Here is a 144,179-nt window from a genome sequence, read left to right as displayed (position 1 = left end):
TTAAGCACTGAGCCATGTTCCTTATTGTAGCCTCTAAAGTGTCAATATAATTTTCTCAGCAACTACAACCTGATGCCCCAAGAACATCTGTGAATTTCTGATGATTGTCAGGATGACTCACAGCAGCTCAGTAACATTGTATGATGTAGTATTTTCTTGCTTCTTTACTGAAAACATCAAATCCTATGCCATGTAACTTGAAATAAACAGCCAAGCTGAGGTGTTCAAAGACACCCAGATGTCATCCACCAAAAACTGGGTGATCCTTGTAAGTTTTTGATGCGAGTGTTTTAGATGCAGAGTTGTACTGTCTTGTCTTGTACTGTTTATTCAGTGCTAGAAATAATTAGAAGACTCCCAGTGGCAAGATAAATTGACAGAATTATTAGCAACATATGCAGCACAGCTACTATCTAAAATTTCACACAGTCAAAATACACCTTTTTTGCTGGTCATTATCATTGCGGGAAGTCCGTCTTTTATATTTGCTCTTGTACATCCTCTCTCGTGACCTTGTTTTTCTCATACACTGATGCATCTCAGTATGGCAGAAAATGCCATTCAGGCTTCATATGTTATTCATTTCTGGAAAGAGAGCTGTATGGGTTCCAGATGTGCCTCTGTGCATTACTAAACCATGACACTCTCTGCTACCTCCATGAACAACAAAAGCTTTAATATGGCTTTCTGCATCAGTGAAACCAGGTGCTGTTACATTTAGCATTGAAAATACATTTTTAACTACGGAGTTATTTTATCTTCAGCAAAATCTGATTAACCTTTTAGGAAAATACAAAAAAAACAAAGGTTTGAGAGGAAGGTGCTCCTTTGTGCTCCATTTTCATCTACCCGTGTCAAGAATCACAGCTCTGTGTTAAAACCAACTGACGACAAATGTGTAGAAGCAAAAATATAAAATGCAAAACAAGGTAAAGAGCTAAATATAGAGGATTCTTGCTGTAAGAATTACGCAACTGACCCTCAATTCCTCTGAGCAGATTACAGCATGATTGCAGTAACTGGGTAAAGGTTAGACAGTAAATAATGTGTGATTACACAGCATGGTAAGAGAACGGACATGATGCAAGAGTTTGGAACCGAAATAAGGAATACTTAAACGTGAAAAAAATAATGGCCAAAATGTTTTATTGGAATGATCTTGCTACCTTGCTTTTACCTTGCCCTAAACACAACCCTAACCACTGATTATAACCCTTGCATTTAATTTAATAATTGCATTTAATCCATGTTAAATTCATGATCGGACTTTTAATGCTAACATGTTTTGCTTTTCATTAATAGTACATGAAAGCATGGGCTTACTAAGATTGCTTTATGATACTCTGTTTGGAATGTCTTTAAATATCGTCCTCTGATTTATTGTGTGGTAATGTTTTTTTTTTTTCTCTTGGATACTCAATGTTAAATACGCAGAATATGTTGTATTTGGATGCATTGAATGTGTTGTATAATTATTTATTGTGCATTTGTTTGGTCTCAGAAAACACTAAACTCCTAGGTCATATAACACTTATTTACGCTCTTTGTTTACAAAAAAAATCATTGTACATAAGCTGACATTAACACGAGGGGATGTGGACTTTTATCTCCTATACCTATGACATTGGTGTTATTACACATCGAATTTAATCTATCTATCTATCTATCTATCTATCTATCTATCTATCTATCTATCTATCTATCTATCTATCTATCTATCTATCTATCTATCTATCTATCTATCTATCTATCTATCTATCTATCTATCTATCTAGTCTGTCTGTTTGGTTATCTAGCTAGCTATCTTCTTTGTGCTTTCTCTCTCTCTCAAGGTAAAGCTTTTCTGCATCATCTGCTTTCATGTGATTTGCTCTTTGGACATTATGGAGGACAGCACTGCCACTGAGGGTTTTCATCACTAAACCATCACAGTGAGAGCGCAGTGTGTGTGCGTGTGTGTGGTTGTGTGTGTGAGAGACTGTATACTCTCCAGGTAACACGGCTCATTGGTCTTTTCCCTGATCAGATTTATTAAATGTTATTCCTGCTGATACCTGTGTTAATCCCTGCGCTGCTTGCAAGGTCATTTAGTATAAGAGACATCACAGTTTAAGCTGCAGTTCAGTTTCTTAACCCTTACATTATAACGTTTAGATTCATCCACAACGATCAATTACCTGAATTTGTTTTATATGAGAATAAATGGTGCTGAGGAGTAGGGAGTGTTCCTACAGAGCACAATGTGCGATTTGTAGTGTAGACTCAGGTGGGTGAGTGCATTGGTAGGTGAACCCTAGGGGTAGCAGGGAGATTGAGATTGATTATGAACACAGCCAACTGCATTTTAACAGCGGTACTGCAGTTACTGGATGGAAGGCTATAGACTGTGCTTTGGTCTTTTAATGCTGAACTTCATGCACATAACTTGGGGCAATTGTTCTGTAATAGAAGAAATTAAATAAGAAAGATTTTCCAAAGTAAATTTCTTAACAATCTCTTCTTCTTCTGCTTCTTCTTCTTCTTCTTCTTTCGGCTTCTTCCATTAGGGGTTGCTTCAGTGGATCATCTGTCTCCATACCCCCCCCTGTCCTCTACATCTGCCTCTTTCAAACCAACTACCTGCATGTCTTCACTCACCACATCCATAAACCTCCTCCTTGGTCTTTCTTTTTTCCTCCTTCCTGGTGGCTCCATCCTCAGCATTCTCCTACTGATATACCCCATGTCCACCCTCTGTCCAAACCATCTCAATCAAGCCTCTCTCACTTTGTCGCCAAAACGTCCTACATGCGCTGTCAGTCTAATAAGCTCATTTCTAATCCTCTACATCCTCGTTACTCCCAATGAAAATCTCAACATCTACAGCTCTGCTACCTCCAGCTCAACCTCCTGTTTTACTCAATTCCACTGTCTCTAAACCATATAACATAGCAGGTCTCACCACAGTCCTATAAACTTTCACTGTCACTTAAATACCCTTCTATCACAAATCATCGTTTTCTTCACTTCTCTAACAATGCCATTTCCATCCTTTTAGCAAAATCTAAACATCTGCCCTTCCACATGCCTCTCCTTAAGGCCATACCTACCCATCACCTCCTCATCACCTCTGTTCCCTTCACCTACATGCCCATTAAAGTCTGCCACAATCACTAATTGTTCATTCCTAGGTACACCTTCTACCACTTCATCTAATTCACTCCAGAATTTTTCCTTCTCCTCCATCTCACAACCCACTTGTGTAGCATAAGCACTGATGACATTTATCATCACCCCTTCAACTTCCAGCTTCCTATTCATCACTTTATCAGAAACACTCTTCACCTTCACTACACTCTTACTGTACTCTTCCTTCAGAATCACCCCTACACCATTTATCTCTCCATCCACACCATGATAGAACAGTTTAAACCCCTTCCAATGTTCCTGGCCTTACTCCCTTTTCACTTGGTCTCCTGAACACACAACATGTCTACCTTTTTCCTCTTCATCATATCAGCTACCTCTCTCCCTTTACCAGTCATAGTACCAACATGTAAAATGTCCACTCTAACCTCCACTCTCCTCCACTTCTCCCTTTCCTCTCTGTAGATGTCTTCCTCCTCTCCTTCTCCTCCTTCGGGCAACAGTAGCTCAATTTCCACCGGTACCCTGTTGGCTAACGATACCTGTGGCGGTCGTTGGTAATCCAGGTTTGGTTTATCCAGGCTTGGGACCGGCACTAAGAGTGCAGTGGCTTGTGCAGCCCTAATGGCTGGGTTACTATGCACATAATCTATACATAATCTAAAATGTATAAAAAACAACAATGTACAGTGTTTATTAGAATACAAATTGAAATTTATTTTTTTTACTGATTTGTGAAAATGGTCTCCAGTGTATGCGGTTTGTGATAGTACACTTTCCACCACAAGAATTTAGCACTTTATGCTTTATGGTAACATGACAAGTGGAATTTATGTATCTTCATTTATGTTAAAAGGAAAGTGAGAGTACCAGTGTTTATAGCTGTTATACCATAGCTGATATTTTTTACTTATTGGCAGATGTCAGCAAAAAACATATCCATTATGTAATACAGAATGTAATTCGCAGGATGTTATTTCAGAGTTATCACAAATGCTGGATGTGAATTTTCCTGGTGTTGCATCTTCTTGCATTTTTTTGTATAAGGATGATATTCTTAGTTATGTTTTCCCTCAAAAATGATTTTGTTCAATGTTTTGCAATTATAGATTGACTAAAATTTGGCACTCTTTGTTTAGCAGAGACTAAAGTAAGTGACTCAGTGGTGGTAGCTAAATGGCTGACACAGCTGAATCTGAATTGTTCACTATCTCAGTTCTAGGCATTATTTCTTTAGTATTACTTGAGAAAAATAGTAGGACCGCTTTTGCACAATTTTTTGTTTAAGTTGAGGTTTAAGGACCCAAGATTTACATGCAAAGAAATCCTCTATGAAATAAGTTCTATAATATTAAACCTATAACATGTTATATTAACAGCAAGCTTTATTTATGCCTATAGACTAAAGCTGTAAAAACATCATTACTTGTGAGACCAAAAATCCTTCGATACAAAAAGACCAAATGCCTGCAATGAATGCTAGAAATTCATTAGGATGATATAATGTATACATGCTTTTGTTGCGAGGTAAATCAGCAATTCATTGCATGATCACTCTTTTACCATCCATACTGAAAGAAAGAACTAAAAAGGTAATACATTTGTCAGATTCCTTTTCTCATTTTCCCAAGAACTTGTTTCTCTAAAGGCCTATACGCATTCCAGGTATTGCTTGCCGAAAGCACTAAAAACACTAAAATTTTATTACTTTTTTCTGGCCACTGCACTACAGTGTCACTGCTGCTCATTTATGAGTTCTCTTTTGATTACTGGAGAGACTGTGTGCCTTTTGTACCTCCAGATTACATCAAGCTAATTAGACCTTCTTCAGTGCTCGTTTTCTCCTCTGAAGCCCCCATGGACACAGCCATTTTCATTCAAGGTAATTAATATTCACCTTAATTGACTTACATGGGTAATTGTGCCCTTAATTTATGTGGCTCCAATTCAGAACTGCAGTACCTGAGGTGTTTTGGGGAGCCCTTTTCCCATTAGCTTGCCAGAGACAGCACTCACACTCAGCAGTAGAGACCGAAGAGAGAGTCTCCTGAAGAGTGCGGTCATCCTTAAAGCTGCAGTCATTTCAAATTCAGTTTCAAAGAAATTATAGAATAACAAAAGTCACAACACTTTTTAATTTACCACATGCTATTACAAGGTTTAAAGCATTTATTTATATATATAAGTGGGCCTGAAATTGTTTTAAAAATTGTTTTAAAAATGGTATTCAAACATTAAAATATTTGACCAAGGATTACTGGAGTCATTAAGTATAGGAATAAACAAATACACTAAATATAGTTAAGTAATGCCCAAGCTAATGGCATGAGAACTCAAAATACAATTTTATGATTTAGTTGTTATTTTACTATGTAGACAAAAGTTTGTGGACACCTGACTATAAGATTCATGTGTTTTCTGTACATCCCATTAATTTATTAATATACATTTAGTTCCCATGTGCTTTTATAATATTCACAACTCTTTTATTCACAAGATTTATTATTTTTTTTAGAACAGATTCAATTACTTCTGGAATTATCTGTTTAACTCCTTGGCAAAGGATCAATAATACTAGTTAATGATTTGTTATTTATTTATTTATTTTATTTATATATACATGTACTGTACAACAAAAATTATGAATTACTTGTCATAAATGTTTTATTTACTACATTAACTGAATAATACAATAATAAAATGTCATTTATTAGTACAATGAAAGGTTACTCCGAATTTCCGAGACTTCCAAATGAAAAGTCGCGAACTATCGAGGTCGCGAGTGTCAAGGTCGCTAGTATATATATATATATCCTTTTTTTATTCTTAACCTGTTCTTACTTTATAGTCAGATAGTATTTTAATACACTTTTATACTTTATTTTATTTGTTTTACGTTTCTTTTAATTTTTATCTTATATTGTATTTCTTTTCATGTTTACAAATCAGACAGTCAAAACAGCATTTCACTATATGTCATACTCTGTATGAATGTGTATGTAACAAATACAATTTTAATTTGATAAGAAAATAAATTAAATTAAATCATTCTCTTGAACAGGAGTAAAACCTTTGTAATTGATGGTCTGTTATAATTGCAGTGCTTTCTGCAGGGTTATTTATAAAATTATTTGGAAAGGCATTTAACAGGGTGAAGGTCAGATATCAATAGCAGGCCACTCAAGATCTTCCACTCCAGCCCATGTTGAGCACATTTTTATGGGTTTCCTAATTAAAGTGAATAGAAACTTTAAAGCTATCGCATCCAAAGAATGTCCAAATCTGTTGTGTTAATAGTTAAGCGAAGAGCCACATATGGATGTAAAAGTCAGGAGCCCCAATACTTTTGTGCACATAGTGTATTTATTAATAATATTTGTAACTTGTAGCAAACTTGTAGAATTTCCCAAATATGTTAAATAAGTTGAATGTGTTCAGGTAACGGGTGAGTGAATGTTGTTAGATACTACAGTAAACATTTGTTATAAACTAGAACAGATGACTCCTGGAACAGCATATTTCAAGTTTGTTATTTAGGCATAAGAATACAGTCACATAATGATGAAATTACTTTAATGATTGCATTTCATGGTAAAAGGTAATGGTAATACATTGAGCTGAGAGGGGTCTGTTTCTGCTGTAGAGATTTATACAAAGTTTAGGTTTATCTGAACATACACATTTTTTCTTATATACGGTATATATTTGTAAATGTAATATTTATTGGGTGCAAACTGCAACAATATCACCTATAGGTAACATATTTGAATATTGAAGATCCAGAGAGAAATCAAGGCTTCAAAACCATTTGTGTTGCTTTGCTTCCGTTGGACATTTTGCAAAAAATAAATTCGTTTTATTAGTTTGCTAGTCATGTTAGCAAAAAAAAATAAAAAATTCAAATGATGCAGAGTGTTTAATTATAAGTGGTGTGGCAGAATTCTAAAGCTTCAAGGTCTTCTACCTCTACAGAGCCTTCACCTCAGACCTCATACTGTATGAAATGAAATGCTCAGCTGATTTGCTTACAATACCATACCTTGGGCTTTTTGATCTGCCTTGTTTTTGTTTGTTTTTTGCTTTTTTTTTTTACAAACACTATCTGAAAAACAAGTGTATGGTTGAAACAATAAATGTCGAAAAATATGTAACATATGATTGAGGTCTTACTGCACACACATAAAGTTGTTTATTACAGTGCCTTTCCAGATGCTTCATGTTGATTATGATATAACGTTGCATTAGATTGATGCTGGCATTACAGTGAAATTACAGGTTTCCATTAAACAGCTGTCTGCGCCTATGTGGAAAATAAGTGAACACTGAAAGGCAGCATGGAATTTAAGGCAATATGTCTTTCTGAATACAGTGTTGTTGTTTGTGATTTGAAGAGTTTGGATCATTGTGCATAAAAACAAGTAGCAAGTAGGCATTCAGAACAAGTATTCACTGCAGAATATCAATGATGTAATTAGCTAGTTTCTGCTGAGTAACTGACATTTGATATTGACCACACCATTTTTAGGAATATCGATCAGTATGATACCATTACACATGTGTCTCCATCTTTGGAACTCACTGCCAAAGCTGCTGTAGATGTAATTATTCAATTCAATTCAATTCAATTCAATTTATTTTTATTTGTATAGTGCTTTTAACAATGAATATTGTCTCAAAGCAGATTTACACAGATAATGTGGTAATTAAAAGTGAATATGTTCTTTATAAGTAAGTTTGTTATTATAGCAATTATAGCATGTAAGAAACCAAAGAAGTTTGTGAAACAAAGCCATGGGGGAATTTTTTTTAAATAAGTTAAAGGACTAGAATAAACATATTATATTAAATAGAGAGAATATTAACAGACTTGAGGGCAGCACAGCATGTAGTGTTCTGCCTCACAGCTCCATTCTCCCTGATTCAATCCCAAGCTCAGATAAATATCTGTGTGAATTATTTCATGTTTCATGTCCGTGTGCCGCATCCTAACCACTAGACCACCAGGGAACCCCATATATATATATATAATGTGTGCATTTATATATACATATTTTATATATATATATATATATATATATATATATATATATATATATATATATATATATATATATATATATATATATATATAGTTGACTTGTTTATTCATTTCTTAAATGCCATAATCTTATAACCTTCTACTTCTGCATCTATCTATCTATCTATCTATCTATCTATCTATCTATCTATCTATCTATCTATCTATCTATCTATCTATCTATCTATCTATCTATCTATCTATCTATCTATCTATCTATCTATCTATCTATCTATCTATCTATCTAAAGTAAGACCAAAACAAACCATATGATAAATGAGTAGATTGTGTTGTATATGTTATATAGGCAATGGCTGAGATCAATAGCTCACTACTTGATTGTGGGCTACAATCTAGCTTTATTATATATTTATTATGTTTATTATTCAGTTTAAGGTCTAGTAAGTACAGAATCCCAAATGTCTTCATTATATTCACTGTCTTTATATGCTTTACATTTTTATTTAGATTTTCAAAGTACTCATTACCTTGATCATGATGGCCTTTTCTTCTCTCATCTCTCCAAAGATTATACGATATATTTCAGGTGAATAAGCACAGAGCAGCATCCAGTCATTTCAGATCACTTTATTGAAAAAAATGCCCTTTTTATGCTTACAGTGTAGGTAGCATTATGATACCATTACAATACGTCTATACTATACTACTACTATTAACTTATCTCATTTGAAAAAGTTTAGCTAATTTGCTCAGGATAACTGTCCATAGCCTTGAGTTTCACATTCCTTTGGGAAATACTGGTCATATGCATGATACTTTACTTCTGATTAATTCATAAGCAAACTACATAGCACTAGTCATGCTTAAGACCAATAAACCTTTAGATTAGATAAGCAAATAAGGATATTTTTCACAAAATGACCTTGTAAAATAGCCTTTAAAAAAAAGCTAATTTCTTTGCTTTTACTTCAATACTTTATCTGGCTATAGATATTTCCACTTTAAATTGGATAAGTTTTTGCCAAATTATCTACTTTAACTTAACAAACTTTTCTCAGCACTTTTCTACCCCAGCTTGTTTATTGGTTTGTTGAAATGAATGGTCACAAGGCACAGGCACAGGCAGTCTGATTAAAGCTAATAAATAACATTGCTCTGATCTGCTTAGTGGTGTATGACATTTTTCATATTTAAAGCCATCGTGTTGTCCCACAGTACATGAAATATTTACCTACAGTATGGTAGATTTCTCAGAGTTCCAATCTGAATGATTTTGTTTACCCACAGTGATGCCGTACTCTATTTCAGGCTACTATTAGGTAAGCTAGTCTGTTCATGATGTTACCCATCTCAGCCTAGCCATTATGGTTTCTAGAGATATGATATGCATATGCATTAAGTAGGTTCGAGCTTCTTTTCTGACTGTTTGTAGTTGTACTGTGTTATTTGTATTAATTAATGTCTCTCGTGGCTGTGTGCATTTTCTTGTGATGTTTGCTAATCTGGTGTTAATTAATGCACGGCTTTGCATTTCCTAGTCATTTATTTTCCAGCTCAGTCAAAGTGTCAAGTATAATTTTATTTGATGAATTGGCGCATCAGCTGTGCTTGCGACAGGGCTTTTGGGGGTTCGGGATGAATCAGTGTCACCCACAGTGCTGATGCAGCATGTGACATTGTCAGTGTGACAAAGAGAGGAGTAATGCATGTCACAGGATGTTGCAGCTGAGCGCCACTTGCTCCTCTGGTTACATGCATGGAGATGTCTTGGGGGTATGGGCAAATAAAATCGGTCATAAGTCAACATCTTAATACACTTACTAAGTTTTTAAAGGAAGGAGTTTGAAAAGAAATTAACATTTCTAAATACACTGTTTCAATAAGCCGTTTATAAGTGGTACACTATAACCAAATCGTATTTCTCAATACGCTCACACATTCTGGACTAAAAGATCACATCTTATCTCGTAAGACATCTTTCAGACCAAATCAAGAGCCATTTGAATTTGCAATTTTAAGTGAATACAAATTTTACTGAAAAGTGTGTGAAAGGTGATCATTCCCCCTCATTATCCAATTTCAGTAGGCCTCGGGAGTCTTTTTAGTGATTGAAATGGGGAAAGTATGGACCAGAAGCTTGATAATGGCAGAAACTGCTGTGTCCTAGATACCTGCTGAAGTGGAAAACACTAAAGGGAAAAAGATCCATCACTTTCTACCTGCCTATGTGACGCTCCAGCCACAATGTTGTGTGTGTGTGTGTGTGTTTGTGTTTTTATGCATGAATGTGTGCACACACTCCAACTGCTCATTAATTTGTCACGTTCTAAACCTTTTTCTTTCACTGTTTATATACTACAACCCCAAAAACCTGGGATGCTGTTTAAAATGTAAATAAAACACAATGCAAATTTCATAAACCTATATTTTATTTACAAGAGAACAATTACAAGAGAAAGTAATTGTTTAAACTGAGCAAATGTACTATTTTTTAATGAAAGAATAAGGTAATTGTAATTTTGATGGCAAAAAAGTTGGGACAGGGCCATGTTTACCACTGTGTAGCAGCCTCTCTTATTTTGTCTGGAAACTGAGGAGAGCGGTTGATGGAGTATTAGGATTGCATCTGAAACAAGATGCCAGCTACTCAATATTCTTGGGTCTTCTTTGTTGTATTTTTCATTTTATGATGTGCCAAAAGTTTTTAATTGGTGAAAGGTCTGGACAGCAGGCAGGCCAGGCCACCAATAAAGTAATCGGTACTGTAAGTGTATTTCACTGTGTGCTTTTTTCAAATGCTTAATAGCTTGCTTTACAGAAATGTCGAAGCACATATCATTAAGATGTTGAAAACATTTATTAATAAAAAGATCTTTCAGAGGGAGACAACTTGAAGATGGATACAAGGTTTGTAAAAGAAAATGCACTTGCTATACAGTATATTACCAGCAAAAAATATTATCGGTTTTCTCTGTTCTCTGGTTTGTTCCCGCTCCCCAAAAACATGTTTGTAGATGTTTTGTTGACCCTAGTTTGTCAGTAGGTGCTGATATAGTATATGGTTATATGTATATATGTGTATTTGTGTGTGCGCATATGTGTGTGTGTGTCATTGGCATCCCATTCCTACCTCATGACAATGACCAGTATGAAGTGCATGTTAAAGATAAACTGAATGTAATGAGCAAAAGAATAACCTACTCAAGTCAATGCAAAGCCCAAATGTATGTAATTATATGTGTGTGAAACAACGAAGTAGCAGTACAGCCTTGTTGAAAAGGGTTTGTATGGCTTGGCTCTCTGGCTCACTCACAGGTGGGCTTGATATTTACCTCTTAGATAATACAAAAGCCTTTTGATCTCTGACTCCAGGCACACCAGAAGAGACAGGGGGAGAGTGGGAGTGCAATAGCCAGCAGTGTTACTCCGACTGTGTGGGTGGTGTATGCGCAGCATGTGCTAGTGTATATGAAAGACAGAGGGACTGGTGACACAGAGAGTGTGTGTATCAGTGAGTCAGGAGCACAAGTGAGAGAGACAAATTAGATGGTGAGGAATAAAGTGCCAGTGTAACTATGGAGAGACTGTGCGAGAGAAAGCATGAGATGCTGCAGGGGGGGGGGGGGGGGGGGGGTGCAAAGAAACTAGGAAGGAAAGGACATAAAAGGAGGAAGTGAAAGATGGCAGGAAACAAATACTTGAAATTGCTGGTTGTGTCTAAAGGGAAATGAAAAAGCTACCTTGAATAAAACATGGCTCTGGGGTCATGGGAGAAGAGCAGAAGTAGTGCTCCATTATTGTTTGTGTGTAGTCAGTTGCAGTGGATGTGCACACACAGAGTGACACACATACACACTCCTAGCTCATTTTTCACCTGTGCTTTTACACCAGAATACACATACTGATATTAAATATATATTCACTTAATAACGCAAATCCAATATGTGAAATTGCTTGCTAAATTTACACCCAATCAATACCATTCCTGGCTTGTGCGAGGATGACATGTAACATTTGTCAGGTTGGCTTTATCTTATTAATATTTTAATAGTTTTAAACTTATCAATTAGGTTACTTATTAATTATTTTAAAAGTAACATGTGTGAATGCAGTAGCTTTAAATATACAAGGTGAAACTATGCATGTTTAAGGCAGACATGTTCTGAGTGATTAAGTTCTTTGATTCTGCTTATATTTACCATTTCAACCCATTAAACTCATGCTATGTTGAAAGGATGCAATCATGCCTTTCATCTCTCTTTCATCTCATTATAATGGTGTACTGTATTCTTTTCCCCCTTATAGAGAAATCATATTTACTTCACTTCCATATACAAGTATTATTTGACCATATGCTGAATCGCATAGCTGTAATTGTATCTGTCACATTTGTAATATAGATACAATTTACCTTTAAGGACCAGTATTGTACCTTTAGTTAGTCTTAAGAGTTTGGAAATATACTACATGCCACTTTCTACTTTTTACTAAAACTACTAAATACATACCTTTAAGGGTACAATCCCAGTAACAAAGATAGTTAAAAAAAAAAACTTTTTATCCAAGAGGATCGTGCCATTTTATTTGACCATATATAGAAAGCAAAAAGAGCAGACTGAAAACCATTTTGCCCTAATTTAAAGATTGCAAATTGTTTTCAGGAATATGTCTAATTGATATGTAATTCTATTACTTATTAACTCAAATTACGAAAATATCAGAATGATTATCAGTGCTGGATGAGCTTGTTTAATTTAGCCTTCTTTCAGGGTTTTTCCTTTTTTTTTATATTGTCATTTTTCGATTGCTTATTGGGGATTATGGTATATGAGGTATAGAAGCCATTTTGTATTTTTTTTGTATTATAAAAAATGCCACATTTTTTTTTCTATACATGTTCTCTATATGCTCTGAATCCAACCCTCTCTGTCCCTTACCAAATGCAGGGCACGTATGAGTTCTCCTGGGAGCCAGATCCTCCCTTCATTCTCTCTTTGCTTGTGCCACTCTTATTCTCTCGCTCAGTCACTCTCCATCTTCCTTACTCTCTTGTGTTAGCGCCAAACACACACATGCTGAGTATTTGAAGCACTGCTACTATTTGTTTATAGTCATCACTGGCAGGGGTGAGAAAGCGTCGAGAGAGTAGGAAAAAAGCAAGGATGCCTTTGCAGCCCAGACCTGAGCTCAGTAGTGCACTAAGTTTCTAAGTATTTACTGGAAGAGACCAAGGGCAAGATGAAATGCTCAATTAGCAACCCCTCCTATTCATTTTACCATGTGCCCTGTGTTTCCTGATCTGACACCAGATTTCCTACGTGTTCATCATGAACTGCTTTTTACTTTTCTTGTTAGTAAGAGCTTTTAAAGGTAAAGTAATTCTGCTTCACAAGCCTTTATGATGAACGTCTACAGGTTACGTATGTAACAGTGGTTCCCCGAGGGAATGAGATGCTGCATCAGAAATGCTTTGGGAACGCCTCCGTGTTGTTCACGTTGAATCCTTTGTATAATCAGTCCAATGGAAAGTGCGATGTCATGACCAGGAAGCTTAAAAGCACATACAGTGAAAACAGCGCCAGCTTCTAAAAAAAGAAAAAGAGGTGCTGCAGTGATGCAGGCAGTGTGGCATAGAAAAGCAGCGTCTCAAAGACAAAGAGGCTAGAAGTGGCACTGAGGTCGAGGCTATAGAACCTGACAAAGGTCAGCGAGGTGGACCGTCCACTGCGTGGCAAATGTCCTGGAAGGAAACTCCAGAAAAAACTCTGAAAGGAGCCGCAGCCTCCGGGTGCCAAGGGAGGCATGACAGGCCGCAATGACGGACATGTAAAACCTTCAGGGTGGAAGGAGCCAGCCCTTTGGCGAACTGTTCTTGAAGAAATTCCAGCACTGAACCGACTGGGCAGTTAGCTGGGTCTATTCAGTATTGTTCACATCATGCATTATACAGGCACCACCTCGTGGCATACAACATCCTTGTGGAGGGAGCTCTGGACTGAACAATGGTCTTTACCACCTCGGTGGTGAGACCGGCGGCTCGGAGCTGCGCCTCCTCAGGAGCCTCAGCCATGGCCCCCACAGCTCTGAGTGGGGGTGTATTATTGTGGCCCTTGCCTTAGATAGAAGATCCCTCCTGAGAGGAAGCTCCCAGGGAGGGTGTTTAAGAAGGGCACTGTGGGGCCACCAGGAGGAGATGGACTCCAAACTCTCTCCAGAACTCCCGGAAGCAGCGCGACAGGGGGAAAGGCATTCTAGGCCACACCTGTACCATGGCATCCAGCCCTAGAGGGGCTGCGGGTGTTAGGGAAAACCAGAGCGGGCAGTGCAATGTCTCTTGAGACGCGAAGAGGTCCACCTGAGCTCTGTGAAATTGTTCCCAGATTTGCTCCCCGAGGTGGTGGAGCAAATCTGGGAACAATTTCACAGAGCTCAGGCAATTCCCCGGGCCTATACGCTGGGGATATACGCTGGGGATATACGCTGCCTTCATAGAGAGCAGCTTCCCTTGGGCCCACAGGAGGATCTGGCATACCAGCTTGTACAGGAGGCAAGATCGCAGACCCCCCTGGTGGTTGCTATAGGAAACCACCAAAGTGTTGTCCATATGGACCAACACATCATTGCCTCTGAGGTCTGTGAGGAAATGCCTCAGAGCTTGGAGCGTGGCCAGCATCTTGAGGCAGTCATATGTGCCATGTTAAATGGGACCTTCCCAGAGACCTCGAGCGGAGCAGCCACTCATGACCGCTTTCCACACCGTAAGTGATGTGTCTGTCGTAAGCATTTTGCAATGCCCAGCATGGGGCCCTGAGCCATACTACGTCTAAATAAGTGCTTCTGTGTGATAGTGAAAGCACACTCTTTTTGGCATGTAGAGTTAACCCCAGTTCCTTCATGTGGGCAATAATGACATCTCGATACCGGACCGCCAGCTGCTCTGATTGATCCAACATCAACCAATCGTCAATATAATTTAGGTCATATGGACCAGTGCCACATCCACACACTTTGTGAAGGTGCGCAGTGAGAGGGCAAAACCAAATGTAAGGACCTGGTATTGGTAAGCTTTGACCCTGAAAGCAAACCTCAGGAACTTCCTGTGAGCTGGAAGGATGGATACATAAAAGTATGCATCCTTCAAATCTATGGCCACAAACCAGTCCTCAGACCTGGTTTGGGACATGACCTGTTTTAAGGTCAACATCTTAAACCGGAGTCCCCCCACATCCAGCTTCCACAACAGATCGACCTGATAGGCCTGTAGCACAGCCATGGTGTGCAGGTAGCCTGCAGCCTGGCCTGCTGAGGCATACGCTTTGCCCACCAGCACAAGGTGGTTCTGAGGGGCTTGGTGGGCAGCGCTGAGGCTTCGAGGGACGACGCATCGCCTGGGGTTAGCCAGCGTCTCTTTGATCTGGGACATCGGCCCATAGCCACACTTCCTCAGTCCCACTATATTCGAATATAGTGACTGAAGAGGTGCGAAGAATAAGGTCTAGCAGATAAAAGGCAAGTCCCGGCGCAGAGGCAGTGACACAGGTTGCAGAAAGTGCTCATCCAGCTTACTAGGTGGACGAGCCTTCTACTGATTGGCTGGCCACAGGCACAGGTCACTACCTCTAAGAGCTCCTTGAAAAGGACTGCCTAAGGGGTAGTCTCAGGGGGCTCGGAGACCTCCATCCCCCCACTTTCCTCAGAGGAATAGAGGCAGAGCTGAGCGCTCTCCTCGCAAAGGGCAGAAACTGCAGAAATTAGTGCTTCTGAACCTTGCAATTGGGTGCTGGACTGGGCAGGTGAGGAAGACAAAAGGGACGAGCCCATCTTCAACCCCTCTGCGAGGTCCAATTGTGAGCCCCAGGTCCTTAAATGCCACTTTGCCACGGCTAAAGCGGGGCCAGAACCACGATGAGCGGCAGCACCCTCCTCAAAGAGTGCTCTCCGGGAGCGGCTCCTTTAAGAACTGACAGCATGGTCCGCTTCTAGACAAGCGATACACAGTTTGTGCGTGGGACCCCTCGTAATATAGCGGGGGCAAGGAGGGACGCAATTCTTCATCTTTCTGGTCACTTTTAGCGCCGAAAAGAAGGAAAACTCTCCTACCTTTACTGGAGAAACACACACAGAGTGCTTCCTGAACAATAGAAGCCGGCGCTGGTTCCACTCCATGTGCTTTTAAGCTTACTGGACGTGACGTCACACGGCTGGTGATGTCGCACTTTTCATTAGACTGATTATACACGTGATTCAGAGCGTGAACAACGCGGAGGCATTCCCAAAGCGTTTCTGACACAGGTCTGCAAATTCAGGGTCAAATGTAGCAATCATTGATTTTGCTTAATTCATGCCCATGCCTGAGGCTTTCATTCATGCCACTTTCATTCATGTGGTGCATATTATCATGCAAGGACATAAGTAAATAAATCTTATGTACTACGAATTTCTACTGCCACTGCAACACCACCGCATGACTGTATGTCCTTTTCTGAGTAGTTTATGTCATTTGGAATTTATCATCATACTTTCAGCAGCCAGCTCTCTCACTGACAAGGCCAGTGTGGGGTTAGGAGAACTTTAATGTGGTTTGTTTAAAGGCCTGAATATGGATGATAAAGATGGTAAAGATGGTTAGTCAGTGTAGCTTTGGTGGTTCAGTGATCCAAGAAGTACCACCAACAGAATATAGTGTGTTCCTAATTTGCATAAACTAATTATCAAGCACTTTATGATTCAAAACAAAATGTAGAGTGTGGAGGTCTATTATGTGCAGCGGAGCTTTGATCACATTATAGCCTTTATAGATGGTGATTTCTGTTAGCGTTTAGTGGCTGGGAAAGAAAACTACATGATGTTTTTAATAATGCGGAAAAGTATGCCTAGCTTATAAGCCATTATATAAGATATTAATCCGCTAGGAGTATGAATACATTGAGCCCTTTGAAAAACATTTTCACATTCAGGAAACATCATTCAGAAAAGATTAAACCGAATACATTTTAATGAATCACGAGTAATTAATTGAACAGAATACACAAAATGTGGATTAGCCACCATGGTGAATTATGCTGCAGCATTACAATACAACTGCATTACAATAATGGATTTTTGATTAGAATATATGATATAAAAAAAAAATTTGCTGAAGTTTTCGCACTAAGAAACTGTAATCTTGATTTACAGTATGTACAATGTCCAATAGGTGATTTGACTGTAGTTTCACAGGAATTAGATTTCAGAATCATAGCACTATATTACTTGATGTGGTAGGTAGCAAAGGTATATAACTTTGTTACTGTAGTTGGGTTCAAGTATGTTGCCCATCAAGTATGAAGTAAATACTGTACCTGTTCTTTACTTCACCTAACACTTTCCAACTTTCTACTCATGATATTTTCAAACACACATCTCTCTACAATCCTGAATTTGTAAAGACAAAGTGAGTATCAGAATCTGACAAATTAAAATTGTAACATTCAGCATAAAGAATGAGATTTATTACTGTAATCTGTCTGCTTATACACACATTTTGTGAAAGCTAGCCATCAGTTAAATTCATGCTAACTTGTATTTGTAATAGGGATGCAGCTGTTGTTCGATTAACTAAAGGTTTCCAACTTTTTTGCCCTAATTCACCACCAGTGACTAAAATCACTGTATGCTTTGTGACCAGGAATTAATTTCAGTTGGGATGAGGAAATAAAAAATTCAATAAAAAGAACAGTGTGATCTGCACAATTATACTGTCTAGTGCAACCCGCTTATTTATTATATGGTAGATGCCAAAGATTACAAGTAGTGATGCAATTGGTGAGAGATACATTTTCATAAATAATTTATCTACTCTTAACCTTTTTGCTGTTATAATGAAATTGCTGTAAATACAGAGCACAGATAAAAGCTAACTAAGCTTTCCTTAATTTACTCCTACAGTAGATTTCATCTTGATATCCTTGAGCTTGGAGTCTAGCTAGCTAGCTTTAAAATAGAATCGAAAAAGCAAATTCTGTTTCTTACCCCTGCCAATAACATTGAACTGAACAAAACTAAGGCGCTCATCCATTTATTCATTTGACATTCTGAGCGTCAGTGATTGTGCTGACCTTTTATAAATATCAATATAAGGCTCAATAGTTTTCCTCATAGTTTTGCTAGTGCATTTCTGATTCTTTCACTACCCTCGCAATGGCGGCATTTTACAGTCTGTGTCTGTAAGGGCTTCTCAAGATAAACATAGATTTATGTGGATCAGATATATAAGAATACTTGGACATCATGCTAGCAAGCTGGAGCAATCGTTTGTTTCATCATGCATAATATAAAGTTACAAAGTTAAGAAAATACCTATCTTTGTTAATAATAGACCCCGTAGCTACACTTTTTTTTTGTTTGAGGTGGACAATAAAATTTTTCTGAATCATTTTTGTACTTTCACTTTTATACACTTGTTCTGTTTAAGAGTTGCACATTGCACATTTTATTGCTGCTGTCTAAAACAATCTAATTACATTAGACTACTATGGCAGGTATTGAAATGGCCCATTTTCCAAACCAAAGCTCTTACTTTAATACTACAGAGATGTAATACAAGTAAAACACATCTAAGCTTTCATATGCTTATATCTCCATGTTTACATATCTTAACCCACAAAATAAATCAAATTTACCCTTTATCCACTCATGTTCAATTTACAGAAATGCTATTTAATTGTGTCCTAAGAAGAAGACATTACCAAAACATTCCCAGTAAGTTGCTTTTTTTTAATTTTCACTCTAAATTGCTCTATAATAAAGTACAAAAAAAAAAAAAAAAAAAAAAAAAACATCTGCTGGCTTCTACTGTATGGTTCTACATTATGAACCAAGCAATGTGCAAATGTGTTTTTAATTTCATGACTTAAATCTATGAAATGAATTAAATTAATATTGAAACCTAAAAATGATCAATTATATTTGTCCTAAATTGAAACATTTATTTTTATACCAAATGTAACCTTAAGTGAACTTAACTTGTTTATTTATATTTTAATACTGACATGCCTAGACCTGGCATTGACTTCTTTTTTTTTTTTAACTGGGATGCATTTGTTGAAACATTGCATTATAATACTGTTATATTTTTGCCTGCTGCAGCAAAGAGTGTAAGTGAGAAACAACTGCAGAGAAGTAAATATGCCAGTAAATTTCAGAGCAGAAAGATTGCATGAATGTAGGCAGAAGATAAGAAAAACACAAGACAGTAGTGTAGATAGATAGATAGATAGATAGATAGATAGATAGATAGATAGATAGATAGATAGATAGATAGATAGATAGATAGATAGATAGATAGATAGATAGATAGATAGATAGATAGACTTCTTAAGAAGTGTGCTTTTTCAACATAGTTGTAATTCTTAAGTCTATTAATGGATCTATAGTTCACTTTGTGATGCAGACAGTTTTAATGAGAAAGATGCCTTAAAGAGACAGATGATTCTGAATTCTACTGAAACATATTTTGTATTGGACTTCTGATCAAATCCAGACACAAGGGTGCTTCAAGGATCTGAACAAACAGTGATGAGATCCCTGGAGTGCCGTCACTCACACGGAACTAATAGATTTTTAGTGCTGGAACAGTGATTGCACTTTGCTAAGTTTATTAATAACGACCAAGATATTTTGATCTGAATGAGCAGTTTAATCTTCAGGGAATGTACTAAGCAAATAAACAACAGTCTGTTCTTTCTCTTTTACTCAAATCTGATTATCTGCATAATTTCGTCAGAGGATTCTATGCAGTTTGCTTTTTTTTTCTTGAATTATCACTGTAGGAGCTATACATCAATATATTATTATTATATTGTTTTTTGTATTTACAATTATTAAATATTGAACTATTATTGTAGTTTTGGTTTTTAACAGAGCATAAGTATCATTAGCTCTCCAGCAAAGTATGGATATACAGTAGGTCACACTTTTTCATACTTATATCATCAAGGGGTTGAAGTGGATTCAAAGTTGCTGAGTATAGCGCTCCTTATATGTTTGCTAATCTTATTATTGTTTAAATCTGCACTGTCAGATATTGGGAGAGTGTTAATATTTGTACAGGTTTTTACACGATTTACTATGTTGCTAAATAAGCACATGGTCTATTCTTTAAACTGGTGTACAGCAGCTTTGAGGATGTCGAAGAACAACAGAATAAATAATTAATCCCAGAAATGTTTTGTGAATTGTTGAAATGTTCTCCAAACAACTTCTTTATTTCAGTTCAGGATGACCAGCATCGATATGTTTTGCAAACCTTTATTAAAGTTAAAACATGGCCTTTGAACAATGTGTCTGAGATCTGAGCCTCTAAACACACAGGACAAATAAACAGTTTACTGTGAATACTTAAACTAATTTAAGGACTTGATGAGGTGGGATACAGAAATCGCATGTGTTATTGTTCAGCATTAGGGTCAGAAGTTGACTGAGGATTAAATCTGGAGGTTTTCTATCTCACCAAGGTTACCTATTTGTACTTATAGTTGTTCAGCCCTGTTATGTATCTAATAAGTGCTCTCAGGCTGAAGTCAGTGTTCAAATCTCAATGGAACCTGCAAACGTTTTGTTAAATGTTTTCTATTTTGGGTCAGTGAGGACTCAGGATATTAGACTCTGGGCTGCTGATAAAAAGAGCAAGAATCAAAGATCTGGCCAAGCTATTACTTTCAGGCATTTAAACAAAGAATATAACATGTGCCCTGATTCTAGCATCCTACTAAGCTAGGATCTGTGAAGAATTAAATTTTTCAGAACTATGCTTGCATATGTGACATTCAAGATTATTCTAAATACAGTTTGGCCCACTAAATAAAAAATAATAATTGCACAAGCATACAGATGTGCATTATAGCTAAAAGGAGTGTGGTTTGTGGACATGTCTGAAGCAAGGACGTGGAGTCCACTGTTTATTTTTTGCCAGATTGCACAGACTGAATGTTTGTTAAACACAGCTCATAGGTTTTGTTGTGTGTATGAGTCATCATCGTCCTCAATAGAATACAGAATAATTAAATGTTCACCCTTATTAGAGAGCAGTATAAATTTTAGTGATGAGTGATTTTACCTCATTGACCACATCCCAACCCTAATGCAATAACTTTAGTATTGGTACTTGCCATTGACATAAGCAAAGAAATGATTCCAAAGGAAAGTGCTTATATGGTGCACTCAATTTTAGAACTATTGTTACACCTATAAGATTAATGCAATAATACTTATATACAGTTTGTTTAAAGTGTCTAAAATATGTTTTGACATGGCAAGTATTAAAAAATATTTACTGGGGCAAAGTGGATAATGAACTCATTGTAACACACTTGCCAACTTCAGTTTCCTGTTTTGTCTTTGTATTTAAAGGCCCCTGCATCATTTTCATTTTTAATTGTCCCAATTCATTGTTTTACACCAAAATGTCAGTAATATTGTAATATGTTGCCGTCATTGTATAGCCGTTCATAGCAAGACAAAATACAGTTAAGATATTTATGTAAAAAAACAATTTTATCAAACATTAAGAATGTACTATTGAATCAATCAAAATCGTTTAAAGCTCAGGGCACTTTTAACAGAAAACATCAGTCTGTTAAAGTGCCTTGAGCTTTAAACGATTTTGAACTAATAGTTCTTTAGTGAATACTTTTCTCTTTTTAAACCCCCCAATACTACTTCACAGAAATAATTGGGGGGTTTAAAAAGAGAAAGGTATTCACTAAAGAATTATTTATTGTTTCATTCATTAATTTTTCTTTCATTATTTCAAACTTCGCTTCAAGTTATTTTTTGTGTGTGACTGAAGGCCAGTGTAGATTAGCAAGATTGTCTCCCTCTTTGCTTATTGAACCAAACAGTCAAATGTGATTAAAAATCTCTTTCTAAAGCACAACTAATGCAGTTTCCAGTGTATAATTAAATTTGATGTTTAAAAAAATATTCATAATAATATAAAAAAAAAATGCTGGTTAAATTCTGACATATACAAAGAAGAAACTGCCCAGTTGGTACACCAGTCGTTTGCTTCTGTCCGTGTGATGGAAATTACTTTTAAACAGACGAACAGTGGCTCATTTTCAATGCCCCAGAGACTGTTTGCTCTTAACAAAAGGTCCAATCTCTCAGACAACCTGATCACAATGCTTTTCCACTTACTTCTGTCAGCAGGTGCTCTTTCATAATGTTTCTATGGTTACTTCTGTACCGAAGTCAGTTTTGGGAAGTGGTAACTCAGTGGTTAACATGGTGGACTTGTGAAAAGTCATAAGTTCAAATCCCAGCACAACCAAGCTGCCACTGGTGGGCCCTCTACCAAGGCCTGCAATTCTAAACTGCTCAGTTGTATAAACAAGGTAATTGTAATTCGCTTTGGATAAGGGCATCTACCAAATGCCATAACTGTAAATGTAAGTCAGATGCCGATGGTATGATCATGGGAAGTATAATCCCAGGGACTATAGGAAGACAGTGAGATAATCTAGCCCCAAGATAAACTTTTGGGTGTCCTTAAATACTGGGAGGTGCGGGAAAGCGGCAAGATGGTCGCCGACCCGGAAGTGCGCACCATGTGCCAAGAAGATCCTGACAGTACCATTAATCTAGGATGAAGTGATGAAGTTCGTGAACTGAAAAGGAACTTTTTGTGTGTGTGTGTGAACTTTTTTTGTGTGGCTTTAGTTCAGTTTAATGTTTAGTGATTAAACCACAATGATTAAATTACTTTTATAGTGCTGTTGATAATTTCATTCCAGTTGGTCAAAAGGTGTTAACTGTTAACTCTGACAACAGTGACTGCTTCAAATCTAATGCAAATCAAAGGTTTATATTAATGCACACATTTAAACACAAGGTATTTTTATGGCAGAGAATCCTTCAAAACAAACTTCATCCTTCTTGATGAAGGGCTTTGTAGTATCTTGCAAACATTACATGCTTCATTTTTTCTTTTCTTTTATGTTAATGAAGAAAAAAATCATGTTAGGCTAAAGGGTAAAGTCATTTTGTCATTGAACTGAAGTGCAAATGAATAATATAGGAATAAGGAGCCAGGATTAAAACACTTGATTAAAGTGTTTAAAAAAACAGGTTGCAAAACCCCCCAGTTGTTGATTATTTTCTTATAAAATTACACCACACTATGTTTTATTCTTTAATAAAGCTACAATCTTCATTAGTCCCCATCATTATATTATTGCAGTAGTGGGCTGTCAGTAGTGCCTAAACACTATCAAAAGCACTGACATACATTTACAATTAAATTCTAATATTTGTGTTATGAAATTGTATTAATTTATCCCCAACAGTTTATTCTCTTCATTTCGTAGCATTTCTCTTGGCTGCACTGCTTCCTGTACATGTACATGGATGTTACATTTTTTTTCCAATCAGGTTTCAGCCTCTATGTGCTGCCCTGTCAATCTAATCTGTCCAGGGCCTTCAGAGTCTGTAGTGCTGGCCAATGTACCTTAGACTATATATATATATATATATATATATATATATATATATATATATATATATATATATATATATATGTACAATGGGTAAGGAAAGTATTCACACCCCCTTAAATTTTTCACTCTTTGTTATATTGCAGCCATTTGCTAAAATCATTTAAGTTCATTCTTCTTCCTCATGAATTTACACACAGCTCCCCATACTGACAGAAAAACACAGAATTGTTGACATTGTTGCAGATTTATTAAAAAAGAAAAACTGAAATATCACATGGTCCTATTTCAAATTCGCCTCACAGGGTCAGCTAGCTGGCCCAGAATAGCGTCAGCATTTTTCCGTCCTCTGATTGGTTGGTCAGAGCAAAACTGTTACAGCCAAGTTCGACTGGCAAAACACATCAATACATCTGAGTTAGACTTTTTTACGCCAGCAATGGCTGCTGGAGGAAGAGAAATTGATTTGGTCTCTGACATAAAAAAAATCCATTTTTAAGAAAAGCTAGACATCATGAGGAGAGGTCGACCAACCCTGAAGCTAGCTAGCTTGGCTCAGCCCGGGAAAGGGTTTGTTCGCCACTTCCAGACCAGTGAATACGAGCAGTACCAATGGCTTACAGCCTCTAAAGAGCGGTGCAAATTATGAATCTGCATCTCTGGTGAGTAGGTTGGATTTTATTTTAAAAATTATGTTTTTGTCATGTTATTAAACAAATATTGATTCTGAACCGCTCCAGATGATGTAGGTGGCACAGTTGCAGTTGTAGTGTAAAGGTTTGGAGCTTGCTTTAGTAAAATGGTATTCACCCTCCATATGTGAAATGTCTCTCTTTCTTTAATGCCACGCGTTGTTATATTCCGTTTTTGTATAGTTTTAATAGTTTCTATAATTGCGACGTGAAAGGGGTGGTATTAAAAGGTGGATTAAGTTGGGTAAGTCCCCACTGAAGGCCCGCCATTGTATTTTTGTCAATTATGGTTAACTCGCTCAATGGCATATTCAGAATTGGCTGCCACAAACAGTCATATTGCTACATAGAAAAACCGTCTATCTCCTGTAGACAGTATTTATGATATGTTTATTTCAAATAGGTATTTCAAATATAAAATAGGATTTTGTCATTTATATTTGACAAGGTTGATGAAAATAGCTTCATATTTTGTATCAAAATACTTCAGCGTTTTGTATTTTTGTAGTTTTATAAGTCTACATGATGACATCATAAAAATGATTGGTGCCCACTCAGTAGTTTGCCCAGACTTGTTGAGTTTCGAAGAAAAAAAATGATCCATATGGAAGAAGGTGGTGAAGGTAAGAAATGTGCAGGCTGCCAGCTATAGGAAGTGTCCAATGATAAATAAATATTGAATTAATATTAATAAATAAATATTGAATTGCTTAATATTGTACCCTAATTAAAGTAGCTGTTTAGTAGGATCATGATTTTGCATACCATTGCATGAATGACTGCCTGACATAATATTTTATTATATTTTTTATTAACAATCAAATGATTAATTAGTTAGAAACTAGTTGCTATGAATACAGGTGCCATCAGTTGTCTTCTTATGAATGACTTGTTTGTCATTGAGTCAGTGTTGCTCATGCAAAGTAGTTCGTTCTATACCAAATACCAATTAACTAAATTAAGATACAATTATGAGTCATTCACAAACTGTTAAACATTAAACTGTTCATTACCTTAATACTAACCTTTATATGGGAGATGACAGGGATTATGTAGGTGAATAATGGATCTGTTAACTAGTTGCAAATATCAGATTTATTGCATGACTCGGGCAGAGAAAAGCTGTTGCTATCAAACGTTGTTTACTTAATCAACTGAGTTAGTGTAATGGTAAAGGAACAGATCAAATAGGCCAATTGATGGACGGTTTGTGAAAAAAATGTCATGCTCCCTTGTAAAAGTATTCTTTTAAATACAAAAATACGGTAGTTTATTTTGATTCATGGTGTGGCTGCTGAATTTCATAGTTTATTTCAATACACTTAAAGGTAAGGTATTTGGTGTTTTATTGTAAAACATATTTTACTGTATCTTTGCCTAACCCTGGCTGTAGGCCACATCCTATGATCTGTTGACATGCATTCGTCAAAAGAGGAACTACATTGTTCCTGTTGTGAGCTGATGGGGTGAATCGAGGAGAAGCATCTAAGTGTGGAAAGGACACCCTCTCCATTGCAGTGGCTGCTGAGCTTCCCTCCAGCAGTCCTGCATCTGGCTTGATGGATGGCCATGGATTTCAGCATCATAATGGGAGCCATTACCCTGCTCAAGAGAAAATCTTTGCCCCCTCCACCACCCTGCATCCCAACCCTCCCTTCTGAGCACATTAAGACAATTAAGACACCCCCTTAACCTTTTTGTCTCCTGCTTGGTGTAGGCGGACAAAGCTGTTGCTGCTGACTCCCATGAGTGACGTACATGAATGCTGTTACTGGGGGTAACCTCACAGCATATACATGTCTACCATCTGTGCATATGTTTGAACAAAGAATTTAACATGCATTTCCCTGACAAGTTGCTCAAACTAATTTAATTCAAGATGCTTTGATTTTTTAGTGAAGAATCATAAATTAAATCCTACACAACAACATTTTTTTATTTATTTTATATCTCTAATTTAGATATTATGCAATAAATAAGGTTATGCTTGTTTGTACACACTTAATGATACTAAGCTTAAAATTGTCTTGTACTGTTAGTAGATAAATTTGCTTCTTTGGAAAAAAAAGCTTGAAACTAAATTTCAAGTTTAAGGAAAGGAACTCTAGCAATAAGAATAATAGTTTAATGCTTTTTTGACTATTAGAAACTAATAATTAGACAAAACATGGTAATCGTACACCAAAGGAATTACATTTACTCAATCAAAAAGCTTTTCTGCAGCTTAGCACTGTTGGAATGTTCTTTATAGCACATTTTGCACCAGATTTTGTGGAAGTAGTGAAACACTTGCTTTATTCACTATAAAACTAACCTCAACTCGCAACCTCTCCTTATTGCAAAGAAAAAACAGCACAAATATAACTTTAAAACTCCAGGGCAACATCAAAGTGGCCTTTTGTAATGAGGGCTGCATTTCAAGAGAGCACTTTCTCTGCATCCCGGCAGGTTGGCTGTGATTGGAGTTAACCCAAGAGAAGACCAGCGGTCTACTGCTGCTTTAAGTGCATTGCTGCTAGACACTTTTATGAGCTGATTTAGAGAGCTGCATGACTTCCACATGGCTAAACTATGCACTCTGGAGCTGCTCACCAAACCCTTTCTTGTCAGCTGGACAGCCGTTTATCAATCCATGAGATAGAATTGTGCTCCTTTCCTTTCACACATACACTGGATACCTGTTTTGCTTTGTCTCCAAAGGAGCAGCAGAGAAGATGCTGTGTGTAGAGGTGAAGAGATACTGAGTCATGCCACGGAGAAGTGTTGAAAAGTCTATTTACACAATACACAGTTCAAGAGCAGGGCTGAGACTTTTTGTGTAGCTCTAGTAACCACACAAAGCACCTGTGCTGTCATGAAATACAGCTAAAGTCACCTAACAAAAATCTCCCAAATACAGAGCACTGGTTTTCACTAGAAAGTCTGGTATATGTAATGCCTAAATTTAGCCTATATGATCAGGAAGTGGGAATTTAAATGACATTGCAAGCGACCAATCACAGAGGTTAAAAATTGGCTTAATAAATAATAAAAAAAATGTCTATAATAATAATAATGATAATAATAATAACATTGGCCCAGATCCATGAAAAGTCTATACCCAGATGGGACCAAGGTCGTTGTGGGGTTGGTAGGGGAACCAGTTGGTGATAGAGGTAAGGTCTACAGTACTCACCAACGAGCATGGAGGTCAGACAGGACACTGGTAAATAAAGTGACTGGGATCACCACAATACAGACAAGCCCCCGCCGCAAGTCGACGCTTTCTCTCCTTTCTTGTTAGTCTTGTTGGGACCCGATCTGCATGGGTTCTGGTTCTAGAATGGAAGGGACTGGGGCAAAGTGACGGTTCAGCCTCCGGGGATTGACAGGCAGCCAGCAGCTGGGAGATGCGTATGTATCTTTGGATGAAAGTCTCGAGATCCAGCAGATATCGTCATATATCACAATGGCCATATTGATTTCTTGATTAAGCCCCTGACGATATGCGCCGAGGAGAGCAGTTTCATTCAAACCGCTAGTGGTGGCCAGGGTGCGAAAGTGGAGGCTATAATCTGTGAGTGAGGAAGACCCTTGGCGCAGACAAAAGACTTGGTCTGCCGTGGTGAGGGCTTTGGTGACTATGCAGAATACTTCCGCGAAGTGGCAGGTGAAGAGCCAATATAAGGTGGTAAGGGCACTATTGGGGTCCACATGCTCTCGCCCATGACAGAACCTTCTCGGTTAACAGTGAGATGAGGAAAGCCACCTTGGAACGATTGATGGGGAACTTGGTAGGCTGAATTTCCATGTCTATATTGACTTGTAGAAGGAAGTCACTGCACTCGGCCGCTTCCCCGGAATACGTAGCCGGGAGCGCCATCGGACTGCTGGAGGCGGGCAGTGAAGCTATGCTAAATGGAGCCTGAGCTGCAATAGGTAAACACACTTGAACAGCACAACAGACTCATTATGTGGTGGAAAGTTCATAGCAGTGGCCAGCGATACATTGCAGCACCTGTGAATAAAGTATTTGCTGGTAAGGAAAGGAACTAAGATGCCACAGTTGTAGCTTAGCACAGCTGAGGTCCAATAAAGCATGACAGTCTGTGTGGTCTCTCTCAGCAAATGAAATACATGCTTCTATGACTTAGTGCTCAGCTGAAACATTATTGTGTTAGTACCTAATGTAGCATTTCTAGCATTATTAATAATCTAGCATTTGTCCATTTACAGCACGACACATAGTCCCTTTTCAGTGGGCGATCACAAAGTGTTGGAATTGACATACGAAAGTCATGAGCGATACACTGGAACCAGAGTTCACTAACATTTGTATTACTACGCCTTCAATAACTCCTCTCACATATGACACTAGCAGCTCCTGACTAGCATTAAAAATAACATTTATGGATTCAGGGACTGAGCTTGGGCCGCAACATCAGCTATAGTCGGTATTCCGGCACACTGCGACGCTCTGCTCTGCCAGGAGAATTGCACATCCCGTTTTTCTTGAATTATCCTCATGACTGTTCCATCTGCGAGAAGTAGGGCTGGGGTTGCGTCTAAGGGTGGACCGAGCAGCATATAAGTCGTTATAATCATGACCATCCATACATGATGTATGTTCATCACTGTGTTGGAACATTTTCTTCTCAGGTGAATGGCCCTTCCGTGTGGTGTCAAAAACCTGTAACTGGCATCCACGGCCCCTGCAGACACAGTGGCACATACCATTAGAGAGAACGGCCTCTATTCCACTAATCCATTGCTCTCAAACTTGCCCTGGTTTTCAATCCTTGGTTTTCATCGCCTAAGTGCCGAAGTTCCATCCTCATATCTCTCATTTTTTCTATCAGCCTATCCACTGCTTTATAAAGTCCTCCATTATCAGTCATGTTGTGAACAGCAGATACTGCACCTCCATATTGCCATAGGCATTATTAACAGGCATGCAATCAGTCTTTATTGTGTCTCTAGCCATTTCACACTGGCCTGCAATTATCACAGCTTCCCCCAAGTCTGTTGCTCTTAGTTCAAGGCATTTAGCTCTGAGCACAGTATCCAGGCCAGCCACGAAACGACGAAACTTTTAGTCTTTTTGGGCCTTGTCCCCATATTCGGGAAAAGCCTCATTCACTAACCTGCCAATCTCCACCACATACACCTCCAAACTTTCCCTTGGAGCATGAGTGCGGGCTGAGAGACTGGCTCTAAAGCGATCCATAAACCAGCTTGAATGGCCGTAGGCCATCGATTCTCACGTGCCTGTTGATCTTGTCATGGTCACGACATTCTCGTCTTTACCGAGCATTTGTGCAGGGTTCTAAACACTTATAAGAAATAAAACAATAAACAAGGTCATCCGAACTGTTCCCAACTTTATTGCACACCTCTCACACATGATATGGAAAAACTCCATAAAGCCCGCCGACACTCTAGTACCCCAGTGCGCATGCCCCTTGCCTATGGTAAGAGCCGAGGGGAAAACTGCATCACACAACGAGCACCAGTTGATCCAGAATTAGTTCTGTATAACATTTAAATAAAGTCTGTTACACTATAACAAGAGATGAGCAATAGAGCTGCATACACACCTTTATCTTTTGCATGTCCCTCTTTCCTCTTTTTTCTAAATTAGGCTCCTGAAGGTTTAGACCTTTTTTGGTATCCATAATTGTATTACATTTTTTCTCAATGGGTGCACACTCTAAGTCCCGACCAGCTTCATTGACCGTGACATGATATAATAATCGGCGTGACCATGCAAATAAACGGTAAAAGAAACAAAAGGCGGCATCTTGCAGCCCATGTCACCTAAATCAAAACAAGTTTAAAACAGAGAGCGTGCTCTACTCTGATTGGTGGCTTGTTGTGTGCAATTGACCAGTTAAGTTTTTATCCATAAAAAGGTATGGCTGATTTTGTCAAAGGTAGTTAAGTAATAAGTAAGATATTTGACTTTAAAATGTAGTGAAATGTAGTGAAGTAAAAGTAAAAGTCTCCTCAAATGGAAATACTTCAGTAAAGTACAGCTACACGAAAAAGCTACTTAAGTACAGTAACGAATTACATTTACTTGGTTACTGTCCACTACTGGTAATAATATTATATATTTTATATAATATAGATATAGCATGTTGAAGAGTCTGACACTTGTGGACAAAAAGGTTTCCTACACATATTAGCCACTTTCTAAATAGAGTGCCTGAATCACAGTGTGGTCCCTTTTCAATTATATGTTGGCTATGTTGTCTAGAAAGTGTGATGTTTTTCATCCGCACACAAAAATACAGCACCAAAATAAAAAAAGAAATTGTCAGATTGATAAATGCACCCAGAGAGCTTTGTAAAATGACTGTGATCAGTATTTGGTACATTATCTGCCCTTTCTCTAGTGTTTCTCTTGCCAATTACCGTGTTTAACTTTTACAGAGGCACCAGCACTGCTCTTCTTTCTATCTTTGCAGCTCTTGACTAAATGTTTTAATCTGCCAGGGGCCTATCTCGTCTTTTACTCATGAATCAAATCAATCATGAAATCGCCATATATCACTTTTGATATTGTGACTCAAGTGTGTTTGCTGTATTTATAGTTCTCATATAAAATGTCAATCTCAAACCACATAAACAAATACATGGAGGCGATCCTCACCAAGGTTACTTGTAAAGCATACTGGGTTGAAGGAGCTGTTGTGTTACCTTTGCAAGCCACATTAAGGAGGAACAGATCACGCCAAGCTTTCATGTACTGGTTTCTGCTTAATGATCCAGTGTATGATGTTGGATATGTCTCTGACATTGTAGTGCAATTATAGAATTGAGAAGAGGCCAATGTTCCCACCTGCATTTGTGAAAAATATCAGTTAAATTCCAATGGGTTTGCATCAGTTTCCATAGGAAAGCATCGTGTCTGAGCCAAACACATATATTTATCTAAAATTTTTTATTCTGCACCCTCACCAGTGACGAAAGAAATTGGGCGTGCACTTTACCTGTGTGCACTATATGGCCATGCAACCCAATTCCTTACAGTGACTACTGCTGCAGAATCAATATATGCTTATCATGTTAAACCATATCAATAGATTTTAACCTCATTTTACAATTGACAACTACCCTCTTTTATGTTTATGCTGATTTATTTATTTATTTTACTAATTTCTTGAATCACATTTGTGGAAGCTTTAAATCTGGAGGTCACACCACACCGGATTTGAAACAACTTTAAAACAAGGTCACACCACACCGATTGAGTTCTAGATCTAATTCTATACATTTGTAAGCCACAACAAGTGTTTTTTTCTTCTTTCCACAAAAGCATTCCTTTGCAAACATTTTGTGAAGTATGTTGTGAATCAAGGGTGCAGCGAAAAAAAAAGATTTTATTAGGTGAGAATATAAGCTTCTAATAACCCACAAGCAATGCTTCTCAGATGCAGAGATTCATAGAAATCTTGACATTTAAATCGAGTGCTCATGCCAAAAAGTTAATGGCTCTGAAATAGAAATATGGGCAACCAAGGAAACTAGCAAAGTCATGAATGATTAAACCAGTGTTATAAACTGGGATAAACTCGGTTATTATTTAGGCATTACGGTTAATGTACTTCCTTTGAATTCTGACACTACAGTATATCATGGTTCAACAGAACTGTTTAGAGATGTTTAATGCATTAAAAAAAAAAAAAAAGCTTTTTCGCATAATCTTCATGTCAGAAACATGTCAGTCGAGTACATTAAAAAAATTATTTCTGTGAAGTAAAATGAAGCAATGAGCCATATCATTGGCATCCAAGGCCAAATGATACATATATGTTATATTTGCACATTAAAACATTAACAACTTACAGTGATGCATGGCTTCTGTCAGCATGAAACGTGTGCATGCGTGAGGTTTAGGTGGGAGCTCGACGTAATGGATCATTTGAAAGATCTCATTAAAAAAACATAGCTCTGTCGCTATTAAAAGGGCTGTAAACGCTTGAGGACAAAAGGACAGTCAGATGACAGTGTCCAAATTGAGCATGTTGTGAATGTGTTCGATGATGACAGGTAAAGTCATGAAATACTTTTAGTACAGATGATATTATGACATATTTCAGACACTGAGCCACAACATCGTTTCATGCTTTATTGAATTGCTGTACAACCAAAAAAATAAAAGGAGAAATAAAAATATCTGGCAAAGCGGAAATTAAAGCTGAAATGTTGCTGTGGCTACAAAAAATTCTTTCTATAACATGAACTGCATTCACAGTGTTAGAGTCAGCCTCAGCAAAGCTTCAATGAACTACCAATAAATGTTGTTTAACCATGACACTCTTGGAATAAAGACAGCAAGAGTTTGTTCATGGGAATAGAGTGTATGTAGGTTTGGTGTTGACTGACTGGATCTGCTACGATCCTGCTGCAGAGAAAGTACAAGCCTTTTTCTGTTAAAAAATGTTAAAACATGCAGATGTTAAGAACCATGCTGTTACTGTCAAAAGTGGAGTGAAAAGGCAGATCTATACCAGGTAGCGCTGTGGAGGTGGTGGGTGAGATAGAAATACGTGTTTATTCTAAATTAGGTAGTTTGAGAAACAACCCAGCCAAAAGGGTTGAACAAGCCAGTGCATTCTTAGTGCCGGTCCCAAGTATGGATAAACAGGGAAGTTTGCGTTAGGAAGGGCATTCAGTGTAAAACATGTCCCAAATCAAATCTGCGGATCACGAACCAGAATTTCATACCGGATTGGTTGAGGCCCGGGTTACCAACGACCGCCACAGGTATCGTTAGCCAACAGGGTACCGGTGGAAATTGGGCTACTGTTGGCCGAAGGGGGAAAGGGAGAGGAAGAAAACGTCTACAGAGACAGCAGGGAAAGACGTGTAGGAGAGTGGAGGTTTTGGTTGGTACTTTAAATGTTGGTACTATAACTGGTAAAGAGAGAAAGATAGCTGATATGATGGAGCCAGAGAAAGTTAGACATGTTGTGTGTTCAGGAGACCAAGTGAAAAGGGAGTAAGGCCAGAAACAATAGAGGGGGATTTAAACTGTTCTATCATGGTGTAGATGGAAAGAGAAAGGGTGTAGGGGTGATCCTGAAGGAAGAGATTAGTAAGTGTGTAGTGGAGGTGAAGAGAGTTTCTGATAGGGTGATGAACGTGAAGCTGAAATTTGAAGGAGTGATGATAAATGTAATCAGTGCATATGCTCCACAAGTGGGTTGTGAGATGGAGGAGAAGGAAAAATTCTGGAGTGAATTAAATGGAGTGGTAGAAGGTGTACCTAGGAAAGAACGATTGGTGATTGGGGCAGACTTTAATGGGCATGTTGGTGAAGGGAACAGAGTTGATGAGGAGGAGATGGGTAGGTGTGGTTCTAAGGAGAGAAATGTGGAAGGGCAGATGGTGGTAGATTTTGCGAAAAGGGTGAAAATGGCACTGGTAAATAATTATTTTAAGAAGAAGGAGGAGCATAGGGTGTCGTATAAGAGTGGAGGATGGTGCACACGGGTGGACTATATTTTGGGCAACTACTGCAAAAGTGATGAGGGAGACAGCTAGGAAGGTACTTGGTGTAACATCTGAAACGAAAAAGGAAGAAAAAGAGACATGGTGGTGGAATGAGGAAATGCAGGAAAGCATAAAGAGAAACTACGGTGGCCGAGAAGTGCAAAACACATTAACAAATCAGAAAACACTAACAAATCTGAAAACAAAATAACAAATGCAAAAACAAAATAACAAATCCAATAACAAAAAAAACATTTTCGGTAAGTGTTCCATTTGCTACCTACCTTTTCCAGTTTGTCTGAAATGTTGTTGTGTTTTCAGCTATGTTAATGCGTTTGCGGATTTGTTATTTTGTTTTTGCATTTGTTATTTTGTTTTCGGATTTGTTAGTGTTTTCTGATTTGTTAATGTGTTTTGCACTTCTCGGCCACCGTAAGAAAGAGGTCATCGAAAATAACTAAAGTTTTTGGACATTTCTGAATGCACAGAATCTTCATGATGCAGTGGCGTATGCAATTTTTTTTTATCTTTTAAGAAAATATCTAAATATCTATCTCATTTATTCTCTATAAATCATGTTTGGCATTTATTCAGGTGATATCATCTTGTTTTTTCATGTTGCTGGTTACTGCCATTAGCAATAATGTGCAGACTGTTCAGCCTGTAAGCACCCATGATGAGTGTGTAGGCGAGTAACAGGAGTACACAATTCCATTATGGAGATAAAGCAGGCCAGGTAATATTGCATATAATATAGCATCAAATAATGTGCTTAAGATAAAGTAAATGCAGCAAACTTCACTTTAGGGACAAATAAATTCAACCTGAAACACTAAATTTGTTTATATGTAAATATCTGGTGTTCTTGGTTTATGCTAAACTTGCCTCCGCTTTTAAGCAATCTGCAAGATGAAAAGTAAATGTGTCAATATCAGCATTCACCTGAAAGTTCAAGCTTTGGAATCACATCTATTTAGGCAAAGTAAAAGGATGAGATGAGAGGGCTGGGCAGATTTCGTCCATCAGCCTGTCCATCACCACTGCAAACAGGAAAGGGCTCAGAGCCAAACATTGAAACGCAGTCTCACTTACACCTTGAACCAGTCTGTCATTCTTACTACACACTTCACTGCTGTCACAATGTCCTGCCCCACCCTCACATACTTCTCTGACACACCTGACTTCCTCATACAATACCACAATCTTCTCTCTCGGCACCCTGTCGTACGCTTTCTCTAAATCCACAAACACATAATGCAACTCCTTCTGACCTTCTCTATACTTCTCCATCAATATTCTCAAAGCAAATAATGCGTCTGTGGTGCTCTTCCTCGGCATGAAACCATACTGTTGCTCACAGATGGTCACCTCTTCTCTCAGCCAGGTTTCCACTACTCTTTCCCATAACTTCATGGTTTGACTGATCAACTTATTTTCCCTGTAGTTACTGCAGGTCTGCACATCTCCCCTATTTTTAAAGATCAATACCAGCACATTCCTTCTCCATTCCTCAGGCATCCTCTCACCTTCCAGAATCATGTTAAACAATCTGGTTAAAAACTTCACTGCCATCTCTCCTAAACATCTCCACGCTTCCACTGATATGTCATCTGGTCCAACCGATTTTCCATTCTTCATCCTTTTAATCACTGCTCTCACTTATTCCTTATTAATCCTATCCACATCCTGCTTTACCATCTCCACACCATCCAACCTTTCTACCCTGAGTTGCCCAATCAATCAGCACCTCTTTACCACCACCGAGCCCCTGTCTGACCTCTTCCCTGAACCTCACACTACAGTCTTCCTCCTTCAGTTTCCACCATCTATTCTTCTTTCAGTCCTCACTCTCCTCCTCTTCTTCTTCACCTCCAAAACCATCCTACAGACCACCATCCGATGCTGTCTAGCTACACTGTCCCCTGCCAACACCTTACAGTCTCCAAACTTCTTCAGGTTGCATCTTCTACATAAAATATAGTCTACTTGTGTGCACCTTCCTCCACTATTATACGTGGATAAATGAACACCGTTCATCTTTTAAATTCTGTAAAGATGCTTTGAGACAATGTCTGTTGCAAAAAGCACTATAGAAATAAACACGACTTATCTGGGCTTGGGACCTGCATTAAGAGTGCACTGGATTGTGCAAATGAGTGTTCAATTCTAATTTCAGCAGTAAGTTGAATGGCATTGTGGGTAATGTAGCACTGTCAATTAAAAATATTTAAACAAAAAAATTCAATTTAGAATGCAATCATTAAATGAATCTTTTGCACACTTGAAGATCACATATTAATTATAAATATCAATCTGCTAGTCATTTAAGAATCAAAAGTAAAAAAAAAAAAAAGGCATAGAAAACTAATCTGTATGAATTCTGTTATGAGTTCAGCTTAGCTCAGTCAAATTGTATAAACTCCCAGTTGTTATACAAAGTAATAGATGAAAAGTAATGAGCATTCAATTATTCTTTGAAACTTTTTCTGAATGGTTAGCGTAAAAAATATGTAATGGTTTTGGTAGCACTAATTCACAGAACACAGCAGACTTAGAGTAAGGGTACACCTGAACTTAGGCACAATCAACAGGTAGTAACGTAAAACAACAAAAATTTAGATTTTATGGTTGTTCGCTTCACACACACACACACACACACACACACACACACACACACACACACACACACACACACACACACACACACACACACACACACACAGCTAAATGCCCAGAAAGTGGAAGAGAGCTATGTCTGTGGTCTGTGAGTAAGCTGAACACACCCCCACCTGCTACAAGGTTTCCAAGTAATGCTAAGTTTAGTGGTAAAACCCCCGCTACGCTATACTTATAGATGTCAAGCCTTTGATAATGGTAGTGGTGAATTTACTTACTGCCACATTGCCATTTACACCCATTAACAAACTCAACCTGCCAGTCAACTCCAGTGTCTCGTTAAATACTGATTGATATATGCTAGACTCTGCTTCCGTCTACAGACATACTTGTTTTGAATGAACCTAAGTATTAAAAGTACTGAATGATGAGAACTATATGTGAACCTTGTTTATGCACTTCAATATTTCATTCTCTGGCTCATTATAAATTTTTTAAGTAAGAGTTTTCTATTGTTACACACACACAGTGAGCGTACATTTACTTCGTAAAAAAATCCAGAGAACCATGGGGTTACACTTGTGGTCTCAGGGCAGGTTATGTTAAATGATGTATTTATTTTAAAATAGCAAGGAACAGCTTGATTTTCTGAAAAGAAATAGTAAACAAAATCGCATGTATGTAGCGAAGTAAACGTTTCCTAAACTGAAATAACCTAATCCTAAAATGCACTTAAGCATTTTTATTTTGTTACTATCCACCACTTTTCATTAGTAACTCCACACGTCCTGTCGACACAAGCCAAAGTGAAGAATTTTAAATTCCATCACAGTTAATGCCTGGGTTTCTGGGTTCTGGGCTCCTGGTTTGATGTAAGGCAAGCAGTTAAATGCCAGAAGAAATGCAGTGGATCATATATATTTCCAATACTATCTCTTTTTAAAGTGTTTAAGACTTTTGGTGATTTTTGATCATTTATGTCATAGTCAGGGTTGGAAAAATATAGTTTATATTAAAGTATACAGTAAAGTAGGCATCAAAGTCATTGGCTGGATTTGCTGGCTCTTTAAAATGTATAATGTGTACTTTGAGGATCTAAATTAAAAGGAAGGATCTTAATTAAATGAGTAGAAGCATTTTTTTTATTTTAATAATATGAATAATATGCAAGTAAAGTACAAGTATTTTAGATTAAAAAAACATTAATGTAAAATGTTATTACTTTAATTTCAAATTCCCCCCCAAAAAAAGCAAATGTTTTCCACAGTTTCTCAACATTACTTGGTCATTTTCTAACCTCACCCAGGTAAACATGGATAAAAATCCAGCAAGTAAAATACATATAATTCTAGAGATTCTCAATGATTTATTGAGACACGGAAAAAACAAGTTCTCTAGCTATGTTAACAGATAAATACATCTCGGTTAAATTTAGGATGTAATTAGTTTGTCATGTAATATGCATATATAAAGATGCAAGTGCAGATATTTTTATTATCAGAGCAAACATACAAAACAAAGACAAAGAAACAAAACCCTAAATTACAAGACAATAAAACAAGAAAAACGTGCAATGTAAACAATAATGACTATGAACAGCAAAAAGTGTAAGGCAAACTGTTTGGTGCAAAGTGAACCTTGAATACTGCTGCTCAGTAACAAATGGTCATGAGACAAGGGCATGAATGGGGGTGAAATGCAATGGCTGATGGGATACATGGTCCTTTGGCATTATCGTAGCAGGGCTCAACAACCTAAAACAATTTTTATGACTTTACTAATTGAGTTCTTTTCACTTTAATAAAATGTAATTAAATTATTGTGTCCAATAAAAATTAATTTAACCTGTATTGAAAATAAACAATGATAAAATACAATTTAACCATACAGGTAGACATAAGTGTAAGTTAGTTAAGGTAAATGTAATTGAGTTTTTTTGGGCTACTGCAATATATGCATTTTTAAAGTTATAGGACAAAAAATCAATCAAGGCAAAGATTATCCTGAATTAAAAAAGGAGCGTAAATAAAGACAGAAAAAGCCTTAAGGCCAAAAAGATTAGATTTAATATAAATTTTTTCATATTCAATTGCTTTAAAGACCTATAGATAATCATATAACGTTCCTTCTACATGGACAATAGAAGAATATTGCAACTCTCCGCAGATGTCTGTGGCTTTTAATGAGCTACATCCTGGCATTGACCGTACAGTATGTGCTGAGTGGGTGTATGACACATTTATGCCTTTTATGCTTTCACAAAATGCCTTAAAGGAAAGTGACATTTCTGTTTGAATTTAAAATGTGGAAAATTATGAGTGAATTGTTCAAGGTTCATGGTTACCCAGGTCTTAAAGTGGGTTATATATATTTGGCTTTAGTGACCCTGTCTAACAATCCCAAGGCACATTTCGTACTTTTTATTTTTTCGACAGTTTCCAAGTTAGCAAAGCTGCTCTGTGTAGACCAAATTTGATTTGTATTTGATGCTGCACCAGGAAACACAAATGTTTCTGCAACTTATTTCCTGCCACAATTAAATTCAAAAGCAAATGGATAGCAGCTAGATGTGAAAGTTATACTGAAGCTGCAAAACATTCTTATAGTTAAGGAATAAGAAAAAATGTTATAGTTGACATTTTGCGCCATGAAGGATGTAGCGCTATCGTTTAATGCATTGTTTGTATATTCTGGAACTGGTATCCTAAATCAGCCATTACAATTTAAAGCACTCAGTTTATTCTTGGCATGACTTCTGTAGAACGCTAGAAACTGAGGTAAGAAAATGGGCGATTGCTTGGCATCTCACTATTTTCATGTCTCACACACAATCACACACATTCTATTCTATACTTTCTTATAACCATTTCATTATTTTTATTTAAGTACCTTAAAATGTAGTTGTAAAGAGAAAACGTAATACTTAATATGTTAAAAGGTTCTACATTGATTAAAAAAATAATAATAATACAAATGTGAATTAAAGCTTGGATGAACAGAGGATTACAGCAGTGACAGGCGCTCAGGGCAGCAAAGCCTTCTCTGCTGGCCTAAACACTATCAGAAGCACTGACCTACATTTAAAACCTAAATTCAAATATTTGTTCGATGAAATTGTATTAATTTATTCCCAACAGTTTATTCTCTTCATTTCGTAGCGGTTATCTTGGCAGCACCGCTTCCAGTACGTGTATGTGGATGTTCGATTTTTTTGTCCAATCAGATTTCAGCCTCTATGTGCTGCCATGTCAATCTAATCTGCCCAGGGCCTTCAAAGTCTGTACCGCTGGCTCTTTTATCATAGAGAATATTATCAATGAGTCTGTTTCTTTAACCAATCAGATTTCATATTTGCCTCACAAGGCCAGCTAGCTAGACATCGTGAGGAGAGGTCGGCCAACCCCAAAGCTAGCTAGCTTGTCTCAGCCCGGTAAAGGTAATTACTACTTACTAATTATTAATTATGAGTCTGCATCTCTGGAAAGTAGGTTGTATTTTATTTTAATTTTTTATGTTTTTGTCATGTTATTAGACAAATATTGATTCTGAACCACTCCAGATGATGTAAAGTGTAGAGGTTTAGAGTCTTAACTGGGTTTCTTGCTTTAGTAAAATGGTATTCACCCTCCATATGTGAAAATGCCTCTCTCTCTGTATGGCCACGCGTTGTTATATTGACTTTTTGTATTGTATTGATGGTTTCTATAATTGCAACGTAATAGTGGTGGTATTATGAGGTGAAGTAAGTCGGGTAAATCCCCACTAAAGGCCCAGGTACCAAATCCATGGTGCGCCACTGTATTACAATAGACAGTGCAATCTACAGTATCCAAATTAGATTCTTCTTGGGCACTAGATTGAGTTTTTAATATATTCACATGGAACCATTACCTATGTAAAAATATGAAAGAGCTAAATATTATATGCTATTATCATTCAATGGTTTTAAAGCGCACATTTTGCAATCAAAGTGCAGGCTGGTTAAAACATTAATAAGTTATACTAGTATAAGTTGCTCCATCGTTGGTAACCGGGGCCTCGACCGATCCAGTATGAATTTCTCTTTCGTGATCCGCATATTTGATTTGGCACATGTTTTACGCTGGATGCCCTTCCTAATGCAACCCTCCCTACTTACCCGGGCTTGGGACCGGCACTAAGAGTGCACTGGCTTGTGCAACCATAATGGCTGTGTTTTATACTAGTATAAGTTAAATTTGATTAATTATACTAGTATAAGTTATATATAAGTTTTTCTTTACCTGGGTTACTTATATTCAGTACCAGACAATGTACTTGAGTAAATGTAACACTAGGTTAAATATTACTCCCGTAAAAGTCCTCCTTTTGAACTTTTACTTGAGTAAAGGTACAAACGTATTTGCCTTAAAACTCTGCATAAGTATGGAGAGTTCTATGAATTATTATGACTACAATGTCCTATTATCATTTTACTCTTAGCACACCAATCTATTAATAGAATGATATTAATGAGTCAAAAACTGATTGATATCTATTAAAATTATTATGAGCTCAAAACCTTATTTTCAACTACTTATGTAAAAAACAAAAAAAACAACAAAAAAAAACATGGAAATACAGTTGTTGTGGGAATTCGAGTCATGAGTTTCTTCCATAATTTATTGTTATATTATTAAGCAGAATGTTCTGCTAGCTGACACTAAACTGTATGTCCATGCTAAGTGGACCCCACCAAGCAGGCGATAAAAACAAGTTCAAATGCATGCTCTATTTTGCTAAATGGACTTGGATAAAAAGTATAATATTTGAGTTTGAAATGTAGTGAAGTTAAACTGAAAGTCTTCCCAAATGGAAATATTTTGATAAAGTACAGACACACAAAAAAGCTACTTAAGTACAGTAACGAATTTGATTTAATTTTGTGTCCAGCACTGTTCAGTATATTTTTAACAATGAATAAAAAATTTCTAAACACCAGACGTCTTTCACTAAAGAAACAGACAGACACACACAGTGCAGGTAAATTAAAACCAGTATGTGAAATGTGGACTTGGGGATATGCAGCATGCAGTACTTTGCTTCATTGAACAGGCTGATGTAACCAGTCATGAGTTTTTTCTACTCCTGAATGGTCTGAAGTCAGCTATACCCACTTACCTGATTCATTGCTAGGAATCTCAGAGAGGGGTCTGTCTGCTTGACATCTTAATGTGTCACCCCCACGCTTGGTCCCTTTATTGAAACAACTTCCAAGCAGCTGGTGTGGGTGTAGAGTACCAGAGTAAGACTGATGGGTGGTAGCTCAGTATGAACGAGAATAGCAAGCCAGGCAGGTAAATGGTTTAGGAAATATTGTGTGTATATTTGGTATTTTAGCATGACCACTATGAGATCCAAGATTTTATTGCAGAAAGTGTCAAAGGGGTGCAAACACTTTCTTTATTGGCACTTTAAACTACAGTGGTGTGAATTCTTATTTTTTGCATGTTTGTCACACTTTAATGTTTCAGATCATCGAAATAATTTAAATATTAATAAACGATAGCACAAGTAAACACAACATGCTGTTTTTAAATGAAGGTTTTTATTATTAAGGGAAAACAAAATCCAAAACTACATGGCCCTGTGTGAAAAAGTGTTTGCCTCGTTAAAACTGTGGTTAGTCACACCTAAGTTTATATCTCTAGCTACACCCAGGCCTGATTACTGCCACACCCGTTCACAATCAAGAAATCTCTTAAATAGGACCTGCCTGACAAAGTGAGGTAGACCAAAAGATCCTTAAAAGCTAGACATCATGCCAAGATCCAAGGAAATTCAAAAACAAATGATAAAGTAATTGAGATCTATCAGTCTGGAAAAGGTTATAAAGTCATTTCTAAAGCTTTGGGACTCAGTGAGAGCCATTATTCACAAATGGCAAAAACATGGAACAGTGGAGAACCTTCCCAGGAGTGGCCGGCTGAACAAAATTACCCCAAGAGCACAGCGACGACTCATCCAAGATCTCACAAAAGACCCCACAACGACATCCAAAAAACTGCAGGCCTCACTTGCATCAGTTAAAGTGTTCATGACTCACAAGAAAGAGACTGGGCAAAAATGGTCTGCATGGCAGAGTTCCAAGATGAAAACCGCTGCTGAGAAAAAAGAACGTAAAGGCTCGCTAAAAAACAGTTCAAAAAGTTTAATCTGGATCAAAATGATGCGGATTCTGAAATCCCATTTTTTCCTAATAAGGAACAGGTAATCCGTCTTACTTTTATGCCGGTTTTTCAAAGCAACATTGGACTGGATCATTCTGATCCAGATACACAGTTTTCAAGATTACCAAATCCGGATTACCTGTGCTCTAAATTGGACAACATATCACAAAGTGGGCTACCAGCTATGTAAAGAACAGGTAGAAGAGCCAACATGGGGTCACTGTAAGAGTTTTTTTTTTTTTTTTTCTGAAGTTTTGCTTTGGTTTGCTGCAGTTTGGTCAACTTGATTTGTTCCTCTGCCAGGAGTATCTGTGCTTCTGCTTTTTCAGTCTCTCGTTTTAGAAGTAATTCATAGGCATCATCATTGTTATTCGGCAAAGGACGCTTCAAGCCTCTTTTCTGAGCTTCTGTGACTGCTGGCTCTACCAGTGAGGATCCAGGTTGTATTTCAATAATAGGGCTGAGATCCAGAATGAATGTTTCCTCTGCATTAGGAGGAACTGGAGGAACTTTCCTCTACAAAAGTAGGTTTAGAATCCCCTGCAACCTCACCTCCAATAATGTCCAGAACCACATCTGTGTATTCACCTTTCTTTAAGGATTTGTTGCCTGTTTGGGTGTTTTTTGCTTCAGCAAGGTCCTTTGTTGTTCTGGCCCTCAGATTCTTCTATCTAAATTTCAGCAAGTCAGCCAATTTGTGTGTGGGTATTTGACAGCCATCTTATATTCAGCCTTTCTCAGAGGACTTAGACATGGCAGGTATTCCACTATTTTGGTGGAAGAGGATACCGTCAAAGGGTTTATGTTGAGCGTGCACAACCACTGGAGCAATACACCACTGAAGAACTGTATGCTTGCTTTCGCTTTGGGAATGCTGATATTAAGGTCTACATTGCAGACCTTGTCAGGCCAAAACTTCAACTGAGAAACCGAAGGAGTCACAGTCTGTCTGTGGAAGAACAGGTACTCATTGGTCTGCACTTCTATGCATCTGGGACTTTCGACCAAGTAGTTGGTGACCCATATAGGAGTGGACAAATCAACTGTGAGTGATGTAGTGAAAGCTGTGTCAATTGCATTGGCCAGCCTGGTCAATCAGTTTGTTTCACTTCTAAAGGATGTCCAGATTGCCCAGACCAAGCACACGTTTTTTCTTTTGGGGAACATGCCCAATACTATTGGGGTTATTGACTGCACTCATGTGCATATCCAAGCACCTCATGAGAGGGATTGGAAGTACATCAACCGAAAGGGGAGGCACAGCATCAACATGCAACTTGTGGGCAATGCTGTCCTCATCATCACAAACTGTGTTGTGAAGTGGCCTGGGTCGGTTCATGATGCATGTATCCTGAAAGAAAGTGCTTTATACAGAGAGCGCCAAACCAACCGACCGACATAATATTAGGAGACAGTGCCCATCCACTCCTACTATAGCTGATGACTCCTTTTCTTGCAGCAACCACACCTGCGCAGGCACGCTTCAACACTGCTCATTGCAAAACAAGATGTGCAATTGAACGTTTAAATGGAGTTCTGAAGAGACGCTTTGCATGCCTTAAGTACTTGCGAGTGGAACCACAGGGAGAATGCAACATAATACTAGCGTGTATCGTCCTGCACAACATCCCTACCAGGCGCAATGTCCCTCTCTGTGATGTTTATGATGCACCTGAGCCTGTTGAAGAACCAGACCAACCTCTGGCATTCTGTCAGAATGAGGGACTGACTGGACGTATAGTAAGGGATGCAATTGTTAGACATTATTTTTGACAGGCTCATCTCTGATGATTGTTTCTTTGAAATTAATATATGGTGATGAATGACAGAAAAATTAAATATAATATTTTTGTTTGTTATTGAAATCTGATGGGGGAATATTTCATATTTCATTATTTTTACTTTACTATACTGAATAGCTTATTTGGTAGCCTATGTCTACTATATCTACTTTATCACTGTTACAACGGTTACACAAGTTAAGTGCAAAATATAAATAAAAGTATATACACTAAATGATACATATGTTTTATTGACCAATTTTAAAGCTTTACTACATCTTACCTTTGAACAACTGGCCCTTGATGATCCCCAACATACTCTGTGGACTGACAAAACAAAAGTTGAACTTTTTGGAAGGTGTGTGTCATCTACATCTGGCATAAAAGTAACACCGCATTTCAGAAAAAGAACATCGGACCAACAGTAAAATCTGGTGGTGGTAGTGTGATGGTCTGGGGCTGTTTTGCTGCTTCAGGACCTGAAATCCTTGCTGTGATAAATTGAACAATAAATCCTGCTGTTTACCAAAAAATCCTAAAGGGGAATGTCGGGCCATCTGTTCGTGACCTCAAGCTGAAGCAAGCTTGGGTTCTGCAGCAGGACAATGATTCAAAACACAACAGCAAGTCCACCTATAAATGGCTGAAGAAAAACACAATAAAGACTTTGGAGTGGCCTAGTCAAAGTCCTGACCTGAATCCTATTTCTGTGGCATGACCTTAAAAAGGTGGTTTATGCTCGAAAACCCTCAAATGTGGCTGAATTACAACAATTCTGCATAGATGAGTAGAGCAAAAGTTGAATTATGACTGTTGGTCTAAAACAGTGCAAATTAACTAAAGAGGTATGAAGCACAAGTAATATTTTAACTTATTTACAGTGAGGAAAATAAGTATTTGAACACCCTGCTATTTTGCAAGTTCTCCCACTTAGAAATCATGGAGGGGTCTGAAATTGTCATCGTAGGTGCATGTCCACTGTGAGAGACATAATCTAAAAAAAAAAATCCAGAAATCACAATGTATGATTTTTTTAAACTATTTATTTGTATGATACAGCTGCAAATAAGTATTTGAACACCTGAGAAAGTCCATGTTAATATTTGGTACAGTAGCCTTTGTTTGCAATTACAGAGGTCAAACGTTTCCTGTAGTTTTTCACCAGGTTTGCACACACTGCAGGAGGGATTTTGACCCACTCCTCCACACAGATCTTCTCTAGATCAGTCAGGTTTCTGGCCTGTCACTGAGAAACACGGAGTTTGAGCTCCCTCCAAAGATTCTCTATTGGGTTTAGGTCTGGAGACTGGCTAGGCCATGCCAGAACCTTGATATCCTTCTTACAGAGCCACTCCTTGGTTATCCTGGCTGTGTGCGTCGGGTCATTGTCATGTTGGAAGACCCAGCCTCGACCCATCTTCAATGTCGAAACTGAGGAAAGGAGGTTGTTCAAATATTTATTTGCAGCTGTATCATACAAATAAATAGTTTAAAAATCATATATTGTGATTTCTGGATATTTTTTTTAGATTATGTCTCTCACAGTGGACATGCACCTACGATGACAATTTCAGACCCCTCCATGATTTCTAAGTGGGAGAACTTGCAAAATAGCAGGGTGTTCAAATACTTATTTTCCTCACTGTATATAATTTACATTTTAAATTCTTTTCTTCTTTTGTATTTATACATTGTGTTGTGTAGATACTATATTGTCTCTTTTCTTTTATATATTTGCATTTCTTTTTCTTTGCTGCTATAACAAAGACATTTTTACACTGTGGGGCGAATAAAGGTATATCTTATCTTATAATCATTATATATAATGGTATGGCCTTTAGAAGATATCTGTGATAAAGTCTACAGCAGTATGGGAACATGGGAGTGTATGTGCAGGATTTTGCCAACTCAGAGAGTGTGAGAAACACAGAACAAAAGTTAAGAATTTTTTTTTTCTGTTAATTGGTTCCCCACCCATATTTACTAGTGGGAAATTAATGAGCCTAGGTGGTAAGTGGTAATGGAGGTATGAGGCCGGGTGATTAAAGCATTGTGAAAATTGGAAAGGACAGACCTTTTTTATGCAGAGCTTTGAGCAGAAGCCAGGTGATATCAGCATACTCAGGCTATTTTGGCAGTTAAAGTCCCAACTTATGCCAGTGGCAAAAAAAGTCTCTGGCAAGATGTCATATTTTGTAGCGCTTAGAATTATTTGGCCATGTGTTTGATATCATATCTGTTTTGACATTTTAGAAACCTGGATGATTTCAGATTATGAAATTAAATCTGATAAAATTAATGCTTATCTGGCTTGTTTTAGGGTGAGTGATTTTTTTTTATTATTATTATTCTCATTACAAAATAAAAAAGTGGTGCTTGGTTCTGTTCTGACAACTTAACCCCTTTGCAGCTCCTTTTACTGACTTTGCAGTGGATATGAGGTTATTTGAGAAATATTAAATGGGATACATGTTAACTGTGGTATCTTTGTGTTGGGATAAATGTGTAGGCCTTGTTGTTTTAGAATGGGGCAGAAGTGAAAGCTTATTTATAGTTTAATATGCATTATTTGTGTCACAAGAATACTGAGACTCCACTTCCCAGAATACACCCCAGTTAAACATGACCACCAAGAACTATGACAAGTTCACAATCTCCTGAGTTCTAATCAGCCACACATATTCACAGTCCTATAAACCAAATATGGATATGAGGTTGTATCAAAAAGTTTCGAGACTAGTTTTGTAACATGTAAACAGATGGCAGCACAAGGTTTCACGGAGGATTCAGTGCGAATCGTAGAAGGTGTTTAACATGTCTCGAAAAGAAGACTTCCAGGACACATTCCAGAAGTGGCAGGAAGAATAGGGGTGCTGTATTGAGGTGCAAGACGAGGATTTTGAAGGTGATAGTGTGTAAATGTAGATAAATAAATTACTTTCTTGTAAACAGAGCTCGGCTCAAAACTTTTGATACCACCTCATACTTATCTAGTTGCAAAGAAACATTTCGTGTGCTCATACCTAAACTTGCCATGCCTTGCAGTCCATGTTTTTTCATGTTATGCTCTCAAGATTTTTTACCAGCTGTGTTTTTTGTAGATAATCTGACTCCTTGCCTGACTTTTTGCTTTTGGAACTCTTTGACAGGGCTTTAAATACATCTCTAACTGCATTTGCTGTTGTATGACAGTATGCTTGGTTTAAGAACCTCTCTTGAAGATAGACATTAGAGAGTTTTATGCAATACTAAAATCGTGGGTGAATCTGTGGTGGAAATTTGCACAGCCTAGAAATCACTGCAAGTCTTCAATGCTTGAGCAACTCAACAATTGCCTGAACCTTGGCTTTAGTCTATGACAACACCGTCTTGACGTATAAAAGTGTGCTTTTTTTTCAGAATGCTTTAAACTGGGTGGGCAATGACCAGTCCATATGGCATTACCAGGTATTTATAGTGACCTGAGGTTGTATTGAAGTCTCTTCACACTGTAATTTGAATTATGTTATAAATTTTTTGAGAGTTCACTGCACGTCTTGAATATTTTAAAGAGTTATCTGATTAAAACAGTTGACTAAGTGTGATAGATACTTGACTGGAGGTTTTGTGATGAGGTTGAGACTTGATGACCTTGTGAATATAGAAACAAGTGTGAAAGTAATATAACATCAATGATCATTCCTATGACTTGAGTAAGCAGTGGTTCTATTTTGCTTAAAGTATGCTGTTTAATGAGGTTACAAATGCATGATTTTTAGGGATGTTTTTGAGAACTCAAAAGATCATTCATTCAGGGATTAATAACAGTCAGGCATGATAATAGCCAGAGTATTTGTGTATTGATCCCAAGTTTCTAGTTTAGTTCCTTCAGAACAGGCAACTACCATTAAAGGTTGTAAGAAAATGGTCATTGTGAACAACCATCATTAAAAAAGAAAGAGATGGTTGTGGATTCACTTAGTGGGGTATAAATTACTACTGTATTGTCAAGTAGAAAATTAAAGTTGCCATGTGTGTGTGGAGTGCTCGGGGGAATGTCCTTTTCTCCCTTCTCTTAAGCAGGGTTGCTTGGATTTTTGTGCATGAGTTTAAGGAATGTCTTTCAGCTACAATCTCATTGTCTAGCAATCTTTGATGAAAATGTACAACAGCAAAAATATTAATTCATTCTTGTGAATAGAATTTCTATTAGTGAATGTGTTAATAATTCTTATTGTACTTTCTCTATATTTGAAGTATGCATGCATAGGTTTCAGAAATAGAAAGAAAAGCTTTAACCTGTAAAATATACTGGTATTTTATGTTTTCATAACTGGTGCTAACTACTTGGAGAAAAATATAAAGAATATAAGGATATAAATACAGTACAGTTATTTAATGACATTTCCAGGGCATTAATTTTAATCACCCTAATCAACGCATTATGTACATTTCAATAAAACTGACTTATTGTCTTAAAGCTATATTCCTTTTTTTTTCGCTTCCAGAACTAACCTATGCAGTTAGAATGTATAATCCTATTTGTACATTTTCTCTTTCTCTCTCACACCACAGGCACAAACTGACTCAGATATATACACACATCACGTAACACTGACGTTGTGCAGACACAACATTAATCATGCATACAGTCACAACGGTGGCAGCTCTCCATATATACCACTACATTTTCTCCCTGGGCAAGGGAATGGCAAGGAGGACATGATTTCCCATGGGTGCTATAATATCTTAGCCTCCTAGGTTGCAAACAATTCCACCAGCAATACTTATTTTCATTATAAGAAAATAATGTCAGTGAGTTCACTTGGCTATTTAAATGAATGATGTACATGTAGCCTTTATAGTATCATGCTTTATTTACAGTCTATCTATCTATCTATCTATCTATCTATCTATCTATCTATCTATCTATCTATCTATCTATCTATCTATCTATCTATCTATCTATCTATCTATCTATCTATCTATCCACACACGCGGATAGGACATAGAGCCCTGCGCGGGACTGTTTTTGTCAACTCCAGCCCGCTCCTGCAAGCATTCTGTTATAGCTTGTAAAGATTTTTGTGTAAAAATTTACACAAACAGTACGGCTATGATTAACATACAGACATAAACCATTATTAAAGCACCACACATGACAAACACCTTTTGTAAGCCTTGAAATCTCTAAAAACGTATAAAAATCTTTCAAAGAAAACTTTACAACTAGTGGGATCTGTGGGATGGTGGGACTCTTGCTATATTTGTTTGACCACCCACTTCTGTCCGCAGAAAAGGTAAAACTGCCCGCTCCTGTAAGATTTGTGTTGCACCAATCCCAATGCAGCCCTCTACTAGGATGGTTCAGGTGTACTGACAAATGCTGAATTTTTCCAGGCATTAGTTAAAAGCTGGGAGTTTAAATGTAGCCAGGGAGTATGTCGAAATATAAATGCAGTTTCCACTCCTCATATATATATATATATATATGAATCAATATTTTAGCAAATAAAATGCAAGTTAGTTTCCTCTAAGATTGCTATCTGTAAGTATACAAGCTGGATGATTAGAAATTAATAACTCTGTTAGATCTTTAGAGTCTTTTTAGTGAGTGAAGAGTTGCAATTGAGGCATATGAGATAGCGCTGGCTATTTCCATATCTGCCCCATTTCATCAGTCTGATCTCAGCTTAGAGATGAATGATTCCCCTTAAATCCCTTATCAGGGGAAAAATTGGTTTAATGAACCACACCACCCGCTCGACCTGTTTCATGTCTATTTGATGTTTAATACCCGGTGTGAAGTCATAATCTCAAAGACAGGTGTGCAGTGAAGGTAGCACTTAAGTGCATTTTGTCTGGCCATTCTGAGTGAATTACTTTCTTCACACTCACTGTCAGGGTTGTGACCACGAGTCGGAAACGTTAGTAACTCGAACATTGTTTATAGTGACGAGAAACAATACCAGAGGCAGGTAGATTCACTAACTGTGATGCGGAGTGAATCCGGAAGACAGGTAAGATCCACACAGCGGGTATAATCCACGGATCCGGTAGAATCCACGGAACAGGTATAATCCTTACAGGAACGGTAATCCGTGCAATCGGCACAAGGAGCAGGAACCAGCAGGGAAGGCTGGCAGTCGGGAGTCCAGGAGATCACAAACATGACCTTTTAGAACCAACACCCAGTGACTCTGAAATGGGAGCTTATAAAGGTGAGTCGGTAACGGGAATCAACGCCGGAGTCTGCCTTTTTCCCCTGGATCCCAGGTATTGAGATACAGCCCGTGTACCTTGCTGTTTGCAAACATCGTGGGGATGACGAAGTGCGGCTATGGGATGATGCCACGGGTGGAAGAGACGCTAGCTAGCTATCTCTCCCCGGGTGTAGCGTCATCCCAAGCTGACCTGCTGCGGGACATATACGATGGATTAATCTCTAGGGCTGATGACATTAAGGAGCTACGTTGCGCTGCCAACCTAGCCCTTAGGGCCACCAAGAAAACGGCTAGGCCATGGGTTGGTCCATGTCAGCCTTGGGCAGGGCCCACGGCAATGCTCTAGGTCCAGGCTTAAGGAGCTGCCGGACCTAAGGGTCATCCTCTCCAGCAACCAGGCCGCGGCACGCAGGCCCTGACAACCAGAGACCAAGAACCAAGCAGGCTTTGGTCCTGGAACAGGAAGTAAGCACTCTCCTGAGGAAGGGGGCCATAGAAGATAGTCTCTTTTTTACTCAGAGAGTCTGGCTTCTACAGCCAGTACTTCGGGGTTCCGAAGAAGGATGAGGGGGTTGCATCCTCTAGATCTACGCTCCTTGAACCAGTCGCTTAAGGTTCGGTTCAGAATGCTCACTCACAAGAAGTTGTGTCTCAGACCAGGTCCTAGGACCGGTTTATCACAATAGGTCTTAGGACGCATACTTCCACATATCCATCCTTCCCACTCACAGGATGTCCGTGAGGTTTGCTTTCAGGGGCGAAGCTTACCAATATGGGGGATCCTTCCATTCGGCCTGGCACTCTCACCCAGCACCTTCCTGCTGGGACCACAGCTTTCTGTGGTCCAAGTAGAGAGCAGACTCTTTTTTGAGGCAAGGGCCGAGGCCCTGTCCTACAGAGCACAGGTGGATCGGTTTGCAACTCAAGAGACTTCGCACTGTCCACTCTGGTTCTCCCTTACTCACCCAGCCCCCTTGGGGCTGGATGCCATGGGGCCGAGTCTGCGCTGGTACGCTTTTCCCCCTATCGCCCTGCTCCCGAGAGTTTTGGAGAGAGTTTGCCGGGAAGGAGCCCGTCTCCTCCTGGTGGCACCTAGATGTTTGGGCAGACCATGGTTCACAGACCTGGTGTCCCTCCTTGAGGAACCTCCTGGGTAATTTCTCCCAGTAGGGATCTCCTCAGAGATCCCAGAGTCATAGAGGCTGTGGTTGTGGCCCCTGAGGAGGCACAGTTCCTAGAAGATGGTCTCTCTACTGAGGTAGTGGAGATCATCCTCCAATCCAGAGCTCCCTCTACAAGAAGGTTGTATGCCGCTGAAGGTACTTGTTCTCTGCGTAGTGTGAGCACAAACAACTGGATCAGTCTACTGCCCACTTAGTTCCTGCAGGAACAATTTGCCGCAGGGTTGGCTCTTTCGACACTGAAGGATTATGTGTCCGCTATCGCAGCTTATGGTGCCCCGCTTGCTGGGCAGTCGCTGGGTAAACACCCCTGGTGACACGTTCCTGTGCGGCACCCGGAGGCTGAGGTCCGGAACGTGACCCAGAGTGCCTCTGTGGGACTTGGCTTTCATGATGGTGGCTTTGTCTGAGCCCCCCCTTCGAGCCACTGGCCGAGGTGGCCCTAAGGTTACCCCAACCAGGGTATGTACCTTATGTGCCCGCGGCTCCCCCACAACCTGTTGTGCTGCAGGCATTCTACCCTTCTCCTTTTTACAAGCCCCTGACAAGGAGAAGCAAAACTGACTGTGTCCAGTGCGAGCACTGGACACGTACGTCCACAAGACAAGTCTTTCATATGAGCCCTCTAGTCTCCCTGCTCCTTCGAGGTCAAGGCTTACTCCACTAGAAGTGTAGCGGCCTCTACGGCCTGGTCCACTGGAGTCCCACTCCAGGACATTTGTAATGCTGCAACGCTTCATCCGGTTTGATGACCTCGACCTTAAAGACACTCCCTGTCCTGCGCTCTGGTTGTGCTCTCACACACTAGGCAAGACTGGTCAGTGTGCCATGATTAGACACTCGTTCCCAAAGTGTTGTGACACAGCGAGTTTCTGAAATGAGAAACGTCTCTAGGTTATGTATGTAATTTTAGTTCCCTGAGGAAATAAGACCATGTGTATCCAAGCCACACTCCTTGTCGTGCTTCCCTTCTCCTTTTTCAGAAGCTAGCGTCAGCTCCACTGCATGCGCATTTTGTAGCTTCCTGGTCATGACATCTCCATGCCGGTGACGTCGCGCCTTGCTGTTGGCCAGTTTTCACACGTGATTCAGAGCATGAGCAATGCGGAAGCGTTCCCAAAGCGTTGTGATGTAGCGTCTCGTTCCCTCAAGAAACTGAAGTTACATACATAACCTAGAGAGGGTCTGCGAGCACTGAGATGCAAGTATTTCATTTCCCTTGTTTGTCAGAGTCTATGCCATGCTTATGAAGTTTATGAAGCAAGGTACAAATCAACAGAAACCAAAATCAAACAGAACTTAATAATCTACAATGTCCCTGATGTCCCTGTACTTGTTTAAAAGCTTCTGCAGTTTTTTTCCTGTCTTTATTTTCTGTACATATCATATATTAACATATTTATCTGCACTTGCCAGTTTGCACAGTGCTACTGTTTGCACCTCTGGTAGATGCTAAACCGCATTTAGTTGCTGTCTACCTGTACAATGCAATTGCAATGTTCTGTCTGTCTGTCTGTCTGTCTGTCAGATAGCTTATTATAACTGTATGTAGGTTATCTATTTCAGTATTGTCAACCACTACCAAAGATCATGTGGCATGAGCATATGAGACATACCACAGATTTAAGCTCATGATCTTTCCCTGTTGTTGGTGTAATGAGTGGTGCTACACTTTAAGGCTATTCTACTGAAAAAAACTTACAATAATACTGTTGCTAAAATTCTGAATTGATATATTACTTACAACATAGAAAATGGAATTTACTCAGGCATATAATTAAAAGCGAGATCATGACAGATATTTTTACAAAGTAGTGTACTGGATATGGAATTTTTGTCTTTTTAAATTTGCCAACCTGATCTTATAAGAAATTCATAAGAATTTCAATTTCATGGTTTTCTTATTATATTTGATTTAGATTAAAATAGAAGGAAAATGTTTACACACTTACCCCACCTATAAACCTTACCTTTATAACCTTTCATACTTTTTATGAGACCATGTTGGATTGTGTACCAAAGGTGTCTGTTTGCTGAAGTATCAAATTCTGGAAACGGAAACAAAAACTGATTTGAATAATGTTTTAGGACTTTTGTGAACACTTGGTTATATGATCATGCTTACCGTATCTCTGTTTTCAGAACAGAGAGCTATATGAGCCAGTTGAGTCAGTCACAGTATGCATCTGGTGCCACACTGTGCTTTTTTAGCTGGATCTGTAAGGCTCTGTCACTTGAGGGCCGTATGTATTTATAGATTTATAGACAGACTGCTTTCCTCTCCTAGACTACTTGTCAATCATGATCATGCCTTATATGTGTGAAACATGGTCTCCCACCTAACACGTCTTAAAGGTTGGGTAAGCAAGGCATGTGTTATGTAAGCGCTCAGAGAAACAGACGGATGAGGTGACATGGCAGAGTGTAGCGAGTGCTCGCTGTTTCTTAATATCCCTGCATGGGTTGGTTTTTCCTAACCCTCCTATAAGAACTTGCATGAAACTAATCATGAAGAAGTGATGGAATGTGAACGGCTGTAAAGAAATGAATATGAGGGGGTTGTTAGGGTTGGAGATGACAGCACTGACTCCTCTGCATATCAGAACTGCTAATGGAAGTCAAACACATCTACCAGGACTGACACATGACAGCGTTGTGGAAAATGACATATTAGAGATAATTTGAGACAGACTTTAACATGCAAAGGAAGCAACAGTGTATCTTTTGAAAAATTGACAAATCAGATATTATCATATGTGAGTTAATTTTTACTGATAACTTTCATGTTACTTGCTTGTGTTTATAACTATTGCCTTCTTGTCTGACTATGGTTTCAAATTAAAAAAATTCTGTAGATCTATATCAGGTTTTTATTCATCATTGATCATTTATTACTTTTTCTTACATTCCAATTATACAGTGTCTCTTTGTGTGTGTGTGTGTGTGTGTGTGTGTGTGTGTGTGTGTGTGTGTGTGTGTGTGTGTGTGTGTGTGTGTGTGTGTGTGTGTGTGTGTGTGTGTGCGTACAACACACTGTCCAAGGCTAAAGTATGACACTTACTGTGGCACCTTGGTAACTTCTATACTAATTATCCAGCGACCATCCAAAATAGCAACAAATCACACACAGTGGTCAAATTATCTTAAATGTTGACATGGTGAGGGGCAAAAGTATTCTCTTAAATGAAACAATAGTTTATGTATTTGTTTATGGGTCTCAGAGGAGCCACTCCTGGCTTTTTACAGCTAACCTCTATCACTTTAGCTCTATATCACTGTCTCACAAAATGGACAATCCACTTATATACTGTAATGGGTGTGTAGGATAAAATGTTGAATTGCATTAGTATGTTGTTACATTAATAAATAGATAGATCTTAGGATAAGGTAGACATGACAAAAAGGTCTTATCAAAGCTGTGTATAAACGGATATTTTATAGTTTTGCAGCCTATTAATGTTTGTGGAACAGAAATTTGCAAGTAAGTTGAAATTAATTGAAAGTGTAATTATAACAGCTCTTTATTAGTACTTAAATTAGTTATAAAAACCTATTTTTATTACTAACCCAGCCATTAGGGTTGCACAAGCCAGTGCACTCTTAGTGCCAGTCCCAAGCCTGAATAAATAGGGAGGGTTGCGTAAGGAAGGGTATCTAGCATAAAACATGTGCTAAATCAAATATGTGGATCATGAATCAGAATGTGATTCTGAAGGAAGAGTACAGTAAGAGTGTAGTGGAGGTGAAGAGATAGGGTGATGAACGTGAAGCTGGAAGTTGAAGGGGTGATGATAAATGTCATCAGTGCTTATGCTCCACAAGTGGATTGTGAAATGGAGGAGAAGGAAAAATTCTGGAGTGAGTTAGATGGAGTGGTAGAAGGTGTACCTCGGAATGAAAGATTGGTGATTGGGGCAGACTTTAATTGGCATGTAGGTGAAGGGAACAGAGGTGATGAGGGGGTGATGGATAAGAATGGCCTTAAGGAGAGGAATGTGGAGTAGCAGATGGTGGTAGATTTTGCTAAAAGGATGGAAATAGCAGTGGTGTACACTTATTTTAAGAAGAAGGAGGAGCATAGGGTGACATATAAGAGTGGAGGAAGGTGCACACATTATGGACTATAGGTTATGTAGGAGATGCAACCTGAAGGAGATTGGAGACTCTAAGGTGTTGGCAGGAGACAGTGTGAGTACACATTGGATGGTGGTCTGTAGGATGGTTTTGGAAGTGCAGAAAAAGAGGAGAGTAAGGACTGAAAGAAGAATAAGATGGTGGAAACTGAAGGAAGAAGACTGTAGTATGAAATTCATGGAAGAGGTCAGACAGGGGCTCGGTGGTGGTGAAGAGGTGCTGGATGATTGGGCAACTACTGCAGAAGTGATAAGGGAGACAGCGAGAAAGGTACTTGGTGTGACATCTGCAAATAGAAAGGAAGACAAAGAGATGTGGTGGTGGAATGAGGAAGTGCAGGAAAGGTTTGATGGTGTGGAGATGGTGAAGCAGGAAGTGTATAGGAATAATAAGGAATAAGTGAGAGCAGCGATTAAGAGGATGAAGAGTGGAAAGTCGGTTGGACCAGATGACATACACAGTAAAAGCATGGAGATGTTTAGGAGAGATGGCAGTGGAGTTTTTAACCAGGTTGTTCAACAAGATTTTGGAAGGTGAGAGGATGCCTGAGGAATGGAGAAGGATTGTGCTGGTACCGATCTTTGAGAATAAGGGGGATGTGCAGACCTGCAGTAACTACAGGGGAGTAAAGTTGATCAGTCACACCATTAAGTTATGGGAAAGAGTAGTGGAAGCCAGGCTGAGAGAAGAGGTGACCATCTGTGAGCAACAGTATGGTTTCATGTCGAGGAAGAGCACCACAGACACCTTATTTGCTTTGAGAATGTTGATGGAGAAGTATAGAGAAGGTCAGAAGGAGTTCCATTGTGTTTGTGGATTTAGAGAAAGTGTACGACAGGGTGCAGAGAAAGGAGTTGTGGTATTGTTTTAGGAAGTCAGGTGTGTCAGAGAAGTATGTGAGGGTGGTGCAGGACATGTATACACTAGGCTATTTTTTCAATGTTTATTTGAATTTTCTCGAATATTTTTCATTTGCATATTTACTATATAATATCTTTCATTTGTTTCGTATATTTACACAATCTTATATGGCAGGTGGCACAATGTTTGACCTAGAATTTTTTTTATCACCTAGAAATATTTTGAATGTTTCTGCGAGCACACCGTAGCATGCAGTGGTACTGATGGTATTCTAATTCTGTGTCATGAAAAACCAGTATCACGATGTATTTACTGATACTGATGTTGTACATTTAAAGGCAACTACATGGCCTCCATGCATAACACTTTCCAACAACTTCAATGTCCCAACACCCACGGATGTTCAATGTAGTCAACCTTATAATCACACAATTGAACACAATCATTATATAAATGTCATACAAGGACACTATATTAACATCCACTTTGTAAAGTAACACTCAACTTTTCCTTACCGTGAACATGCCATGTATTTATTACAGTGTATCGCTAGTCTGGTTTTTTTTTTACTTTGTTCTGTGCATTGTGATTTTGGATTGTGACCCCGTACTGATGTTTTCTGTTCGCTCGACTTTTTGCTTGTTTATTTAGAGCACATTTCTTTGACATTGTTTTACATTTGTTTTCCAGGCTCACTTCTAACTGCAGTTGCATCCACTTCCTCATATGTTGTCTATCCATTGATTTTATAAGGGTTGAAAAGCAAGTGACTTTTTAAATGGTAATTTAAGCTGCAACTGAGAAGCACTGTCTTTAGAACTGCTTAAAGAAGAAAAATCTGATAGCTACTAGGGGGTGAATTGCAATGGAAATCATTGCAATAATCGGAACAAACTGTCCTGAAAATCATCTTAAGCACCTGTTGCACACAAGAGAACTTTGCATCTCTGTTTTTATTGATGTATTTTTTGAACACCAATACAGCCCATAAAGTGCAATTTATTTATTCTTTTGACTGAATAATTCATAAAGGTGATGTAGAAAAATCTATCCCAGACTTTCATAGATGCAGTATGTTTCCAGTAAATGGGTTTCTAAATGCAGAGAAATGAGTTACAATTATCATACACTACAAATGTGGTCAATGGAGATTAGGTTTAAAACACTATACTCTCAGTGTTTCTTTATAATGTTTTTAGTTTTTAAATCTCTTTAAATGTCATAAGTGACTGATCTCTAGCTTTACATTCATATCAGATTTCTATAATCGCTACCTAAAGACATTTTCCACATTGATTTTTATTTTATTTTAAAGGCAGTAGATATAGCAGAAAGCAGAACTATAACACATTGTATTGTGTTGTATGGTGAATAAAATGCATATAATACAAAATAGTGAAGTTAAAAAGCATGCATTTGGCTCACTCAACCATCATAAATATCAGTTATTAAATCAAAAGTGTGTAGTCCTAGGTAATTTAAGTTTGTTATAAAATAGAGTAGTTTAGTTTGTGTGACTGAAATGTATTTATGAAGTAATGTCTGCACAACTTACCAGGAACAGAACATTTTATACTTAAGCATCTGTGTTTATATACAGTAGTTTCAATTATTATGCCATATATCCAACTCAGATCATTGTAAAATAGTTGCAAAAAGTGAATGGTACTTTAATGCAGACTAAGAAAACAAGCATTGGAATAATAATCCTGGCAAGCAGGTGAAGACCTCTTCTAGTCTATTTTTATCTTTGGAACAGGATTAAATAAATGACAGTGTGTAAAATGTATTTCATCTTATTTAAATTACATTTTACAGTAACATAGTGCTGTTTTTTAATCCAGATTAACTTTATCACTAACCTTATGAGAGAGAAAGCTTCTTCTAATAGGACACATTCTTCACTAAGACACACAGACCCTGGGACTGACCTCCGGGCAGCTATACACTATGGGGATTTGGAACATGGTCATGGAGGATGTGATTTATAAAGTGACCTCTGCTTCATGTTAAATTACAGGTTGCATGTGTGTGGTGTAAATGTGGGTGGGTGGAGTGTGTGCATGCCTGTGATGTGTAGGAATGGCATAAAGAAATGCATGCTTTGCATCGTCATCTACTAGTATGTGTTCACATATATATGATCTGGTTCCATTTATCCCTACAGATTCAAACGTCACCACAATTAATAGTTGTAGTATGTGATCTTGATGGATGTGTTCGCTTACAGGATGACTCCACCCCCATCCATGGGGCACAAGGGATCCTTGAATGCTTTGATGAAGATGAAAAAATATCACTTTTATGCTGTGGCCTTCAGAATCACCATTTCTCAATTTAACCGAACACCTATTGGGACTTTTGGAATGAAATACACTCTACGACACTATAATTAAAACACAAACTGGGGGAATGTCTTTGAAAGAACACTGTTGATGCCCCCAGTACAGTTCTTACAGAGATTTACTTGTAGATGTTATGCAAAATCATACTGAAGCTTCTTGTAGGTTACTTACTTACACATCGCTAAGCATTTTATTATGTTATTAAACAAAATACTATGTCAATATAAATAAGTTAAATATTATAATTTCAAGGTGATGTTTAATTATTTGAATTTTTCTGTTTCAATTCTTTTTCTGTTTGTCATCATTTTTACAAACTGAAATTAAGTGTAGAACTTCTGCAGTCTGCCTTACCTGCACTGTCTATACTGTATGAAGGAGATAATATTTCTGAAGGGTTGTGGACAACTGTGAGGTAATTTACATTTGCAGTTCAGATGCTTTGAGTCTTAAGTTGTGAAATGTGTAATATTTGTTAATTATCTTCGTATGTTTTGATGTTTATACGTTTAGGTAGCTAATTTATGCAAGAAAAAAAAATCCTTTAAGGCATTAACCTAATCTAATGTTTAATTTTCAAACCAGTTTATTATTGCAGTTTATTTTTCATTACACCTAATCAATTAAATTATTTTACCTAGAAAAAGGGTTATTGAAATTATTATTATTATTAGAGTTACTCTAATCTACTATGGGTTGCAGAAATAACTATAAGGTCAGGCTTGAATAAAAGCCAAGATGAAGGGCTATCTTCTCCACCAAGCCTATCCTTCACTCATCTCCGCCCCAGAGGCCTTGTCCCTGAGATTTTCAAGCCACAGCTGCTAGAACCACATTGAATTCTCACAGACTACTGATGCAGTCACATGCTCGCTGGCACTCTCTAGCAACTGGAGTCTAAATAGAATCGTTTGTTGCCATTCTATCTATTTCATCTAGACATGGATGGTTTGAGGGTGTGCACAGTATCAGCTTTCAGATGAAAACTTTAAGCAGTGACTCAACAACAGTGAGATATGTATTGCCCAAAGACAACTACAGCGTAGCTTTATCTTTCTTTGAATTAATATTAATTTTGGCATGATCATCATTTAGAAAATCTGTTCAATGTACAATAGGCTGTCCAGCTGTTTTTTTTAGGGTTTCATGGTCAGTTTCAGCTTTTAATTAAAACTGACCAACCACATTTTAGATGGAAAAGTTTAGGCTGCCAGTCATTAGCACTTGTCGTAGATACTAGAACGTTTTTAAAACCAGCGAAGATCTAGTTTTCAAAACAAAGGGGTTATGCTGCGCATGTTCATAAATCTATGCCAAAGAATAAATCCAAATGTTCATTTAAGAATGGTTTGAAGATGAGCTATTCAGACTTCAACAGGCCTTTGAATCGTTTCTATTGAGATGCGCAGTCATCATGGCATGATGGGTTTTTTCAGAACCACGCTTTACTGAAAGTGTCGCGCTGTCCTCATTCACCTGTCCTTGGACTTAATCCTGTTTGGAGACAAAGCTTGCTATTGTTTTTAAAGCAACACCGTGCAATTGCATTGCCTGAAGAGATGCCGCATCTATGTGGTAATCGTGTATTGCATGGCAACGTTTCATTGATTGACATTGTTTGCTTTATCCAACACATACATGTCAGTGCATTGTGTAGGTGTCATCTATAGTGGAGGTTGTTTTACGTTTAAAAAGCCTTGGTTCTGGTGCAAGAAATGAATCCTTACTAAATACTTGTGGGGTGGAAATAACTGGGTTTTTTTATTGCATTGCCTTAACAAATAAAGCAAGGAGAATAATAACTCCTACATTCCTCACTAAGTGCAAATTAGATTTTCTTGGGTGCTATCAAAGAAATGAAATCCAAACACAATGGATGCAACCCATCAGGTATTTCCGAAAATGTGTGTACATATGTGGTGATGCAAGTTCCGTGCCAATGAATTCAGTGCCAATATTAGTAAACACAGTACTTTCACATAGTTTAGATAGCTTCCACACTGATGTCACTAATGGCAAATTTATAAGAAGCTAAATAACACACAGTTGGCCATGCATGCACTAAACATGCATGCTGATGCTGTGCTAATCTCAGTCGCTTGTCACTATGGGATATCAGCAGAGATGTAATTCCACTATTGATTTCACACTAGAGATTAATACGGACCTCCTCAGGGTGTCCGTGTTCATGTATTGACAAGCAGTTAAATGAATGTGTTCACCTTATCGCATGCTCAAGCTCAAGTCTCCGTACCAGCCTCCCCCCTGACCAAACATCCAATAAGTTTGAGATTCAGTATGTCAATAAAACACAAGCAAGTGTGAAGCCCACACCATCACACGATTCCCAAACTTCAGATGGAGAATAGGAGTTAGCGATAATGAACTATCATCTTGTTGCACTAATCAAATCCTTACTTTATTATACATTCCATGCATGAATAAATCACACAAAACATTCTGACAGTCAGTGTACAAGCATAACATGAGTGAATACAAGGAGTTACTCTTTGTAAACCTGTACCTGTGCTACAGCTTTGTGGCTGCATGGATTTTGATTCAGTCAGCTCTGTCTTTGCTCATTATCCTTCCAATGCATTGAAGACAGTGCGAACATTGTGCTCCATAATTTATGACGATGATCCCCATGGCTTGACTTTGTTCCTCTCAAGAGCTGCATCAATTATGCATGGGATTTATTTCAAGTCAGAAAATGAATTAAACCGTTTTTGTTTCAGCAGACTGACATTCCCTTTTGGGTTTGTTTTTTTCCAGAGATGATAGAGAAGATAATGGAGAGACTAGTGGATAATGGTGTCCGAAACAATATTGGAAAAAATATACAATTCCATATTTCTGCTGGCTCATTTAAAGTGGTAATTATTACAACTAATAGTCACATGCTAGTTCGTAGCTTGAATCATGTGAAATGTTTAACTCCTAAACTACCTGCTTGAATGTGTTGGCCAGTTTTAGCTAACACTCCTCAGTCTCGTGACAGCACCAGTGAGAGTGAACGGAAGAGACATGTGAAGTGAGCCATTTTATATTTTCAAACACAATCAAATGAACACACTCAGAGGAAATGCTAACCCCTCAACAAACAAGCTCCCAGATACCCTCGACTGTTTAGTATAACTCTGATTGACAGTGGAGAGTGTAATGCTTTCCATCCCACGCTGAGACCACAGCCAATTTTTGTGCTCTTGCAGCATTCAAACTCGCAATCTCCTGACGATAGAGGGAAGGCTTTTCTGTTGACTTAAGGAGTTACACCAGTTCTTACTTAATCATCTTAGATCCAGCCTTCAAGCAAATGTGTCATAATGACATTAGGTCTGAACATTTTGCTCGTCTGCCACTAATTAGGCTCTAAACACACCATCACCTCTTAGCAATTTGTCCCTTCATGAAAACCGCACTGGTGCATCTTGAACTTGCTGGTTAGTTGAGTTCAGCCCTACATAACCTTTAACAGTGGCTAGGAGTAATTGAGTTCTAAGCTTTTACGGACAATGAATCCATCTTCATAAAAGGGACTCAATTTAATACAGAAATGTTCTTATTTGTATTGTATTTATATTCTTTTTCATTAACTCAATGTTTATCCAACATTGGTCAAAGCCAGTATGATGGCACCGAATTATATTCATATTTTAAACATTGTTGAGAAAATACAGTTAGAAATATAGGGTTAATTAGGATGACCTAATTTAATTTTACTAGGACATTCAAGGCACTAAATTTTTTTTTCTTTAATTCCGTTTGCTTGTAATCACTGACAAAAATTAAGATTCTTTTGGCTTTTAAATTTGTCTTGTTGCCTCCCACCAATTTAAATGACGATTACTTAATGAGCATATATATATGATTATATAAAAAAATCTATTAGGAGAGTAGACTTTACTGCACATCTTTCTCTTGAGGGATAATTTACTGACTTATGTGGATTTCTTTTTTGTGTTAGTCTTTGTGTTATAATCAGTTTATCTGTATGTTTTTTGAGTATAAAATTTTAAACCTCAATACAGAAAGTATTCAGTATACCACGTGAAAATATGACACAAAATGTATTGACTTTTGTCTTAAAATTTACTCTGAAAATGTCAAATATGGCTGGACACAATAAGACACAGGCCCATATTTTATGAGGATTAAAGTATATATATAAATATTTTTGTGCACCTTATTTCTCAGCTGAGACCAAGGGAAGAATTATTCATTTTCAACCACTTTTGAATCAAGTTTATTTGCACCATATGCAAAATGTGATTCTTTGCCTCCTACCCATTTTAATAAATCTTTCACAAAAATTGGACCAATGCATCTTCAAATGTTGCCTTACAGTAACTGTACAGGGATAATGAATGATCAAAATCGTGCACCCGTGACAGGCCTGAATATGACTGCAAAGATTTCAGGTAATGAGACTGTGCCTTTGCAGCAATTGCCTATTCAAACTTAAACTAATGAATATCTTCACCCTGTGAGCATTTTTTGAGGTACATCATTCATAGAAAGCTTTGAAATTCTGGTGCATGTAACTAAACATGGAGTATTAATCATGTTAAACATGGCCTATCTATCTAGCCATTTAAATAATCTTTATAATCTTACATAAAATTTCCTAATCATGTAAAAAAATCATGTAAAAAAATCATGCTTTGAAAAGGTCACTTATTGAATACTAATAACACAATCATGCTTTGACCCCAACATTTGTCATTTCTGTTTTTATATATATATATATATATATATATATATATATATATATATATATATATATATATATATATATATATATATATATATATATATAGGTATAGGTATAGGTATATGCATTATACATTATTTTTCCATTCTTATAATTATTATTATAAATGCTGCATATATTTTATGTGTTTATTTGTTAAACAAGGTTCAAAAATCTCTCCCTGAAAGTGAAAAGCTTAGGACCAACCTTGTTTCTGTTCATGTCTGAAATCTGTTATCTGTTATGATATACACAGTAATTACAAGTTTCTTTCACTCTCCTGTCCATTTGATCACTCCCCTCATAACTTGTGTCAGTGTTGGCTTTCCTCTTCTCAGTGGAAATTGCTTTCCTGACAAATATGAGGTATAGGCCGATCATCAGGAAACTGATTTACTGATTTTATCAGTGCAAATGAGGCGGATCATGGCACAGATGTCAAGTCGAAGCTCTCACCGCATGCGCTCATGTAGTTTTGTTTCCATTAGCATGCTCAACTTCTCTTTTAGAGGATAATGGTGCTGTAAATACTAACACACTTGAATTACATGACTGAAATTTTTACTTAAGCTTTTATGTTGACATGATACCCAAACCACTGATGTTATGTGTAGAGCATTTGCAAAAGTCATTATTTAACTGAAGTTGCTCTTGACTGTGTTATATAGGATCTCTCATTTTTCTTGAGAGCAGTTTCAAAGTGCTTTATTTCACACACACACACATTATATATATATCCATCCCATGAAGTCTGGCCACAAGGCCATGGAGGACAGAATGTACTGGATGAGGCATTAGTACATCACAATGTACATCACTCAATTTTATATTCACTCAATTTTATATTCATACAGTATATAGATGATCTTATGTTTACATCTGGTGATGGACAAGGTTATAATATGTGCATGCAATAGGTTCATGAAACCATGTGTGTTTTTTAAACCCTATAATTAAAAAATAAATTAAATAGATTAATCAACTGGCAATGATATTACCCATTCTGCTTTGGAAACCAACATGAGAATATCATGAAAACTGCAGTCTTGTTGTTACTTGAATGGATAATCGAAAGTTTAATTATTTTCTTATTAATAAGACATTTGAATTTTAAAATTAATTTTACTGTAAAAATTTTCTTTTTTTTTGTTTCATCTCTTCCAGGAAATAAATAGAACATATGTAGCGAAGTGCAGTCATAGTTATACAGAAGTGTAATGCCTCCATAATTAAAATTTTGTAAAAGGCATTTGTTGCATACCCCCCCCCCAAACTCCTCATGCATGCTGCCTACCCCTCCATGTAGCATAAAAAGCACACACACACACACACACACACACACACACACACACACACACACACACACACACACACACTTACAGAGGATCACTCTAGTGATTGTAGCTACCAGGCACCATTTTGTCTTTCTGCTGAGAACACTGCCCTCATGCTCTTCATTTTCTGCCGCTTGACTTTACAACCGAAGAGGGCAATAACGATGCCCTCAAAGCGTTCTGCCACAAGTATGTAACACAATGTCTAGTTTTTAATTTAATTACATTTTCAAAAAGAAGAAGATTGCTTTCATTTTAGTAAGCACATACAGCTGACCTCCTATTTGCATAACAAATGAGGGGTTTAAATGAATGGGGAAAGGGAAGCTGTAAAAGAACGGCTCTTGATTGATTTCTTGTTTGCTCATGATATTGTATTGCTGCCTTTGAGTTTCTACACTCAAATATTGACATAAGCCCATAATGAAATGATCCCCTCTATCTATCTATCTATCTATCTATCTATCTATCTATCTATCTATCTATCTATCTATCTATCTATCTATCTATCTATCTATCTATCTATCTATCTATCTATCTATCTATCTATCTATCTATCTATCTATCTATCTATCTAAAGTATTTGGACTTTTCCAGCCTCCTCACCATTAAAACCTGATTTTACTAATGTCCTTCTGATTGCATGAGCATAAATCTCCCCAACCACACTCCATAATCTAGAAGGACATCTTCCCAGAACAGTTGAGGTTATCAGCAAATGAGGCTTAATGTGGATATAATTGCATATTTTAAATCTGACCAGTATCAAACTCAGCTACATCACTCCAGTACATAATGGGTCTCAACTAAAAAATCCACTGTTTTTTAACTCCTGCCTTCCTGGTTGAAATTTTTATAAGTAGCTTGAAACTCAGTCATATTTTTTTTTAACAAAACAAAGCTTTCAGAATAAAAGAATACCTTATAATTGTATTAGAAAATAAAAAGAAGAAAAACTGAATGCTTTTATTTCCAGCATACAGTAATGAACGTGATCTTTGACTCACAAAGCTTCATATTCAACCTTCTGCTCACACAGGTTTTTTGTTGCATCCCACAGGATCTGGGTTCCAACATGCACCTCTAACCTCAACCAGATGCCCTGTCAAGCTTTATAGCAAACTCTTATTAGAAACATAATATAATTATAATAATGTTTCTATTATAAACTTTTTAATAAATCATCTGCTTTTGTGCATTAATGCAGCATATTTTAAAATATGGGTTTCAGATTTTGATTATAAGTGGTTCAGTTATCGCAAATCAGATTATTTCAGTATCAGTTTAGCAGTCTTTTTAGCTGACTGGTATCAGAATAATTAAATCCAAAAGGTTTTTCCCATTTCTGTCTAAACAACCAGGTTAATACAGAGAAGGACACACTGTGTACACTGAGTCCTGTTTCAACACGTTTTATTTGATTGTTGCATAAAAGTGACATTTTCTAGGAAACAGGAAAGTTGAAATGTGGTTTATTTTGTGTATTTATTTAGTTTCAGCCAAATGCCCTCGCCTCAAATCAGCATGTGGTAGACATAAAATGTGTATTTACTCCCATAATGTCCATATATCTGGAGCTGAACCTTGGACGTTGTCCTCACGTTCCTGATTCATAAGCTTCTCTGTCCTCCCTACAATATCATGATATTATATCCTGTAGGCTTGTGTTAATGCTTTGGGAAGTGCACCATTTATATTATATTTGTGTGTGTGAGTATGTACGTGCAAATGTGTGTAAGAGAGTGGGTTTTTTCTTTATGGGAGGTGCTCATGATGCAGATCAGAGCAGGTAGATCAACCTGTCCTCCAAAATTCACACATCCTAAGCTGAATCCAGAATGGAGAAGCTTGAAATTCTTAATATCTAAACTAATCTAATAATTATCGCCCACTAATGGCGGTTAATTATAATGCCTAGAGTGTGATTTATTGGGAGCAACACAGCTTAAATGTAAACCAATGAATTTAAATGACATTTCAAGAATTTATACCCTGCATCCAAAATTCAGCCTATTCTCCATAAATGCCAGGGCATTATGAGTATTCTGTACCTGTTAGGTATATCTGTTGGATGATAACCTCATATATTGTGTATTTGTTTGGACAGAGGGGGCCGCACAGCGGGTAGCATTGCCTCCTTACAGCCGCAGGGTCCACGGTTTGATCCTAAGCGTGATCCGGTTTGATCCTGTCTGCGTGAAGAACATTTTGTGCATGTTCTCCCATGTCCACATGGATTTCCTCCCATTGTCCAAAAACATGCCAGTAGGTAGACAGGCTTTTCTAAATTGCTCTAGGTTTGTGTACATAGTGCACTGACTGGTTTCCTTTCCAAAGTGTATTCCTGCCTTGTACACATTGTTCTGGGTATAGGCTCCAGATCTTTTGCAAACCTGACCAAGAAAAGGTGTTTACTGAAGATGAATGAATATTGCAGTGGGGAAATTTGTGAGTGCATTGTATATTCTCCACGATAAAAACTGTGATATGTAAAAACCAGTTCAATACATTGTGAATATTGTGTGTTTGGGGATTGAAGAATACCCACAATTCACTTTGATGATTGAAACAAATTGAGAGTAGGGCCTCTACAGGACACAGGGAACAGTTTTCTGATTGGTTTAATAAAATTTTATATTTTGTTAGTCACTACACTTTCTCACTACAGTGGTGTGAAAAAGTGTTTGCCCCCATTCCTGATTTCTTATTGTTTTGCATGTTTGTCACACTTGTACTGTTTCAGATCAGATCAACTAATTTAAATATTAGTAAAAGATAACACAAGGGAACAGTTTTTAAATTAAGTTTTTAAATGAAGGTTTTTATTATTAAGGAAAAACAAACTCCAAAACTACATGGCCCTGTGTGAAAAACACACCACTGTATAAAAATGCTTTTTTTGACTGTCCGTGACATAAAAATAGAATTGCATGGAATTTGAAATAGAATAAAAATAGAATTTGCACGTAGAAAAGTATAACAAGTGGTATATGGAAATCAGTAGCCGAATTAGTGACTGTTTCTAAGGAAAGTGGAGATGTTTGCAATTGTTTGTGCAATATGTGCAAAATGATCTGGTCACACTTTTTTGTAAATGTTTTTTTTTCTAGTTTTAGAATGTTTTTTTACCTGCAGATAGTTCAATCACAGCTGTGCCACTTCCAAATATGGTTCTGTGAAGCATTTACTGCAAAGCATATGTTGTGGTTCTCTGGTGGGATATGAGGATTAACATTTGGGGGTGTAGTTGCCATAGTAACCACGGTACCTAATTTTACATGTGTTTCAAGACGCTTTAAAGTCCAAATTCCATTAACTTGGGTGGCATCCAAGTCATTTCACAGCACACAAGTTTTAATACAGCTAGAAAAGAAAGCAGAAGTGCACGCTTGTTTGTTTTTTTCTAATGCCAAGAGCAGATGTGAAGCTTTATATGCATACTAACATATACATCGACCAGGAATAACTTTATGACCGCTGATTAGGCACAACATCTGCCTAGAATTGTGTTGGTCTCCCTTTTGCTGCTAAAACAGTTCTGACCCGTTGATCATTAAGTGCAATAACTTCTTCAGCAATTTGAGCTACAGGGGTTTGTCTGCTGGATCGGACCACACCTTTGCTTGTTGCGTGCAATGATGCCTTCGGCCACCCATGACGCTGTCGCCGCTTCACCACTGTTTATTTCTTGGACCACATTTGATAGCCATGACCACTGCAGACTGGAAACATCCCACAAGAGCTGCAGTTTTAAAGATGCTCTAACCCAGTTGTCTAGACATCACAATTTGGCTCTTGTCAAAATCATTCGACTCATTACACTTGCCCATTTTTCTTGCTTCCAACACGTCAACTTTGAGGACAAAATTTTCACTTGCTGCCTAATATATCCAACACACTAACAGGTGCCATGATGAAGAAATAATTAGTGTTATTCACGTCACCACTCATAATAAGATAAGACAAAACTTTCTTGTTGTTGAAATTCTTGTTCCTTAGACTTTCATTCAGGATTAATAAAGTTTTATTTTATCTTATGTATAATGTTATGCCTGGTCCATGTATACATTTCAAGCTGTAGTGTGTCCATATTTTAATGATAAATTTATGTGTGTAAAACTTTCTTTCGGCTTCTCCCATTAGGGGTCGCCACAGTGGACCATCCGCATGTTTGATTTGGCACATGTTTTTACGCTGGATGCCCTTCCTAACGCAACCCTCCCCATTTATCCGGGCTTGGGACCGGCACTAAGGCTTGTGCAACCCGAATGGCTGGGTTTGGTTCCCTGGCCGGGGATCGAACCCGGGTCGCAGCGTTGAAAGCGCCGCATCCTAACCACTAGACCACCAGGGAACCTGATAAATTTATGTGTGTAATAGCCATTATTTTATAATATTTGTAATATATTTATATAACCTCATATTTTTGTATAATCTTTCATGATTACATGTATCTACTTTGCATGTGTTTATTGTATTTTGTTCTGTATTTTCAGCTTTTGAATAGTCTTGTATGTTTCATTATAGTCTTGAAGACACATCATTTTGTCCCTATTTAAATATGCATGTTGCTGCCTAGAATTTCTCTTCATGAAAATTAGGTAAAATGTTGAGAGACTCAGAGCAGGGAAGGTTTAATGAAATATTCATGTTAACGGTGCCAATCATTTCTTTTGAATTCAGTGTCCTGCATGAGAAAAAGCACTATTTAAAAAATTTAAAAGAAAAAAATACAGTAATTTAAATAAACCAGAGTGTCTTTGATTTGTTTGTTTTTATATATAAAGAATGAGTCAAATAAAAACCTTCATTTGCTTTATTTTACATTTTTTATTGCAAATACTTAAAAGGTGTTATTGATTACAGAAAACAAGTAGAACATTTTTACATTTCCAATTTTGTTTCGCTAAATTATGTTTAAGACATTTAAGATTATGATTAGTCTCTCCCCTATATTCATTGTTTGCTGTTTTTCATGAGATTTTCATCCAAATGTCCAACACAAATCACATGCAACATTTCATACAATAGTAACAAAGACTTCCATAGGCACACACATCCACTAGATTATCTTGCTTTGATCCTACTTCAAATATATCTTCCATTACCTCAGTCTTTCTTAATGAAACACCAATTTATCCAAGCCTTTGGTGTTGAAAGCAGTGCAACAGGAGCAATATTACTTGCAGTGATGTGCAAGTGAAATTGTCATATAAGGCCATGTGGTTCCCATCATCACAAGGCCTGTGGTACATGCTGTGTTAAAAAGTGCACACTATTTCACCTTTCTCTCTCTCTCTCTCTCTACTCAGCTATTTCATACACAGTCTCCAGTGATTACCAATCCCCAGCTCTCAACTCTGAGGTCTACGATCAATGCTGCCATCGCTTTTCTCTGTCTAAAAGCAGCTGAGACTGGAACTGCAGCCAAAAATACACATCAGTCCCACTGTTAGCTTTGTGTTGAATTATGTTGCCTATTTAATGGCTTTACTCTAGTTGTCATATATATTTTTATTTGTCTAAGTACTCTTTGGCAGACCTACTTAACACATTTTGTTTTTGGAGCAGGCACACAAGCATTCATTAGTTACTCTTAGGGAGGAGGTGGCATCAGCTTGAAAGTCACTGCGTCGGTTCGAAAATGGTTACTCTAATGTTGCTGCTAATGTTGCTGCCACCATTTAGAAAAGGCATTAACGTAGGCTTTTTTGGCGTTTCGTTTAGATATACAGTATAGGAAACTATATCTATGAGCCATTAAAGTTGCAAATATTTTTTTTCGCCCATAAACTTTTTTTTTTTTTTTTTTTACCCTACTGCAAATCATCGACTGCCAAAAGGGAAGCATTTGTTGTCTGAGCCTGGCTGTAAAAATAATTGCAGTATGTTAGTTACACTAATGCCATATGTTGAGGTTATTCTTAAATCAACTTTTATTGCAATAAACCTCTGTGGACGAAGCAGTACAAATTAAGCAAAGCATGATGCACTTTTTTTTTCAGATTTTTATATAATCTTCATTCATTAGTCTTTTTATTTGTTCCTCATTCCTTACATTTATTACACATGCATGGTTAGAACAGTTGAATCAATACACCACTAACAAAATCTCTAGAGGTTACACTATCTGTGTTATTAATTTCTTGTTAGTGTGCCTTATGATGAATATACTAGATATTTGTACAAATTGACACTCTATACTAACCCCTATTCTCCCACTCATTTATCCTGCTAATAAAGGGCTTGCAATATTGAATGTTTAACAGTAGTACATTAGTATTTTTTTTAGCCATTGTGTTTTGCTTTGCCCTACCACTATCAATTGAATTCACTACTGCTGCTACTGTTAATGATAACAATAATAGTTTGGCGTTTACAGTGGGCATTATTTAATCCTGAGCTCGACTTGATGTCAGTCTAGGGTCCTGCATGTTTTTCAGTCTCCACCTACCAGGTGGATTAACAATATTAAAGTGGTAAAGGTGCAAATAAGTGTGTAAATGTATTCCTGCCTTCTTGACATAGTCTCAGGATTCACTGTGACCCTGACTAGAATAAAGTCAGTATATATGAAGGTAGAATATATACAGTAGGAAAGAACATGTGGGAAGTTTAACACAATCAAATAGCATTGCTAAATTACATTAATAATTGATTTACAACTGCAAAGCCACCAGCATTAAGGACAATTCCTTTCACCCCTCTAATGGACTTTTCACCCTCGTACCATCTGGCAAATGGTAGCAGAGAATCCGTGCTACCGCAGGATTCCGGCATGAGCTTCTTCCCTGAGGCCGTCAGAGTACTCGATGCACTGCAGCCTCTCAGCACTCACCTGGATTAATCAAAACCTCCCAGCAGCTACCAATGTACATCTATCAATGTACACCTGCACTTTATAATGCTGCTATTGGACACTTTTACTATTATGACTCTTTTACCACTTCTCCTACAATCGATTACTGCTATCACACTCAATAGTTTACAGACAATTTTCTTCACACTTGCGTTTCCACTCAGCATGATTTTGTTGTCATGTCTAGTCGATGTTCGCTGTCCTGTGTATTTATTACCCTCTGTATTTATTGTATTCTCACACTGTCATATATGTCTTCTTTATGTAATAGTGTAAAGATGTGTTGCACTGTGGGCCGGGGGAAACCATGATACAATTCCGTTCCAGTGTGTGTGTGTGTGTGTGTGTGTGTGTATATATATATATATAATATGGAATAATATGCAAGCCCAAAATATGGCAAAATATTAGGCTTATAATTGTCCAAACACATGACTGCTCTGGAAATTAGTAAAAATTAAACAAATACTGTAAATCTCTCTCTGCTCTGTAACCATTTATGAGCTTGCAGTCAGGCTCTTGATGAGCAGCATCAGGTGTGGTTGATAACAAAATAATGACTAATCTTCTAAGAAAGCAAAGCAAGCCAGAAGGTATGTTTAAGTACAACGTTCTCGTCCAGACATGTTCATTTTATTCGTGTTCATTTTACATTAAACAATATATAATTATTGCAATTTTATTTGTGCATATGAGGTGAATATCTCATGTATTCACTTCACTGCAGCATAAATAAATGAATTGAGGCACATAGAGGGGTCTTTGGAGTGCATTTGTCTCTTTCTTGCTCATTTACTGACCAATGATTCGTTCTTGAGACCATTAAGGCTTAATATTTGCCATTTTGAGCATATCATTTTTCGACAGGATTGTAGAAAAAATACAAAAGAAAAATAATAAATTTATTTTCAATATAGATTTTAGACATACTTTCCTTTTTCAGGTTCCACTGATCGTGCATAATATCCAGACATCTTTGAGAACACATCTAGATACATCTTTAGTTATCTGTCATAAAGACAATCATTTATATTAAGATTGTTATTTACACATTGTTGCTATATGCATATTTTTTCGTGTAGTCTAATGCATTGAATGCTGTATCATTGTGTTGACCCCCTACCCTCACTGTCTACAGCAGGGGTCACCAACCTTTTTGAAACTGAGAGCTACTTCTTGGGTACCGATTAATGTGAAGGGCTACCAGTTTGATACACACAGTTTTCAGTTTGATCTGAAATTTGTTCAATTTACCTTTTATTATGTTATGATTAATAATGAATGATATTCATCTATGTAAAGACACTGGTCATGTTAATGATTTCTTATAATAATTATTAACAATGATTTAACAAAGTAGGAAACAGTAGTAGGAGGCTACTCATGTGGTCCCGCGGGCACCATGTTGGTGACCCCTGGTCTACAGTCTCTTAACTTTGTGCACCGTAATTCAACAGCTATTTGCACTACTGCTGTACATCATATGCTGCTGTATGTTTCTATTTGCACTATTGGTTGGATGCTGAGTGCATTTCATTTGTCTCTGCACTCTGTCCATGACAATAAAAGTTTAACCTGGGCTTTTTTTTTCTAACCTAATAAATGCTCACACGTACAGATTTAATGGTGGGCTGTAGTGGAGGAGGTTTAACAAGCATGCATTAGCACGCCATGAGAAGGAGAGAAAGGCATCTTATACAGGATAATCCATATATCGAGCGTATGTTCAGTATAGTCTCCCTGCGGCTTCCTACTCTTTCATTGCATCTCTCTCTCTCTCTCTCTCTCTCTCTCTCTCTCTTCCACTATCCCCCACTTTTTCCCCCTCCGCTTTGTATTGGAACATCCGGGTCTTTCCCGCTGGCTCGGCGCCGCTCCGCTCTCCCCGCAGCAGAAGCCATTTTGGACTCAGTTCAGTTTCTCCGCGTGTCAGTACGGGACCGTGTCCGTCATCACGGCCAAGGAAGGAAACCCGCAAACCGAGGGGAGAGCGTTAGCGAGCGCGTGGCTTGTTTCTTGTCCTCTTTATTTGTTTTTGTTTAGTTTTTTTCCCCCTCCTCTCTTGTCGTAGTACAGTGTTTCGTGTTGGCGCTTTGAGCGTGCATGCATGTGCGCGCGTGTGTGTGTGTTTTGCGCGCGCGCGCCCCCTCCATGGATGTGTCCGTCTTCTGAAGTTAACCGCGAGCTCGTGCGCTGCCGGTTTTTTTTTTTTTTTTTTTTTTCCTTTTCTTTTTTTTTTCTCTTTTGGGCTCGCGCACTCCACACGGTGTACAGGCAGGCCGCTTCTGGGGTTGTGTGCCGGCTGGGTGTTTCTTTGTATCCGTGTGTATGAGTGTGTCCCCCCTCTTGTGCTCAGTGTTTAAATGTTACTAACGAAGGGGAGATTAAAAAAGGGCAAAATCCGCTGCGCTGCTTTTCCAAAAAGAGGAATATGATCGCACCCTGGCTGACTTTTGCACTTCTTTTGGGAACTTTTGGTGCAGGTAAGTCATGCACTTTATTATTATTTTTAATAATATCTCCACAATTGAATTTTATGCATTAAAAAATGAATGCACACTAGGGACTAATCAGTGAGGCATTTGGGACACATTTTGTTTCATGCTTGTTTAATGTTTTGCATTGGTCAAGGTGGACGGATTTATTGAATATGCATCTAGTTCCGATTGTAAATTGTTTGTACCGTATATGTCCTTGCTCTATAACCCCGTTATGTCTCTGTCAGTTCATAAAACAAACACACACAAAAAAACCATTTTGAGCTTGATCAAGCGTGTGACAGAGCGATCAATGAGTTGCTCAATCTGGTCAGTGTAGAGTCGGATAAAGTAAATGAACCTGTGTGTGTGTGTGTGTGTGTGTGTGTGTGTGTGTGTTAGAGAAACGGTTAACAATAAATCGTGCTTCCTTTTACAGACCATGTGGGCTCGTGCTCTTTTTTCCCCCCACTTGATCTGGATCCCAAATTGCTTCCTGTTCGATTCCTTGTTCAGTATAAATATTGCAGCACGTGCGAATCAAAGCGTTCAAGCATCACCATTTATTCGTTTAAAAACAGTCAATTTGAGTTGTGTTTGCATGCATGAGTAAAATAGGTCGTTCCCATCTCCTCTTATTTATGTGCACGTGAAAGCAGAATGGGTTTGCATGACCTTTTTTTTTCTTTTTTTTTTTTATACCTTTGAATGTCCACTGGATTTGAGTGCTAGAGTTATGCATATTTATTTTTTGACTTCTTCCACTGCCAGCTGCTTTTGCTGTGTTGGTTTTTTTTCCCTTGTTTTGTTTGGTCTGTGTGTGTGTGTGCGCGCGTGTTTGGGTAGCTGCTTTTATGCCCTTTGCCTTTTGTTTGCTGTTTATTTAGTGTATTTTTTATTTATTTTATACACAGAACTGCAATGGCTGTAAATTAAGCCCGTATTTTTTTCTATACAGAAAGAAGTCCGATCCTACATCTGCTTTAAGTAAGCATAATGAGTAGTGGGTTTGGTAGTGATGGCATATAATGGTTGTATTCCAAACAACATGCTGCTGCAATATGATTCGAATGATTCCATGTACATAGATTATATCTCGATGTTTTCCCAGATAGGAAATCTGAGAAGCAGAGTTACTGCTATCGTAGATCCGGTGTAGTTTTTTTTTTGGTCTTTGTGTTTTCATGTGTTTTCAAACTGATATTATGAGTAGTTATTGCATAAGAGCATTTGGGATTGTTTGTCCACTGCTTTTAAAAATTGAGCACACTGGTTACTCCTCATGCAAAGAAACTTTGGAATAGCCTGTATTATATGGCGTAATTCTTTGTTTTGCAGGTTAGTATGCTACTCTTGTGTTCTTGAAGGAGGCAACCCTTGGATAAAAAAAGCCACAATTTTTTTTCAGGAGTGGTAAGACAAAATTGGGTCCAGTTGAAAGTAGTTTTTCCTGAAAGTGTGGTATATGTAGGAAAAGATACTTTGGTTCAACTCAAGACGTTTCAACTCGAGAAAGTAATTTTCACACGGCACAAACTCTCGGCGCTGGAGTGTTATGATCCGCGGTTTATTTTGTTCAAGTACATTCTAAGTGCTGCAGCGAAGTCATTTCGAGTTGTGCAAAGGTGAAAAACCACAGGGGGAAAAATTTACACGGTATTGCCTCATTTACTGTCACTTTGTCAAGTAGGCTTAAGAAGAAATGGCAAATCTGTGACCTGTGATATGGATCATGTGTGAGTCTGTGTGGGAGTATTTATAGACGCATTAGTCTTAAAACAGCCAAGTACCATCATTGACGTGCTAATGCATTAAAGTTGAGGGGGAAAAAACCCCAGATTTATTTACATGGGAAAGGTCCCATTAATAAATGGTATTCATAAAAGGTGATTTGCATCCCACTGTAAAGCTTTCAACAAATTAGCAGATAAAAAAAATGAGTATACATTCTACAAAAAATGCTTTGTCTGTGTGATTCGGTGCCATTTGCTAGTTGTTTTCAAGCTGATTTGTTGAATTGCCAGCTACTGGTATTGTCAAGCAGGCCAGAGGGTGCGCGGTAACACGGGGTGGGACGATAACAACAAATCCCTTCGGTGTGCCCTCGCTCGTTTTCAGATCATTGATGCTGGAATTGTAAATGATTTTGCTTTGCTGTGAGGGGCACATAAAACTTGATGTTTTGGCTGCTGCCTGCATTGTGTAATGGGCTTTGCTGACTGCATTCCAAGGCTCCCTGGCTAAAGGGAGGGGGGGGTTGGGGTGTGTGTGCACGTGTGTGTGCGCGCGTGTGCCTTTTAAACAGAAGTCCCTTGCGGGAAACAAAGGAGGCCTCTTTGCCTGGCCAGCCTGGATGGCTACGATTCTTCCTTTGCTGCTATTGTCAGCGTTGGTCTCTCGTTATTCATGGACCAGAGGCTCCTTTATCCTTAAGTTGTATGTTACGGCACACTCTCAGTATAGGGAATATCCAGCCATTTTGTCTTACAGCATAAGCGAGATCGAAAGAAGCGTTCGGGCGTGATTGTGCGACCGTTTCCTGGTGGGTGCGTAGGCATCTTGTTGATCATTTGCATTTTCTATACGCATATTACCGAGCAAGCATGAAGGAGCACATGCAAGGTCATGAAGCACAGATCCCAGCCAAAGAGCGTGCCACTTTGTTGTGTGTGTGCGTATATGTTTGCACATTTGTTTTTCCAGAGGCTCAGCCACATGGTGGAGGGGACGTGGGGAGGAAGGGAGGATGCAAAATGAGCTGAAACGGCCATCGTTTAGCCGAGTTCACCAGAGAAATGAAACGGGAGAGCACATCATGGTGCTGGCTTGTTTCCAGCATTACGGCTTTATTTGTTTGATTTGGTCTGTCATGGAGAGATTCTGTGGTACATGGATGGATCGAGGGGGAGGGGATGGAGAGAGAGAGAGGGAGGGAGAGTAAGAGAGAGCTAGGATCATGGGGGGACACTGAATGAGATGGGGGGATGGGTAGCTTCAAGAATTTAAAGAGACAGTACAAATGGTATCCTACACCATAATGCATTTGACAGGGAAATGATAAAGGTTTGATTTTGACGCAAAAACCAAGCCCTGTGTAAAGAGAGATGTATTTATCTTGTTCCATTTTTCATGTTGAAACACTATGCTATAGTACAGAGGTTACGCAACACGGGTTTGATCTGATTTACTTCACTGATTGAGCCGTAAACACCTCGTATAAAACCAGTTCCTGAAAACCAATATGCTTTACCTCTTCAGCATCTGAGGTAATAGCTGCACAGCAGGTTACACTGTTAATTACCACATTTTAATTGTTATTCGATGTTGGGTTATAATACAGACACTGCACAAAGCATCTTATAGCAACATGCAGTAATACAATCGTAGTATAGGGTCCCCCCCCCCCCCCATATCGCAAAGCATCACTTGACTTTTCTAATTTCACTCAAAATTTTTCCGTTTAGTCATCAATTTAAAATCATTTGATTATCTTTATCTATATATTACAAAACATTGCAACCCCGTCTATATGGATGTCTCTTAACTCAGACGACTGCAACAGCCTTCATTTCCTTGAAGCCTCGTCTGCACTGAAGCCCTCTGGCTGTCAAATCAGCTACTGTTGTAAACGCCTTACATTGCTACCTCGACTGCCAGTCCGAGCATGTTTGTAACTGTATCATCCTCCATGGCTATCAAAAGCGCAGAAGAATATGGTGTTGCTGACCAGAACTAAACAAAATATCTATCTATTTTTGCGCCGCGCACTGCCACGCGCCGCTTGTCCTCACAGTCACTTTCTCTTTCAGATTGTAACGACAACATGATAAATGGCGACAGGGGAAGAGATTTTATGGTAGACTCGTTTTTTGAATTAAGAAGGTTTTGGATTCTTTTGCTGGGAAAAGGCGACAAAGCAGTCAGCTTGTATATATATTTTTTTTTTACTGAATAAATGATCTTTTCATACCAAATATTCATACCGTGAAAAATTCCAACTCCCCCATCCCGTTATCCACCGCTCAAGTCCACAATAATCATTCCAGTTCATACAGATATCAGAATACTACATTATTGCATTTTATATTGGATTTTATTTTTGGATGAGTGGAACCAATATTTTACTCGTAAAGCGATAAAGGAAAAACTCCGAACGATGTAAAGTATGCTTGTTAAAAACAAGATCTTCAGTTTAAACATGACATTCATATGCTCTTATGGTGGAACGGCTTCCTGGTTTCAATCAGGCACAATATTAATGGGCGCCTTTTAGCGGCTTAATGTTTCAAATGATTAATCAGGCATTTATCAAGCCAAGAACGGTTAAATTAATTAAGTCACTGCAATCTGACAATCTCTATTTAAGGTTTTTACAAAGATATGAAAATATTTTTGGGGTTCTTGTGACCACTGTGTAACCCACACCAAACTTTGACTAGATATAAAGAACAGAGGCAGGTGGAATTTTTGGTGGTAGTTTATGTAGTTTTACTTTTTATTGCCACAATCATGCTTTTAAAGTTTAAGACAGGAGAACTGAAAAACACTGAACAAGTTTTTATTACTCTTAAATCTGTGTGAAATTTCATTGTCTAGCTGAGCTGCTAAAATCCATCCCAGAGACACTTTGCGTTGTGGTGTAAAAGCCCTCTTGGAACAGGAAAAGCTCATGTGGAGCTGATGTGTTTTCACTGCTTGTTTTGACAAGTTTAGCATGAGGAAAGCAAAACAGTTTCTTAGAAGTGTTTGTTAGAGATTTCTTAGAAGTTGTTTTTTTCTAGAACTAATAAGCTGTAAAGAAATTAATCAACCTTAACAAGAAGTGGCCTCACATTTAAAATGTGAGAAACCTGGTGCCTAAAATTCTAAAATGACCAAATCTAATAAAAAATGTCATCCAAAATACTGTAGATCCAATTCAGCTTTGTAGATCAAACGTTTGGTTAAAACTTTGTCCCGTTTTCTTCTAGTTAAAGAGCACGGAGAAGCTGTAATGTAATAAATATGCTTAACACACGCACCAGCTGTGGCTTTCATTTTTCAGCACACTGGAGTCATGTTGTTCTGTAACTGTGACTGATGCGAGTTGAGCATCTTGAGTAAAAACTGAATAAAATGTTTCAAACAAGAGGCATTTTAAATTCAGTGAAATGGCATTGAGTGCTGGCACCATTTAAATTGGGCTGTGATTGTGTGATAGTGTTGTGGGCTAAACAATGTATAATGCATTTACATTACCACAATAAACTGGATTTTAGAAGAAAAAGAGATTGTTTTGGGGAAGCAGAGGTCGATCCAACACAAGAAGAAAAAAAAAACCTATGGGCATGAATATTAATTTATTTTTCTTTTCAGAGATAGCACAATTTCACCCCCCCCCCCCTCCCCCCGTTTAAACTTGTGAGCGATATCTCTAACATATTTTAAAATAACCATTTAAAAAAACATAATTTTCTTAATAATTCTCACTCTAGTTAGGTCTTCCTGTTTCCTTCCCTGTTTGTTGACCAAACAAACAGATGACCATGATTGGCTGGTGTCAATCGATAGAGAAGAGTATCCCTTTGTCCCTGAAAGCATAGTTTTTCTCTCTTGGATTCCCTGTATCAGATAACTGTGGTATCACAAGTTAATGTACTGTATTCAAATATAGCAAGTTAGTTAGCTAGATACACATTTTTACATCCACTAGAGACGTCCTCAAGTAGTACTGCATCTGGCTATAAGCTGTGGTTCTGTCCTCACATCACACAAACTAATATTTGTTTTTTTTTGGCTAGCAGCTTTATTTTTCTATCTGTTTTTATCTTTCTTTTCCCCCTTAATATCCAATCCAGCATTTCCTGCTGACATCACATCAGTGCCATCTCCTCTTCGTTTTAGATGCTTATGTGGAATGAAATAACAGCGAGCAAAAGAAAAGCAGTTTTTTTTAAGAGAGCTGACAGAACCCTTAAACTACCACTTTGTTTTTTTGTTGAATGCTTCGTAAAAACCTGAGAGAGATCCATTTGTGTTGGATAAATATAGAGCAGACAGTAAAAAGAAGAAAAAAACCAAAACGGATGGAATCGGAATAATATTTATTTGCCATATTGATTTACATATTGGGAATTTGTCTTTGTGCTTGCCCACAACATGATGCATTCAACACACCATTTTAATACACAAATATTGCATTCGGTAATTAAATATTACACCGTAGGCAGAAATAATAGGATGAATTGTAATTTACGTTGTAGTGCGAGTGAGTGTGGATGAGTTGAGGGTTAAATAAAAAGACTGGTGCAATTGTTATGTAATAAGAATTAATGATGTCATGGCAATATTATTAAAATTATAAATTTAATTTAAAATTTCATTAAAATATTATTAAATAAATAGTAGTTTGTATAACTGTGTATTTTGTAATATGATTTTATAATACACTTAAAATAATGGCGATATTTTTAAAAACTACAATAATGAAGTATCTAGTGCAAGAACCAGGAATGCATTTATTAATAAAAGAAAATTGTGCAAGATTGCTTTTTACTGGTAGGTGCAGGAGCAGGTTATCAGGGGCGGAGTTATCAGAGGTGGCGTTATCATTGAGCAGATAGTGTTAATTATTATAATAGGTAATTAGAGGAGCTCCTATTACAGCTGGATGTGTCGTTGATGTTTTTTTGGGGTTTTCTTTTTCCTGCTCGCTATTTTGACCTGGTCAGGTAATGACAGATTGTAGCTGATCATGTCGATCAAACAGCACCAAACTCCAAGTAATGTGGAATGTATATATAATTTACTCCATCTTAATTAGTTGCAGATCCTTCAAACCCCACATTTAAAGTATGGTTTAATTTAATAAGTGGAGACGAAAATACTTGCATTCTAACAGAATGTCCCTGCGGCTTGCCTAGAATACCGCGCATCACTTTTAGTTAGCCTGCGTCCGTTGATGTCTTGCGTAAGCTATGTTTATAGAATAAGGAGTAGAAACTGCAAATGGGTTGTGAAATGCCTGATTTAAATGACCAACGTTCCTGGCAAAGAAGCTAAATACAAAAACCGAGACGTGGATCTTGGAGAGGATCCAGTGTGTTAGTGTGCATAGAATCTCAGGGTTTTTGTGGAAGATCTTGCGTGAAGGGCTTGACCTGTAGGCCTGCACTAATTGCTTGCACCATACTTGCGCTGTACTTGCACTAATGATCTGCTAATGGCTTTTTTAAACAAAGTGGACATTTGCCAAAGAAACTCGTGAGTTTTATCCATTTCTGTGAGGAACATATTATCTGAAGTACTGAGGCAAAGAATGAAACATGACTAAAGCTTCAGTTAGTTTGATCACACCAGCTACCTTTTTTTTTTTATGAATTAGAGCATTTTTCTGCTATTTTTTGCCACAATTTGCCCATTTTTTGTTTTTAAACATTACCCATGCCAGAAGCCTAAATTGGCTGTTACTTTAGTTCCCAGTTGAATCCACACCAAATTTTGAGATAATATTTGTATTAGTACACTGATAAAGAAATTGTTATAGTCTGGGTAACATTCATGTTAACTGTTGTCAACAAAAGAGTCGTAAGTAGGTCATGTAGCAGGATCCTGGTTAAATCAACTGTTACTTGCTTTATGTTTAACTGATTTTAGCATTGTATTTTGTTATACATTTCTACACATGTACAGAGATGTTTATTTGTACGTTCCTTTGTTCTGAGCAAGTGACTACTGTAAACTTGGACAAAACTGTAGAATGTAGGTTCATGTAAAAGCGTGTTTATGCAGAAATAATAAGGAACCAAGACTTTGCCAGTCTTGAGCGAGGGTTTTAAAAATACATTACAGTAACCATGAACAATACCTAGGAGTAGAAATCTTAATTGGTAATAAATCAGCAGTAATAAGAACAAAAGAATGAACTTTGTCAAATAGATTTACTGCAAAAGATTCATTATAAATTGACCAAGTTAGTGTTAGTGAACGTTATCATGACTTCTGCCTCAAGCTAGTTTAATTACGTCAGCGGTGTGCAAACAACATTCCAGTGGTAAATCTGATCTTACTAAAGGTCTAAATTGTAAATTTTCTGTGTAGTACAAAGTTAAGGCTGAGGCTGTAAGGCTGTGTTAAAGACGCTAAACTGTACTAATAAATAAAAACTTAATGTTCTCATAGCCAGCCTTAACACATCGACTTTGCATAAGGTGAGCTCCTGTTTAACAACAGTTATTGCCGTGTTTCCTTATCCTTTGTCACGGGGTCATATCCAGAAGCTGCACAGGTTTTTCCATAGAATGATTAGGAGGCTCTATTTACATCACTGATACTGATATGGAAATATTGATAACTTTTAAGAGCTGTCTTCTGCCTTTTGCTTCTTGTTCAACTGGAACCCAAACATCCACCAACTTCAGGAGGTGTCATTGTCTTTTCTACCGCACTTCGTTAGTTCCTAGAATGGAATGAAGCTGCCATGTTTGAAGTGGATTGTGGGGTTTTAAGCTTCTCACGGTGCTGTTGCGTGCTGCTGAGATGGCACCCTGTTTTCACCATCGTGTTTATTTGCTCCGCTGATAACGCTTATCAGGGACTAAGCCGCATGGCTGGAATGCGGTGCATAAACAATGATATTCCACAGGCCTTATCTGGCACAGGACGCCTCGCACACCACTGGCAGCTCTCAAAGTCCTCGTGAGCATGCAGAGGGACGAGATTAGCAGCACTCAAATGGAACCATGCCATGCTTTGTGCAGTTGTTGATCTTGCATAGCATGTGTTCTGGTTAGTACTAATCGTCATTTTTAACATACTGCACAAATAGTACCGGAGTTTGAAGGCAGTTTAATAAGAATGTACCAAGCTGAAGGGCTTTACAGTTATCGTTATCACTCTTCCTATTGAAATCGTTCGCCTTTAGGCCAAACCAAGCAGACAGCTATTGACACTGAGCTGACTGCTTAATGCAGAGGGTCCTCTACCTCGTTCGCCATCTAACTTTCTTTCTTGCCTGGGAAGAACAGCAATGGGAAACGTGGGGGTTGGGTTTTACTGAGGTCTTTTCAACACCAGACTGATGGCTCTTAGGTGCTGCTCTTGTGTGCATGTGTGTGTGTTTCCCATTTGTTTCCAAGGCTGGGGCCCTGTCTGGTGGAGGAGGCTGGGCCCCTGCAGAGGCTTCTTTGGCTTTTGTGTCTACACTGCATCAATGGGGGATGGGAACGAGGCTGGGGACTGCTGGACATTTCCTCCACATTGACAGCATGTCTCGCCAATCTGCATTATATTCTATGGTAAAGACAAAGAGAGAAAGAGCCCAATATATTTTGTCATTGTGTCTGACTTCAGGGACACCTGAAGGTCCCTCTTATAAAAGTACAGACATTATTTAATATAATATAATAAATAATAATATATTAGTGATTCAGCACACATCTTGCCATCTGAGCTCTTTTGTATTGTAAAATGTACTTTTCTATCTCAATCTGTTTGCAGTTATTTTAGATGTATCATTTAATTCCCATCTCTAGGTCCCCTGGTGGTCTAGTGGTTAGCATGCGGCGCTCTCACCGCTGCGACCCGGGTTCGATTCCCGGTCAGGGAACCATCCCCAGCCACTCTCAGTGCCGGTCCCAAGCCCGGATAAATAGGGGAGGGTTGCGTTAGGAAGGGCATCCAGCGTAAAACATATGCCAAATCAAACGTGCGGAGGATCCGCTGTGGCGACCCCTAACGGGAAAAGCCGAAAGATTTAATTCCCATCTCTGTTGTTGAAGTATGTGTAATTAAAATGCTTTCGACTTTATGTAATGCTATTGACTAGTACGTATCTAGCCCAGCATCCCTTTGTTTGATTATACATTTTTATATCTCTGCATGAAAAAAAAAAGAAAACATTTATATAAATGATTTTTTTTTATCCGTCTTTCGAAGCCTTCCTTTGTTTTATTTGTATTACGCTGGATCTTTTCAACTTAGACTTTTCAACTTTAGTTACATTTTAAACAATTAAAAAAACTTCACCAGACCTGGATCCCGATTTCTTTTTATCACACTTTCTTTTATAGTTTATGCTGAATTTTTGTAAATACCACAGAGAAGCTGATATTGTAACTTTAGTTTTTGTCACTGTGAAGCAAAATTTGTGAACAGGTTGTTGCTTGGCCTCGTCACCATGTGAGGTCACTTCATTATTCAGACTGCCTCTCTTCCGCCTGGACTCGGACATTTAGAGATGGAGATGTGGCAGATGCTTGTCCCATTCCCTCCCAGCTCCAGATGGAGGAATGCAGTGTGTAATCTTGACTCCCAGGCTCCTCTGGTGACCTCTCCGTCTTGTTCTCGATGTCCAGCTGTCGCAGACCATCAGTAGGCCTTTGTCAGTCTGCACATATGGTCCCATCTCATGAATTCTGTGTGAAAACACTGTAAAAACTACTCACATGGGACATTTCCGTTTTTTTTTTTGCTTAGTTTTAGAAATAATTTTAACACAATTAAATAATGTTTTCTTAGTGTTTTTTTTGTTGTTGTTTTTTTAGAGGAATAAAATGCAGAAAATGTTAGTTAATTTTTTTAGGTAAAAAAATTACATCACAATTTTAAAATTGTGGCATTAGACTAAAAGTTAGGATTTGATTTTTACAGATGTCAGTGCGTTCATTAAGTATTAGGACTGCAAAATATAAAAATGCTGATACAGGTTTTTGTTATTAAAGTGACCAGGGTTGCATTGTTGTACACCAATTTCAAAACTATTTCCATCAACAAATCAAACATTTGCACTTCAAAATTGACTTGTTCCAGGATTTTTTGTGCCTTTTTTTGATATGCAGTTCTTGTGAAAAACGCCCTGAGATCTGGCATCCATGCACATGAACGAGGGCAATGCATTTTGTTAAATTTTGTTGCATTCTAAACAAAGCAGCATTTGTCCCATTAATATGCCACTTAGATTCTGAACTGATATCAGACACACTTCTATTTTTAAGAAAAAAAAACCCAAGGCCCAAATTCTGGAAATGCTCATTTTTAAGGCAGATTGAATTTTGCACAACAATTTATCATTGCAAAAGGTAGCAAACAAGGCAGTCTTTTGGCTATCCATGATCTGCTTTAAGAGAGAGAACCAAGATCTTTATATTTTATTAAACATCCTCTCATTAAAGGTCATTAGAAAATTAAATAAACCCAAAATCATCTGTTCTGTGTATACATAAACATTTTATGGTATTTGTTAAAGCTAAACTTTCAGTCACATACATTAAAACTGGGTTGTTGAAGGATATATAGAAGGAGTGAGGCTTAAAGAGGATGTTTTCAGAGATGAGAGAACATGTCCTAAGGAGGAGACCCCAACAAGATATGTTTAGAGCATGAAGTCTCTTGGGGTGAAAGTGGAAATACACTGAGTTACTCCACAGGACAATACATCTTTGTTTCTGTTTCCATTGGAACCATATCACCTTACTCTGCCTGTGTTTGAGATGTGGCCTTCCTCAGGGAGTATGTTCTCTCTGATAATTTAGCATGCTCGTTCACAGGAAATCTTACCCTGAGGTTTTTTTGGGCCTGGCATGTAATCACAATTGGCTGAATTTAGGGCACTGTGGTGGAACACCAAAGCAGAAAAGTTAATTGTTAAATAAAAAAAATATTCATAAAAGAAAATCAGTAATCAACATTGAATAATTTGGTTGCTGTTAATGCACCAGGTATTTTTGTTGCATAACATTTTAGTTTGTTCATATATGTTCATAATATTCATATATTTGTTCACATATCACATAGTTTCAAATAAACAACTATTTCTTTTTGCTTGCAGAGTAAAGATGCGTTCTGTTTTTTATTTCTTTCTATGTGGATTTTTTTGCAAGTTTATTTTTAGTTGATATTCTAGTTTTCACATTTGTCAAAAGTGTGGCGGTTTTTCACTTGAACGTCCTTCAGAGTCTACATGCACCATAACGTTCGATTCATTACAAAGACATGAGCTAGACTCTGCTGAACATAACGTTCCTGATCTTAAATTAGCTACGTAAGCAGGTCTGAAATGATTTCTTGAGTAACTCATGTAATTCGATTACAAAAATTCATCGAAGCAAATTATTTAAACGCTTGAAAGTTTCCAAAGTTTGGGATTATTTCATACAAAAACATGAAGAAAACACCATAAAGTGCGATTACTGTTTTTTTTAAGTCATTAGAAATAGATTTTAAAATTTTTATTTATATACAGTGCGTACAAAAAGTCCCTCAACGGTGGCGCCATAGAGCAGGTAGTGGAGCACATTTTTTAAGACATGGCAATAAACACACGGGTTTAGTTCGTGGGAACTTTCACGCAGCTTTTCTGGAGAAAAGAAAACCACATCGCGATACTGTGCGAGATTTAATAACTAAATACATAAGTGAGAATAATTAAGTTTCATTAAACTAATATTTTCATTAAAAAATATTTTTTTATTTGCGGTCTGTAAGACTGAAGAAGACAGAGTGATGTTTTACACATGCTACGATCTAAATTCAAAGAAGGTTTAACTAGCTAAGTGCACCAGCTTAGCTATCTCTCCTATAAAGTTAGGTAACAGACTTCCTAGCTTGCTAACTAGCTGCTCTGATGCTAGCTTGACCGTTGTTCTGAGCTATAATGGTATAATTTTTATTGATTGCAATAAAGAGGTAAACAAATTGCATTTGTTCTAGAGCTCATTGTTTGAGAGTCACACATTTTATCTGTGAGAAAAAATAGGTTAGCACTGAGCATGTTTCTTTTTCAAGTTGTTAATGCAGGTGATTTTTTTCTGATTTTTTGGGTTTTATTGGGGGGGGGGGGGGGACTTGAGGATATGCCTGATAAGATGTATAAAATGGTACTTTGACAGCATGTCCCAGACTCAGTTGTGACCCACTTAAGAAGTCTCTTCAGACACTGAGAAGAAATTCCATTGTCTGGGTTTTCTACAATCCAGAACATGTTGGATTTTTGATGGGAAGGGAGTATTTTTTTTTCTTTTTCTTCTTCTCTCCCTCCTGACAAACTCCTCTTGTCCTTATTATGTCTACCTCCTGAAGCAGGGTTTTACACCCAGTGAAACGTCTGCCTTCCATCTTTTACGTTCCTGTTTTAACATTCTCTCTCTCTCTCTCTCTCTCGCTCGCTCTCTCTCTCGCTCGCTCTCTCTCTCGCTCGCTCTCTCGCTCGCTCGCTCGCTCATACACGCGCCGTGCAGCCTCAATTATCATTATTATTATTATTTTTTTCTTGCACAGAGCCTGAGGTTATGCGGTTGAGTTGTGGTTGGTGTGTTGCCAGTGGCTATAAATAGATTTGTGTCAGAGTTAGAATCTGAATGAGGGGGAGAGGCAGAGAAGGAAAAACCCTTTTTGGTATCCAGCTGGCTGCCTGCCAAACACCGGCAGAGTGGAGCCGAGCTGCTGAGTGTTTTCAGAGGCGATCAAGTAAAGAGGAGTGAAGAGCTTGCTTTTTGGGTTTTTGTCTGTGCATGTGTGTGTTGTCTCTTGAAATGAAAGGACTCCGAGGGTCTGTACGTTATCTTGCATCAGTACCTCTCCACACCGACTGAGTAGGGGGCAGTGATTGTCATCATGGCATTCATTCCTCCTCATTCCATAGAAAGCAGCTGTTCACTACGTTCTCATGCGAGGGAAATGGTGATTTCGAGCTGTACGAATGAAAACTCTTTGCAGTTTTGTGTGTTCCATTTTGATGGCACATCACGAGCATTTTGACACCCTGCAATTGATTGCAAACGGAATATATTATCTTTAAATTTGTTTTGCTCACGGTTGTTTTGGTGATATTACAGTTGTGCTGTCAGTGAATGTCAAGAAAATAAACCTACCCATTTCATCAGGGTTTTTTACTTTCATTAATAATATGCTGCATTATATATATATATATATATATATATATATATATATATATATATATATATATATATATATATATATATATATATATATATATATATATATATATATGGCTGTTCCTGAAATTACCTTTGTATATATTCATTAAAAATAAAGTGTGCCATGTTCACTGCTTTTTTCCATATCCTGTACTGTTTTCTCTTTTCTTTTTTTTTTTTTTTTTTTTTATACACAGAGATTTATAACACACTATAATTAGTATGTATGTAGACTAAACTATAGTGTCAAACCCAGCATATGGTAGGACGGCCAGATGTAGGCCTATGCATGTCTGGGTTGGTTTATTATCATGCAAATGTACTCATGGCCTTTTCATTATTAGCTTTTGTGGTCAGCAGACATAGGGTCATGGGTACAGCCATTAAAATGCAAATGGGGGCATGTGATCATATGGATTCTGTAATGTGTACTCTTGGAAAGGCAAGCATGCAAAGGCTTTAGGAGCGTTCGCGAGGCTAATCATGTTGTGGTGTGATCAGCTTTAAGTGTATTTTCCGTCACTTGCAAAGTTGCGAAGTAATTGTGTGTTGAAAGACATCTCTTCTGTGAGTCGATTCTCTGTGATTTACGTTCATTTGCTGAAATGTGAAGGATTGAGCTGGAGGTGTAACAGATTGAATGATCTCTTCCTAATGTTTTTCTTCTTCTAATATTAGTGTAAATAGGTAGTTAATTATGTAAAATGTACTACATTCGACTTACCGTGGAAGTTGGTTGGGTGGAAGTACCATGTGTTGGGTGGGAACAGGGACGTCTTCACTTTTACGTTTTGTTAGCAGCAAGATAGCCGACTATACCGTGATGTGTGTTATATTCTCCTCAATATACGGTTTAATTCTTAAACATGTTATAATGTATGTATGTTGATTGATCTTGTGTGTACACTCACTGGGCAAAAATGGTCATAAGTCATTGTTCAGGAAATTGGCAAGAATAAGGCTTGTAGATAAAGTAACTTAGTGTGGTAACTCTCATTTCATATGTTTCAGCCTTGTGGGTACATTATTGATGGCTTTTTACAGATTGATGAGTCAGGTGTATTATGTAGTTCAAAATGTTTAAATGTTGAATATCACATCCAACAGTTTAATCATTTTAATCAGTTTTATCTTGATTTTGCAGTGTACAAGAGTATACAAGTCAATTGCTTCATTGTGGCTAATTCTCTAACCACTAATTTGTTGTTGTGACTATTAAAAACAGATATGCATCAGAATGTACAGCAGAACTCAATAAAGTAAGCCCTTCTTTGTCTACTGATGACACTGTGTGCAGCCATGTTGCATTAAGTTCAACTCGTCGAGCCGCCATGTTGAAATAATCACTTCAAATTTCTATGTAGGAATTAGAAGTTTTAGCAGGGGCACGATTTTTTTATCAGGTGTTTTCTGGTCGGGGTTTGGACTTAAATTTATGACTACATCAATTGCAGCGTTACTCTGAATGAAGCGACAATAAAAGCCTAAAGCATGGTCATGATTGTTAAGGGAAAAAAAAATTAGATTTGAGGGTTTTGCTTGAAATTACTGCAGTCAGAAGCACAAACGCCAAAAAACTGTTGTAGACTGTTGTGATTTTGTAGTATGTAGATGCCGAGCAGAGTATTCGTGATAATACCCGTATGCAACTAACGATTACTTTGATCATTTATTAATTGGGCGTTTAATTCCCCCCCTTTCGATTAATCTTATAACGATTATTATAATTATTTTCCTATTTTTTTATTAAAATATTTTTTAATTAGATAATTTTCTTATTATTATTTAACTATATAAAACCCAAATTCAGGGTATCTATGTATAAAAGTGTACTTAAAGCATCCAAAAGCCACATATCGAGTTTAACTATCTTAAAGTTTCATATTTTATAAAGCTTATAGTGGCTGCTTTTTGAGGATTGCATGGGGGATTTCTCCTTGAACATATTTACTCGAGTTGTCTCTGTAAAAAACAAAAAGGCATTTAGGTATGCAAGGTAAAGCAATGTGTGTAAATTAACATTTGTATTGTTATTAATTATAAGTGCAGATGGCAAGTTAACAGCCATGCTTAAGAAAAAACAAAAACAAAATAAAACCTATAAAAAACTATAATGCAACATTGTTTTTGTTTATAAAAAAAAATAGTTTGTGCATTTTCTGAAGGTATAAGCATATGGAATATAATTAATTTAATTTTGTGTAATAATTAAATGGTGTATGCATAAATGAAATGTACAAACATTGAAAACAAACATTGGAACGTACTAAACCACAGTAAATCACGTTCGAAATCGGATAAGTGACTGTTCTAGCAGACAAATGCTATGAAAATAGAATGGAACGGAGAAACGCAGCGAGCTAACAGGATTGATTAAAAAGAAAGGAAAAAAATATGCATTGGTGTACAAATGCATTAGCTGAAAACCACAACAGTGATTTAAAATGTAATGTTTATCTTTATATTTAGCAATATATATTTAGCAATATCAACTGTCCCTATTACTCATGTTTTATGAAAAGTTATAAGTTGAAGCTTCTTTATAAATTCAGGGCTGTGAATGGATCACATGCATCGTGAGTTTGATGGATGGTCACTACGCGATGTTCACGCAACACAGTGCTGAATTAAATGTAATCTTGCCGTAGGCCATCTTTCTTTCTTTCTTTCTTTTCTTTATATTTGCAAGTTTGTGCATTACAAATGAAATAAGGCAGTGGGCCGTTTTATTTATTTATTTATTACATTTTTGGCCCAGGGGCCTAGAATTTAACAAGTGTGGTTTCAGTGGACATATGTGATTAATGGATTATCATTAATCATCGATTATATTGCTTAATTTCTTTTTTTTCTAAACTCGCAGTATATGTATTTCACTTGTCAAGAATCCAGGCAGACAAACCTTAAAACTTGCTGTCAGGAACAAGAGCACTGTTTTGGACAGAGGGTTATTTTTGAATGCTTTGAACTGCAGCAAATAAACAAGTCATGGATTTTTTTTTTTGTGTTTTTCTCCTAGAAAAAAATGATATAACAAGTCATTAAGAAAAGTGGTGCGAATACTGTAATCGTTGCTTAACGTTATTGGAGGTTGCGTTGATCTTTTTTTTTTTATTTTTTTTTTTATATACCTTGAACTGTGACATTGCTTTTAAATGAGCGCTGTAATTTTTTACAGATTTGTTCTAGTCTGGCGGAAATGAATCGCGTAGTACATGTAAAGAGTTAAATTGTTAGACGAGAGCATGTATCTCAACAGGTCATTTGTAACACTTTAGATTGCATTTGGGAGTTCACAGACTGCCATTATTAACACTGTGGCCTTGATTATTCAGAAGAGGAAACCTGCATTAAAGAGCATCAAGTCTTTATTTTTCCTGCATCAGAAATTTGCAGAGATTTGATGAGGGCTTGGTGGTGCCTTTCATCGTGCGTGTCGTTCGTCCTGCCAGTCTTTCATTACGCAATTCCACATTGAAACTAATTTGCAAATCACAAAAGAAACGCACAGGTACCACAGTCGAATGTTGTTATTGGCTGTGTAATTTGACCTCCTGAATCAGACAGTGGGCTTCAGCCTAAAGGCTTTTTGTTACCTGTCAGCCTCCCACTTTTCCAGTCATCGTGTTCATTTGTAAAACCAAGCAGCTGCTTCAACAATAACCCATTTTCATGCTGTGTGCTGTCAAGAGCATATTCATTAAAGCTGACTTTGGTGGAACGCAAAGTATTTTGCAGTGTGAAAGCCAGCTGCACTGCTTCGAAGACAGTATCTAATAGACTAACCAATCCAGAACCCCCCACAGGCCGAAGATTGTGACTCATCAGATTGACCAGTGCTGCAACTACTGCCATCTTAAAAAAAAAAAAAAAAAGGTACGCAACATAGATAAATTTAGTACAGATGACATTCCCAGATGTCCCAATTCATCCAGCTGAGCTGTTTGTGGAATATGATTACACTGCTGCTGGGGGAAATTGCGTAATGTGGAAGACTTGGCTTATGTTACACGTTTTCCTTTCAGAGCCAAACCCATTTCATTATTTTGTTTGTAACAACTAAAGCAAAATGAGCCAGAAATTTTACATTGCTATTAATTGCTTGGTGACTGAAATCAAGTATTTGACATGACCATACTGTAGTACAATTTTGTATGGAAGTCTGAATACTCTGAATCGTTTACCTGTGAACTGTTCTTGGTGGGTGGATTTGTTAAAATGTATTCTATATTTTAAGGGAGTATGATGTAATGGAGTGAAAAAAAGGCTTCTGGACATTTAACAGGGATGACTGTGTGTAGAATTCACTTCTCTGTCCCCAAGAATGTGTGTGTGTGTGTGTGTGTGTGTGTGTGTGTGTGTGTGTGTGTGTGTGTGTGTGTGTGTGTGTGTGTACAGTAAACGGACGCCACCCCAAAAATGCTTTTATTTTATATTGTTTAAACCGTACAATCATTCTCTCACACACTTTAAACACACACAGAAAACATTTGCAAGAATACAGTGAAATTTTGTGTAAATTCATAGAAACACTGTATCACATTTTTAGTGAGCACATGTACCGTCTAGTGTACAGATCTGTAGTAGCAAAAGCACTTTTATACATTGGTCTGGACAAGGGCGTTTGCCAAATGCCAAAAATCTAAATGTAGTAGCGTAGCCTATGCGCAGTTTCTCTGCTTGTTTATTGGTTGAAGTGTCGTATGATGTCAAAAAACAGGGGCTGAGTTATAGATACACGTTTACATGTGGAACATCACAATCCGAGTTCCCTCAGCAACATATTAAGTGAAGGTTTGTTTTGTCTCCGCCTTTTGCTTTGAGCGCATTTTTTATTACAGTAAAACCCCGTTGTACGAGCATAATTCATTCTTGAAAATTGCTCGTAGGTCCATCTGCTCGTACATTCGAACTAATTTTCCCCATAAGAATGAATGTAAAAGTGATTTAATCCGTTCCGAGACCTCATTCGATCAATCATTTCTGCACTTAAAAAGTATTTGTAGCCTATTTTAACAAACAAAAACACCGCAAATTACCGTAATGTAAACATAATTTAACACTGACCCATGTGGTAGTGGTTGATTGCGAGTGTGAGATGCACAACACGCTCATAACCTCCTCGGTTTCCATGGTAATTCTATTTACTTTCGTTTTCACAGCACCATCACTGATTTTCTTTGGAGACATTTTTCAAGATTTCTAGTGAAATAAAAATATAAAACTAAAAAAAGTTAAGTTTTTGCTGCACTGAACAATGAGAGCGACCGAGTGATACGTCATCAACTAAGAGACTGATGCGACGCTCCGCCGAAAACGGGGAACCGGCAGCGTGGGTTTGCTCGTGAAACAGGGTACAATTTTGCAAGTGAGGTCGCTCGTATCTCCGTTTGCTTGTACTATAGGTTGCTCGTACAACGGGGTTTTACTGTATTATTAAACTTGATAACATACACAACAGTGCCAGGGGTATTAAAAGAAACTGGAGTTAGCGCAGTGTCACTGTGGCTACTCGCTACATACCGGAAATCAGATTTGTTTTGTGCATGCAAAGAATCCATGGTTCTATCGTTAGCCGCTAACCAGGAAGCGGCTAGTGAGTAATACTGGCACTATGGATTTTTTTAGCTTTTATATTCAGCTTCAAGAATTTCTCTTTAGAGGAAAAAATCCTGACAATTCCACATATCAAGGGACTAATAAATGAAGGATGGAAGGAATGAAGACATTTGTTAAAGTATGCTGAAATAATTAGAACAGTTAAGTAGAACATATCTTTAGAAAATTTAATATTAAATGTAAAACGCACACATTTGCATATACATTTGTATTATCCATATGGAGTAAAACTATTTAATTTAATCTTTCCATTTATAAAATTGAATTCATTCAAATTAATTTGTGGCAATATTTTGATTTTTTCTATTTTTTTTTATTTTTATAAAATATGCATTTATGATTTTATATATTATTTAACCAAGCAGACATTTTATTAAAATTTGTTTTTTTAAATGTACACTGTTCAAATGTTAATGATCACAAATCTTATCATATCATAAACTGTGTTAATAAAAAAAACAAGACAAGCAATTTTATGTTTTGGATTTCTTCCCCCTGGAGAAATGGAGGTACTGGGAGAAAACAGTGAGGGTTGAGGAGAAGATTCAGGCTAAAGAACAAGACAAAGTTTCCAAAGTTTGGTATAATTTTAAACGAAAACATGAAGAAAACACAGTATAGTGCGTTTACCTGTTTTAAAGAAATTAGAAATGAATATTTATTTATGATTTTTCATCATCATAAATGACAGCATAAATGATCTATGTGGGACTGTTCACTGCAAGTTCTGGGTCATCCATGTTATCCAAGCTTCTAGCCTCAAAGGAAACAGTTGAATGCCATTACTCTCTCTGCTTTGAAGGTGATAGTGGAGATGTCTGGGAGATGGCTGATGTTCCAACAGTCAGAAAGCAAGGGAGCCTCTATGAGTTCAGTTGAGTGCACCTAACAGATTGGGGAAAGGGGGGATTCCTTGGTTTGACAGAAAATATATCTAATACATCTAATTGCACATACAATCCCAATTCCAAAGAAGTTGGGAAGAATGTAGATAAAAACAATGCAATGATTTTCCGAACTCATTAAATCATATTCTATTTACAATAGAAAATAAAAACCTTTCAGCATTGATGGTACATTTCCAGATGTGTAAGCTTGCCCATTCTTTAGGCACTAATTCACCCCCACACTGATGATAAGCTAGATGGTCCCTCTCTTTTAGTCCTTTTTGGATTATGAAATTTTTTTACAATTTTCAATTCTGCTGACTACAGAACGGTTTTCCTCTTTGTCTTTTTAAAGTAAATTTTTCATTATATTTGGCCCAGAATGTTCACATATGGCTTCTTCTTTGATCTGCAGTTTCTGATGACACGGTGAACTGTGTTCACAGACAGTGCAGTGAATTCCATTACAGAATCATGCTCTCTTTTAATGCAGGGTCGCGTCGCCTGAGAGCGTCCAATACTGATTTTTGCCTTTGTGCATATGATTTTTCCATATTCTCTGAATTTTTGGTGTGGATTAGGATTCAAAGTCTTGCAGAATTGAGAAACATTATTCCGAAATTGTTCCACAATTTGTAGAAAGTTCTTCTTAGCTTGTTGAACCTCTGCCTATTTTTACTTCTAAAAGACTCTGCATCTCTCATACATTTATTTTTATATCCCATAAAAGTCCTGTTGCCATTTAACCTAATTGCAAAATGTTCCTTCCCCCTGGTGGTCTAGTGGTTAGCATGCGGCGCTCTCACCGCTGCGGCCCAGGTTCGATTTCCGGTCAGGGAACCAACCCCAGCCACTCTTAGTGCCAGTCCCAAGCCCGGATAAATGGGGAGGGTTGCGTTAGGAAGGGCATCCAGCGTAAAAACGTGCCAAATCAAACATGCGGATGATCCGCTGTGGCGACCCCTAACGGGAGAAGCCGAAAGAAATTGCAAAATGTTCCTCCAGTTTTTTATTTTAGTAGCACTTACTTTTCTAGCTTTTTGTTGCCCCAACAAGTTTTTTCAGATGTGTTATGGCCATGAAATTAAAATGACTTAAAAAAAAAAAAAAAAACCTTAATGTAAAGATTTCCTCAGTTTAAACATTTGATATGTTTTCTCTGTTGTAGTGTAAATAAGACATGGGTTTATAAGATTTGCAAATCATTGCATTCTGTTTTTATTTATATTAAGCCTTTTTTCTCCCAACTTTTTGGGGTTGTAATGTAATTGGAGTAAATATGAATACTTCTAATGAACAGCATTTCTGCAGTGTTCATTGTGCCAGGAGTTTATCACTGCAGCACAAGGGCTGGTAGACTCTTTTCTAAGGCAATGCTTTGTGTCTGGCTCCTTTTTAAATGCATTAATGGACTCTGGATAACAATAACAGGCCTTTTTTCCATCAGTGACAAAGCAGCCTACTGCACACAGCTCACATCCTTTCTTGTTCTTCCTTCTGCACTGAACTCATGTTTATGCTCCTATTTTTCCCCTAAGAAGTGCTCAGACGCAGATGTTAATTAACTTGTAATGTTCTCCAACAGAATAGACAGCTGTGCTGAATGAATTTATTGCATCACCTCAGTCAGGACAAGCATCGCGTTTAAAGGGCAGCAATAAAAATGGAGTCCTTTATGCCTTATGCTGAGTCACACGTAGGTGTAACACTAGACTCTGTTCTCCCAGGGGAGGGCCGTGCATCATTTATTGATCTTGCCATCTTAAAGGCACACACCATACTGTTGGTGCTTAATTTTAATGTTATGATCTGACCAGTTTATCATGATTGTGTTTTTTTCTTTTATTTGAAAATTGGCAAAATTGCATGTCTCTGTGCTTCTGAGAACACCAATGTTGTTAGCAATACATTACACGTCCACTGCTAATTCCACTTGAAAGCTAGAAAAAGTCCAGCTGGGTAAATATATGCAGCACGCTGCTGTTGAATTCAGGAAAAAGAGGACTGTTATTGTGTGACCTGCCGGAAGCCTAAAGCAGTGCAGCAGAAAACCTGGTTTGCTAATTGGGAGATTTCTATTTATTTATTTTTTGTCCAGTTGTCAAGTCAGCTGTGTTGTGAGCTACCACCTCTGTATTCCACTCATTTCGCTGAGCGGTGAGAGGAGTGGGGAATAAGTTTTGACTGAATTTATTTCTCAGCTACTGGTCCCCTGTTCAAGTGATACTGTATGCCAAATACAAGAGTGCAGCTATGAGTTCACCGACTGGGCAGGGCTTAGCAGCACAGGCTTTGGCTCAAACTCACCTCAGGCCTAGAAAAGAGGCTAAGTTGGCACGCTGTGGCAAGGCAGGGCAAATCTTGGCCTTGGTGAAATTCTTACATGAAGGGGTCAAGGGTGGTGGTGGGTCCTCAAAAAGTATTAGTTTCTGTCCATGGGCTATGAAACCATAGCCATTCATAGTAAAGAGGTGAGACAACAAACCTAAACATACTGATGGGATGAATGACATCCTTTCCCCCCTCTCCCTCTGCCGATCACAGACTATAGCCAGTCATTGGCATTTGTTAGCTTGTGTTTAGATAATGTGGCAGACAGAAACTTTCCTCCTAGCATGTTGTGCTGCCCTGTGAGGCTGCATGAGAAGCAGTTGGAAAAGATGACATCGGTTGGCTTTATTTGTCTTGGGGTGGGGGAGCACGATTTAGCCTTCACCCTTTCTAGCGGGTGGTTTTCATATTCATTTTAGTAGCGCTCTTGATCTAGGTTGGGGGACTGTTCTTAATCTTTAGCAGCAGGCAGTGATATTTCAGGTGATAAGTACTCCAAACAGAAGTAGGGCATCAGGATTGATCAGGCAGGTCTGGAGAGTAGAAGGGGCATCTCAGGAGTAGCATGAGAGTGAGGGTGGGAAGAACACAGATTATTAGGCATATTCTTGTCATATAATGGTTAGACATTGTATGTTGTTGATATCAGGTGATAACAGAGTGCTGTCTGGTGCATATTGAAACATGATGTGGTTTTGGAGAAATTGGCATTGTAAGCATTATACAGCACAAACAAATGGTACTTGGGTTAGAATAAAAACCACAGATGGCTCAATAACAATATAAATGTTTCAGTCTTCCAATAAATACTAATTTCTCCAATGCTCAGGTACAATCAGCCTGAGGCACCACATTGGCCAAATTATATATGTATTTAAATTACAGTTATTGTTTGTCAGTCAGTTTTGTTTCATTTTACTCAGAAGAGTCTTTCTGGTGGAATAGAAGGGAATCTTGAAGTAAATCTGTAACTAAAGTGCTAATGTTTGCTTATAATTAATTTGATGAGCCGAATAGACATTTTCATGATTTAATTACTGAACCAGTGTAAGCACCCCCCTAAGCTTCTACCATTGTCTCTCTTGACTATCTCATGTAATATGAACTATATATAAACATAAATTTTTTTATCTACATCCAAGTATCACATCTAAGTGAAAACTCTGTCACATTGACTGTGGTTCATTTGACATTGACTGTGGTTCATTTGAGTGACTGGCTAATTATATTTGCTAATTAGCTGAACATTTAGCTAAAAGATGTCTCTGCTGACTATTTTGGTCTATTAGGTTTCAGCCAGAGTGACATTTTTAGTGGCCTGACTTTGGAAATTTGAGTAATGTGGACATAAAAAGGCTGCCGACCTTTATATAGACCCAGAAAAGACCTATTTAGTGACCAGCTCATGGCCAACCAGTGATACATCAACAATTCTTTTGCTTGATTTAAGCCAGGCTCAGTAATGGATGTCTGTGGTCGCTTGGTAAAGAGTAGATTTATGTTAAGCATATGATTTTGCGCTTGAGATTTTGCTAATATATTAGGCTGTATTACACTTATTGAATTTTGCGAGCTCAAGGGCGAGGACTCTGGCATTTTAAAGCACCATAGATGCTTCGCTTTAGAAAGTCTGCCTCTAGAGAAATGCAATTTTCACTAGATTTTTATACATTGAATGAAAAATGGTATTCCAGATGGTCTTTCTGCCTCGTGGTGCTAGTCAGCATTTGTCTTCTATTCTATTTCATTGCAGGCAGAATTTCATGTCACACAGACTTGAATGACTAAAAGACGAGTGAGGATTGAGTGAGAGTTGAACTATTAGTCTTTCATGTTAAAACCATAGCAATAGGTTTGTGGGCTGTGTGTCTGTAGTGCAGACCTTTGTCTTTTAGAGCCATTTTTTCCTGGTAATGCTCTTTTGGGGTCTCACCTTCTTAGTTAGAAACAAGGAGACTGAAAGATGCCTTTAAAAAGGGGTTTTATGAATTACATTCTTTGCTGCTTTAATCTTCAGCTATTCTTTAGTTATAGTAATCTGAAGCATTTTCCCTTGAACATTTACTTCTTTCTTTCCTGTACATAAATATATAGGTACAGCAATTAAAAAAACATTTAATCAGTTCAAATATATTGGTTAAAATGATAGTTAAACCCTTAAAACTACAGCATGCGTGTGGACGGCTATTTTAATCGCATTATATCTGCACTGGGGTTTGTTTCCTGTGTTTGTGATTAAACAGATGATTAATCTTATTTTAGAGGCTGTAAAAATGTGTCCTAATTTGTTTGCAGAGTCTGGTGTTATAGCTGTAAACCCACACACTGAATGTTTCCCATGGTGCTACATAGCCAGCTCAAGGCCAGTGATTTGGGGGTGAAGGCCGAGTTCATTTAAACCTTAGTTTGATAACATGTGGAAGTTGTTATGGGATTAAATGCTGTCATGTTGCAAGATGTCTAGAAAATGTCGTTCACATTGCGATACCTACTTTTCTTTGGTCCTAAAATTCAAACCCTCTGAGTAAAAACGAAGAGAACGAAAGTGCCGGCTAATTATCCAAGTCAAAGTCCAGGTTTTTCACCCATTCAAAGGTGGAGCTGTTCCTCTAAAGCTCAACTTAATCTTGCAAAAACTACTCCAGCAGACCCTTGTTGAGGCCCCATCTGCAGCCAACACCATCTGCATCTTCGGCTGCTGCCTGCTCTAATGTAATCACTGGTGCAGGAGGTCACTAGTAGAAAACATTAATTGGACAGATTTTTATTTCTCTCAGGTTTCTTTTCCTTTGTTCTGCATGTGGTTAAAAAGGGGAGGCAATAGAGTACTTGAAAAGATGTTTAATATCTGGTGGCTTGAACAAAAATCTCATTCAGAACAAAAATGCATGGAAAGTGGCTTAATGCACACTAATCGTATTTGTTTATTTATTTTATTTTTTTCCGACCAAGTGCTTTATCCGGGTCAGGGCAGAGGTGGATGATGTACAGTAGCAGTGCATGTTTATAATAATCTGACTCTATTTATTCCTGGCTAGAGCACTAAATGCTCCAGGGACCGACTGATATCTTGGGCTGTATGAAATAATTGAATGAATCGCAGGCAGAGTGGATGGACCACCATGACTTACAAGAATTAATGAACATTATGAACAGCAAGCTTACAAAAAAAATAAATAAAAGCTTTTTTTTTTGGGAACAGAATCCTCAGGCACATTCAGTCACTTATCAAATAGTTATGCATATTTGTGCCATTTACTTCAGTAGTTTTTCTCACTCATATCTCAGTCTCTTATTTATAGTCTACCAAACCCTTAAACCTTGCTATTGCTGATACGACAGTTAGTTCTATGCCATTAATTTGATTAACCAAGAGTGTTTCAAGAGTGCCTATATTTATTATAGCCACCCTGGGATGTGTATCACTTGTCACTTTTATTCATTTAACATCCCACTTCCTAGTTCAAGAACCATTGCATTAGTAGTGTTACCAACATCATATCTGGAAATATTTTTTAGCAAGAGGAAGTGGAGTCAAGTCAAGTTTATTTCTATAGCGCTTTTCACAACAGACATTGTCTAAAAGCAGCTTTACAGAAATCAACAGTTAAGGTGAATGGTGTGCATTTAATGATGATCAGCCGCCACTGTGGCAAGGTAAAACTCCCTTAGATGTTATGAGGAAGAAACCTTGAGAGGAACCAGACTCAAAAGGGGAACCCATCCTCATTTGGGTGACATCAAGAGTTTGATCATAAATCTTTCAACAATACAGAACACTGGAGAGTGAAGTGAAGTGAAGACAAGTGTAAGTGATTTGTAAGTGGTATTTGTATTTTGTAATCAACAATATTATAAATATGTGATCCACAAGCTACTGTCTAAAATAACTTGACTGCAGTCTAGATTAAATTAGCAAGTGTATTAATACAGAGTTCAAAAAAATGACCATGAACCTATTTTCCTGTAAAAGAGACAGAATTGCCCTGCATGGCCCTGTTTTCTGAAAATGGTTTCACATGGACAGCCTGAAGCTACTTGCAATTATGGTTAGGTCATGAACATGGCTTTGGACTGTTTTAAATGTGAACAGTTTGTTACAATGCCTTAGGACTACAAAGTTCACAAATGTTTGCACTCAAATTATCATTGAATTGTTGATCACCTCAACAATCATGAAGCTATCAGGAATAGATATATGATGTCACTCAGATGAGGATGGCTTTCATTTTTCATCTGGTTCTTCTCAAATGTTCTTTTTATCATCTTATCTCAATTCTTTCTATAGGAAACATATATGTTTAATTTATAAACAAAGAATCCATATTCATAATGAGATTGTTTGTGGAAACTGCGTTGTTCCTATATTCAAAGTGCACTACAAATAAACTCGAATTGATTTGCCATGACAAGTACGTTTTATTTTTTGATCATTATGATGAGGTGCATGATTATGACTGGTGCTTTGGTTCATTTGTTGTTAATGTTTGTCTATGTATGTGTTAGAGGAAAAAAAATTAATTATGTTGAATTCCCTGTTCTCAGCACCTCCTGGAGAGCATTAATCCTGGCTTTATAATCATAACCATATAGTACGTGCTAAAATAACAGTAGTAGAATGTTATTTTCTCTTGTGTGTAAACGATAACAGCAGTGGTCAAAATCTCCAGCAAGTGTGTTCACCAGTGTTGAGTCACAACGTGTCGGTAAACCACAGGCTTTTTCTGCGGTCTGAGCCTCAGTGACCAACACTGATCTTTACAGAAAGATGTTCCCCAGAGACAAAGACAGAGAAACCTCTACTGGTCACTCATGCCAAAGTAAAAACTGATTGTGTGTTTGAAAAGGGCAGAGGATTTATTGGGCAGAAATATTTATGGGGTTGTGTGAATTTATTTATGCAGCACCTCACGCAGATTCAAGCTTGTTGTACAGCACATTATCTAATGACGCATAGATATAAAATCATACTGACGATGTCTGAAGTCATGAAGTAAATTAAACATATTGAGCCAGTTTCTTTCTCTGAAGTCTTTAAGAATCAGAGCCATGTTTTTAAAATCTTTTTCAGCAATGTCTTTCTAACCTTGGTTGAATTCTTAGATGTAAATACACGCGCGCGCACACACACACACACACACACACACACACACACACACACACACACACACACACACACACACACACACACACACACACACAGTGCACAGCTGCAGTTTTTATAAAAAATAAAAAAAAATCCAGATGTCCTCAGAAGGTCAACACTGTCAGAATCCACACAATCAAACAAACAGACAAAAACACCTCCACACACATTATTATCTTTGTGGTGTAATTATTCATACTAGTAATTAATGTTACGCTTGCACTAGAAACCTCAGACGGAAATTATTTTCCTTTTAAGATTTTAAATAAAAAGCTGCAGTTTTTGTTTTACAAAGGTGGAGGGAAAAACAAGTTTCCTAGTGGGGACCAGCCAAATGTCCTAACAAGGTCAAAACTCTTACATTTCCTCATCTATTACTTAAAAACTAATATTGTCCAATATTATCCTTATGAGGTCATTAGGTTTCTACCAGATAGGTAAATCCTACACCCTCACTTGAAGACATGTGACACCGGCTTGTCATTGTTAGGATGTTTGGTCATTTTTGGTCCTCACAAATGGCTTTAATATGCACACAGACAGACAGACAGGCAGACAGACAGAAACACACACACACACACACACACACACACACACATGCGCACACACACACACACATGCACAGAGATCAAATTCCTCTTTTGTATATGAACAAACACGCTGTGAGGAAACTCGGCTGAAAGCTTCAATTTGTCTGGTTTTGATAGAGTGCCAGTTCTTTTGTTTTGCGGTTTTCAGCCTCTGTTTCCAATTACAGCGCGCAGGAATGTCAGAGTGCTATTTGAGGTTTTGTGTCTGTGTTTTTTTCGCGGTCTGCCTGCTCACACAGTAGTGGAGGGGTTGGTCTTTAGGGGCCGTACAAAATGAGATCCAGATCACTTTTACACACTCACACACTGTGAAAGAGAGAAAGCTGTGGTAGTGCAATATTTCTTTGATCTCAGGAATGATATCTGAGGTTTGAAGCCTCTTTTGGATGATGGATGAAGAGTGTGTGTGTGTGTGTGTGTGTGTGTGTGTGTGTGTGTGTGTGTGTGTGTGTGTGTGTGTGTGTGTGTGTGTGTGTGTGTGTGTGTGTTTTTTGCTGCAGGACTTTTTTTTTTTAAGTGTGCTTTTTTTGAATCTGCTAAAATGGAGTGTAAACAGAGACTTGATTTTTTTTTTTAGGCAAACGATAAGCATGCATGTTACTCGGAGGCAACCTTTAACACCAGGAATAAACACCCGGTGCATTAGCCAGTATGATGTTTATCAGATTTTTTGACTGGATTTTTTATTGATTTTATCGTAACCTGGATGTTGCATCAACTGCTAAGATGATGAAGATAATAATAATATAATGAAGAAATGAAGTAACAAACTATGTAGCATTTTAGTTTGTAGATTAGAAAAATTATTCCTCTTATCCCACAGCATTTTGCCAACACGATATTTTTGATTGATTTTTTCTTTTATGGAATATCAGTGAACCTTCAGAACAGATGTGTTTTCTTGGTTTCTAACTTACATGGCACTCTGTGTTTTTGTCTCAATAAAGTCCAGGAAGAGGAAATAAATTTGATGTTGGTGAAGTAATCACTGTATATATGGTTCCCTCCAAAACTATTGGAACAGCAAAGCAAATTCTTTTCATTTTGCATGGCTGCCTCTGGAACAACTAATGACATATTACTCTTTATTGATGATGAAACGCATGTAGTAACAGAAGAATGATTTCCTAAGTGTACAGAAACTTTCTGTGCAGCAAAAAACAGTGACTTAAAACACACTGCCGAACAACAAAGGACTTCATCAGTGAAAAAAGTGAAATGATTTAGACTGGCTAAAACTGAATTGAGCATGCATTTCTCTTCCTGAAGAAGAAACTAAGCCCCCAAAACAAGCAGCTAAAAGGAGTGAGAGGAAAATTATCACTAAAGAAAAATGCAACAGTTTGGTGAAGCCAATTGTTGAACAGCTTGATGCAGTTACAGACATTGAAGTTGAAGTTGTTCCTATACTTTTGCTCATTTGAAAACGTGGTATACTAAAGGTGCCACAATGTTTTTTTTTTTTTTTTTTACGCTATAATATTTAGGAAATGAAATTCTGATCTTCTAATATTCATCTTTCGATGTCAAACCCAAAACTCTTCGACGCATAGTTAAAAACAAAAGAACTGGCACCGCTGTTGCAATACTTTTGGAGTGGACGATTACTGCTACCCAACGTAACTAATAGGAGGAATTAATCTCAGGGTCAGTAAACTTTACTTGTGATTGCTTCCTTGTATGAATAGTATGATCAATGCAGAAATCAATTGTTAGGCATAAATTATATAAATAAGCTTTTATACTAAAGGGAAGGCAATAAAACTAATGTGTTCATATTAACCTATTGTTTGTTAGATCTGTAACAATTGTCAGTGCCGTAATGTTATTTTAATCATCACCTTCTGATTGAATTGATTTAACCCTGCTGTGGTGTAGATATTACTGTAATCAGCACACAAAAAAGACAAATGATTTGTAGTACGATCGCAGTGTACGCCACATGTACGCAGCAATACTGGTAAAAAAACATGCAAAACACATTCCTGTGTGCTTGGATGTGACTGGCTGACTGTTTGGATAATATTTGCATATAATTAAGCACGTGTGTCATGTTGTGCTTTATCTGCTCTCAACTGAAAGCCTTTTTCCATCAGAGTTTATGGTGTGTGTGTGTGTGTGTGTAAATGTTTTTCTCTCTTTCCACTTATCCGTGGGCTTTCTGTGGTTGAAGCAGTTTGCTGGAAGTTTGGAAATCTTCCCGTTCCAGAAAACTAGAAACAGATGAGAACGTTTTTCATTGGCATGTCAGGAACAAGCAGAACATGGAGTAGCAGAAAGAATTATGTGGATTTGTCAGATCATGGGAGGCTATGATGTTAACCAGGAGAGCTGTACAATTGTAAATTGGTATTGGTCATTATTTGAGCTGAAATATTTGACATACCAGATAACTAATGTGTTAAATTGACACTATAGAGGGAAGTTTTTGCTCTATAGAAGGACATGTTTGCTATATAACTGAGATGAGCTTAGAACTTTTTGATCTCTCTATGGCGTACTTGCCCACACAAACATTTAAGTAAACTCTCAATAGCTTTTGACAGCCCTTATTCTTACCCACGTCAAAGACCACTGAGTGACTCAAGCACTACTACTACTACCAGCCATTCATGGCCACCGTCTTGACACGCTGTTATCGGGTGTTGCGAGCATTAAGTGCTTTCATTTTGTCAGAGCATCTTTTAAAAATTGATCGGAGTGTCTTTGGTTTAGAACTGAAACGATTCTTTGAGTAATTCGAATACAAAAAATCTAAAAAAAAAAATTATTTGCTTGATGCTTCGGTTAGTCTACACACTGAGCATTGTGTTTCCATGTGAACCATTATTACTGATGCACCACCCGCTAAACTCTTGGAGCGATCTGGACCGCTGCAGAATAAAAAAAAAATGGAGGAACGGGGAGAAAACAGCAAGGGGCGCAATTTTTGAGTTTTTATTTTTCAAATTCCGACTTTACTTCTCGCAATTCCAAGTTTTTCTTTCTTTCACAATTCCTATTTTTATTTATTTATTGCCAATTGGGCAGGGTCAGCCTCTCTGTAGTGGAAGAAAGTTTTACACATTGAAAATGAAATGGGCTACAATCAATAGAATCACATGGTATTAAATTAAGCCTTCGATCCCTGGAGAGAACTTTGTTTCGCACTCAGATCTGAAGAAGAAAACATGGTAACTGGTGGATGCACCAGAAATGTTGGATGTTTATGAGAAATAAAGTCAGAATTGTGAGAACAAAACGTCAGAATTGCAAGGAATGATGTCAGAATTGTGAGGGGAAAAAAATTCCGAATTACCCAGAAAAGTCAGAATTGCAAGGAATTAAGTCAGAATAGCGAGAAAAAAGTCAGAATTACAAGCTTCCATTGGTTGGGGATCATTCAAAGTAAAACACAAATAAGTGTTTTTTTGGGGGTTTTTTTGGTTCAAGAGTAATCTGACATTTATTTTTATTATTTGCATTTTTTTCACCAATATTCTTGTATTCCATTTCAGCAATATAAATGTAAATTTTTCTAAAAAAGGAAGCAAATTTACTTGTTTATTTTAAGAGGCCCATCTTATTTCCTTTGTATTTTTAGTACGTCTTATTCGATTACTCGATTAATCTCTGGAACAAACTTTAGAATATTTGTTTAATAAACAATATAGCTGCGATTAGTTTTTTTGATTAAAAAAAAAAAACTGTGTGCGTAAACTAAAATGAAATGCTCTTTGATATTTGATTTGTCAAAAGTTGAGATGTCAAAGTACTGGCAGAATTTTTAATGTGCAATAATACATTATTTAATTAATTATCTAATTAACTAAAGTGGCAATTTCCAAGTTTTAGTGACGTTTAGTAATTATACTTACAAGCGAGCTGAATAATGTTCATAAATTGATTACTTTCTCAAAACAGCAGTTTCATTTGGTCAGTCTTATAGATGTAACCAAGTACTGCATCCACTGTTCAAAAGCAAATTCTGTATGAACTCATTTAAAAGTAGAGTAGCAGCTGTGTGTGTGTGTGTGTGTGTGTGTGTGTGTGTGTGTGTGTGTGTGTGTGTGTGTGTGTGTGTGTGTGTGTGTGTGTGTGTGTGTGTGTGTGTGTGTGTCACTTATTGAACTGGGAAGGAACCTGTAGCTGAGAAGTCTATCCCGAGTTAAATTTTGAAAATGAATGGGGCATTTCCAATGATTGTTTTATAGGTTGAAATGAAAAATTCTCCTCAGATGTAGCATTATGTGCATTTAGCTGTTGTGAGAAAAGGGTTTATATTTGACATTTGTCTTATTTTTCTTTTCATCTCGCCTCAAAGCCATCAGCGAAGTATTTGCAAAATGTGCGACTTGCATCTCAGCAGCTTATGGAACGCCCTCATTTTCCTAGAGTATAGCTCTATGTATGCTTTCTATTGCTGTATAGAGCGAATTACCTTCCATACCTCACTGCTAGTCTGGTATGCAACATAATAGTGTGCATTTAATTGAACTTTGCTGAGCGTAGGAGTCATCTTGCGACTGAAACCGAACACTGGTGGATGCAGTTGTGTGTTTTACTTTGGGGTCGAGATCCATCGTTCCTCGTGTTTTCCATCCAGCATATCATCAGCAGGGTTTGAGTCAAATTACTTTGTGTTGCTTTTTTCCCCCCCACCATCACACGACCAGCTTTTCTAGTTCTGGTCTTGAGCAATTTCTGGTTGGTGGATCAAATGATGTTTGTAGTATTGAACGGCTTTGTTCAGAATTCTGCTGGGCAAACATTTGCATACAGTGACCTTTTGTACAGTGTCTCCGCACAACAAAACCACAAGGCAACATTTTTACCAATAGTTCTGCATCTATACGAAATTTCTTCTACAATGTGTTTCCTCAGGTTAATGCAAGAGTGACTAAAACACCTGTAGCGCCCGATGCCATGCTTCGGAACAGCAGGCCATTTTTATTTTCATATTTAGTTTAATATTCAGGCGTTAAATTAGGTATTGGTTTGATTTTCTTCGCCCTTCGCAAAGTAACACAATTCTTGTAAATTCTCATCTAATCATGATACACCTGTTGAATGTTGGTGTTTTATATTGCGGAACGAACAGGATTGTATGTTTTATGATGTCCATGTTATTAAAATGTCATCAGTTTAAAACTAGACTATATGGACAAAAGTTTGTGGAAACCTGACCCTACAATTTATAGTTCCACATTTATTTCCTGTTTGCTTTTATAATTCTTTCTTTTACTAGATTTTGGAGTGTGTTTGTGTAGAAATTTGGGTCTGAAGGAAAAATGTACCACTTGAACTTGTATATGTATTGAATTTTGTAAAACAGTTTGGCGATGAACCACTTATGAGTGGAAATGAAAGATGTCCCAATGGATTTCTTTGATAAAATGTGTATACAAAGACATTTAAAAGTGTTATGCTGAATTCAGAATACCAATGCGGAAAGCTTTAGTAGATTTCCACATTAATTCAGACTTTTTTTTTCTTTGTTTTTGTCTTCCGTGCACACACACACATTAATTTTGTTCAGCGAGAAAGAAATGTGGATACCTTTTGAAGGCACAGTTTTTGCACTGAAGTATGTATTGAGGAAACAGAGATACCTCAGTGATAATGTGGTGTTAGTCATGTGACCCAGTGAGCTCCAAACAAACACGATGGTTGGTTTGATGGTGTTGTTAAGGATTAATATCCCTTTGTACAAACTCAAGATTGCATTTTTTTCAAAGATGACTGAATGTTAACCCCCAACTGCGTCAATTTAGAGAGACGGAGAGACGGCAATGATGCAGGCTAACTTTTTTTTTAGTGTTTTTTTCCACGCAGGGTTTGGATGCAAGTGTTTTCAGTATCAGGATTTTAAATATTGACAAGCAATTTTTGGACCAGATTCTGTACTTTTTGTAAGTCTGTGGTGAGATGCTGTCTTGTGCTTCTTTGTACGTGTTAAAGCAATGTTTACTGATCTAGATTTAGCACCTTAATGTTCTTTAATAAAATCTATCTGAGGTTTCCAATCAAGTTTAATGTCCTTTTTTCCCCATTTTGTTCTCTCTTTCAATTTTACTACTTCCTTGGCATCCTTCTATCCAGCTCCTAATGTAACACAGGTTGCATATACTGAACCAGTTGTTCTCGAAATGAGCGTGGTAGAAGACTGAACGCTGACGGACACGCTGAGATCTTGGCCCTTATCCAAATGAGAACTGCCGTTCCTGTCCTCTGCTGATCCTGTGCACACTGAGCTCTACATGCTCTACATTGGCGTTTTTTTCTCTCCTTGTAATTATCATACAGCAATGTCCTTATAGCCTGACCTTTTTACTCCACTACAAGCAGACACACATTTGATGGCTGTGGTGCCGTTACATTGTTTATGATCCATTTGAAGAAATGAAAGTGCGAAGAGGCCGGCGAGTGCGCAGGTTATAATATGGTCTGGCTCCTTTCGGGTTCTGCTCGGCGCATTCGAAGCATATTTTAAAAAGATGATCGCGAAGTCGTGATCGTTAACACATGAACCGCTTTATTTCCGAGATGGAAGCTGGAAACCGAAGTTGTGTTACAGAGGTGGAACAGGATGTAGGAGGCAATCTGCCGTCTGATTGAAACGGCTAAAAGAGAACGCATGGTTCCAGTAAAATTATATTGCCCACGTAATGCGCAGGCCGAGCAGCGGTCGTAATGTTTACCTCAAAGGCTCCGGATTCTAATGTAATGCTTTTAGGACATGCTTCCTTTTGTGTCCATTGACATCTGCTATCGTCATTAGCCTGGACGTCCCCATGGAGGCTCGTAAATCCAGGCCTTGAATGCTGAAGAGGCTTGGTCGCAGGGGCAGCAGGGTTTTTTTTTGTATGTGCAGCAACTCGGTGCACTGGCATTGCCCAGACTCATTTACAGCGCTGTTCGGTGTGTGTGTGTGTGTACACTGATATGTAGTGTGTGTGATTCACTAAAAAGGGCATTGTCTGGGGGGATGAGGCAACGGCACTACTCCCACATTTGCTGTCGCCTAGCAACCGCAATGCACAGATTGGCGAGAACATCTGCCGTCGCTGGCGCTGCCAAAGCCGTGATGTACAGTACACACACACACACACACACACACACACACACACACGCGCACACACACGCGCACACACACACACACACACACACACACACACACACACACACACACAGGCTCGGCCAGGCAGAGCATGAACAGCTCTAGCACTCTGTGTGAGCTCTCACTCGTTTTTTCCCCCTCAAAGATTGCACTACATCACGCTGATCCGAGAGCCGAGTGCACCGTTTTCATGCTTGGCCAGGATCAGCCTTGAGCGATCGCTTTAAACGATAAAAGCCTCAGTCAGGAGCGTTTGGGAATAGATTCTGTTTGTTGGTGGGCTGTTTGCCAAATACAAAATGTGTTTTTCATCATTTTTCACAGTGAACTGGATAGTAATATATCTGACTCCAAACCCAGCGGCTGACTATTAATGCGGCGATCAGATTGCAGAAAAGGCTTTCTAACTTGCTCAGGAGAAAACAAAGAATGTGTCTTCAGTAGGCATCATTTACTTCTATACATACAAACTGATAAGTGATGTATTTTGCCTGTAGTATTAACACGAGAATAATAATTAGCCACTTGTTCACACATTTCAGTAATATTGAGCTCTACAATCTCTTCGAGGTCAGCCATGAGTATAAAACAGCGAATCCTCCGTGGCCTTCTACATGCACTCGAGGTGTTCTCCTCACCCTGACCCCCCCCCTGACCTCACACAAGGATCTCGCTCGCGGTGTTCTTGCAGCTCAGATCAGCAGGATCATACACCAGTCTCGCCTTGAGCACGCTGCTGGATAACAGTTTTGCGCTCTATAATCATGTGCTCACAATCATTATTTTATACTTTCAGAGGTGAAATTTTTATCTGAACCCATTATACTGATATATCAGTGTTTTTTCTTGTCTGTGAGAGAAACAAGTCTTTTTTTACGTGTGTCAGTTAGTAATGACTTTTTCACACTGTTAATGAACTACTAAACAGCGCGAAGCCTAGTTTCAAAGGGATATAAAAAGAAAAAAGCTGGACGGACTCGAAAGCCACTTTCAGCCTGCTTGTTGCTAGTAGATGTGCTCATGGATATTTAGAACGCTCTCTCAGGCTGTGTAGTCGTCCCCCCCCCCCCCCCCCCCACAATCTTCTTTCAAAAGACCTAAGGAAAGGTGGCCATCTTTTCATATTTGTTTTTGAGATGTTCCAAGATGGAGTTTTTCCGAATACACTTTTATATCTCTGGAAACACCTTTACTTTTTGATAAAGCCAGCCTTGTTGATGAAAGTAATTCAACTCTAATCTTGCTAGGCTGTGTTCACAAGCCCAGCTCATTCCCTCCATTACAGCTAGAGCATGCGGTCCTCATATAGGGTGGCCTCCTCAGAGAATCTGGTCTTGAGTGATGGTTTGAGGTCAGCTCAGTCCTAGTATCACACCTTTAAAAAGATCTGACCATTTCAACTTTAATGATCGGGAATGCGAGTGGGATTATTATTTTTTTTTTTCTTTTTCCACTTTTTCTTCCAATTTGGCCAAACCCTGGTTACATGACGTCTACCAAATGGGAAAAGTAATGGCTAACACATGCTTCCTCTAAAATGTGTGAAGCCAGACACTGATTTTGTTCTTCTTTTTTTGCTTTGAACATACTCTGGGGAAAGTGCTAACTATCTCCTCATACACGAGATCACACACACCCACAATTGGCTAGTGATTGACAGGGGAGAGAAACTTTCTTGGTCTGCCCATAGAGCATGGACAGTGTGTCTTCCTTGGTCTTCTGACCATAGATAGATCACTTTATTCACCCCAGAGGGAATGGATTTCTCTGGTCTCAATAAAGTGGTTGCTTTTGTATATTGTACTTGTCTTTAATAAACCTCTGTAATGTGTACATAAGAGGTTAATGATCTCAAAAGAGCACACACTGCACACACAGATATGAACAGCGGCGCATGTGTACATAGACGTCATAAATCACCATGATAGACTAGAACACCTCCAAAGAAAAAGCTTTTTCATTGGGGCTATTGAAATGCCTTATGAAAATATATATTTTTGGGCATTCGACAGATTTAGCTCGATAAGACATTCACGTTAATTTTTAATTGAGAGTTCTAGACGTTATAAAATGTGGGATTAGGGTCTTGCAGGCCTTTCACCTGCCTCAGTATGCAGAACAAAGCTACCCTAAATAGATCTAGATCTACAGCCTAATTCTCATATGTACTCCAAGGACACCAGTGGTAGTCTTTTTAATTTTTTTATTTATTTATTTTTTCCTTTTCCTTTATTGAGCATCTCCACAGCTCTCAGTTTATTCTCTTATGTTGTATAAAGGGTTACAATAGGTCTGCATGCACGGTTAGGCACTTAGCCTTTGTAAAAGCCTCTTTCAACCAATTTCCTTAATGAGTTTCTTACTATTAATTAAAGATATAGTCATTTCGGTTGGGAAAAAAAAAAAAGATATTTTTCTGACTATGTTTTGCCTGGTGAATAGGGGATGGGCGGGATTAGAATTGGTAGAGGTTAGGTCGGTGCAAAAGTGTCAGTCAAAATCCGCAGTCTGCTGTCTTCAACCTTAACCACAGAAAATAAATTCTTCCGCTCGCTGCAGTCTCTTTGTGTCAGAACGAGTGAAATGGTGACTAGTTTAATGTTTAACTTTTTCTTTTAGTACTTTTAATGTAGCTGTATGTGGTACCAGTGGGTAATTCTCTGTCTGTCTGTCTGTCTCTCTGGTTATCTAGCTATCTAGCTGTCTATATCTGATAAGTTTAAGAATAAGGCAAGTGTATGTATAAATTATTGCACATCAGCTTCAGCCAGTAGTATGAAAAATATGAATATTATAACTATTTAAGTGATTTATTTTATTTGTATCTGGGCACATAGGAAAGTCAAGATTTTAGTTTGCATTTTATAACTAGAAAGTGGTGCAAACTCTTAAAGGTTAATGAGGATTGTGCGTGCATTTGAAAATAGGAAGTGGTGGTACTCTTGGTGTCTTTTCGACAAGTGACATCAGGCGTGAGTGGGTGCCGTGGAAACGGAACAATCTGGCAAGCAAGATTCACTGAATTTTTTCCTGTTTTCCTGGTTGTGTAGTACCCAGCCATGGAGAGGTGGAGACGAGAGAGTGTTTGTACTACAACATCAACTGGGAGATTGAGAAAACCAACCAGAGCGGCGTGGAGCGGTGCGAAGGCGAGAAGGACAAACGCTCGCACTGCTACGCTTCGTGGCGAAACAACTCGGGAACCATCGAGCTTGTGAAGAAAGGCTGCTGGTTGGATGACTTCAACTGCTATGACAGGTCAGTCAATAATTACACATACGCAGTAGGGGTTGCAGCTAGCGATTATTTTAATGATTGAGTATTCTACCGATTATTCCATCAATTAATCGAATAATCGGATTAGCCCTTTTTTTAAAAGAGCAATACTAAATAAGAGCAAGAAAATAAGACATTTAGTGCATTTAATTGCCATTTTACATCAAAATACAAATATATCAATTTGAAAAAATCATCATAAAAATATAAGGGTGTTTTCTTTGTTTAAGTTTGAAATGATCCCAAACTTTGTCATTTTCTTTGACCTGAATCTCCTCGCCCCTTACTGTTTTCTCTCCTTTCCCCATTTTTCATTCTGCAGCGTTTTCTGTGTTGTATGGAAGCACACTTTCGCCACATCAAAACCAAAAAAGTTTGCCTAGTTTCTTGCAATTCAGACTTTATTTCTCATGGATATCTTCAATTTCTGGTGCATCCACCGGTAATCATGTTGTGGGCCTGAAGTTTGAAGCTGTTGGTGTAGGAACGAGGCTCCTCTGCTTCATCTGTCTTGTTCCGTCTCCTCCAGAGCTGAGTGTTAGACAGAGTTCTCTCCAGGGATCGGAGGCTTAGTTTGATACCATGCAAATCTACTGATTGTAGCCCATTTCATTTTCAATGTGTAAAACCTTATGGCGCTACAGAGCTATACAATGTCATCATTGTACGTCATGAATCTTCTCGAATCACTTGGTATTTATATGTAACATCTATCTTGGCTTTTTAACTTTTCGCAAATGTTTTTTGTAAAAACCTGGCAGAAAATTTTGCTGAGATTTTACATATTTTTCCAAGCTGTCATAATTGCGTCGATAATCAGCCCACAATCTTGGAAACAGGAAGTGCGTCACCTCACACACCAGCTGTTACAATGAGTTTATAACACTGCATTGTTAAATTGTTGAATCTGATTGGTTGATGGTTTGCAGCTCTGTCAGTAGTTCCAGCTGCAAAACAAATTAACAACCCGGGTTTAATTCCTTATTGTTTCCATGGTAACAGCTAATACACAGGGACTTGTTGGATGGATGTGCTGCATAACCCAAATTGAATAATAAATGAATTACAAATTGGTGGTCTTTGATAGGTTGCAGTTTTCTGTATGGAGACATTTGTTGTAACTGTCACTGTCAGTGCTTTGTATTGGTCATGGAGGTACTTCGGGAAAAATCTAAGCATGGAGGTCTTATAAATCGGCAGACATCGATGCAAAGAAAAGCATGCAAGAAAACTTTCAAAGACTGCAAAATCCCATCGTTCAACCTTAATCAGCCAATCTATCAGTCAAGTGCAAAACTTCTTGAAATAAACAATGTGGTCAGAAATGTGTGCAATAATCTTTTCAAATCTAGAATCTAAATCTAGAAAGGATATTAATTTAAGAATCAAAAAATTCTCAATATTGATACCCAGAGTAAAACATATTTTTTGGGCTACCCTATGTTTAATGTTATGAGACATTTTTATTTATATGGTCTAACTCTGAAAGACAAATTTTGTAAAACAGCCCCCCCAAAAATCTTAAAATTATTAAAAAAAATTGTGGACAAGTGGATTTTTGGACTCTTTTGTAGACTTGTTTGATAAATATCTGTATTTGCCAAGAAATTGCCATTGAAGCTGCAATTTTTGCTTATATTATGATTATAAGCAAATAGAAAGTGCAGCCGGCCATTCTTTATTATTTAAAAGAAAGTATTATTGTTGTGAATATGTAACATATCCTGTCAGATAATTCTTTTTTTCTTCTTCTTCAAAACTCACTAGACTAGATGTTTGAAGAAAAGTTCTTGGAAGTACATCAGTTCTTCTCCTTATATCATTTCTGATAAAAATGCAAAAAACATTCTTATAATTTCAGAGTTTGGCAACACGCTAAAAATGTTTGCAGAAATAGTTTTTGGATTTGTTTTGTCTGATGTGTTTGTTCTATAAAATGATGTAAGAAACCCTGTTTTTATTCTAAATCTGGAAATAACATCGACTTTACTAGTAGATCATAACATTAGGAGCTGTTCATCATATATTGAAAATTGCTTAAAAATAAAAATGACACTTGTCTAGACACAACTTTACACTCCTAAAACTTTGAAAAGCATCAGCGAGCTCTGAGTCATATCAGAGCTGCTTGCATTGTTAGATGGTATATTTAGACGCATTAGGAGCGTACACTAGATTGGCGTCTGGAAATGTGGTTATTATTTAGTGACTAAATCTCTTTGAAGTGTCTGAATAGTCTTTTAATGTCCCATCGTTATTTAACATTACGCACTTTCTTTTGTCCTGAATTAATTTTCACGCCCTGTGTTCACTGCTGACCTACTTTCCTGACTACCTGTGCACTGGCACAGATGAGACTTCCAGAAATATGTAGAAGTACGTTCAAATGAAGCCGTAGCGTCATACCGAGTTGCCTTATACTTCACGTTTCCCATTTTTTTTAATTGATAGAAAGGTTCTACTATATTTATAAAGTAGGTGTGGCAAAATATATATCATGTCATATATATATACCATTCTTAGTCTAAATTCTTGATTCTGATTGGCTCGGTTATGATGCTTTTGTAACCGTTAAATGCACAAGTCATTTTTGTCAATTTAATTGTTGCTTTAACAAATGTGCTGCTTCATAAACTGTAGTAACATGTAGTGTACAGAGTGAGACTTCTCATGACCTTACTTGGGTAAATTAATGATTTTTGTGCATCATTTGACTTTTGACAATTTTAAAACGAGTTAATTCAATGAATAAAGTCACAAGCAATTGACACTAACAGCTACATTATCAGTAGAGAGGCAGCACAGATGCAAGTTGTATACACAGCCACCCACATACACGTTCTCTCTCTCTCTCTCTCTCTCTCTCTCTCTCTCTCTCTCTCTCTCTCTCTCTCTCTCTCTCTCTCTCTCTCTCTCTGTATGTGTCTCTCTAATGATATTTATTAAGATTCATTCAAATAAATATATCTTGTAAGTACTTTATCTCAGTGTATGATTTAGAGTTTGCAGGATTTTGCTGGAGATTTAAAACATAACCAATAATAATCATTATTATTTTTAATCTTTTCTGTCAGTTTGTTTCTGCACTGCAAACTGGAATGACATTACTAACTCGTAGTGACCATTGTAAAAGCAGGATTATCCATGTCTAGGAATACAATAAACTGCTTAAAGCCACCACACATTGCTTTGTGTTTCCCGGTTATTCACCTTAAGTCATGCATTAAAATCATAGACCTAGTCATATCACACATATCTAGTTTTATTATATCAAAAATAAAAGGCAACCAAACAGAAGCATTATGTTTACAATTATTATTTACTATGTACGATTGTTTTGATGCTCAACAGAATAAATTCATTTACAGATAAGAAACTTACAGCCTATAGTTTTAATGATTGTGTAATATTTTGTATCAAAGTTTAAGGCAGTTTGTCTTAAAAATGAGAGTGCTTTACACACACAGTTGCCAGACTTTACATAACAAGAACCATCTTGAGCTGAAAATGATCGAAAGTGATCGGTGAAGTTTGGAAGAAGGAAGAAACTTTTTCAAAACAAAGAAATTGGCTGAAAAATGTGGTGCCACCTTCTTGCCCGTTCAGACAGTGCTGCGTCTTGTTCACCGTCATACGGGTTGCTAGATAGTAAGGTTGTTGTTGTTGGAATGTAAAATGTTGTCACTCATCTGTAGTATGTGTGTAAGCATTTTCTGAAAAGGAGCTGCCAATGGAAGGTTGGTTTTCATGTTTCATTTTGCGCTGTTAGGCTATCATTTAATTGTTTTGTTTTGTATAGATAAAAAAATAATATGGATCTTTATTTAACCATCCATCCATCCATCCATCCATCCATCACGCGCTTATGTTTTTATAACAGGCACCCTGTTATTAAAAAAAAAAAAAAAAACGGAAATGTGTACTAATTCCACAAAATTATTTCTTTGAGGCCACAGCAGATTGAAAGTGATTACATTGTTATATCTATTAAAGACACGTGTTGTAATTTTGTAAATTAATGTCGTAAAAACAAATGAGTTCTTGTGATCACTTATGGCAGGGGTGTCAATCTCAGGCCCTGGGCCAAATCTGGCCCGACGTACAATTATATACAAGATGATTTTATCTAGATCTATTATCATTGTTATTAATGGCCCAGCGATATGAAGCGCTGATAACACACTACAAATCCCATAATGCAGCGCTTCAGCTGCCTTACCAAACGCTAGACTACCTGGGAACATTCCAGTGTCAATCAAGTCGAGTATCTGTTGATGTATTTAACCCTATTGGTGAATATTAACCCTCACAATAGTGAAGAGAAAAGTTGATTCTGAAAACAGAGCCTTTCAAAACCAATTGGATTCTGAGTAGATGTTTACGGACACTGCCGGTTAACCCGTGTATCTTATTAGTGGAGCGAATGTGGCTGTAATTAAGGAATTGAATCTAAGACGGAACTGCGAGACAAAACATCCGGATAAGCTAAAAAACCTGAATGCAGAGCAGAAGATACAGAAAGTAGAAGAGTTAAAGAAGAATCTGACATTTCAGCAGACGTTTTTCACCAGAGCAAAATCACAAAGTGAAGCTGCTGTGAAAGCAAGTTTTATCGGGCAGAGGAGAAATCAAAGGCAAATCAATCGGTTATTTACCGAGGGAGAGTTTCTGAAGATCTGCATGATGAAGGTGTGCAGCGTCTTGTGTTTGACAGGAGATATTTCTTTGGAGAGCAACGTTTAAGAATATTTTTTATAAAATGGCATAAGAGCAAGGAAATCTGATTGTTTTGATTTGTTGTTATTTTAACTTTTATTTAAAAGCTCCATTTTTATTGATTTGTTGGGATTTTTTTTTTTTTTTGCAACATGTTCATATTTCTAACTTTTTGACAGGATATATTTTTATGGAGAGCAAAATATTTTAAGATATTTAAAGTTTAAGTTTATTTATACTGGAATAATATTCCTGTCTGTTTTATTCACATTTATGTTCAAAAAACATTGTTTTAGTGTGTACAATAAATGTTTATCCTGTTCGGCCAGCGACCGAAAGTGTGCTTTGAGTTTTAGCCCCCTGTGCAATTGAGTTTGACACCCCTGATTTATGGTATAGCAGCTCTAACCATTAAACCCCTCATCAGCTAGTTTTAAATTGTATACGATGAATTTAATATCAACAAAGGTTTAGAACTGTAGTTTGCATGAACAGTTCTGCGTCAAATCACCTCGCACTGAATAGTACACCTTAACAATGATGAAATTGTAATGAACAAACATTCAGTGCCTCCCAGATGAGGATATGTTTCCTTTTGAGTCTGGTTCCTCTCAAGGTTTCTTCCTCCTGCCATCTCAGGGATTTTTTCCTTGCCATATTCACCACTGGCTCGCTCGTTAGAAATAAACTTAAAATGCTAATGAAAACCGTACAGGCACTAAACGTATACAACTTTATATAACCTCTTTATCTCTGTAAAGCTACATTGAAGAAATGCCCATTGTTATATGCTTTATACAGTAAAACTGAATGAAATAAATTGTCACTTTTGCAATAAATGCAAAGTTTTCTGTCAAAAAGCATTGACACTGGAGACTCCTTCCAACCTTGTGTTAGGTGTTAAAACAGAAACTGTATGTAGTATACTAGAATTTGCTAGTTGAGGAGAAAATGTGCTGTGGTATGTAAATTTGTAAAGATTTTCTGTAAAGGCTTGTGCAGAGTCCAGTAGTGTCAATGGCTGTAGTGCCATACCAATAATAAAAAAAAAAGCACAAAGTCCTAAAAGCTGAGGAAATAAACATTTTGTAAATGTCTTGAGAGCCAGAAGGTTGCAGCTTTTCCGTGCACATTCCCAGTGTACGGATGCTGGCGAGTTATTAAATGGAAGCTTATTGTGAGCCTGCATCTGCAAAATGATTGTATTAAAGTGCTTCTGAATGCATATTGGACTTGTTTATACTTATGATATAGCCAGGAAACATTTAATCATAAATCATATAACTGTATACACAAAGTTTTTATTTTATTTTTAATTTTTTGAGGATGCTGAGGATGTGCATCATTTGAAAAATGGCATTGTGTTTTGCTTTTTAACCCTTAGATAAGAAAATACTCCAACGAATATATCTGATGTAAAAGAAAAAGTAGAATTATAAATAGCTGCTGAATGAAAAAGGCAATACAAGACTGCTGTGTGTGTGTGTGTGTGTGTGTGTGTGTGTGTGTGTGTGTGTGTGTGTGTGTGTGTGTGTGTGTGTGTGTGTGTGTGTGTGTGTGTGTGTGTGTGTGTGTGTGTGTGTGTGAGCTTGTACAATATATCGCCCCACTTTCCCTCAGGATATCTGCATTGCTAGCTGGTACAGTAGCTTAAAAATATGAGAAGAGGTTTGAATTGATTAACACTTTATATCACAGTGCTCTTGACTTCTCAGCTCTGATTGGTCAAACTGTATTGATCCATTGTCTAGCACAACAGCTGCTACTCCGCCAGCTGCAGGGCAAAATTACAGTTTTAGAATTACACTCTCATTCATTATTTCTATAGTAACCGCTAATTCACAGAGACTTGTGTTGCAATATAAATATAAGCCTAGTAATACGGTCTGTAAAAAAAAAGAGTTAGTGTTCAGGATTTGTATTTTTTTTTTCCCCCATGTTGACAAAAGTCTTTAGTCTTGATGTTTTGTAACACTCCGGTCTCAGTGGCAGAAGTCTTCAGGCAGTGTTTTTCGGTTTATTTTGTAGCTAATGGATTAACTATTTATGGGTGTTTTAAGTGAAAACAGGAATTTCCCCGAAGTTCTACAGCATTAAATGTAGCTGTAAATGGACAGAATATTATTAGTGAATAAATCAAAATGTGTAAGCGTTGTTAAATTGCTGTGGTATAAAAAAAAAAAAAAAAAAAATCCAGTCTAAAAATAGTTTGGCGATCTTAATAGTTAGTCCTCTGTGTCTGAATTCACACTGTGGGAAAGGATGAGTACAAAAGGGTCAAGTTTAACTTCGAAGAGTAAAAGTCAGCGAAGAGCTCAGAAATTGCAATATTAATTTCAGTATCACTTCATATCATGTCTGTTTATCATGTTGTCCATCTGTTGGCGCATTTTTTTTAAGCACCTAAGCTTGTCAGGTCAGTGGGATTGCAAAATTTGATGTTGCTCAGCATTTCCCAGTAGCACTGGCTCAGCCCTCTGAGGGGTGATCACTCTTCGTGTTTCGCTAGCGCTTTGCCCTGGTTTTACTGAAAGGGTGCTGCTGAATAACGGCCTGAGTGCTGACTGAGCGTTAGTCAGGTTGTGCCTCATCAGCAGAATCATCACACTAGTGCTGGATCTCTCCATCTCCTGGCACTTATGTCATTCCTGGTTAGACAGCATTGTTTTTCATTCCTTTGTGCAACAAGGGGAGTGAAGGGTTCACAGTGTTGTTGTGTGTCCTGATCAAGCTCATTTTATGCATTAGGCAATGTATCACCTAGTCTAAGCAGGCTGGACCTGAAAAACCATTTTAGTGGACAAAAATGTGTTATACAGATTTTAGTTCCCTCACACTGAAGTGATTGGTCGAACGATGTTCCATGATTTCTTTTTTAATTCAATTAATTTTTGTTCTTTTTATCTAAAGCAGCTTTTCAAAGTTGTATAAAAGAGCGTCTAAGTTTAGTGCCTGTAAGTTTTTTCCTTATAATTGTAAGTTTATCCCTAATGAATGAGCCAGTGGCGAATGTAGCAACAAAAAAACTCCATGAGATGGCATGAGGAAGAAACCTCGAGAGGAACCAGGCTCATAAGGGAATCCCATCCTCATCTGGGACTCATCAAATATCCATTTCTTACAATTCCATCATTGTTGAGGTGTACATTATTTATTTATTTATTTATTTATTTATTTTGTAGCTAATGGATTAACTATTTATGGGTGTTTTACGTGAAAACAGGAATTTCCCCGAAGTTCTACAGCATTAAATGTAGCTGTAAATGGACAGAATATTATTAGTGAATAAATCAAAATGTGTAAGCGTTGTTAAATTGCTGTATATATATATATATATATATATATATATATATATATATATAAAAACTGCATTAGAACATTTAACTATCACTTCACTAGTCTTTGTTCATCATGTAAAATTTTACTTCCTGGTTTAAAACTGTTTTTACAATAGAGGTTGTGGCATCACCAGCAGGCATGTTATATATTTAGGACGATGAGGTTTGGCTTAAAATATAAAAGATTTGCCAACTGAAGCTAAAAAAGGAAACATGGGGGGCAATTTTACAGGCATAAATGAACAGGCATATACAGATCACTTCGAGGTAGCTAACCATCCAAATAATGCACATATTGTCTCTAAAATGTAACTTGCTCAGTATTAGTATAAGTGTGCATATTCACTGAATGTTGGCACCAACCTGGAATGACCTATGTAGTGCAACAACACTCTCACCAATTTCCACATTTTGTATTTTGCAACCTGGAACTGAAACAGATCAAGAAATAGCCCATTATATTGAAAATTGCTACAGGTTACAAAATTAATTCCAAAAAAAAACCCTGGTTATTTGGCCAATTTTGTGAACTCCCTGAATGTCATTCTAGATAGAGCTAAGGAAACATGGTCATTTCTTTTTTTACTTGTTGCTGCTGCTTCTTCTTCTGCTTCTTAATATATGAATTCTTATTTGTCCTGTAATTGAGTTTATCCCCTTTAAGTTATGCCCCTATTAGAATTACAAAGACTAGCCTTTTTTCATAATCAAGTATTTTAATCTCAATCACAAATTTCATTATTCTAGTTGCAGAACCACCAATGATGAGTTCTGATGACTGTTTTCTTGCTTATCATTGCACACTACCACACAATCTCCACACTCAGAACTTAACTCCCCCCTATGATGAACTCTGCACCGAAGCATTCTCTTGGAACAAGGAGAAAGGTATTGTAACTGGACCCTGCTTTCTTTCTTAACCCCAGGCAAGAGTGTGTGGCCACGGAGGAGAACCCTCAGGTGTTTTTCTGTTGCTGTGAAGGCAGCTTCTGCAACGAGAGGTTCACCCACCTCCCTGACGTGAGCGGACCAGGTGAGCAAACGTTCCTGCACCGCTGGGAAATCACAGCCCTGTTTATTTATTCGCCTTTTATTTTTTATAAGCCGGCGAAACACATCTTTAAATCCCTAGTGTTTAATATGTACTTATTACAACATGCTAGTTTGAAAATGAGCTCGTTAAATCTGTGGAAGCAGGAACTGAATATACAGCAGCAGTGGACTCAGTAATCACATCATTTCTCAGAAGGTGGCATGCTTTTCTTTTCTTTTTTTTAAGTGAATGAATCTAGGTAGGGAGTATACAGTCCATGCAAGTATTAAAGATAATAAGGGTTTTTCTGCAACATGAAGCATTTCCAAACGGTGCCGCTTTCCAGGTTTTCCTCTTGAGGATTACTGAAGTGGAGTGAGGGGGAGTAGAAGCCGTGACATGATCTTATCAGTTAGTTAGATATTAACATTTGACACGTAAAAGTCATGGGAGATTATGGGAAAAAAGAAGCAGATGACGATCATTGATGTATCGTGCATATATCGTCCAGCCACATATATAATAACGTACTGAAAGGTCAGTTTGGCTTTCAGCTTGGCTTCGAACTCCTCTATCTATAATTTTTTTGTTTCACCTGCGACCTGTTTGCTTGTATATCAGGCAAATCATCTTCTAACGTGCATCTTTCACAAGCATTTAAGCATGGTCACATTGCAGTGTCTCAGGGAAAGGCGAGACTTTGTTTCACACAGGACTTGGCTTTTTTTTTCTTTCCTCAATGTTTTAGGAAATGGGAGATAAATTTCTATTATGCTTTGATTTTTTCTTTCTTTTCTGGGTTGCCATGCTATAGGCTCTCAAGAGTGTTTAGACATAACAATGTCTATTCAGTTTTACAAGCTGAATTGTGATTTATCAGTGCCCACCCAACATGCCGCTGTCTCTGTGGGATTATCTGTAGAATTCTTTCTCTCTCTCTCTCTCTCTCTCTCTCTCTCTCTCTCTCTCTCTCTCTCTCTCTCTCTCTCTCTCTCTCTCTCTCTCTCTCTCTCTCTCTCTCTCTCTCTCTCTCTCTCTCTCTCTCTCTCTCTCTCTCTCTCTCTCCCCCCCCCCCCTCCCTCCCTCCCCTGTAACATGGTGTTATATGTTTGCTGTCTGTCTCAGTAATCGAGCCCCCTCCTGCTGCACCCTCTCTGCTGAACGTGTTAGTGTACTCCCTGCTCCCAATCACCATGCTGTCCATGGCTCTGCTGTTGGCCTTCTGGATGTACCGTCACCGCAAGCCACCCTACGGGCATGTCGACATCAATGAGGTCAACACCCCAATTTTTACTGCTTTACGCTAGATCTTAATGCTGCCGTTTATTGTTTTTACCACAGTACTGTATTCTTATAGTATTCCCCTTCTAACCTGTTATTCATTATTGATTGTTTTTACATTTCTTTGGCCTGTTTTTTGGTCCCAATTTAGGGTCTACCTATACAGATGCTCAGTTTTGTAGTTTTCATAATGACTGTCGCCATCTAGTGGCTGCTTTTGGCTGAATGTACCTCAAATTCATGGTGTATACTACATGTGAGCCTGTGTGTAAATTAGCCAGTGGGATTTCTGTGCTGTTCTATTAGGCAATTGTAAATACATTATAAAACATATCCACAGAACTGCATTGATAATGCTAAAGAAAATCAGGACGTTCTTCTTTAGAGAATATTGTCGTATTGGAACACATGCGGCAACAAATAAAACTGACAACTGCTGACTGTTTTGCGTTCTTGTCTTTGCTCAGGATCCAGGTCCAGCGCCTCAGTCTCCTCTGATTGGGCTGAAACCCCTGCAGTTGCTGGAGATTAAGGCTAGAGGGCGCTTTGGCTGTGTGTGGAAAGCCCAGATGATGAATGAATATGTAGCTGTGAAGATCTTCCCCATTCAGGTTTGTTATCGTGCTTTGTTTCTGTTGTTCTGCAGGGAACGATAATTAGACTCCAAAACGTGTGGCCTTCAGACAACGCTGAGTACTAATGACCACGTTGCTGCTGAATTCTCCATCCGAACAGCTCAGAAGGTGTTGATTATTTTTCTATAACAGCAGTCCTGACAATCACATGTGCTACCAGGTCAATCACAGGTTTCTCCTCAATGCACTCATTCTGTTGTTTCTATAGCAACAGCTCAATCAGTTGTATGGTGGACTCTCAAGATAATCTAAATCCAATACTGATTTAAAACCATTTGTCAATTAACACTGAAAATGTTTTGTACAGCAGCAAAAGAAAAATTATGGTGACTGGTTCACTGGGAGCAGCTCTGATTGTACAGTCTAATAGCAGCAGGAACAAAAGACATTCAGTATCACTCCATGCATACAGGGGTGAGAGTCGTTCTCCAGTAATGATGATAGTGTAGCTACCATCCTCCTTTCTCCCAGCTCCTGTACAGTGTCCAGGGGAATCAGCTTGTCCAGTCTCTTCCTGTCTGCAGGAGAGATGCTGCTCCATAGAAAATGGCTGAGGCCACCACAGAATCAAAAAAAGGGGTTCTGTAGCTCTCCCTGCACTCTAAAAGACCTTAGTCTCTTCAGCAGAAAGAGTCTGCACTTTCTTAGAAATACTCAGCTGTTCATCTGAACAACAAATCGAACAGGACAAGACAACAAGATGCAAAGAGTCCACACTCTAAGTTTGTGCCTACGGAAATCCACCACCAGTTTTTTGGCCTTCCCCGTGTTTATCTGGAAGCAGCGCTGTTGGCACCAGTCCACGAAGTTCTGGATTAGTCCTCTGTACTCCCTGCCATCGTCATCATGATCAGGTCATCAGAGAACTTGTGCAGGTGACAGTTTGCTGAGCTGAACATAAAGTCAGCAGCATCGTTATACCTCATCATGGTAACATTTCTTTAAAATTTTTTGGAAGGAGCCTTGAGAGTTTTTTAATCGCAAAAAAAAAAAATCATTTTTGTTGACAAAATGCTGTGGTATAAAAGTCATGGTAGGAAAACACTGCAGGACATGCAATTGAAAGTGAATGAACTTCAGCTGGTTCGGCAGTAACTCAGCGTTGTCTCAGGGTGCATTCCGCTACTCCATTGATTATTTAGCTGTTTCAGCACTCCTCGTCATTTTGGTCTTCCAGCCAGCGATCATAGATGTTGTTTGTTAATTCATCTGTCACTGTTTTTCTCTGTCTGCTCTCCAGGACAAGCAGTCATGGCAGAACGAGCGAGACATTTTCACCACGCCGGGAATGAAGCACGAGAACTTGCTGCGATACATCGCTTCTGAGAAACGTGGGACCAGTCTGGAAATGGAGCTCTGGCTCATCACTGAGTTCCATGAAAAGGTTAGAGGTCAATTCCAACACGCGTTATGCGCATAGCAGCGTTATTAACGTTCACGGGTTTATTGTTTTTGCAGACTCTCTGCTATCCACTTTGAGCAAACTTTTTTCTGTGAATTTCCAGGATGTTTATTGGTGCTGTTTGAATTAGCGCCTGAGCTATTTTTATTTTTATTTGTGTATTTATAAAGTTGCATGAGCTGCATTTAAAACCCTTTAAAGAAAAAAAAAAAGCTTTTGACTTGATATAAGACTTTAACAGTAAATGATAGAGCTGAGATGTTTCAATTCCGATAATTGACACGACATTCAACTTCCTGTTACCAGAATGAATAAAATGGTGACTGACACTGACACTTATTTATTTATTTTTTGTGTGAAAATAAGACTGAGAAACCAATTGGATGCATAAGTGTTTGTTTATACGATTTAGAATCAAGCTCTTGGTGTCACCCAAATGAGAATGGGTTCCTCTTTTGAGTCTGGTTCCTCTCACTGTTTCTTTATCGTACTGTCTAAGGGAGTTTTTCCTTGTGACTGCTGCCCCAGGCTGCTCATCGGGGATAAACACATCATTCACTTATATTAAAAAATTTTTATTTTATAATTCTGTAAAGCTTCTTAGAGACCACGTCCTTTGTGAAAAGCTCTTTAGAAATAAACTTAAATTGAATCGAATCGAAAAGTGGAGGAATGGAAATGCTTATTGTATTTTGCACAGAGAATAATTCCAGTATGAACTAGAAGCTTCCGCAGTGGTCTTTTCAGTCATGTTCAGTCGTGCGCTAAACATAAGTTCTGTTCACGTTAAAGCATTGTGAAATTGAGTTTGTACTGACGTGCTCTGTTCTGCAGGGTTCTCTGACTGATTATCTGAAGGGCAGCGTTGTTAGCTGGAATGAGCTATGCCACATAGCGGAAACTATGGCTTGTGGCCTGGCCTACCTTCACGAAGACGTACCACGATACAAAGGAGAAGGCCCTAAACCTGCTATTGCTCACAGGTAAGACACGAGTGCGAGAGGGGAAAAAAGTCGATCATGTCAGAAAATGTGTGTGAAAAGATCTGTGTAACCTTAGTGTCCCCACTGATCCAGATAAATCAGAAAATAATTTGTATAGTAATCATTTTTAATTGTCCACTCTGGGACAACAAGATGGTGGATAACGATGTACTGCGGTTGTTGTGCCTGCAATGTTCATCCGTAATCGCATCAATTGAGAATGTAAAGTAGATTGAAGTGCTTGACGGAAGGTATGTTGTTTTTTTGGACGGACAAGTCATGGAAACCATTTAAAAGTCCAACTGTAATGAAGATGTTGTAACAGTTTGTATCTGATTACTGGAGACTGAATAGATTAGACTTTGACAGTTTGGCAAGATCAAAGTCTGTCAGGAAATCACATTTGACAGGCAAGGCCTAAGATACATTTTGGAAAGCTGAGTGTTTGTACGCTAGTTAAACTGACCCTCATACCCAATATGATCTTGAACTGTCAAAAAAGAACATTATATGAACAAACGTTTGTGGAACTTGACCATAAGATTGGTATGTGCTTTTTATACATCCCATTTGACATTTAGTCCCCATTTGCTGTTATAATGGCATTTACTCGTCTGGAAGATGTTCCACTTGTGCTCATTCAGCCACAAGGCTGATAGTAAAGTCAGGTACTAAGGTTCCATTTCATCCCAAAGGTGTTCAATAGGGTTGAGGTCAGAGCGCTATATCAAGGCCACTCAATATCTTCCACTGCATCTCATGTAATGCATATCTTCACGAAAATAGATTTATGCTAGGGGCATTGTCACGCCGGAGCAGGTTTGGGCGTTCTGGTTCAAGTGAGAAGAAAGTGTAATGCGACCGCATCCAACGACATCCTATTTAATAGTTTGCCTCCAACTTTGCGGTAACAGTTTGGTGAAGAACCACGTGTTGCTGGAAAAGTCACTTGTCCCAAAACTTGTGTCCAGGTAGTCCATGTTGAAACCCAATCTTTACAGAAATCAGTTGAAATGAAATCTGTTGGGCTTTTCTTAGGTAAAACATTTTGCTTTTGGTTTCTCCTTAAAACAAACTTTGTTCATGCTAATTTGCAGGGACTTCAAGAGTAAAAATGTTATGCTGAAGAACGATCTGACTGCTGTTATTGGTGACTTTGGGCTGGCGGTGAGGTTTGAGCCGGGAAAAGCTCCAGGAGACACTCACGGCCAGGTAAGAAAGGGTTTTCTGATGGGGGAAAAAAAAGAGAGCTCACTGGATTTGTACGATGCAGAACAGCTTAGGAAACGTTCATATCATAAAAAGTAATTGCAGAAGACGGTTCAGGAGTTTATTAATGTTCAGTCATGTTTAAACTCAAATGTAGTATTTTCTGCCAGCACACGATTAAAGCTGCACAGTCCTGCACATGAGTTTTATGTATTAAAGCAAGTGATGTGATGGGTATGATTGTGCTGCTAGGTTGGTACACGGAGGTACATGGCACCTGAGGTGCTGGAGGGAGCCATTAACTTCCAGAGGGATGCATTTCTGAGGATAGACATGTACTCCATGGGACTCGTGCTTTGGGAGCTGGTGTCCCGCTGCACAGCCGCTGACGGTGAGTGCTTGTTACTGCTTTTAATGAACCGAAATATGTTAAGAGTCTGTCGCAATGCAAATGTCTTTTTTCTTATTCATATTTTAAATTAAGCTCCCCCCCTCTAGACAATGTGCCTGTCTGTTTGGGGCACCATTTATTTTGTTTGAAATTTGACTATTTGGGTTATTTCTTTCGACCTGCTATGAATAAGATTTTTAATATTGAAAGGACTTGAAATGTCATCACTCACTTCAAATCCAAGGTGAGGAATTCTGTTGGAAGTCCTGGTGCTGTGACTCTGGTCGTCTAAGCTGTCGAAGTGTGTCCGTACAGGTCCAGTGGACGAGTACATGCTGCCCTTCGAGGAGGAGATCGGGCAGCACCCGTCCCTGGAGGACCTGCAGGACGTCGTAGTACACAAAAAGATGCGGCCCGTGCTGAAGGAGTGCTGGCTTAAACATCCTGTAAGCATGTCTATGACGGTTTTCTTTCATCCAGGTTATTTGGAAATGTACAGTAGTTTATTAAAGAAAAAGGCTTCTCCATTTATCAGTCAGTGCCAGTTAGATAGACTGGGGCTGAGCAGCAAAACTCCGGGGTCCCTGGTTTGATCCTGAGTTTCGAGTCATGGGTATAGAATTCTGGATAATGAGGTTAGGAAACAGGCAGTACATTTTTTTTTTTTTTTTTTGACAGTGTATACACTCTGTGGCATTCGAGTTATTGAGCGATTTAATGATTAACTTCTCAAAATGTAATTTGAGGCAATACAAATCTACGTTTTCATGTATTTATTTTCTTCCATGGTCACAGTTCTGCACAATCATATAGTGAAGCAACGTTCAACTATTCAAAAGATTCCCAGTTTTGGCTCTTTTTTTTTTTTTTGGGAGGGGGGAGGCATTGCAATTATAGCATCATGGCCAAAAAATAGCAAGTATTCAAAATCACTTTTCGGAAGTCCAATATTTTTAAGAGAAAATCATATTTTGATGGATACAACTGAATGTACGGTTCAACCAAATATGTTCCACTTAAAAAAAAAATAGTCACAAAGTGAAAATTATTGTGCTCATTCTCCTTTTTGCACTTTTGAACCTGCCACCATCTGCCCTGGTGTGTGTGTGTGTGTGTGTGTGTGTGTGTGTGTGTGTGTGTGTGCGCGCGCGCGCAGGGACTGGAGCAGCTGTGCGAGACGATAGAGGAATGCTGGGACCACGATGCAGAGGCACGTCTCTCAGCGGGCTGCGTAGAAGAACGTCTCTCTCAGATCCGGCGCCTCGGCAGCGGCCCTGCCTCCGACTGCCTCATCTCTGTGCTCACCTCCGTCACCAACGTGGACTTAGCACCCAAAGAGTCCAGCATCTGAGAACGAGCGGCATTGGGGATTTAATAGAAAAAAAACTCATAAAATGAAACCCGAAGCGAAAGAAACAACCTTCGTCTTTCCAGACTCAGCGGATCTCAGACAACAATGAATGCAGCTGCTATTTTATCCTGACATTTTTTAAATTAATTATCATTATTGTTATTATTAGTATGATTATTATTCTGATCGGATCAATACTACCAGCACACTTCGCTACTGTATTTTTATCAAGAGAGGAAACACAAAAGTATAAAAATTTAAACAAACAAACAAAAAAAAAAATCTGAAAAAAAAAAAAACAAAACAGCATAAGGACATCTCAGAGCGCATTCAGGTGCCGACTTATGAATGCTGACAAGATGCAGGTACCTCAACTGTTTCAGTTCAGTGTTTTTTTGTTTTTCTTTTTTTGTTTCTTTTTTTTTCTCTTTATATTCTTATTTTTCTGTGTTCTGGACAGGATTGCCTAAGGCAAAACCAACCAACACATCAAGCAACCATTCACTATGTTGGAAAATACAACAATGCTGCAAAACCTGAGAGGAACATTTATGACTGTTACATTAACCTTCCTCAAAGGATTTTTATTTCCGATTTTTTTAAGAACTTTTCCTCTCTCTGACTGTGTGCTATTCAAATTCTACGGAAAACGTGTCTTTTACGGAACTAACGGGTGTCTCTAGAACACAACAAAATGTGGAAGACAACTGGATTGTTTTTTTTTTTTTTTTTTTTTTTTTTGTTGGTTTTATTTTCTTCATTTGGTTCTGTGCTGTTGAAGCTGGCAACTGTGAAGAGGGGGTCGGTTCAGAATTTTATCGTGCGGAAACAAGAATTAAGGTTAGAGAAATTGGCTTTGCATTTTAAAGATAGCGGACGAGGAGAGGATCTGGATAACGTGTTTTGTTTGGTACGGAATTATTTCTCAGGTAACCAGTTTGGGTCAGGGTGTCAGGGGCGGGGTTTAAGGGGCGGGGCGGGGATTTGTTGGGTGGTTGACTGCCATTTATCCCTAGGAAACAGAAGGAGAAATGCTGAGGGGTCGGTTTTAACCCTAAAGAAATTTAACACTAAAATGTTCATGCAAGACCATGATTTGAGTGCATGTGTGTGAGAGAATATGAATGAGTCTATGAGTTGTGTGAATGTGTGTGTGTGTGTGTATGTGTATAGTCTAGAGCGACCTTATGAAAGGTTTGGCCCAAGTGGCCTTCAAAATATATATATTTTTTTTCTTTGCAAAGTCCACGCACATATTGGATACCAGGATTTAAGGACCTTGACTGAAACAGCAGACTCATGATCGTTTAGAAAGCTTGTTTTTGCAAATCTGAGAGATTAGAAGGATTTCGATTTATCGACCCTCACGTGTGTCCCTTTTGCTTATTATCAGTATCTCAGAGGGACCAATTTTTAAGAATTGGATCTTGTGGGTCCTACATTGTAGATACTACACTTACAGCGCAATAGGCATGACATTCAGCCCAGTCTTTTATTAAGAGTGACTGAAACGCATTTGCTCAAGAGAGAGAGAAAGAAATAAAAGCAGGAACCCTTGTTTTTGTCTTAAAAGTGGCCACAGTTCACATTTCTGTTTGCCACAGTATAACCCATGAATGTCCACAATGCTGCTGTTTCCACTCAAAGCTGAAATATTTCTGTATATTTTTTATTTTCAATCCATTTCTTCTTTGCATTACACATGCGACTTCTCAGTAGAACTCATTTTCCAAATGCAACGCGACATTAAGAAAAACGACAAGGCTTCCGAGAAGAACGAGCGCAAATCTAAACAATAAAAATTTGTAGAGGACAAAACACAAAAAAGGAAAAAAAAGAAAAAAAAAAGAGAGAGGGAGAGAGAGATATTGTTCATGAACCACAGACCACCTCAAACCAGAAATACCTCAAATTTTTCTATGTGTATGACTTGTGTTATGTATTCAGTTAGCTGTATTGACTTGTAGTGAGTATATTTTGATTTAAGTTGGCTTTGAAGATTAGGGAGTTTTGGAAAAATACATAAAAAAAAAAAATTGTCCAAAATCTTTTAAGAAGTGCTACCACATTATGGTGTATAAATAGAAAAACCCGTGTAAATAGCTGTAAACAGATGTAGAATTCTGCCTATCTTTGAGACCAGGGCATTAATCCCTTAATTTGTGCCGGCTGTTCTGTTCTTTTTAACTCTCCTTTTCTTTCTCTGTCACTCAAAGGGACATTGAACCTTTAATATCGGATTATATGAACCTTTATAGGATGCTCTTCTCTTCTCATTGTCCGATACGTACTGGATTTGACATTTGGAAATTAACTTTGAAGTTTTTTCCTTTTAGAATAAACTACATATAAACTACCGCGCATCTGAAGTGACACATTGTCGCTCGCTTCACCTCACCAAATTATCTCTTTCCAAATTAAAACCAAAATTTCGCTGGCTTTTATCGGGCACGCCGTATTGATGTTGTTATACATCAAGTCATGTTATAAGCTTTCTTTCAGGGCATGTAATTAAACAAACAAACAAACAAAAAAAGAGTAAAAAAGGTTTGGTGTCCCTCTGTTTTCCTCACTCTTCCTCATGAGGCTGTGCAGCGGTTGCTTCGTGTTTCTTTCTATGTTCTGACCAGAGCTTTAAGTTATTTTTTACAAATTTTTATTATTATTCATGGTGCCATATAACTTCTCCGGGATATTCGCCTTCCATCTGCAGTGCTGGATGTGGGTAGAATCAGGCCTGTGCGTGCGTGTGCGTGCGTGCGTGCGTGTGTGTGTGTGTGTGTGTGTGTGTGAGTGCATGCTGAAGCTGAACTGAAGCTTCCAGGGTGGCCTGTGATCACAGGGAATATTTTGAGGCCATCTTTGCACTCATGAACTCAGTGTAGGTTTTTTTTTTTCTATTTTTTTTCCCTCCATCCCCCCAGTGCTAAAGATAAATAAACCAGGACCAGTTTTCAAATAATATAAAATACTTGTTGCCAAACCTGTTAGAAATGTGTGAATCCCAAATCTCGAATCTCTCATAATCTGTTAAATACCTTTAAAGAAGATTGATCGATTGATTGATTGATTTCCCCAAAGCTTCCACTGACTTTCACGCCTTTTTTTTTTTTACCACAGTCCAATTGTTGTGTGTGCGTGTGTATGCGAGCTCGGACAATGTAGCAAGCAATATCCACAGCAATAGCGTAGCATTCTCTTTGAAGGGATTAAACCTTTGGGCGGCATGATCGATCCCCAGGTACTATACCAAATCATTGTCCTTATAGTTGACCGTAGGCTGCTGTTGTGTGATAATGTACACGTTCCCATCTTTCAAATATTCCACTTTTTTATTTATAATAATATGTAGTCACGTATTTTCTTTCAAAAAATTGCAAGATGGTAACCAAAGTTTTGTTTTAATTAGTCTAATTGTCTGTGGAACAGGTAATGCCTCATGTCTACCGATCTAGATATAACATTTTTTATTTTTATTTTTTTTATATATTGTGTTTTTGAGGAATCTGGTGTTAAGGTGATATTACGTTGCAAACTCCTTATTATTGTTATTTTTTACATTTAAAAAAAGCTCTAAATCAGGATAAACACTATGATCAACATCATGGATCGCTGATGCAATACAACACCTCATCTTTCAATTTTTAGGCACTTAAGGGGCGTTCTTGAGTATTTCCTAAGATGTTATCATGATGTTTTTTGTGCCAATTGCATGACCGTTGCGTTCCCTGTAATTTATGTCACTTTATGCCAGGTATGTATTTTCGTTTATACATTTTGGGTTTTGAAAGTGCTTAATATGAGCTTGTCTCTTTTCCAGTAGGCACGGTTCTATAGAAAAATGGTTCACTGGTTCATATTACAAAGATGGCCTCATGGAAAGCTAGATCATTTCTAAATTCAGGAACGTTACAAACCTCTCATTTTCAGGGGTGTTCTGATGTGCCTGTGTTATTTTGCTGAAGCAGCCGCTGTTTTCTCTCTCGTCTTTATCTCTGTCGCTCTCTCTGCCTCCCTGTTCCTCCCTCTCCACTTTGGTTGTAATACTTTTCAGTAAAATAGTATCTATATATACTGTATATGATATAAAAATCTCTAAAAACGTGACCAGCTGTAACTCTGGATGCAGTCTTAGATCCAGGTTTTCAGGAACCGATTACCTCAGAGCTCATGTGAATCAGTGTTGCTAGCTGGATAGTTGTTGACAGAGAAAATTTACACTATTGTGTAACACACACACACACACACACACACACACACACACACACACATGGGAGAACCTCTTTTGTACTGGTGTAACATGTAAAAAGCACCCCTTGACAACTCAAAAACCTCTTTCGTCTCAAGCCTCTTGCCAATCTCAGAAAAAAAAGCAATTAACGGTACTATACAGGGAAACACTTGAGCGCTTCCTAAATTCCCCTTTTCCCTCATGAAATAAGCTGAAGATGGTTTGAATGACCTCATTATACGCAGGCATTGTTCGCCTTTTTTTTTCCTCTTGCTTTTCTGTATCGTTACCATTAGTGTGAAGCTTAATCGTAATCTCGGAACAGGTTCTGGTGCATTTCGTTACCTCATATTACCCAAGATGGCAGTGTTCAGGTTAAAGTGTAGCAGGGTTGTGAGCCAGCATTCGAGTATTAAAGCGCCTATCCTTCAGGGGAATTCTATTATATATATATATATATATATATATATATATATATATATATATATATATATATATATATATATATATATATATATATATACACACATACACACGAGGAATATGAACCTTTTGTTTTTAAATGGTAAGTCTTACCTTTGGTTTAATTGTCTTGCATGAGGCTGTTCCCACAACGAGAATATAAATCACATTGTTATCGGACGGAAATGAATTCACGTGACTTTTTTCTTTTTCTCCCTTCAAAAAGTCAGTTGGAAGAATCCAGGCTCAAAATCCATTGAATAAACCTGTAATGGTCCTGCTACATTCTTTATATCTGTGTATAACAGAAGTGGCGCATGAGAGATGAAAGAAGGCGTTCTTACTTGTCTTGTCAAGGGGTCATATTTTAAGTGCTGTTTCTATATTGGAATATGTGAAATGTACATGTTGTAGGTTATGTTTCACTATTGTAGCTAAACTTGTAGAACAGAGATGGCTTGTACTACTGATTTTAACAACTATACTAAAAAAAAAAAAAAAAAAATCTGTATAGGACAAAAATGTATACAGAGAGTTGAGCTTGTTGCTGTAGGCCCTCATTTGGATTGAAAAGTATGTTGAAAAAGATTTTATATAGCTTATATGAAATGCCCTGGGACAGTCAGACATCCATTGTATTGCTGTAATAAACTGAGGACTTTTTTTTTTTTTTTTTTTCCTGAACGCTCATTGTAACATAGTTCTTTAATTTTGCAGTGGATCATTGTTCCTTTTTACTGTGGTAATTTTAGAACTACGTATCCAGAGTTTGGACTAGTTTTGCCTAGATGTTGGGATGTGGTTGTTTCTGCATTTCCATTGGTGCCAGAATAAACCAGTATGAATGTAGTATTTGCCCAGTGTGAAGCAACTACACCCTGACAGAAAAAAAAGTACTAGAAAGGATTATTTCAATTTTATCTTTTTGTATATGAAAGTAAACAATAAAATGCTGATAAAACAATATTGTCTCTTTTGTTTCAGTTTGTTTTTTCATTTGCACTCACTCCGGGTCTAATTCTGATATTAGATCAGCCTTCTTTAAAAAATAAGTTTTCAATCTGCCATCTTCTCTCGGTTTAATAAATGAGAGAACTAATAAACCCAATAGCACATTACTCATTCTCAGTTTTAAAGGCCATTCCCCATTCCTATAATCCCACAGGATTTTAATCACAGGATTGAACCTGGAGCCACAGGTAAGAGCAATAAATATAGAGGTAAGACAATGAAACAATAAGACTTCAGTAGAAAAAAGGTCAGCTTTAATTTTAAGATATGTTGCATAGATGTTGTAGGAGCTATACACAAATCAGCTGTTGCCTTTAAAGGAATAACATTGATTATTCCAAAGTAATAGACAGCAAGTGAGTGGGCAGTTCTCATAGTTGATGTGTTTAAATTAGGGCTGTCAAAATGAACTCTTTAATAACGCAATAACACAAATTCAATTTAACAGCACTAATTTTATTAACGTGCGATTAACCCAGCGTGCATTTCTGTTTAACCGTTTTAATTAAAAATATAAATAAATATCTATAAAAGAGATGAGATTAAAACCTCCAATGCAGCACACATTTATTCACAACGTCCTTTTTTTTTTTTTTTGGATGTAACTGATGCGCCAAGTCGCAAAATGGAGCTCCAAAATCCGCTAGGATGCACACATTCGCCCAATAATACCGTCCGTGTGGAAACAGTCAAAGTTCTGTTTGGTGTTGATTTACATAATGTATAACACCTTAACTACCCTGTCATTTAAATATTTAAACAGGCTTGACTGAGCAACTGCAAAGATAGAGAAATAATGCGAACTTGGGATTTCTATGTTCTTTTTGACAATGACAAGTTATTTAAAAAACATCTATGGCCTTTAAAACATGTCTAGTCTTCAAGATTTATGTTGAATATAGTTTAACTAATAATACAAATCAATATTCATCTATGCCTAGTATTTAAATATATAAAAAGTATTAATTTACGATAAATTAAGAAAAGATAAAAATGTGTAATTAAGTTGTGATTAATCACCAGTTAACTAATGACAATCATGAGATTACCCATGATTAAATATTTTATTCGATTGACAGCCCTAGGTGAAAGCAGTAAAAATGGGCAACTTTGACAAATGTTAGAGGTGCTAGAGGACTGGCTCAGAGCATATCCATCATCTCAGGGCTTGTGGGGGTTTTATTCTGGTGTGCAGGTAGATATCTACCAAAAGTGGCCTAAGGAAGGACAATCAGTAAACCAGTGACCGACACATTGATGCACTTTTGGAGTAAACACTAGCCTGTCTGCTAGGTTCCCACAGTAAAGCTACTATAGGACAAAAAGATGATATAGTTAATACTGGCTATAACAAAGTGTCAAATCATACAGTGCACCACACCCATGCTGATGCCTGTCCACTGCTAAAAGGGTCTACATTAGACACCAGCATCAGATCTGGGCCATGGAGAATATAGGAATGTGGCCTTGTCTGATTATTCATGTTTTCTTTGTCACATGGATGAGTGTGTGCGAGTTGCTTAGCTGGGGAGGATGGGGGATGTCACAAGGATGCACTATGTTTAAGAAGTAGTTTGTGTAACACATGCTGCCATATACATATACAGTGCTGCTGAATTCAAAAATCTGAAGTTACTGATTCAAGTCAAGTCATGTCAAGAAGCGTTGATTGTCATTTCAACCATATAAATCTGACGCAGTGCACAGCGAAATGAGACAACGTTCCTCCAGAACCCTGGTGCTACATTAAACAACAGAAAAATAATATAACAGAAAAACACAAAGCTAAGGACTAGTAAGTGTCCTGGCCACATAAAGCGCATCGTGTACAACCTGGCACAAACAGTGCAACACAAGACAGAGTAAGACAACATAACACAGTGTAGGACAAATACTTAAAATACAAAATAGTGCTGGCAGTACACCTGCTGTATATTATACAGTGCAGTGTGCGGAGAGAACTGAGTACAGGAGTGTACCTTGTAAGTAAACAAAATGGTTTCAATTTTCGATTTTCGACTGTAGTTCTGACTGCAACATAAACGATTGATACTTGCTCTAATACATTAATGTTCCTACAGTAATCACTCACTCACTTTTTTACTCTACATGATCTAAGGCTAATTAAATAATCAACAATTAAAAGCCATATAATTGTTAGAAGGTGTTCTGTAAGGAGATTCCTGGAAGGAGGCTTCATTGTCAGCATTTACTGTAACACCAGTGAGTTTTTACACACAGGAAAGAAAGAAGCGGGAGTATTTCTGGTTTCTTTTTATTGGTTTTTCAAGAAAGAGAGAGAAAAAAAACAACGATCTGATGAGGGAACTCATGTTTGAAAAGCATAAACTGTTAAGAAATTAATAAATTGTAATCTCGGGCATTTTTCTGTTTTTTATCACACCACCCCATTGTGGAATATTTTCTTAAAACAGCATGTCCTTTTGTGCCTTTTGTCCCTTTCATAAATAAGCGTACTGTGGTTACATTTAAAATGATATTTTTTTTCCCACTGCCTCCCATAAATACACCTGCTAACATGTTTCACATCCTGCAATAACTGTCACACTTCATCATGAGCGATTCCTATTTTACAGTCTTTATTATATCTGTCAAAAGATTTTGCATCCGCATGTTGTTACTTCTGTTCCTGAGTGCTACCAACGGAGTACATTTATGTTCACATCTTTTGGCAGATTCTCTAATCCAGAGTGATATTTACAGAGCTTTGCTGTTTACTCAGTGCAGATTGAACCGTCTAAACAAACTCAGGCACTGCCAGCACCAGCAGTCAGTGCTTATAAATAAATACGTAAGAAAGAGAAAATAGAGTTCTGTGCATGCTTAGTGTTTGTTCATATGTATAGTAATGAAGTGGAAGTAAATGAAATTTACTGTATGGTGTTAATGCCATTACAGTATTGGAAGACTGGAATCAGGTATTGAATTTTGATCAAACTACCTTACTGTACTGTACAGCTGATCCGTTTCTGTACCGAATAATTTCATTTATATCACTGCAACTTGCCAACAATTGAGTTTTGGATTAAATAGTAGAAAAAAAAACAATTAGAGAATGTCATACTTTATAATAATTTATATTTACATTTGTTACATAGTTCAATGTTGATGGATGTACCCGAAAATAAGGTATAGTTCATTGCATAAATATTCTACCCCCCCAGTATTTTTTTTTATATTGTACTGTGATCTAAAATTACCTTAATTGGGATTATGAACCTTAATGGCATTATGATGGCGTCAATATAGTTTCCAATGATGGTTTACAAATAAAAGTTATAACTGCATTCATGACCTAAGAATTTCTAATGAAATCTCTTTCTCTAAATGGAGACTGGACTGGAATATGGAGTACAGCTGTGTGCAGTAACATCTTTCTTTATAACATCTGTCTGTTAGAAAAGTGCTCTGTGACACTCCTTTCACAATGTCAAATAAACTGATCTCAAACAAACTTCACCATATCAACAGAGAAGCACATAAAAAAAAAAAAAATCAATTTACTGATCATTATGCCCTTTAACTATCTACTATAATATTTATCTAAAATACGGTCTACTTAGAAATTGTGAATTTCCCTAAGGGATGAACAAAGTGACTTATCAGTCTACATAGTTAAGCAGTATTGCACAAGCAAGAGTAATGTTCACAGCTTGTGATATTTAAAGCCATGCTGATATTCAGTATCAATTCTAAAAAACATTAATATAACATACCCCTGCAACAGAAATGAGCATTATTAGCTGGATCATGTTTTGCTGTCATGCAACACACACTATCAGGAAATACTCCCAGGCCATAGTCAAAGTAATAATTATTTTAATGACACGAACTGTTGACAAATATGGAAAAATATGTTGATCTATTTCTACTATTCTAAAATGGTTTTTCACTAGATTTTAAAGTATAGCTGTGAGCATTTGTGCTTCTTCAGCCAAAAGATCATTGGTGAGGTCTGATGTCATATGAACAGGTGTGGGATGCAGGCGGTGTTCAGTGGGGTTTGGTTAAGGGCTCATTGCAGGTCACTAAAGTTCTTCCATTCCAACCTTGGAAACCATGTATGGACTTCAAATTATACAAAGGATTGTCATACTTGAGTTCCAGGAAAATAAAATTACACAGACAGTGTATACAGACATCCTATGAAATTGTGTGCTTCCAAATTGCTGTAGTGAAGACCCATATATGGGTGGAATTGTCAGGTGTTCACATATTCTGGCCACACGTTTACCTGAAAAAGTAGGTGTAGAGCAGAGATGCCCAAACTAGGACCCACGGGGCAAAGTTTTCTTGTGGGTTATTTGATTCGCCTCTGCCATTGCCATGCATGTGAAGAAGGAAAAAAAAAGAAATAAATACTATTGACACAAATCTTCATTTCTAATTAAACACAACGTTTTTTTTTTTTCAGCAAAAACCTCAGCAGGACTTTTTTCACACAGAGTGTAAACTGAAGTAAAGTGACTCTCACCTACACAGTGTCCGGAGTTGAGCAGTAAGTCAGCTGCAACCCAATTTGGGGAAAAAAATAATAAAGAATTTGAAAAAGAAGAGCAGCTTCATGTTTCTCATTAGAGGTGACTGATTTACCAGCAAATAACTGTATTGCCATATAGGTTAAATAGCTGTATTGTACTCTATTGTAATGTAAATGGGATTCTATTATAAGTTTCAGAAAGCATTAAAGTCTGATTATTACATTGAAATATCATTCAATGAGTAATGCAATGTAATGTAATATAATATAAAATAATACAGTTTTATCTAATGAAACATTTTCTGGCCCATGGCTGTCTGTCACGTTTGATTTTTGTCCCTTCGTAGTAAAAGTATTGGCCCCCTTCTGTAGAGTAACTGATGTGTATTATGTCCTTGTGGCCACAAGATGGCGATGTGAGAGAATCTTCCTTACAACAGCGGCTGCTTTTTCAAAACCTTGAGAAAGACGCTAGAAGCCAAATTTCCATTGCTTTTAGGTAGAAAAATGGCCTCTGGTCGTAAATTTCTGCGATTTTTCGGTGGTTTTGTGTGTGGGGTTACTGTCAGCACTGGGGCCTGCGTGACCGCACTCAAACTCTATCTGCAGCCTGAAGGGTCCACACAGGAGCACGGTATAGAACTAGCATCTCACACACGTTTAGCTTCAGCTTCAGAGTTGATTCATTTATTATCTATAACATGGTCTAGAAGTAAGTTGGGCTATTTATTATTATTTATATTTATTCAAGTACACCTTTAACAGCAGTTAAAGCAGTAGATGAGGGTTTAGGCTTTTTTTTTTGCTGTTGTATGCTAGCTAGCACTCACAGCTAGGTACAATAACAAGTATGGTTCAGGACTTTTGTAGCTGCCAAATCACCAGTTCGCATATCAGATTGAATGAAATGTGCTCCAATCTCTGCCTCTGGTTAGCTACGATTGTATTTACTTATATACTTTTTTAAAGTAAAGGATTATTGCAATCCTAGTAGTGCATAACATAGGGCTAAGAGACAAGTCAAGTCATGTTTATTTGTATAGCACTTTTCACAACAGACATTGTCTCAAAGCAGCTTTACAGAAATCAACAGTTAAGGTGAATGGTGTTTATTTATCCCTGATGAGCAGCCGTGGTGATTGTGGCAAGGAAAAACTCCCTTAGATGTTATAAGGAGGAAACCTTGAGAGGAACCAGACTCAAAAGTGGAACCCATCCTCATTTGGGTGACATCAAGAGTTTGATCATAAATCTTTCAACAAAACACAACACTGGAGAGTGAGAACTAACATGAGCACTGGAGTGTGTGATTATAAGTAATGATCTTTCTACAGTCTTTTACAGTCATTGTGGTTATAAAACTAGGAGCTACTGAGCAACTCATAAAATAGCTCAACATTCCACCTTGAATCTCTTTGTTGTTGGAATAAGCACATTTTCTGAGAAGAGATGTTCCACACTACTTCATAGTGAACTACACACTAGTGCTTTTCTCACTCTCTTGCTAATGTGAGTAAGTGTAAGTGCTTGTTTGGAAAATAAACTGTGTGTGTGTTTCTCTTTTTAGAGAGTGCGGCACAGAGGCTCATAAAGCTCTATGGGCTTCCTGTGGATGGCTCCGAGACCAGATATTACGCCAACCACATCTTGTCTTATGATCAGAGTCGAAGGACACCGAGATGGGTTGCCGAACACCTGTCGAGTGAAAAACTACTTGGTACGTCGTGGTGCACCATCACGTCTTTCCTTTTTGCTTCCTGAGCTTGACGTGGACACCTCAGAGCTGTGCAACATCTTCCCGATCGCCCTGAAGGCTTTGTGCAACCAGAACAGCAGAAAACCTTAGCAAACCCTATGAAATTGAGCTGTTTCTAATTGAACTCTGACTTTTTAAAAAAATCCTTTGAGTCTGACTACACCCCAACGAAAGTACAATCTTACTGAAGAAATGGCCTGTTTTTTCTTATTTAGGTTTGTCGAGGTTGTTTGCTCTAAACGCGTACTGAACCGCAAGTGTCCTTATGTTAAACATGATCCATAGTGAGATCTTTTTCTTTAAGCAGCAAGTTTAGTTTATTTCCAGAGTTTCACATGACCTACAGCTCAGGCAGATGAGAACACAGCAATCACACCCTGAGTCAGCGAAACTCGTCTGCTCTTTCATAGTGAGGTTTGGGTAGGGTTGCAAAATTCTGGGGATTTTCAAGACTGGAACATTTTGATGGGAATTAATGGAGATATATATATATATATATATAAAGAAAAAAAAACTGAATTTGCAAAATCGTAGGTTTTAGCCTATAACAGGGAACTTAAATGTAGTAAAAATAATCTTGCAGGATAATTTTAGTTAAAACAACCAGATTTAATGTCATTTCAGCTGAAGCACATTCATCACTCACATGCACATTTACTGTACCGCAGGGCTACTGAGACCCCCCTAATGCATTCCTCCATAATATACACACACACACACACACACACACACACACACACACACACACACACACACACACACACACACACACACACACACACACACACACACAATTTCCTGTATCCTGCACACAAAATACTTCACCTACTAATAATTCACGTACATATTGCATACATTTATGTTTAAAACTTTCTTGTGTTGAGTGTCAGCTATTGTGCACCAAAACTCTAGAATTGTTAAAAAAAAAAAAATAAAAAATACACTGAGCAGACATTTAGGTGAGATGATTAAAAAAAAAAATAAATAAAAAAAAAATACACTGAGCAGACATTTAGGTGAGATGATAAAAAACAAAAACAAAAAAAAAAACATCCCCCCACAAACAATCCCGCCTTATTTACCTTGTTTTTTAAAAGAAGTCTCTTATGCTCATCAAGCATGCGTTTATTTGATGGAAATTTAAAACAAAACAGTAATAGTTCAAGTTAATTTCTATAGCGCTTTTCACAATGGATATTGCCTCAAAGCAGCTTTACAGAATAATGGGAATGTAATAATGGGAATATCTAAATTGAATTAAAAAAATATATAAATAATATAAATATCAATGAAATCAACCAAAATCTAATTTTTAATAATCTGTATTAGTTTGCATGCATGTCGGCTTAGGACCAAACCAAATGTTTATATTTATGATCTCGTTTATCCCTTATTTCTTAATGCATTCCCATAAATTCCTGGTAAATTTCCAACTTGGGATATTTCCCAACGTTTCCCAGATGAAGTTCTGTGAAAATCTTCTGCCACTTTGCAAACCCTATGTGTATTTTTTTTTTCCCAACAGTAAGAAATTGATTTGACCTCGAATGATCCCAGCTGCAACAATTGATTTAGAAAGCTGCTAAACTGATCTGGAAGGTCAATTCGAGACGAAGCTAAATTGCTGCGGAAATGCAACCTGTACCAAAGAACATTAGAACATCAGTTTCACTCAGCGTCACCTATTACACCTCACTGTTCACACACACGGCAACGGAGCGATCGAAGAACAACGGAACGATCAATAAGAACTGGCGGTTTTCAGGAACATGAAGATGTAGCGTGTCCAGCGGCACGCCGCGTTCGAGAAAGTTGAATTTTATACAAACGATGTTGCTAACTCCTAAACTTATTGTCCAAAGTGTAATGCAAGTTGCACTACACACTGATGCAACCAGTAGTAGGCACCACCCACTGGCAAATACATCCACTGTGTGTTTCCTCTTTTTTTTTTTCTTTTTTCAGATATGTAGAAATATCACCAAAAGTAGAAATATCATCCTCAGTATATGCTTGTTGAACATCAAATTCCAGATTTAGTCCCCCTTTGCTGAATAACATCCACTCTTCTGGGAAGGCTTTCCACTAGATTTGAGAGTGAGGCCTTGGAGATTTGTAGACGTTAATGAGCATTAGTGAGTTCAGGTCAGACCCTAATGTTGGCTGATGAAGGTCTGGTGTGTAGTCGGAGGTTCATTGTACAGGTGTTAGTGGGATTGAGGTCAGGAATGTGTGCAGGGCATTAGAGTTCTTCCACTACAAATCTTCTCAAACCATGTCTTGATGGTTTGCTTCGTGTGTAGCTGATTGTAATTGTAATGCGACATTCTGACATTGTAAAGACATTCGGTGCAATTTTGTGTGGCCTATTTAACGGTCAGGCGTCCACACGCTTTTTGACGCGTAATTGATTTAGTCGTGCCTCGACTACGCCATTGCTATAGCAACCAATGTGTCTTTGACAGCATTTCAAGCAA

The 144,179-nt window shown here is 37.8% G+C and overlaps 2 protein-coding genes and 1 pseudogene across 3 annotated transcripts in view; all 3 read left to right on the top strand.

Moving 5' to 3' along the window:
• Positions 1-42,824: 42,824 nt before the first annotated feature.
• LOC310733786 (putative nuclease HARBI1) lies at positions 42,825-44,442 on the top strand (annotated as a pseudogene). Its single transcript has 2 exons — positions 42,825-42,835; positions 43,396-44,442. The product of its transcript is annotated as a putative nuclease HARBI1 (transcript).
• A 29,466-nt stretch (positions 44,443-73,908) lies between these two features.
• Positions 73,909-131,646, top strand: acvr2ba (activin A receptor type 2Ba). Its single transcript, XM_083546976.1, has 11 exons — positions 73,909-74,547; positions 113,177-113,384; positions 122,383-122,489; positions 123,615-123,763; positions 124,238-124,381; positions 125,646-125,789; positions 126,642-126,790; positions 127,888-128,002; positions 128,252-128,390; positions 128,706-128,836; positions 129,547-131,646. The coding sequence occupies exons 1-11, from the start codon at positions 74,496-74,498 to the stop codon at positions 129,739-129,741; spliced, it is 1,533 nt and encodes a 510-aa protein (XP_083403102.1). The 5' UTR covers positions 73,909-74,495; the 3' UTR covers positions 129,742-131,646.
• An 8,700-nt stretch (positions 131,647-140,346) lies between these two features.
• The window catches only part of exog (exo/endonuclease G), an 8,806-nt gene continuing 4,973 nt past the window's right edge, over positions 140,347-144,179 (top strand). The window contains exons 1-2 of the mRNA XM_083548187.1: positions 140,347-140,580; positions 141,514-141,663. Coding sequence (XP_083404313.1) covers positions 140,454-140,580; positions 141,514-141,663 — 277 coding nt within the window. The 5' untranslated portion in view covers positions 140,347-140,453. The remainder of the gene's footprint in view (positions 140,581-141,513; positions 141,664-144,179) is intronic.

The sequence above is a fragment of the Silurus aristotelis genome (genome assembly GCF_946808225.1).
Source record: "Silurus aristotelis genome assembly, chromosome: 1".
NCBI lineage: Eukaryota > Metazoa > Chordata > Actinopteri > Siluriformes > Siluridae > Silurus > Silurus aristotelis.
Note: the sequence above shows the minus strand (reverse complement) of the source record. Positions and strands in the feature narration are given on the sequence as shown.

Excerpts from the sequence above, each read along its gene's own strand:
- acvr2ba (XM_083546976.1), top strand. The coding sequence starts at position 74,496 with ATGATCGCACCCTGGCTGACTTTTGCACTTCTTTTGGGAACTTTTGGT. Across the intron at positions 74,548-113,176 it reads TTTGGGAACTTTTGGTGCAG|TACCCAGCCATGGAGAGGTG; the intron begins GTAAGTCATGCA and ends CTGGTTGTGTAG. Across the intron at positions 125,790-126,641 it reads TCACTGAGTTCCATGAAAAG|GGTTCTCTGACTGATTATCT; the intron begins GTTAGAGGTCAA and ends TCTGTTCTGCAG.